Source organism: Eleutherodactylus coqui, chromosome 3 (genome assembly GCF_035609145.1).
Source record: "Eleutherodactylus coqui strain aEleCoq1 chromosome 3, aEleCoq1.hap1, whole genome shotgun sequence".
Taxonomy (NCBI): Eukaryota; Metazoa; Chordata; class Amphibia; order Anura; family Eleutherodactylidae; genus Eleutherodactylus; species Eleutherodactylus coqui.
Window position 1 is genome coordinate 25,285,044 of NC_089839.1, and position 136,387 is coordinate 25,421,430.

The following is a 136,387-nucleotide window of genomic DNA, read 5'->3' on the forward strand; positions in this document are numbered from 1 at the left end:
AAGGACTCGGAGTAAGTCCCAAAGCTCGCATTAACATCATGTAGTTTTGTTAGCCATTAAAAGGTATCATATCTACAAGGTTACTTGGTTTCTCTTGCTGGGAACAATGACATTTTGCTCTACTGGCCAACACCGTACCAAACACTTTTCATTATACTTTCAGCCAGTCATGTTCACAGCTGTCACAACAAGCCCCTTTCAGGGTTCCGGCTGTCACACCAACAACCAATGAGCGGCGGCAGGCACTTCCGAGTTGCGGTGGCTTTCGGGAGTTGTAGTTTCCTGCATGTAGTGCTTATTCTTGGGCGCCTGTTTGTGTGTGGTGAACAGGAAAGGGTGGGCTTCCTCTGCTGGTGGCTGAAAAGATAGCGGTCACTGCTGCAATCACAAGGAAGAAGTAAGGCGGAGTGTGATGGACTGTATATGGTTACTGGTGCTGGAAGGGTTAATGCTACTTGTATTCCTTATAGCGTGGAAATTGGAGCAGCAGAGCAGAGTCTGTCCGCAGCTGTCATACATTGTATTATATCATTAGAGTAGTGTATTAGAGAGCCAACATGATGGCGCCTCGTTAGTACCGCCATACAGCGCCCACATAGTGCTGCACTTGTATCAACAATGCAAAGAACAATAAGGGCTCAGTCACACGGGCGTATACCTATTTCAGTAGCGTACGCAGTGTATTTACATGACTGAAATATGTATATTTTATGCGTATTGTGTTTTTTTAATATACATATTTACACACACAACAACCAACACACGGAGGCTCCTGTGGATTTCAGTGGGGAATTGATCTTAATATGGGTTATTTCTGTGTAATACGTCCCAAAAATATCATGGATTTATTTTACGTTGCGTATATGTGTACATTCCCATAGAAAGCATTGGGTTCTATTCACCATGTAATACGCGGCGTATTTTCACCCGCGTGTATGAGGCCATAGTCTTGCGGCTCGCGTAGACACCACAACTGACTTTAAAATTGTAGGCCACGCCCATTTTACGCAAAGGCAAAACCTTTATGTTCCCTCACAGTAATAGTGCTCCTTAGTGTCCCCCTCACACTAATAATACCCCCACTCAGTACTAATGCCCCCCATGGCCCCTTTAATATTAATGCTAATGTCCCCACATTCCACACTCAGTAATAATGCCCCTGCATGTCATACTCTTACTGAGTGGGGACATTATTACTAATAGTGCCCCCACTCAGTAATAGTACCCCCACATGCTCCACTCAGTAATAATGCCTCCTCTCAGTAATAGTGCCCCTGCATGTCATACAAAGAGAAAGTGCCCCCCCAGCTGTCCAGTATCAGTCAGCTGCCGTTCAGGACACTAGAAAAGTTGAGCTGACATCCTCCCCCTTGAATCTACTGTGATGATAGATATATAGATATGAGCCGATAGATATTGTATGTAGAGCCGTCAGGCTGTCAGGCCATGGGCCAACCTCAGCTTCCATCTTATGTTTGTCATTTACCAGGATACTAAGAAGCTGGATAAATTACAATGTCCTAATCTCCCCTTCCTCCTCTGTATCTGATAAGCCTTTGATATACAAGAGGACAGGGAATCCTTTGTCCCGGTGGCCATAAACTGGCTAATGAGGAGATGCTAAAGTGACCCCATGCTGGTGTGGAGGGACACCTTGAATGGTTCACGCAGGCATCCTGGGGCCCAACTTCATATCAGAAGGGAATCTAATAATAAAGGATATTTAAGCGTATGAAGGTCCTACCCCAATATGAATCATAGTGTCAGAATTGGGTGGCCCAGCCGAACAGAATGCATCCACTCAAGCCTTAGTCAGACGAGCGTTTTTAGCCACGATTTGCGCATGCGTCCGGCGATTTTATAAAACCATTGCTTTGCAATGGTATTGGACACATGAGCGCTTTTTATGCGCTCGTCCGATAAATTATAGAACAAAAAATCGCAGATTGCACCTATCTGCGATCTGCGATTCCTGTTCTCTTCTCTATATGCGCTCAATGGGGCCGGCGGCAGCAGCGCCGACCCCATTGAGAACATATAGAAGACAAATCATTCTTCTCTGCCACAGCTGTAACAGCTGTGGCAGAGAAGAACAATGTTTGCCCATTGAATTCAATGGAGCCGGCAATACAGCAGGTTCCACTGAAAGCAATGGGCTGCCGGCGTGCACGGGGTGAATTGTCGGGAAGGGGTTAAATATATAAGCCCTTCCCAGCAATTCATCCTAAAATGTGTTAAAATAAAAAAAAATTGTATACTCACCTTCTCCTGGCAGCCGGAGCTCCGCGCGGCCGTCCTGCAGTGGGTGTGAAGGGGGTGTGAGTCAGACCTGCCCCCTGATTGGCTCAGCGCTGAGCCAATCAGAGGCATGCCTCACTCACACCCATTCATGAATTCATGAATGGGTGAGTGACTGCTGCCTCTCAGCGCTGAGCCAATCAGGGGCAGGTCTGACTCACATCCATTCATGAATTCATGAATGGGTGTGAGTGAGGCATGCCTCTGATTGGCTCAGCGCTGAGCCAATCAGGGGGCAGGTCTGACTCACACCCCCTTCACACCCACTACAGGACGGCCGCGCGGAGCTCCGGCTGCCAGGAGAAGGTGAGTATACAATTTTTTTTTATTTTAACACATTTTAGGATGAATTGCTGGGAAGGGCTTATATATTTAAGCCCTTACCGACAATTCATCCCACACTCGCCCGCAGCGCATTGCTTTAAATGGAGGCGGCTCTATTGCCTTCTCCATTGAATGCAATGCGCTGGACAGCTCCGGCCCGTTTCTAATGAAACGCGGCTAGGAGCAGATTTTCGGGCGATTTGCGGGCGACTTGCGCGCACCGGTCACGCGATTTGCGGATGCGCATCCGTCATGCGATCCGCAATTCGCGCGAAAAAACGCCCGTCTGACTAAGGCCTCAGAGTGCAGTAAGCGCTCAGGAACCCTTTCAAACTAAATAGTCCCTATAATGGTTATGATTTCAGCCTCATGCTTGACATGCATGCGTAGATAAAATCATGACAATAATATGGCAGGCATATCTTCACGATCGGAGGCCGTCCCGCCAAGATGTGACTGAAACTGGGAATTATGATTTTTCAGAGTTCCTACAAATCCAACCCTTCCTTCTCTGTATGACCTCAGAAGGGGCGAGGAGAACGGGTGTACTGAGGGATCCTTTAAAATGTGTGTCCTCACAGGTCCAAATTGTCAATCCATGGGGTTGTGCTGCGGCATATGAATGTCCCCCAGTATCTGGATCCCCACCAAGCAGATATTGGACCGAAATCTAAATCTGGTGACTTTCTTTTAATTTCTCCTGTTTATGTTAAATCTGCTGAGTGTGCATTACCTGTAATTCCTCATTCTCCCATGCAACAACCTTTATTTGTATATCTTTGTACATCTCTATATATATAAAGATGAAAGCCCTCAATGACTCACTGACTGACTCACTGACTGACTCACTGACTGACTCACTGACTCGCCACTAATTCTCCAACTTCCCGATGTCGTAGAAACATGAAACTTGGCACAAGCATAGATTATGTCCAAAATAGGAAAACTAGCAGCGTGTACTTGTACGAGTATTGTAGAGCTCTGGAGAGCGTAGGAAAGGATCAGGTGGATGATTTGAGCTTTCACCTCGCATGTGTGCAGGAGTCTGGAAAAGCTGGGTACAAACTTTAAGCTTGCAATACTGCAGAGTGATCGAGGGCAGAAATGGGATCCATAGGTATTATCTCCCCCACTCTCTCCCCTCCTTGCCTGTACGTGACACTGCATATTCCTGTCCAGTAATAATATCCCTGTGTGACTTCCTCAGTAAGGTCGGCTCATGAACCCGCACAGTTATAGTGCCTCAGTATGACCCCACATGACCTCCTCAGTAATAATGCCGGCAAATGGCCCCACTTAGTAATACTGCCCCCTTATGCGTTCCTCAGTCATAATGTCCTTGCTGGCCTCCACTCAGTAATAATGCCCCCACATACCCCACTCAGTAATAATGCCCCCTCTCAGTAATAGTGCCCCACATTCCCCACTCAGTAATGCTACCCCCACATGCCCCACTCAGTAATAATGCCCCCACTCAGTAATAGTGCCCCCACATGCCCCACTCAGTAGTAATGCGCCCACTCAGTAATAGTACCCCCACATGCCACCTCTCAGTTATAATGCCCCCTCTCAGTTATAATGCCCCCTCTCAGTTATAATGCCCCCTCTCAATAATATGGCCTCCACTCAGTAATAGTACCCCCACATGCCCCACTCAGTAATGATGCCCCCTCTCAGGTAAAATGCCCCCTCTCGGTAATAGTACCCCCACATGCCCCACTCATTGACTAGGGGCATTATTACTGAGTGGGGAATGTGGGGGTACTATTACTCAGTGGGGACCTTATTACTAATAGTGCCCCCACGCAGTAATAGTACCCCCAGTATATATATATATATATATATATATATATATATACTGGGGGATAGAAATAACCCTGCAGAATTAACCCCTTAATGACATGGCCTGTTTTCGGCTCAAGGACGCAACAATTTTTGGCGGATTTCTTTCTCCATTTATCAAAAGCCATAACTTTTTTATTTTTCCGTCGACGCGGCCGTATAAGGGCTTGTTTTTTGCGTGGCGAACTGTAGTTTTTATCGGCGTCATTTTGGGGTATATTGAAAAACTTTTTTTTTTTTTTTATGATAGCAGGGAGAGAAAACGCATCAATTCTGCCATAGATTTTTTTTTTTACAGTGTTAATCATGCAGCATAAATAAGACAATCCATTTTTTCTGCGGGTCCGTACGGTTACAACGATACCAAAATTCTTACATTTTTTTAGGTTTTTCCACTTTTCTGCAATAAAAACCCTTTTTTTTGGAAATCTTATTTTTTTCTAAATCGCTGCATTCAAAGTCCTGTAACTTTTTTACTTTTTGATGTACGGAGCTCTATGAGGGCTTATTATTAATGAGACGAGCTGTAGTTTTTATTGGTACCATTTTGGGGTACATACTGCTTTTTTGATCACTTTTATTGCGTTTTTAGTGAGGCAAAATGCTACAAATTAGCATTTTGCCTCAGTTTTTAGTTTTTTTTTTTAAAAGCTTTTTTCCGTGCACAGTCAAAAGCACGTGCAACTTATTGTACGCGTCGTTACGGACGCGACAATACCAAATTTGTGGGGTTTTAATTTTTTTTTACCTTTTTTTATGCTAATCTGAAAAAAAGCATAAAAAATGTTTTTTTTTAAACTTTTTTAACATTTTTTTAAATTCATTTTTTTAATCTTTTTTCTTTTTTTTTTTACAACATTTGTGTCCCTCTGGGGGACTTTCACCACAGCCCTGATGATTGCTGTGACAAGGCATGGCGCCCTGCCGTGCCTTATCGCTTATACAGCGATCTCAGGCACTGGCAACACGGTGTCTGGCGTCCTGTTGCCATGGCGACAGGCCGGGCTCTTGCTATAACATCGCAAGAGCCAGCCGAAGACACAGAGGGAGCGTGCTCCCTCTATGAACTCTTTCCCTGCTGCGATCTATATAGATCACAGCAGGGAAGGGGTTAACAGCTCAGCTCGGATCCACATATATTCTGGTAGCGAGGAGTAGTGGCGCTCGCTCAGCTCAGCTCGGATCCACATATATTCTGGCAGCGAGGAGTAGTGGCGCTCGCTCAGCTCAGCTCGGATCCACATATATTCTGGCCACGAGGAGTAGTGGCGCTCGCTCAGCTCAGCTCGGATCCACATATATTCTGGCAGCGAGGAGTAGTGGCGCTCGCTCAGCTCAGCTTGGATCCACATATATTCTGGCAGCGAGGAGTAGTGGCGCTCGCTCAGCTCAGCTCGGATCCACATATATTCTGGCAGCGAGGAGTAGTGGCGCTCACTCAGCTCAGCTCGGATCCACATATATTCTGGCAGCGGGGAGTAGTGGCGCTCGCTCAGCTCAGCTCGGATCCACATATATTCTGGCAGCGAGGAGTAGTGGCGCTCGCTCAGCTCAGCTTGGATCCACATATATTCTGGCAGCGAGGAGTAGTGGCGCTCGCTCAGCTCAGCTCGGATCCACATATATTCTGGCAGCGAGGAGTAGTGGCGCTCGCTCAGCTCAGCTCGGATCCACATATATTCTGGCAGTTGGTTCCCATCAGCTAATCCCTCACTTCTGTCAGCATCACCAGGGCCGTATATACACCGCCGATAGCGAGTTGTGTCCGGGATTCTTGTACGCGACTCGCATCACACGGCACACGGACACCCCGTCTCTGTGCTGCGCCATATGCGGTAGACGGCACAGTCACATCACACGGCACACGGACACCCCGCCTCTGTGCTGCGCCATATGTGGTAGACGGCACAGTCACACCTATTATTATCATACGAGACTCACAAGACAATAGGGGGGGGGATGGGATTGTTCAGTCTGCAAGAGAAACATCAACCTTGTAAGGAGCCACATTGTAAATAATGGGGGCTGTTAATGAGCGTCTCGCAGCGCGTAAAACGTGCGCAATGTAATCAGCCGTGTAAATACACCCTCAGGCCGGGCTCACTGCGATGGGGCGGATACCACATGTGGATATCTGCAGCGGCAGACCAGAGATGCATCGCGAAAAGTAATTGTGAATGGTCGCAGCAAAGCACGGATGCGTGCGGTTTTCCATGCGGATGTACACGTATGCACAGCGTATTGTCCATTCGGAAGAGAGATCGCAGACATGGAAACGACACCAGAGAGTAGTAGCACATTCCATAGGTGAGGTTCCCTCCTTTTCTATATATTCTCATACCGAGTACCAAGCAATTACACCGCTTATACGCCATGTTTATTGTGTACCGGCGGCGGGGTGCGTCCACTGACTTCCATGGAGGCCGTCCGTGCGGAATCTGTGTTAAAATAGAGAATACTGCGATTTTTCCTCTGTTTGCAAAATACACAATTCGTAACCGCGAGTGTGCCTGCGTTTTACCACGGATCCTCCGTGCAGACGGCGATTGTGACATCCGCAATTGAAATCCTGCCGCGTGAGACCGGCGTTGGGGTCCGTCTATACGGGTCGGGACTGCTGGGGGTCCGTCTATACGGGTCGGGTCTGCTGGGGGTCCGTCTATACGGGTCGGGTCTGCTGGGGGTCCGTCTATACGGGTCGGGTCTGCTGGGAGTCCGTCTATACGGGTCGGGTCTGCTGGGGGTTTTGTCTCACCAAAGGTGTTTGTGATGTTTTCCCGCTGCTGCAGATTTCTGGGGGATATTCTGTATATCCCGCCCTGTATGGACGCTCACTGAGGAGGGCGCCATTCTGCAGTTCTTACACGCTCTGCTGCACTGTCCGTCTCTATAGCAGCAGTTAGCTGCAGTACTTGGGTACTGCGGTGCGGTGACATCTCCTCCTACGGCCGCTGCTCTCTGTACAGGACATTACATGGATGTCAGCGGTGATTATACAGTAAATGGCGTCTCCAGCGATGAATATATCTCCGTGGTGACGGCGGTGTCCGTCCGGCTCTGGTCACACCGCTGTCAGGCTTCTGTCCTCACAGATACGTCACATCCATCATCATTCCCCTTTATCATCGGTCAGATATCGCTTGTTGTCACCGGATGGAACCGCGGAGCTCGCCGCGCCATTCTGTCCTCCACAGAGCAATGAGAAGCTGATGAGGAGAGCGACACAATGGTGGACAGAGGCGTTATTATTACACATCACCATGGTGATCACAGCGGCCCCCACAGACCCAGCAAACCTCCCTGCCCGGCTTACTCCTCATTATCAGCTCCTCACACCCCACAGACCCAGCAGACCTCCCTGCCCGGCTTACTCCTCATTATCAGCTCCTCACACCCCACAGACCCAGCAGACCTCCCTGCCCGGCTTACTCCTCATTATCAGCTCCTCACACCTCACAGACCCAGCAGACCTCCCTGCCCGGCTTACTCCTCATTATCAGCTCCTCACACTTCTCTACAAATCTCCATTATTTCTGGAAAATCCCAACATCTTACTTTCACTTTCTCCGCCTTCTAACCTCTCCGGCTTCACTCTGCCCGGCAACTGATGACCAGCCGCAGATTTATTTTACTATTGGTGGAGAGGGTACCTTCCATCCAATCAGGGCTGAGCTCCGCCTCCAGTCTGCGGAGTCACTGACTGACGGCTCCAGTTGTTTGTAGGAGAAGTTCTTTATGTTCTCGTCACTCGGGGTCTCCAATGTATCAGGATGAGGAAGATGTTCCCCCTCATTGTGCTTCTCCTTCACTTATCTGCAGTGTATTCTGGTGAGTATGGAGGGGATCAGTTATTATATCACTTATCTGCAGTGTATTCTGGGGAGTATGGAGGGGATCAGTTATTATATCACTTATCTGTAGTGTATTCTGGGGCGCATGGAGGGGATCAGTTATTATATCACTTATCAGCAGTGTATTCTGGGTAGTATGGAGGGGATCAGTTATTATATCACTTATCAGCAGTGTATTCTGGGAAGTATGGAGGGGATCAGTTATTATATCACTTATCTGCAGTGTATTCTGGGGAGTATGGAGGGGATCAGTTATTATATCACTTATCTGCAGTGTATTCTGGATAGTATGGAGGGGATCAGTTATTATATCACTTATCTGCGGTGTATTCTAGGTAGTATGGAGGGGGTCAGTTATTATATCACTTATCTGCAGTGTATTCTGGGTAGTATGGAGGGGATCAGTTATTATATCACTTATCAGCAGTGTATTCTGGGTAGTATGGAGGGGATCAGTTATTATATCACTTATCAGCAGTGTATTCTGGGTAGTATGGAGGGGATCAGTTATTATATCACTTATCTGCGGTGTATTCTGGGTAGTATGGAGGGGATCAGTTATTATATCACTTATCAGCAGTGTATTCTGGGAAGTATGGAGGGGATCAGTTATTATATCACTTATCTGCGGTGTATTCTGGGTAGTATGGAGGGGATCAGTTATTATATCACTTATCAGCAGTGTATTCTGGGTAGTATGGAGGGGGATCAGTTATTATATCACTTATCTGTGGTGTATTCTGGGTAGTATGGAGGGGATCAGTTATTATATCACTTATCAGCAGTGTATTCTGGGTAGTGTCGGGGGTTAGTCTGCTCAAACAGACTGGTCAGTGATGTTGTCCGTTTCCAAATTGACCTAGGTAGGAGCGCTCCTTGAGACAAAGCATTGACCATTACACACGGTATATGGTTGAAGCAATGAACTCTGTTTATTCTCTGTATGTCTTGGTTTTTATAGCCAGTCGCTCTCGCAGGGATGCGACTTGTGGTTAAACAGGGAAAAACTCGTGATTTCACATATGACTTGGACTTGTGATTTCACATATGACTTGGACAAGCACATTCTTTTTAAAGAACTGATAACTCTCTGTGGTTAAGCCATTTCTTGCTAAACTAAAGGACATCTGCTCTGGTGACCTTCCTGATTCCACTCAGGTCAGGCGTAGAACTCAAGACAGGAAACCACAGGTAGTCATCAGCTCTTTTACACATAAAATTCTCAAATGGCTTGCTAAGCAACATATATTAACCCTTTTAGCCCCTATCATTCCCCCATTTTGGAATCAGGGAGACACACGCAGGGTCCAGTTCTATCGCCCGATGGCGCTGACGGCCTAGTCAGGTCCCTGGACAGTATGTCTAACCTTCATCCAGCAAGGGTCGGCCTACACAGGGGCCGAAAAGGCTTTTGCCGTACATTTGCCCACACAAGAGATTATGACTTTGATTACTATATATATACACAACAGCATGACAATTATCTGTACTATACTTTGTAGGATTCCCATGAACCATCCTCCCAGACCAGAAAACCAATTTGCAGGGTTAAGAAAACTAAACCATCCCTGGTCTTTATCCTGTTTTATGCTAGTAGCTATTTTTCCCAAGGTATTGATCTTTTGGTGAATGGATTCTGAGTGATCAGAGAGGTTGAAACAACACATCCCCTCAAATTCCTCACATCCGTGGTTTACCGCGAGCAACAGGTAATCTATGGCGGCTCTATTTTGTAAAGCTGCTTTCCTGACTCCTTGTATGTCTAGTAGGAGAAGGTCCAGGGCCTGTGATGTGGCATTCAGGCCCTTTACCATATCGCATGCCAATCCATTGATTACTCTTGCGTTATATTGTGCCAACCCGGGAACACCCACAATACTGACCGCCAGTGCCGTATGTTCTGTGTAGCTAAGCAGAGTGGGTGGTCCTTCACATTTGCTATCCAGTCCTTCTACCTCCCTCTTTTGTCTTTTGGTGAGTTGTGGGCTGTTAGGTTTTTGGTACATTAGTATACTTAATCTGGCCAGTGCACACGGCCCACCAGAGATATTACCAGGGATGTATGTGTAAGTCAGGTTACCGCAGGACAGGACCCAGCCTAATGGTAATTTGACGTGCCTAAAATGGCTGGGGCTTCGGACTGTGTGGTTACAGAGCATAGGAGTCTGTACCTTTCTACATTGCTCGACTGTGCGATTACAGAGTCTCTGGGGATCACTAGTCACCCTGGTTCTCTGCGCACAACCTCTCATATGTTCTTTATTACACGTGAAGTTATAGCATACCTCAGCCGGAGCGACATTCCTGACCCGGAAACGAGTCATATTTGACCAAAGTGTATGTTCGACCGCATCACAATAGGGACAATATTCATATACATTAAGAAAGGTATTTTCCTGGACAACATAGCTCTCCTCCACATCACTATCATTATGCACTATTGAATATATATCGCGAAGAGTCTTTATTGGGGTGGGGATAGACAGTAAGCAAGTCCGTAAAATATCTTCCCCACTCCGAAGGTTGGGCATGCACATGTGGGAGATATTCAGTACGTCTTTTGCAAGGTATTCCCACATGTTGGGGTGTCCTTCCGCCCAACCAGTCCATCTTCTTCTTACATTGACCGTTGGTGAGGAGTTGTCCCGAAAAGAGAGTAGTCCAAGAAGACAAAGGGTAAATAATACACCTATCCAGACTATCAGTGCTGGTGTCCAGGTTGCCATCCCCCCCCCACTACCCTGGGTTGGGCTTATTCTCCACCCCCCTCGTGGTGCTGAGGCGTTGAAACTTTCTTGCAGTGTGAGGCATGAATCCAAGTGGGTTTGCCTTCTAACTTGACCGAGGTGGGAGTGGTTAACAGTACCTGGTATGGTCCGTCAAAGCGAGGTTCCAGTGATTTCCTGATGTGTCTTTTTACCACCACCCAATCTCCAGGTTGCAGAGAGTGGGATCCTTCCAAACTATCAGGGTCTGGAATAGAAGAGAAAACTAGGTCGTGCGTTATTTTTAGTTTTTGGCATAAGTCCTGCACAAAGGAAGTAACTTTATCATGACCCAGGGACAAGACCTGGGGATGGTACAGTCCTAGCCTAGGCACGGAGCCAAAGAGAATCTCATATGGGGACAGTCCTGTTTTCCTATTTGGCGTGGTCCGTACTGAGTAGAGGGCCAAAGGTAGGCACTCGGGCCAGGGTTTTCCTGTTTCAACCATGGCTTTTTGAATTTTTAGTTTTAGTGTGCCGTTCATGCGTTCCACCTTTCCTGAACTTTGTGGATGATAGGGGGTGTGGAACGCCTGCTCTACTCCTAAGGCGGACATAACTTCCTTCATTACCTCTCCAGTGAAGTGAGTACCACGGTCGCTCTCTATGGTTTCTGGTACCCCAAATCTACACATCTATGCCTCAGCCCACCCAGAAAACAGATCAACGCACACTAGGACATACTCGTACCTTCCTGATCTGGGCAACTGGATGTAGTCTATCTGTAGTCTCTGGAAGGGGTACAAAGGTCGCGGAGTGCACTTCTGAGGGGTCTTTACTACTTGACCGGGGTTGTGTAGTGCACAGATTTCACAAGCCTTGACATATGCCTTTGCCATCCTGTCAAATCCCGGAGCGTACCACATTTTCTCCACCAGGGCTACCATAGCATTGCGCGAGGCGTGCACCTTTCCATGAGCCAAAAGGGCCATACTAGGATAGGCAGCCGCAGGTAAACACATACGGGAACCCATCATCCAACCTTCATTTCCTTTTACTGCCCCTGCACTTGCCCAGTGCTCCTGCTCTTGCCCTGAGGGGAGTAGGTCCACCTCCTTCTGTGGTGGGACAGAGAGAGTCTGGTCCTTGGCAGGGGGTTCAGGATCCTCCTCCGCTGGGCAGGACCTGGTCTCAACTCTGCACACGGGTGTCCTCCAGTCCAGCAGGGCTGCAGCCTTAGCTGCTCCGTCTGCCTTCTCATTGCCTCTGCTTTCCAAGGAGTCCCCTTGGGTGTGTGCTTTTACCTTTATTATGGCTACCTGCTTTGGGAGCATGATAGCTGACATCAACTGACTTACTGCATCACCATTCTTGATTGGCTTACCCTGAGCTGTAAGGAAGCTCCGCGCGCGCCAAATCGGCCCATAGTCATGCGCAACGCCAAACGCGTACCTGGAGTCCGTGTAGATATTAGCAGTGACTCCCCGGGCTAATTTGCAGGCCTCGGTCAGAGCGCACAGCTCCGCTTCCTGTGCTGACATATGTGGGGGCAAGGCGCGGCCTATCAGTACTTCATTCATTGATACTACAGCAAACCCAGTCACAAATCTGCCCATCTCATTCTGGTATCGTGATCCATCCACAAACATTTCAAGGTGGGGGTTTAGGAGAGGTTTATCAGTGACATGTGCGAACCCAGCTGTCTCCTGCTCCATGAGCGCTGCACAGTCGTGCTGGTGTTCCGCGTCAAAGGCCTCCTCCTCATCAGTCAGGGAATTCGCGAAAAGCTGGTCCCCTGTACTTACTCCCCCATTTGAATCAGTGTCACCTAATGGCTGTAAGGTGGCCGGATTCAAAGTTGTGCAACGTTGAAATGAGACATTGGATGAAGAGTGTACTGCAAGTTCCATTTTGATCTGTCTAGCAAGAGACAGATGTCTACGGCTCACCTGTGTCAGAATTCCATGTACGTCATGGGGCGTGAGGACATCAAGTGGGTAGTCTAGGACCACCTCAGAAGCTTTCTCAAGCAGTGCTTGTACGGCCAGAACTGCTCGTACACAGGAGGGTGAACCCCTGGCTACTGCATCAAGATGTGCACTGTAGTATGCTACAGGGCGCTTTTTGTCACCATGCTCTTGTGTGAGGACGGCAGTAGCATGTCCCGCCATCTCTGTAACGTACATTTGGAATGGCTTGTCATAGTCAGGCAGACCCAGTGCCGGAGCGCTGGTGATCTGTATTTTCAGCTGGTGAAAAGCTGACTCGGCTTCCGGAGACAAAGCAAATGGCTTAGAACTCAGGCAGTCGTACAGAGGCTGCATGGTCATGGAGGCAGAGTGAATCCACGGCCGACAGTATGACACTAGTCCCAGGAATGTCCGCAACTGAGCATGGGAGGCGGGGAGTGGCATGTCCTCCACCACCTTGGTACGTTCTGGCGTGAGGTGTTTTGTACCAGGACCTAGGCAGTGACCAAGAAACACAACATGAGATTTGCAAAACTGTAATTTGTCTTTACTGGCTTTACACCCGCTGTCTGCAAGAAAACAAAGGAGGCTGAGTGAGGCCGCAACGCAGGTAGGTCTGTCCGGTGCACAGAGTAGGAGATCATCAACATACTGAAGCAGGGCCACACCCGGTGGGACCGTCCATGCATCAAGTACAAGCATCATACATCGGGTGAATTGAGTTGGGCTGTTTTGTGCCCCTTGTGGTAGGACAGTCCAGCAGTACTGTTTTCCTCGGAACGTGAAGGCAAACAGATACTGGCAATCGGGGTGTAGGGGGACTGACATGAATGCATTGGCAAGATCGACCAGAGTGTACCAACAGGTTCCGGAGGGTATGGTGGACAACAGAGTGTATGGATTGGGAACCAGAGGTGTCTCTAGGATGGTCACCTTATTAATTTCTCTTAGATCGTGAACCATCCGGTAGGTATAAGGTTCGCCTTTCTTCCCTTTCTTTTTAACCGGGAAGAGTGGCGTGTTGGCGGGTGAGACGCAAGGTTTTAAAGCATTCAAGGCACATAACTCTGCAATAGTGGAGGCTATTGCATCTTCCTGTGCCATGGCCAGGGGATACTGGCAAATCATGGGGGCTTTTTCCCCATCTTTGAGATATACCATGACTGGGGGTACGTGGAGACGCCCCAAGTCTGTCTTCCCTTTTGCCCATAGGGTCTCTGGTACTGCTGAGAGAACCTGTGTATCTTCTGGGGTCAACACATATACAGTACAAGAAGGAGGCGGAGTGACCAAGTCTGCTGCCATGAGACAGAATACCTGGTGGTCGGCCGCGGAGGTACTGACATGAGCCTCACCGGAAGGATGGAGCTGAATACAGCACCTCTGGGGTCCCATCACATCGGTTCCCATGATGCAATCCCCAGCGGGTGACACCAGGAAGCGAGTGAGGACTCGTGACCCTTGAAAGGAGACTTCTATGGGTTCGGTCTCACGCATGGGTGTTGGTTCACCGGACACTCCAACGGCTATGGCTATGGAGTCTGAGAGGGGAATACTAAGGTCATTGACTTGTGAGGTACTGACACATGATTTAGTGGCCCCTGTGTCAATTAAAAAGGGCACCTCCTTCCCCTGGATTTTTAGAGGCTGAAAAATTTGTGGTCCACATGTGTCAGTAACTATAAGGGACACGGGGGAAGGAGTGCCAGACCTTCATTGGTAATTGGTATACCCGTTGTTTCCCTGTGGGCGGGATGATGTGGTATTGGCCGTACTTCCCTGTTGCCCCCTTTCGTCTGACATGTTCTGTCTGGGGCGTTTAGGGGCCCGACAATTACGGGCCAAGTGTCCAGTCTTCCCGCAGTTATAACACTTATGGGTCTCCCGCCTGGGGTCTTTAAGTCGGACTGTGTCCCCCTCCATGGTGTAATGTTTAACCATAACACCCTTTGCGTGGTCTTCTGTGTCCATGACAAATCCTACAGCTTTCTTATATAGATCACGCGGTTTGGCCTGTCGCCAATCGGGGGTACATGCTTTAACGCGGTCGGACAGGCGCTTATCTATTCCTTGCATAAAGGCTTCACAAAAAGCAGCATTACGTATGGCCTTTGGACAATCATACAAACCCAGATCTCTGCCTACTTCCTCTAAACGGCCAAAGTAACATTTGATAGACTCGCCCTTGTTCTGTCTACACTGGGTTAGGGCTGTACGTCTCTCTTGGGCTTTATCCTTAAACCAGGCCTTAACCTTGTCCACATATTGAGTACCACTAAGTAATGTCTGAGGGTCATCTGGGTGTTCTTCAAGACCACAAAATTGGGCAATACTATTGTAAAGGCCCAGAGGACATTTTACATTCATAAGACATTCCATGTCTGTCTAAGTGGCAGAGTAGTTTTTCTGTATGACTTCCAACTTTCTATGGAAAGCTGCTGGCTCTGTCTGGGGATCGGGCAGTTGCTGACACAGTGCCATCTGGTCTGTAGCGCTCCAGGGTCGCCATGTAGTGACTGTAGACCCGGGAGTTGGTCTATTTGCGTCCGTGGGTCTGTCATTAGAAGACGATGGTCCGTCGGTGCCCTCTTGTCTGACCGTGCCCAATGGTGGACTCGGTCTGTTTGTTTCTCTATAATGGGTAGTGGAGGTTGTAACAGGGAACAAGGGAACCGGTTGTCTACACTGGTCCCTGGGACGTGGAGTCCCACATACCGTACAGAGTTCTTTAAAACAGGCATTCTGTTGACCACAACGTGGACAGTCCCAAGCCGGCCCCCTATTTACTATAGGGCCCGGGGGTCCTGATTGAGGGCTGTAGGGAGGTGTATCCATCTGGGCAGTAGCCTGTGGATATGTAGGGGGCAAGGGCGGCAAATTGGGATACAGAGAATTAAAGGGATTATTTGGAGACATTGGTGGAGCGACCGGGACGACAGGAGGGGCCAATGGAACCGTAGGGGTTTCCATGGGAACGTCTATTGGTGGCCGGGCCATAGGACAATAAACTAAAATGCCCTCGCCTCGGGACTCGGAGTCCCAGTGTTCGTCCTCTGCTGTTTTAGAGCAGTCCAGGATGGCCTTCATGCCCTTTTCCAAACCCTTATTTCTTATTTCCTTTCTATGCTTATCCTCATATTGTGACCAAAATTCATAATTGAATGTTCCCGCCTTCTTGAGGCCTATACGTTTGTAAACTTTATAGGCTTGTCTGCAAATGTCCTCCCCTTCTCTATCTTTAATTATTTCAATAGGAGTCTGATATGTCTTAGATTGTTCAGACCCCATGTTTGACCAGTTTCAACTATTCTTCACTAAGTATGCAGGACGTATATTTCACACAGTAAACTAAGATAATCACTGAGATTATCTGGGAACACACAGTTCCCTGTCCCGGAATAGATTTACAGAACTAAAACGTGGTCAACTTCAAACACTAGGATTCAGGGGAGACCAGACTTCGCCTCTTAGGGAACTTTTAGTAATATTATAACAGATCCAGAGTAACAATATGACTGCCAGAAATAAGACTATAATAATAACAATTATTTCAATCTCCAATACAGACAACATGACTCTTTAAGTCCCAATGAGTGAGTTCTTCCGTCTAGGACAGTTAAATTAACTTATTCACTCTAAAATATGGGCGGGGCAGAAAATATATTGAAACAGGCAACAACTAACCTCTAGTCCGTTAGAGACACAGATCTAAAGAATCCAGACTGTATAATAGTAAGACAATCTCTTACCTTTACACCGGTGTTTTCAGTCTGGGGTCTCAGGATCCAGTGTCCACGTCAACGGGCCAGGAGTTTGTTTCAGTCTACTGGTTGCGATGTCCCGTAAAGATAAGCCCCGCCCCCTAGTTGGGCGCCAAGAACTGTTGGGGGTTAGTCTGCTCAAACAGACTGGTCAGTGATGTAGTCCGTTTCCAAATTGACCTAGGTAGGAGCGCTCCTTGAGACAAAGCATTGACCATTACACACGGTATATGGTTGAAGCAATGAACTCTGTTTATTCTCTGTATATCTTGGTTTTTATAGCCAGTCGCCCTCGCAGGGATGCGACTTGTGGTTAAACAGGGAAAAACTCGTGATTTCACATATGACTTGGACAAGCACATTCTTTTTAAAAAACTGATAACTCTCTGTGGTTAAGCCATTTCTTGCTAAACTAAAGGACATCTGCTCTGGTGACCTTCCTGATTCCACTCAGGTCAGGCGTAGAACTCAAGACAGGAAACCACAGGTAGTCATCAGCTCTTTTACACATAAAATTCTCAAATGGCTTGCTAAGCAACATATATTAACCCTTTTAGCCCCTATCAGTAGTATGGAGGGGATCAGTTATTATATCACTTATCTGCGGTGTATTCTGGGTAGTATGGAGGGGATCAGTTATTATTTCACTTATCAGCAGTGTATTCTGGGTAGTATGGAGGGGATCAGTTATTATATCACTTATCTGCGGTGTATTCTGGGTAGTATGGAGGGGATCAGTTATTATATCGCTAGTCTGCAGTGTATTCTGCGTAGTATGGAGGGGGATCAGTTATTATATCACTTATCTGCAGTGTATTCTGGGGAGTATGGAGGGGATCAGGTATTATATCACTTATCTGCAGTGTATTCTGGGGAGTATGGAGGGGGTCAGGTATTATATCACTTATCTGCAGTGTATTCTGTGTAGTATGGAGGGAGATAAGTTATTACATCACTTATCTGCAGTGTATTCTGGTGAGTATGGAGGGGATCAGTTATATCATTTATATGCAGTGTATTCTGGGGAGTATGGAGGGGATCAGTTATTATATCACTTGTTTGCAGTGTATTCTGGGGAGTATGGAGGGGGATCAGTTAATATATCACTTATCTGCGGTGTATTCTGGTCAGTATGGAGGGGAACGGTTATTCTATCACTTATCTGCATTGTATTCTAGGGAGTATGGAGGCGAATCAATTATTATATCACTTATCTGCGGTGTATTCAGGGGAGTATGGAGGGGGATCAATTATTATATCACTTGTCTGCAGTGTATTCTGGGGAGTATGGAGGGGATCAGTTATTATATCACTTGTCTGCAGTGTATTCTGGGGAGTATGGAGAGGATCAGTTATTATATCACTTGTCTGCAGTGTATTCTGGGGAGTATGGAGAGGATCAGTTATTATATCACTTGTCTGCAGTGTATTCTGGTGAGTATGGAGGGGGATCAGTTAAAGGGGTGGTCTCGCGAAACCAAGTGGGGTTATACACTTCCGTATGGCCATATTAATGCACTTTGTAATGTACATTGTGCATTAAATATGAGCCATACAGAAGTTATTCCACTTACCTGCTCCGTTGCTAGCGTCCTCGTCTCCATGGTTCCGTCTAAATTCGCTGGCAGCTTGCTTTTTTAGACGCGCTTGCGCAGTCCGGTCTTCTCCTTTCAGCACGAGCCGCTTCAGTGTGCTCCCCGCTACAGCTCTTCTGCGCATGCGCAGACGAGTTGTCACTGCTCAGGAGCGCGCTGGAGCGCCATTCTGCACCATCCTCTGTTAGAGGAAGGTGCAGAAACTGGAGCTGCCCAGCGGAGAAGCCCAGCCCAGCCCAGCAGCCCCGAGAAGCCTCCCAGGTAAGTGATGGGTCGGGGGGGGGCTGCCGCTGCGCCGGGCTGCGCCGGGGGGGCTGTTGCTGCGCCGGGGGGGGGCTGCCGCTGCGCCGGGCTGCCGCTGCGCCGGGGGGGGGGCTGCCGCTGTGATGGGGGAACTAGCGCTAGGCCGGGGGGGCTGTCGCTGCGATGGTGGGGCTGTCGCTAGGCCGGGGGGGGGCTGCCGCTGCGATGGGGGGGCTGTCGCTGCGATGGGGGGGCTGTCGCTAGGCCGGGGGGGATGTCGCTGCGATGGGGGGGCTGTCGCTAGGCCGGGGGGGCTGTCGCTGCGATGGGGGGGCTGTCGCTAGGCCGGGGGGGGGCTGCCGCTAGGCCGGGGGAACTAGCGCTGGGCTCCGGAACCTAGCGCTGGGCTCCGGGGCCTTCACCTGGGCTGAGGGTCTAGCGCTGGGGAGCCGGGGGCTAGCGCCGGTTACCTGCTGCCTGGCGGTGGGCGTCTGGTCGGCGGCTGCGGGGCGTCCGGTTGCCATGGAGACACAGCTGGCGGCGTCTCGGGAGCGCGCACGTCGGGCTGCAGCGAGCGACGGGGAAAGAGCCGGCGGCCATCTTGAGGAAACTTTTATAAGTTGCTGAAACGCTGGAACGGTAAGTACGAACCAGCTAGAAATGTCATTTACAGGGGGGCTTAGTAATGTATGTTTAATGGGGGGGACTGGGCAAAAAAAAAAAATTAACTGCTTCCTCGAGACATCTCCTTTAATATATCACTTATCTGCAGTGTATTCTGGTGAGTATGGAGGGGAACTGTTATTCTATCACTTATCTGCGGTGTATTTTGATCAGTATGGAGGGGATCAGTTATTATATCACATATCTGCAGTGTATTCTGGGGGGTATGGAGAGGATCAGTTATTGTATCACTTATCTGCATTGTATTCTTGGGAGTTTGGAGGCAAATCAATTATTATATCACTTATCTGCGGTGTATTCTGGGGAGTATGGAGGGGGATCAGTTATTATATCACTTATCTGCGGTGTATTCTGGGGAGTATGGAGGGGGATGTTATTATATCACTTGTCTGCGGTGTATTCTGGGGAGTATGGAGGGGATCAGTTCTTATATCACATATCTGCAGTGTATTCTGGGGGGTATGGAGAGGATCAGTTATTGTATCACTTATCTGCATTGTATTCTTGGGAGTTTGGAGGCAAATCAATTATTATATCACTTATCTGCGGTGTATTCTGGGGAGTATGGAGGGGGATCAGTTATTATATCACTTATCTGCGGTGTATTCTGGGGAGTATGGAGGGGGATGTTATTATATCACTTGTCTGCGGTGTATTCTGGGGAGTATGGAGGGGATCAGTTATTATATCACTTATCTGCGGTGTATTCTATGGAGTATGGAGTGGATCAGTTATTATATCACTTATCTGCGGTGTATTCTGGTCAGTATGGAGGGGATCAGTTATTATATCACTCATCTGCTATGTATTCTGGTGAGTATGGAGGGGGTCAGTTATTATAACACTTATCTGTGGTGTATTCTGGGTAGTATGGAGCCAGATCAATTATTATATCACTTATCTGCGGTGTATTCTGGTGAATATGGAGGAGATCAGTTATTACATCACTTATCTGCTGTGTATTCTGGGGAGTATGGAGCTGGATCACGGAAGTGTAACTGGACACAATCGCGCCCGTGTGTTTAAGCCCTTAGGAGGCGCTGTTGTGTGCCGCTGTGTATGTAGAAGCGGATCATCGTGTGTGAAGATGTTCAGATATTTGCGCCAGAGAGAGAATCATCTGACAGCAGGGAGGATTACACAGCAGCCTGCACACGGCCGGAGAGACCATAGCGGGGGACACAGACACCAGCTGAGAGGTGAGTATAAGCCCCTCCCACCCAGCCAGAAAATAAGACACTGTGCCTGTTTGGGGGCAAAATTTAATATAAGACAGTGTCTTATTTTCTGGGAAACACGGTAGTATGCATTGTGTCAAACTGGTCTAAATCAGGGATGTAACGGTATATGCTGTAAGTATATGCCGCTACTGATGGATGCATTTATATTTTGCGGTTTGTTTTTTTAACAATTACAGGCCTATGGCTGCAGTGTCCTCATAACATTGGTGGATGCCCTGCAGGTGGCTATGGTTTCCATGAGCTTGACACAAACGTTTTAGGGCATTTCTGGATAAAACACCTTTTTCCATCCTGGCCCCCCTCACCTGATTGCCTGCCACACTCTGGAGGTCTCCTCTGTGTATTCCAGTCACTTCCCTGCAGTGCAGCCTCCTGTCTGATACTTATTATCATGTATCATCTTGAGACTTCATTCACACAAGCGTTTTTACGCAGCTGTGCAGCCATGTTTTCACACCCGGCCTTGAAGCGCGACCCTCTGAGGCATTGGATTCCAATGCATTCGTTCACATGGGCGAAATTGCGGCATGTAAAAACGTTGCACCGCATAAAAATGGAACCTATGCCGAAATCGGCAGGGGCTTTTACGCACATCTGGATAAGATAATTCTGGTTCTGACTTTCGACTGATATACGCTGGCGGCTCCCATAGACTCCTATGGGAGCTGGAAAAAAAGGAGGGCAGGCAGTTTAGTAGCGTCGAACGCAGGAAAAGGCTTACAGGTGCCTCTATTCAGGCTTGTGAAGTCATTCTGAGGATTTATGCCAGCGAGGGATTCCTGAGCTACGATGTATTTTTTCGCTATAACGTCATGCCCAGCTGTGTGAAAGGATGAGATAACGCTTATTAACTCGGGACTTGATTGCAGAAAATCGTCCATTCATGCAAATTAATGTCGCATACGAGCAAATGTAAAAACGCATATGCACGCATGAAGGAGCCCTGCGGCGCAGCCTTTTTTACTTTCAATCAATCCCATGATGCATCAGCACTGCATTGGCTGAGACTATACCATTTGTGTCTGCAAGGGTGAGAGATTAATTATCATTTAGTTTCTATATACACCTAAATAAGCTATAGAGTACAATGATTGAATGGCTGTGATTGGATCATCGAGTGCTGGCTCTGATTGGCTGAGCTCATTAACCAATCACAGCCAGCCCTTCCTTGAGCGGGGATTTTAATCCCCCAATCCAAGAAGGACTGGCAGAAGACTAAAGACAAGTGTCGGTGGTGAAGAGGAGACCCGTGCAGGAGATGACAGCGCTTCCTACGTGATTTTATTTTATTTGTTACTGCAACTAGGGCTTATTTTCGGGAAAGGGCTTATATTTCAAGGCGCCTCCTCTCCCTCCCCTTAGGAAAATCCTCGTAGGTGGTGCTATAAAGTCACGCGACTTTGTAGCACGACGTGTGATTTTGTAGCGCCACAAGATCATGGTATCACTGCAATAAAACGCAGCGATATCGTACAGACCACGGATGCAATATCACTCCAATTATCGTGCATTGCCCATGTGAAACAGGCCTTAAATATGCACAATGTAATCAGTGTAAATACACCCTCAGGGTGCGTTCACACGAGCGTAGGCGTTTTTACGTTCGCACGAGCGCAGCCTATAATCCCCGGAAAGAACGTTTTTCGCCGATTCACGACCAGCGCTAGAAAGCGTATTTTCGTTTGTTCCTACTTTTAAAACGGTCTTTTCGGCCAGGGAATATTCGCTGGCACGTATTTCGGTCGCGTATGTCTGTTTTTCCGCGGGTTGCCGTTTTTACGCACCGTAAAATCGCCCATGTGAACGAATACATTCGAAACCATTGCCTCAGATGGTCACGTATATACGTTTGGTCGCAAAACGCGCCGTTTATGCGCTCGTGTGAACGCACCCTTAGGCCGGGCTCACTCGGATGGGTCGGATTCCGCATGCGGATAAATGCAGCGTAAGACCAGCGATCCATCGCGAATAGTAATTGTGAATGGTGACAGAAGATCGCGGATGCGTGCGGTTTTCCATGTGTATGCACAGCATATTGTGCACGCGGAAAATAGATTGCAGATATGGAAACGACACCAGAAAGTAGTAGCACATCCCTCAGGGGAGATTCTCTCCTATTCTATATATTCTCATACGGCGTTACAAGCGATTACGCTGTTCATGCGCCATGTTTATTGTGTACCGGCTGGGGGGCGCATGCATCCAGTGACTTCAATGGAGGCCGTCTGCGCAAAATCCGTATTACAATACAGCATATGGCGATTTTTCTTACGATCGCAGAATACTCAATTCAGACCCGCGAGTGTGAAGGAACATGTAGAAATACACGCATTTCAATGCCTGCGTTTTACCGCAGATCCACTGTACGGATGGCGAATCGCAAGATTCACAAATCCTGCCGTGTGATGCCGGCCTGGGGGTCCGTCTATACGGGTCGGGTCTGCTAGGGGTCCGTCTATACGGGTCGGGTCTGCTGGGGGTCCGTCTATACGGGTCGGGTCTGCTGGGGGTCCGTCTATACGGGTCAGGTCTGCTGGGGGTCCGTCTATACGGGTCAGGTCTGCTGGGGGTCCGTCTATACGGGTCGGTCTGCTGGGGGTCCGTCTATACGGGTCGGGTCTGCTGGGGGTTTTGTCTCACCAAAGCCGTTTGTGATGTTTTCCCGCTGCTGCAGATTTCTGGGGGATATTCTGTATATCCCGCCCTGTATGGACGCTCCCTGAGGGGGGCGCCATTCTGCAGTTCTTACACGCTCTGCTATAATGTCTGTCTCTATAGCAGCAGTTAGCTGCAGTACTTGGGTACTGCGGTGCAGTGACATCTCCTCCTACGGCCGCTGCTCTCTGTACAGGACATTACATGGATGTCAGCAGTGATTATACAGTAAATGGCGTCTCCAGCGATGAATATATCTCCGTGGTGACGGCGGTGTCCGTCCGGCTCTGGTCACACCGCTGTCAGGCTTCTGTCCTCACAGATACGTCACATTCATCATCATTCCCCTTTATCATCGGTCAGATATCGCTTGTTGTCGCCGGATGGAACCGCGGAGCTCGCCGCGCCATTCTGTCCTCCACAGAGCAATGAGAAGCTGATGAGGAGAGCGACACAATGGTGGACAGAGGCGTTATTATTACACATCCCCATGGTGATCACAGCGGCCCCCACAGCCCCAGCAGACCTCCCTGCCCGGCTTACTCCTCATTATCAGCTCCTCACACTTCTCTACAAATCTCCATTATTTCTGGAAAATCCCAACATCTTACTTTCACTTTCTCCGCCGTCTAACCTCTCCGGCCTCACTCTGCCCGGCAACTGATGACCAGCCGCAGATTTATTTTACTATTGGTGGAGAGGATACCTTCCGTCCAATCAGAGCTGAGCTCCGTCTCCAGTCTGCGGAGTCACTGACTGACGGCTCCAGTTATTTGAAGAAGTTCTTTATGTTCTCGTCACTCGGGGTCTACAATGTATCAGGATGAGGAAGATGTTCCCCCTCATTGTGCTTCTCCTTCAATTATCTACAGTGTATTCTGGTGAGTATGGAGGGGATCAGTTATTATATCACTTATCTGCAGTGTATTCTGGGGTGTATGGAGGGGATCAGTTATATCACTTATCTGCAGTGTATTCTGGTGAGTATGGAGGAGATCAGTTATTATATCACTTATCTGCAGTGTATTCTGGGTAGTATGGAGGGGATCAGTTATTATATCACTTATCTGCAGTGTATTCTGGGGAGTATGGAGGGCATCAGTTATTATATCACTTATCTGCGGTGTATTCTGGTGAGTATGGAGGAGATCAGTTATTATATCACTTATCTGCGGTGTATTCTGGTGAGTATGGAGGGGGATCAGTTATTATATCACTTATCTGCCATGTATTCTGGTGAGTATGGAGGAGATCAGTTATTATATCACTTATCTGTGGTGTATTCTGGTGAGTATGGAGGGGGATCAGTTATTATATCACTTATCTGCGGTGTATTCTGGTGAGTATGGAGGGGGATCAGTTATTATATCACTTATCAGCAGTGTATTCTGGGTAGTATGGAGGGGATCAGTTATTATATCACTTATCTGTGGTGTATTCTGGGGAGTATAGAGGGGGATCAGTTATTATATCACTTATCTGCAGTGTATTCTGGGTAGTATGGAAATGGATCAGTTATTATATCACTTATCTGCAGTGTATTCTGGTCAGTATGGAGGGGGTCAGTTATTATATCACTTATCTGCGGTGTATTCTGGGGAGTATAGAGGGAGATCAGTTATTATATCACTTATCTGCAGTGTATTCTGGTAAGTATGGAGTGGATCTGTAATTATATCACTTATCTGCGGTGTATTCTGGGGAGTATGGAGTGGATCAGTTATTATATCATTAATCTGCAGTGTATTCTGGGTAGCATGGAGATGGATCAGTTATTATATCACTTATCTGCAGTGTATTCTGGGGAGTATAGAGGGAGATCAGTTATTATATCACTTATCTGCAGTGTATTCTGGGGAGTATAGAGGGAGATCAGTTATTATATCACTTATCTGCAGTGTATTCTGGTAAGTATGGAGTGGATCAGTTATTATATCACTTATCTGCGGTGTATTCTGGATAGTATGGAGGGGATCAGTTATTATATCACTTATCTGTGGTGTATTCTGGGTAGTATGGAGGGGATCAGTTATTATATCACTTATCTGCAGTGTATTCTGGGGAGTATGGAGGGCATCAGTTATTATATCACTTATCTGCAGTGTATTCTGGTGAGTATGAAGGGGGATCAGTTATTATATCACTTATCTGCAGTGTATTCTGGGGAGTATAGAGGGAGATCAGTTATTATATCACTTATCTGCAGTGTATTCTGGTAAGTATGGAGGGGATCAGTTATTATATCATTTATCTGCGGTGTATTCTGGGGAGTATGGAGGGGATCAGTTATTATATCATTTATCTGCGGTGTATTCTGGGTAGTATGGAGGGGGATCAGTTATTATATCACTTATCTGCAGTGTATTCTGGGAGTATGGAGGGAGGATCAGTTATTATATCACTTATCTGTGGTGTATTCTGGGGAGTATGGAGCGGATCAGTTATCATATCACTTATCTGTGGTGTATTCTGGGCAGTATGGAGGGGATCAGTTATTATATCCCTTATCTATAGTGTATTCTGGGCAGTATGGAGGGAAGCAGTTATTATATCACTTATCTGCAGTGTATTCTGGTGAGTATGGAGGGGGCTCAGTTATTATATCACTTATCTGCAGTGTATTCTGAGGAGTATGGAGGGGATCAGTTATTATATCACTTATCTGCAGTGTATTCTGAGGAGTAAGGGGGGATCAGTTATTATATCACTTATCTGCAGTGTATTCCGGTGAGTATGGAGGGGATCAGTTATTATATCACTTATCTGCGGTGTATTCTGAGGAGTATGGAGGGGATCAGTTATTATATCACTTATCTGCAGTGTATTCTGGGTAGTATGGAGATGGATCAGTTATTATATCACTTATCTGCAGTGTATTCTGGAAGTATGAAGGGAGTTAGTTATTTTATCACTTATCTGCAGTGTATTCTGTGTAGTATGGAGAGGATCAGTTATTATATCACTTATCTGCAGTGTATTCTGGAAGTATGGAGGGAGTCAGTTATTTTATCACTTATCTGCAGTGTATTCTGGTGAGTATGGAGGGGATCAGTTATTATATCACTTATCTGCAGTGTATTCTGTGTAGTATGGAGATGGATCAGTTATTTTATCACTTATCTGCAGTGTATTCTGGGGAGTATGGAGGGGATCAGTTATTATATTACTTATCTGCAGTGTATTCTGGTCAGTATGGAGGGGATCAGTTATTTTATCACTTATCTGCAGTGTATTCTGGGGAGTATGGAGGGGATCAGTTATTATATCACTTATCTGCAGTGTGTTCTGGGTAATATGGAAGGGATCAGTTATTATATTACTTATCGGCAGTGTATTCTGGGTAGTATGGAGGAGATCAGTTATTATATTACTTATCTGCGGTGTATTCTGGATAGTGTGGAGGGGATCAGTTATTATATTACTTATCTGCAGTGTATTCTGGGTAGTATGAAGGGGATCAGTTATATCACTTATCTGCAGTGTATTCTGGGTAGTATGGAGGGGATCAGTTATTATATCACTTATCTGCAGTGTATTCTGGGGAGTATGGAGGGGGATCAGTTATTATATCACTTATCTGCAGTGTATTCTGGGGAGTATGGGGGGGGGTCAGTTATTATATCACTTATCTGCAGTGTATTCTGGTCAGTATGGAGGAGGATCAGTTATTATATCACTTATCTGCAGTGTATTCTGGTGAGTATGGAGGAGGATCAGTTATTATATCACTTATCTGCAGTGTATTCTGGTGAGTATGGAGGAGGATCAGTTATTATATCACTTATCTGCAGTGTATTCTGGGGAGTATGGAGGGGATCAGTTATTTTATCACTTATCTGCAGTGTATTCTGGGGAGTATGGAGGGGATCAGTTATTATATCACTTATCTGCAGTGTATTCTGGGTAGTATGGAGGAGATCAGTTATTATATTACTTATCTGCGGTGTATTCTGGATAGTGTGGAGGGGATCAGTTATTATATCACTTATCTGCAGTGTATTCTGGGTAGTATGGAGGGGATCAGTTATTATATCACTTATCTGCAGTGTATTCTGGGTAGTATGGAGGGGATCAGTTACCCTGTCACCTACACGCTGTACATACATACATGACCGAGACCCTGTCAGCTACACGCTGTACATACATACATGACCGAGACCCTGTCCCCCTACAAGCTGTACATACATACATGACCGAGACTCTCTCGCCCTACATACCATACATATATACATGATAACTCTTCCTGTGATTGTAGTATATGGCGGCTTCACATCAGTGTAAGCGCAGTGTATTCGCTGTGTCATACCACATGCACACGGGTCACAGCCCCTCCCTGATTCACATGGCTATTTAGCCTAATGAGCTCCAGAGGTGTTCTTTCTCCCTCAAAAGTATGTGCAATCACGAATTTGCGCTCCTCTCAGACTTATATGGGACTTTCAGTAAGCAAATGTGCACAAAAATACAGCGTGGCGCTTTTTTTTTTCGCACACGCAAAAACGATTAATGGGAATGACGTTATTGAGCTCAGTGGGTTCTATCCTCTGTATTGTGTATGAACACGCTGGTGTGACTCCGCCCCGTGTGTGATATGTAACACTCTGTATCTCTCTCAGACAGTCACTCTCTGCGCTATTATTACACGGCGGTCTCGGCTTCGGGGTCCGGGATACCTGAGTACTCTTCATCTGGATATGTGGATGATCAGGAGATTGTGAATTATAACTCAGTCAGCCGGAGGATGTTACCGCGAGCGGAGTGGATGAAGAAGGAGGAACCCGAATACTGGGAGGACGGTACACAGATTGGTAAGGGAGCTGAGGCTATATTCAGATATAATGTGAAGACAGCGATGGAGCGCTTCAACCAGACCGGAGGTGAGAGACATATATACTTATATACCCTACTGTATATACACAGTCATATACACACATGGCATACTCAATGTTCACATATATATACAATATATACACTACACTGTATACACACTAATATATACACAATATACACATGGTATACTCCATGCTCACTGATATATACAATACACACATTACACTGTATACACACTAATATATACAATATACTGTATACACAATATATACTATACTGCATACACACTAATATACACAATACATATACTACACTGTATACACACTAATATATACACAATAGATATATACTACACTGTATACACACTAATATATACACAATAGATATATACTACATTGTATATATATATATATATATATATATATATATATATATATATATATATACACACTAATATATACTGCGCTGTATATACACTTATATATACACTCTATACTACACTGTACACACACTAATATATACAATGCACACAGAAATGCAGAATGAAAAAATATTACTCATGTGAATACATTGATAGTAAATAACGGCTCCTCTCACTGTGTGCGTCCCGTCCATATCACAGCTGGACAAAGTTCCCGTGATAACATCGCCCTGTGGGGTGCGACCTCCGAGCGCCTCTGTGACTCTGGTTTACAACAGTTTTCCCCGTTTCCTGAGTGTGAATGGCGGTGAGCCGCTGCCGCCTGGTATAGTCACATGACATTCCCAGCGGTAACCGTAACGCGGGGGTCCTAATGTGAGCCGAGGGAGGACAGAAACCTCCTGGAGCAGAAGGACATGTATTCCTCACCACTACAGAAGGATGGCGCTATGTGATGACGCTCCCCTCCGTCAGGACCTCCTGGGGTTTGTGTTCGGGCAGAAATTCAGCTGTTTTGGAGTCGTGGCTAAACAAGAACAGTTCCCAGCGGTGCTCTGCGCGAGCCGCCTCATGTCATGTGTCCGTATCGCCGCTAACTAGAAGGTGGGAGTATGATGACATCACAAGTGATGTCACCCTGCGGGGACATTTAATAGAATGTAAACGTGTATTTGTGTCGGGATAACAAAACCCACAACACGTCCGTGGAAGCCTCTCCGCAGTGAGAATACCCCCCACACTGTTCTCTGCTTGTGTTGTGGATTTTGCGCTGTTTTTAGGCCCCGCCCCCACACCGGCGTTGTCAGGTAGATTTCTTGTATGCGGAAAACGCACAGAAAGTGTAAACAACACATTTTATAGGATACATTCTCATTATTACATCGTATGTGTGATATACGGTAGAATACGCTATAAATGAGCAGCGTCTGTATTTACTGCAATCCTTATAAAATGTCAGGAAAGTTCTGGAACTAAATACAGAAAAACGGAAATCCCAGATAAACGCGCCGCGAGACGAGCGGAAACTAAACCCATTGGCTGCAACGTAAACACATAATTGTATCAGTTATTATCCGCTGTATTTACGGACAGAACGCGGCGCTTCAATCCCACAAAATAAGGAACGCACGGAAACGTTCGCACGGCTTCACTACATTTAACCCCTTATGGCCTGCGGGTCAGTGAGACGCTACGTAATCAGCCACTTTTTGGACTAAACCGTGTGCGTTTCCCAGATGCCCATATGGCGGTGAGGACGGGCGCTGACGCTACATGTGATCCACCATTATTGTATCAGTCGGTAGGTCCAGGCGCAGCGCAGATCCGTATGTGGTGACCGCAGATCGTCCGCAGCGAGTTCCGGGCCCTTATAGTTAGTGATCGCCTCCATGATTCTGCAGATTTCCTGCGTACGATGCGGAGTGATAGGTGTGAGGACACGGGGCATGTAATAAGTCTCCTTACAGTATTACGCTCCTCCTCAGACTACAAGGAGCCGGTGAGGCAGTTATATAATAATGTACAGAGAGGTGCAAATATGGGGGCATTAACCCCTTCCTCCCTCTGTTTCTCTATTACATCTATCAGTTATAGGGAACATGACGGTTACCTGCCCAGGTGCTGTATGTGGGCGGAGCCGTCCACCATTACGCTGGACTGTCAGTCACATGACTAGGGATGATGTAGCGGTACATACTGTGTTCAGCCCACTGAACAACAACAGGTAGCTGGCGGGCATGCTGGGAACTGTAGTTCGCACACAAGTGTTCGCACCCGGCTGTTAATAAGCCGTGTTATAGACTGTATATAGTACATGTGAAGGACACGTATAACATCACATGAGTGACCTGTGAATATAATATGTACAGTATGTGTCATACACCTGTATATTACATGTCACACACATACACTGCACACATGACCGGTACATTACATACGTGTTCTGTATAACATGTTCTGTGATGTCTGCAGGTTTCCATACCTTTCAGTTGATGTACGGCTGTGAGCTGGATGATGACGGCAGCATCAGAGGATATGATCAGTACAGATATGATGGAGGAGAGTTCATGGCGCTGGACACACAGACCTGGACATACACGGCCACCATGAGCCAGGCGCTGATCACCACACAGAGACTGAACAGTCCGGAAGTACGACAGGGGGAGATATACAGGAATTATCTGGAAAATGAATGTATAGACTGGCTGAAGAAATATGTGGAGAACGGGAGAGAAGAGCTGGAGAGGAGAGGTGAGGCTCATCATCATGTGACGTATGTGTGTGTGTGATATATGATATATATGTGTGTGATGTGTGATATATGTGTGTGTGATATAGGGTATATCTGTGTGATATATGTGTGATGTGTGATATATGTGTGTGTGACATATGATATGTGTGTGATATATATGTGTGTGTGTGATATATGTGTGTGTGTGTGATATATGTGTGATGTGTGGCGCTCCGGCCATCATACGTCTTTGTACGCAGCGGGTTTTCAGCTTCGGTACAGTCACAGATCTTTTCCTTCCCACCTTCCTAGACCCATAACTTGTATTCCCCGACGGACGCCGCCGTACGAGGACTTTGTTTTAGCAAGATGATTTTTTTCCCCGTAACAGCGCCATTTTGGATACATATGGATACACATTTGGTATAACTTATTAAAGGGGTTTTCCACGAAAGCTAAAAAGTCGCCACTTGCGCAGAAATTTGCAAGTTTTTTTATGCCAGGAACTGTCATTATAAATGTCCTCCAATGAACTTTAGAATATTCCTCCTGTGCTGACATCGTCCTGTTCCTGCACCGCTGATCTCCGGATAAGCCGCCCGTCCTCTGTGTGATAATGTGGATTATGATATGAGGCTCTTTTCTGCCTCTTGTGGCTTAGATATGGAGCTGCAGCGTGATTTATATATTAGTTTAGTAGCGTATTTATTATATAGCGATATTACAGTCCGCCCCCCCTCTCCCCGCAATCAGAACAGAATACAGCCGGACTCTATCATAGCGCCATCTGGTGGTGCATTATGTGATATTCTGCTATTCTACTTTTATGGTAGTAACAGAACCGTCTCCATGCTCTCTTTACTGTAACTGATGTCGCTGTAAGACCGGGACACATTCTGACTTTTCTTCTGTTCTAGGCAAAAAGGTGAAATGACGCCCCACAAAATACCTGTCACCATTCTTATATTCCGGCGCTGTACTCTGAGGCCCCTTGTATTAAAGTGCCAGCTGCCTCCTGTATTGTGTCACCAGTTCACCTTGTTGTGAGGCACAGCCAACAGACGCCCCTCATATTGGGGCTCTAGCTGCTGACACCTTCATAATAATGTACAGGTAGTCCAGGAGCCCCTCATGACCTGCTGTAGTCAGGGGTATTACAGAACTCATGGGGCCCCTCATGACCTACTATAGTCAGGGGTATTACAGAACTCATGGGGCCCCATTACAGAACTCCGAATCATTACCAAATAAAACTTTATATGTTATTCTAGAAAACAAGTTGTAGAACCCAGCAGACATAGCAGCTCAGCTCTAGTAGACCCAGTCAGATCCCAGCTCTACACAGTGATAGTGATTACAGTGCGGTTACCTCCAGTGGTTATAGGTGACGTCTGGTTTAGTTTTTCTTTCCTATATATGAGCTCAGATCGCCATGAAGATTTCTCTGTAGACTCTTCTTGTTGTGTCGCTACTCCCTCCTCTCAGTATCCATCATAGTAATAGCACCCCCACTAAATAAGTGCCCCCTCTGTGGCCCCATTTAGTAATTGTCCCACCCCCAAACCTCTGGTTGGACATCACCATTCTTACAAGCCACTTCTTTCTCACTGTCAGTAGTGCAGGACGCAGTGCGATCTATGCAGAGGATAACCCGACTCTTCCCCCATGTATTAGTGCAGGAGACGGGGGAGGGGAGGACGTTATCCTCTTCATAGAGCGCCTTGTGTCCGGTACTACTGACAGTGTGGGAGAAGAAGCTGCTTGTAATAGCATTGGCTGGACATTCGGGAGTCGGTCTTGGCAGTTTGGTGGTAGGGTGGCACCATTCAGCCCCATGCCCCACCTCGGCATAATTATTTTTTATTGGCAATTAATATTTTCGGTAATTGCATCCACTGGTGGTTTATGTCCGGCACCCCTGACACCTCCAAGCTGGATCCAGTGCTTGCTGCAGGGTCTCCAAGCCGTTACTCATCCAGATAGTCCTGGTAGTCTGGCTGCTGACGCTGCACTGGGCCAAGTCGCAGTACCCAACAGTCTGAACAGGAGTCTTGCAGTAATACAGGCTACAATCAGGGCCGGCAGCACAAGTGTATTAACGAGGTCCAGGCTGAACATCAGGGCCGGCAGCACAAGTGTATTAACGAGGTCCAGGCTGAACATCAGGGCCGGCAGCACAAGTGTATTAACGAGGTCCGGGCTGAACATCAGGGTCGGCAGCACAAGTGTATTAACGAGGTCCGGGCTGAACATCAGGGCCGGCAGCACAAGTGTATTAACGAGGTCCAGGCTGAACATCAGGGTCGGCAGCACAAGTGTATTAACGAGGTCCGGGCTGAACATCAGGGTCGGCAGCACAAGTGTATTAACGAGGTCCAGGCTGAACATCAGGGCCGGCAGCACAAGTGTATTAACGAGGTCCAGGCTAAAGATCAGGGCCGGCAGCACAAGTGTATTAACGAGGTCCGGGCTGAACATCAGGGCCGGCAGCACAAGTGTATTAACGAGGTCCAGGCTGAACATCAGGGCCGGCAGCACAAGTGTATTAATGAGGTCCTGGCTGATTATCAGGGCCGGCATTAAGTCCATCAGTCTAATAGGCACTGAATATATTAACAAACACAATCACAGGAAGCGGCCATATAATTACCAATGTACTAATACAAGAGGGCAGGTAGAAGCACCACATCCCTCAACATGCAGACAGCCAGACTGCTATATGGAGGAGCCACCGCACAGGTGAAGGTACTGATGGACAACCACTCACACCCCTCCTTATACTGAGGGGGGCGCTGCTGAGTACTATACCTGCACACAGATATAGCATACACAGGTCTGGTGCACTACACGTACTATGTGGCCTGACACAAGAAAGAGTCCCCAGAATGTCAGTGACTCAGTACTGCCCCCATGCATGTTACTCATATGCCCAGCTACTGGAGGGTCGGCTCTCGTTCTTACCGAGTGAAGATGTTTAGATGCGTCGTCTTAATTCTTGTCATCTTATATTCTTCATTTCCCTCTCAGTTCAGCCAACGGTGAAGGTATCTGGTCAGCATAAAGATGGCACCTTGATGCTTCACTGTCAGGTGTACGGATTCCATCCCAGACGTGTGGATGTGAAGTGGATGAAGAACGGGGTGGACGACGTTCCCACATATGAGACCACACATGTCCTCCCCAATCCTGACGGCACCTATCAGATCAGGGTCAGTGCGGACGTGATGCCCGGCGAAGACGACAGTTACTCCTGTTATGTGGATCACAGCAGCCTGGGGGCGCCACTGAACATTGTGTGGGGTGAGTTGTATCCTTACTGGCTGGATGACAGAAGACTATGGAATATGTCATGATTGGCGATCACTACTGTGATATATAATTGTAGAATCTATTGATCGATCGCCGGCATCTTAGTAAAGGGAATAACTTAATTTGTGGTGATCGGAGGTGATGGGTTCCCTTTAAAGGACCGTCTGGTCACCTAAAAAGATTCTTTTTTATATGGGCAGGAGAGAAACAAATTACCCACTGGAGGCGAAATCTAAAAGATACCCCGAGGTCCGCTCTGTCCCTTGGTCACATGGCCAGAAGAATGCATCACTTCCTGCTCTTCGCCCCATGGGTCACCCTCCGTCTCGCCCCGGCTGCTTTGTGACATAGCAGTCGTATTGCCGCACATGTTATCTGGATCTGTTGTGGCTGCTTTGATCATTAGTAAGGATGTTTCTAGAGCAGCACTGATGGTTACGGTACCAGCAGCAGTGTGTAATGACATGTGGAGGATAGGACTGGTGTTGGGGGAGAAGGACCTGCGAGGAGACAATGCAGCGGTCAGACATCCCAATTAATGTGAATCATCTAAATAGTCCCACTACTGATCCCTCCCCCATTTTAGGGGTCCGATAATCCCCTGAGTTCTAGACATACAGATGTGACACATTGTACCCTGATTGTGAGATCATTCAGAAAGTTATCTTATCTTAACCCACTAAGGCCCATTTACACGTAACGATTATCGCTCAAAATTCGTTCAAATGATGCCTTTTGAGTGATAATCGTTGCGTGTAAATGCGACCATCCTTTGCTTTTCAGCCAAACAATGATTTTTAGTTCAGCATGAAGACCTGCTTATAGCAGGGACCGCAGGCTGTGTTCTCCGCGGGCAGCGCTGATAACATTGTTATTAACTGGCAGCTCTCAGCAGAGCAAAGGACATGTAATTGAAGAACAGACCGCCTGCTGTTCTGTAAATACATCTCCCAAATGCTCAGTAACATGCAAATGATGTTAATTAGCTGCTAATGGACATTAGTGCCTATTAGTAGTTATGCAAAATGATCACTCAAACTTTTTTAAACAATTTTGAGTGATCCTCTTTACGTGTAAACGGGGCTGATCTCTTATCTTATCACAATAAAGTGAATTGTAAAGTAATTACAAGTTACATTAAGAGTGAAACTAAAGAAAGACCCGTCTGTATGTATATCCCAATGAATCTGTTCTTGTTGACTCAGGATCTAGTAAACCAGTCACATTTTAACCCCTCACACCCCATGAGATACATGTACAGTAGTGCTCAAAAAATAACATCATAAACCTGATAAATCCCTGTTTTTACACATTACTACCAGTCCACCCCGTATCCACACAGCATATAGCAGCGCTGGATTCTCTTTTCTCACTTTGTGAATTATAACTATGTTCACCCTGTGATTATCCCGCTGTCTACAACCGAGGTCCCACAACCCGGGTATTTCCATTGACGCTCTCCCGGCCATCTTTTTTGACGGCTCTATATGTCTGTGAAGTTCTGTGATTGCCTACATGGACCATAGGTGAGGTCATCCAACAGCCCCCACACCAGATGAGTCCATCTGCACTTTATATTTAAACTATTCATTATGTATTCTTACTTCTCCTCCTTGGAGCAGAAACACTACTTTTAACATGATGTTATAGTGAGCTTTCGAACCTACTCAGGGTTCTTCCTCAGGCAAATGGAACAGATCTGAAGATGCATTTATATAAATAGATATACACATGATCACATGTGAGGGCACAGACATGGTGTGATTAATAAGCACTTAGATAAATACCAGAAAGGGATGAGCAGAACAGTAAATACCTAGTCCAGTGACAAGGTAGGTGAAAGTTGCCTGGTCTCTAAATTGGTGTTAGGGGGTCACCAGGCCAGCGTGTTACCGCGGCTCATATTCTCCACTGATGCAAACCCCCCCCCCCCCTCCGAGATTCATTTAGTTTTTCATAGTATCAAACATGGTCATAAATTTGTACTCCCAAATTCTTCTATAACGCTGGGATTTGAAATTGCCTTTAAGTATAATGTATTTTAACAGGGGCAGTCTCGGTCCAACTTGTATATTTAAGGAACTTTACTAGGTGGACCCTCAAGCTAGAAATATTAAAATATAACTTTTATTAATAATAACTAAAAAGAAAAAGAAGAACAAGCATACATATATAGAATCCGATAGAGAGTGATAAATTTAAGTCTCTGCCACTGTTTGTAGACAATTGAGGACCGATCAGGCTGAGTGCATTATTTGCACTCAACTATTACGTATTATCGGTCTTACAAAGTGACTCAATAGTCCAAGTTTATAACGCGCATGTCATTCTGATGGAGAAAATGACATATGCAAAACAACTAAATGTTTTAAGCGTAACCCTACGCGTTTCCCCCACACAGTGGGTTCTTCAGGGGTTTCGATACGCTCAGTCCAGTGGTATACTGGATAGTGGCTATGAAAGAAGGTGCATAATAACGCCTCAAAGTATTCAGACTTGTAAAAATGAATGAGCCTTGAATACCGAGGAGTCAAAAGTATAGATCTGTTTTTCAGGTGACTACAACCAAACCAATAGTTTGATGGTTGTTACCGGATGGTATAGTCGCCTGGCAGATCTATAATATCCCAGTTCCTACAATATCGATCATTGGGAAAGGGGATAGGCTTTAAGAACAAGTCTACTCTTTTGGTTCGAGTTTGACCGGGATAATGTTCCACGGTCACACAGGATTTTTTCGCCGTCAGATTTAGTATACAAAAATAGCTATCTAAAGCCCTCTGTTGGTGAAAGATAGTTGTTCAAGAAAGTAGTTAGATAGAAATAAAGAGACCTATACTAATCCCTCAATGGAGTAGTCCCTATGTCAGAGCTTTAGAGGAAAACTGAAATCAAATAAATGAAAAAAACGGCGGCATGTCAGTCCTAGTCCTATCCTTTAAGTATAATAACTTGCATATATTCTATATTGTGTCCGTGACTAGAATAATGTGGCTGAGCGCCCCTCACATGTTGTCCCGGAAAATACAGTGATGTGAATGGGCCATAAGAGGGAGTTGTGTGAAGAGATATAAATCTAGATCCTGCACATGTATGTGATACTATTACACTACACGTATGTCGTTACTACAGCAGGGGAGACTCTCGTGTGGATCTCTGATACATGAAGCTCTCAGTATAATCCACAGCTCATCGTTACCCTTCTGTTTTCTAACCAGAACCTCCGAGTTCCTGGGTGACACCGGTGGTCGTCGCTGTGGTGGTCGTCGCTCTTGTTGCTGCGGTTGTTGGATTTCTCCTATATAGAAGTAAGTATCAGTATAGCGCTATATTCACACCGCCGGATCCATGTGGCGCTCAAGAAAAACCGGGAGCAAAACCCTTTAGAAGCCCATGATGATCACGGATCCCTCACATTGTGCGCTATTCAAGTCTGTGGAAATGGATGAGAATACAACAAGCAGATGGATTTCATGTAGATCATCAGTCCGTGTGACACATCAGCCTAGTGAATGGCCTCATGGACTGTTATGGGGATTCTCATTTACAGGAGCGGACGAGCCGGTGACGTCATCAGTTCACACTCAGGCAGTCTGTTTAGGCAAATTACCGTTGGGAATCGTGAACTTCTCCTTCACTTATCATTCAGTGTTTTCTCATTCCTGTGAAACATAATGACTGATCGGTGTTTAACTGCAACGAGAAGGCAACGAGCTGACGATGATTTTATGTCGGCTGAAGCTGAATGATGAATGAGAAGCGCACAAATCTCATTTGTTGTTCAATTATTGATGTTTGAACTGAACAATTTCGTTCACTTTTGTTTGTTTATATGATTTTTAATGATAGTCGTTCCGTCTAAATGCACCTTAAGGCTGGGTTCATACGGGGCGAAATTTCCACCCGCGGCTCCTAAACCCAGGATTAGTCAGCAGAGTGGACGAGATTTTGCAGATCTCTTCACTGATCTTCTCTGATCTCCTGCAGTCCCCCCTGGCAATGTACGCTACGTCACTAGTTCACAGCCTAGGAGGGAGTGCCGAGCTGTTGCAGATACCGTGTATGCATACTGTCTCTGCAATAGATCAGCATTCCTTCCTAGATAGTGAGCGCTACATCACAGAGACGTGACCTTCACTGACCTGCAGGAAGAGGAATGCAGGCTTCATAACAACGAGAAGAGGATCCGCCTGGCTGGAGGTGAGGTGACCCTGGGGACTAGAGAAGATCAGCGAGGAGAAGATGGCGTAAGGAGTCGGCCTGGGAAAGAATATGTCCGTATAGATTTTATGACAAAACCCCTTTAAGCCAAAATAAGTGTTATAAGGTCAGACAAAGGAGTCTAAAGATGAGCCAGATTTCTCACCCACATGAGCCACTGTGATAAATCTGCCCCTCCTCAGACCCCGGTGCGCACATCAGGCTTAGTTTGTACTTCATTCCTCGGGATCAAGATAATCAACTAAATATCCAAAACGAATAAAAGCCCCATCTGTCCCCCAACATGGGGGGGGGGGGGGTGACCGGACATTTCCATAAGAGTTGGCTGATTGTTCCCAGCATTCCTCTCTCATCTGTCACCAATTATAATGGACTCTTCAGGTTTCCTAATTTCATCTCCTCTTCTTATTTTAGGAAATAAAGCTGGGTACAGGACGGCCAGCAGTGAGTATTCTGTGTCTGCGGCTCCGCTGGGGGGTCTCACTATTGGTGACGATGACTGATGTGCTGTTAGTGATGGAGTATGGAGGACAGTATATGATGTATATGAGAGCGGCTGTGACTGCGACTCCCAAGTTGTGGAGACAGTGAAGTGTATTGTTGGCTTCCATTCGCGTCTATGAGAGATACAGAAAGACATCGGACATCCATCCTGTTACTGCAATCTGATTCATCTCTGGCCGTGGCATACAGATGGGTATTCCATATCAGCCACGGCTGACTGAGATGGCAATACCCCTTTAAGTGCAATTTTATAATAATCCTCAATTTAAGGCAATTTTCACACAGCTGAGAAAAATATGCAAAATTTGTGCTTTGTGAGACGCACAAATATGAAGCCCATTAAAAACAATGGGAGAAACTCTGCGATCCTCCACAGCTGTCAGCCACGGCGGAGGATTGCTACTTCTCCAATGTGATGCAAGGTGGTTTTGATATAAAAACGCCTCGTATCTGCGGCGAACTTGCATGTTAGTGAGTGCGATATCGGCTGTGATTCACGGCTCGATATCGCACTCGCCCATGTGATATTAGCCCAGAGGTATTGTTCCACCTTGGACATCACTTTAATATTGGAGCCGCCTTGGCAGATTTGTTGGGTAAAGTCACGGCCGGCCAGATATTTCCCCACTGATGTCAGGAAAATACTGTGCATGTGAAGTCACATGACCGTCCGCAGAACGGAGATAATCGCTGTCTGGACGAAACTAAACCAGAAGGATTTTCTGCCATCCATGAATGAGGAAAAAATAACAAACAATCTGTACAAAAACTGTAAAGCAAAGAATTTACAAAGTTCCTAAACTTTACATTTTAGCTGTGAAACATTAATGCAGAATGTCGCTTTTACATAATGTCCTATTTTTGCAGCTTCAGAAACATCATCTGACTCTAATAATACCGCCAGAGCCTAACGGTGAGTGATAATGTCTTATATAAGCGCTGCCACCATGTAATGAGATGTGGAATGTGCTGCTGCGTAGGATATCCAGGAAAGCGCTGTATGTTTGTGACTGAAGTATAGAAGTTCAGCTGTTGGAGGCGTCTGCTGACAAGATTGTTGACCGTCTCCAATGAAAACCAGCTTAGTGTGATAACAGCTCAGGACCGGCGCAAAGCATGTGACATAATTCTATCTACAGCTCTGTCCATTATATATAAGCTATATACAGAGCTGCTCTGAGCCGTCGGGTCCTTTACAATATGTTGGTTCTCACTTCCTGCTGTAATAACACTCATGTAATATTATACTGTATTGTCTCCTGTTCTAGAAGGTTATTGATCATTTAGGGTATTATTAGCCCCGTACAATGACCTCTGATGGGAATGTTCTCTACTATTCTCTCATTACAGAACCGGACAAGTTTTCTTCTGGGATCCAACAATTCTCCCCTATAAATCTGTCATTATTTCCTTGTGTGATATAAGAGGATCCTGCCGGATACAAGAATCTCAGTCTGTTCAGCCGAATCCTCGTATATAACAGCCTCTCCGGCAATATCACCCGCAGGAACATCTCCCAAAGCTGAAGAGAGTTGAAGTTCCTAAGTTCTGCACTTCTGTTCCCCAGAGAGGTTACTATTAGAGATGAGCGAGCACCCAAATGCTCGGGTCTTTTCATAAAATTCGAGAGTTCTACTCGAGTAACGAACCCCATTGACTAAAATGGGAGACTCGAGCATTTTTGTATGTGGGACGCCGGGTCCCGAGCTTTTTTTCTTCTTGGTTCGTGTTTCTCTCCCTCCCTCTCCCCCTTACTGCCAGACAAAAAAGTTTCCAATGGTGCGCACTGCGTCGCGGTGGGGCCAAAAGCTGGGGCGGTGTCGAACACGATTTGATGCTCGTTCGAGTAACGAGAACCATCGAGTACGCTAATACTTGAACGAGCATCAAGCTTGACAGAGTACGTTCGCTCAACTCTAGTTACTCTACTGCTGGGATTTGTAGTGTTCACTGAGCGTCCAGCCGGCGCCTGACGGGTCATTGATATGATGGGACACTGATGGAAATATCCATCTGATGACTTCTTAATAATCACTATGTGCCGTCACGGTGTCACCGGAGGTCCCCACTACATGGGTCTTAAGGTACATTTACACACAATGATGATCGCTCCTAATTCACTGCAAAGCCATCTTGAGCGATAATCGCTGTGTGTAAATGTGTGCCCATTGGGCACTTACCGGGCAGTTCTGTCCATCACTGAGTTCAGCTCAGCATAAAATCCATCCTCGGACCGCATGCTGAGCTCTCCTTGGGCAGCACTGATAACATTCTTTCATATACATGCAAATGAAGCTACTTGTTGTTTAATGGGCTGATTAACCCATTAGTAGCTAACACAAACTGATCGCTCACAACTGTCAGTGTCTGATGAATTCTGAGCGATCATCTGTGTGTGTAAATGGACCTTTAGCTATTTCGCTGTGAGGACATATCAGAGGGAGGGGTAACTTCTGTGTGTGGAAAGATTTTTAAAGAGGCTGACTTAAAGGGGTTGTCCCAACTTGACAACCTTTGACCTTCTGCTCTGCTAGAACATCTGGATGTCATAGAAGGCGGCCCCTTAGGGCTGTGGAGAAAACGTCAGGTTTTTGGTGAAGTCGATAAAAATATGCCCGCTCCAACTCCAAATAAAAATGTTATATATTAGCGTACAATAATCCTGATGTCACCATTTACTGCAGTACAGGTATTACTATTTATTATACATGAGCCATTTATGAAGGAGTCAGAGGTTCGGCTTACTGACTCCTCGGCTCTTACTTGAGATGCCCCTTTATCAGCCATAAAGCAAAGCTGCTGGAAAGAGCCACTGCGGGGAATGTGTGCCCACCAGCCGGTCCCCAGCGATAATGACTGGTCAGCGGTAGTTTCAGCGGTCGGACCCGGGAGATCAGCTTTCCTGGGAGAACTATTAAGAGGATCCAATAGTAAATGACTTTTGTGATACATTTGTTATCCGGCCGGTTCTCTTCTGATCAGACGTCTCACGTTCTGCTGATGTTTCCTTTACATTTCCTTGATAATTACAATAAGGTTTCGGGGTTCAGGCTTTACAGTTTTCACTATCTTACACTAATTTACAATAAAAGTGCCTTACAGCTTATAACATGGAGGACAGGATCGGCTTATATAACATTATATCGCTTTATTTCAGGCTTTTCATATCTTCAGTAGGGATTTCAGTTACATTTTATTGTATTTCATGATTTGATGTAATTTAGTGGATTGTTTTGTGTTTGTACAACGTGATATCAGCGCAGGAGACGTCACACCGCACAGGTAACAGTTGTATCTGATGTAAGGCACAGTTATCCGTTCTTCCATATTACAGGGAGATGTCTGCTGTAAATAGACTAAAGAATAGTTCTTCATCCCTCCAGTCCTCACACTGCAGACCCCATACAAGATCCAGCTCAGGAGCGCCCCCCGCTGGCCGCTCTGCAGGGATTAGTCATGTCACATCTACAATACAATACAAAAAAACACACGTCAGGGAGGCGCTACCTGTGTCGGCTTGCAATTATTAGTTCTTTAGAGTAATCACTAAGAGTGAGTTAGAATGCATAAAAAATGAATCAATTAGACTCACCCGGTGTCTGGCGAGCACCCCTGTGCAGGGGTCTCACCAGCACCTCCACATCCTCGTCGGCTTTAAAAATCCCCTGGCGTGTCCGTTCGGCTGCTGGGCTTCTGTGTCCTGCTAGCTGGCAGGACCCACTCGAAGTGTTTTTCGTATATAAACTTGATCACACTGTTTTGAGAATCACCCCCCTAGAATGCATAAATTCTAAATCAGTACAGGAACTCAGACAAAAAGAAATGTACTGGATTTTTAGACTCAACACACTCACACCGAACGGCTTAAACGAGGTACTAGAAAAAATTTGAGACACCACACCACTTTTATTGTTGTTTTTAAAAAAAAATTTTTTTAAAAATTTAAAATTTTTTTTTTATATTTTATTGTATATATTTATATATTTGGCATATAAGTTATATACATATTAGTAATTTTTTATGTGTAAAGTTTTATTATAATTATAGGCAAGCTATTTGAGGCATACTAATATATAATGGTAACCATACAAATGTACGAATATATATAAAAAGAGACACGGATGTTACAAACTGAAGGAGAACCATCCATAAATTATTTATTTATTAGTTTATGTATCTATTGTATGTATTTATTGTTTATTATTACATATATGTATCACCTAGTAGAATACAGTCTATCCAAAGATATAATAAGCATGTCTTTTTTAAATGTAATCATGTTATGATAAGATTGAAAAAGCATTTTATTCAGGTTTTTAAATATGTATTAATTCTCTTTTGTAAACGGCAGCATCCCTTTTCAAATTATCACTCTATTTTTTCCTAATATCACTACCCACTGAGTATCCTACTCCATAACATAACACTCCCCCCCCCCTCTTTTTTTTCATAATAGATCAATATACTCCAATTATGGGACGTTTAGGGCAAATTATTAACATTATCATTATTATATCTTTTTTTATATATAAATATTTAATTTTATGTGGAGTAAACCAGTGGGTATATTTAAATATTATTAAACAATAAACTTATAGTATATAGATAGGTTCATTAATGAAATAACTTCTGCTTAAAACTCCAGATAGCTAAAGTTAATTTAAATAGTATATAGAAATTGTCTATTTTGTCTTCTCAACACAAATGAGGACTGCCGAAAGCGCTCCAAAGCAAACGGCTCGAGATATTCTCCCCGGTCGTCAAGGATACAGTTTGTATACAACACGATAAGTGATATGACTAGATAGGAGAGACACGCGGTGTTTACACAGTATTCTAACGTAGCTAACGCAAACAGCGTAAACACCGCTGACATAGTGATTGACAGCCCAGGAACCTATTAACACGGAGATAGAACGCTCTGGGCGTACGGCTTCACCCAGAGCCGGCATACGTCACCATACCCGGAAGTACTATGCCGTTTCCCTCTCCTGACATGGCGCCTCGCATCTGACAGACGCATGGGACGCCGACACCCGAAACCAGCGCAACGAATGGGATCCTGCCGCCCAAAAGTGAGTTAACTATATATAGAGTGTATATGTAATATTGTAACTATTGTGCTTGATAAAGTCGTTGTGTGAACGACGAAACGCGTTGCACAGAGGATATTAAGAATAAAAGTTTGAAGCAAGTGGTGTTTGTAGCCCGACCCTGGTGTTTAGGTCCCAAAGAGCGCGGGCATTTTCTTTTTTCATCAAGTTTATATACGAAAAACACTTCGAGTGGGTCCTGCCAGCTAGCAGGACACAGAAGCCCAGCAGCCGAACGGACACGCCAGGGGATTTTTAAAGCCGACGAGGATGTGGAGGTGCTGGTGAGACCCCTGCACAGGGGTGCTCGCCAGACACCGGGTGAGTCTAATTGATTCATTTTTTATGCATTCTAACTCACTCTTAGTGATTACTCTAAAGAACTAATAATTGCAAGCCGACACAGGTAGCGCCTCCCTGACGTGTGTTTTTTTGTATTGTTTATACGACCTCATCCCCATTGGGGGGAGATCGGTTATTTTTCAGGAGAGATAGCGATTCCAGGTGCGGCTTTATGGAGCAAATTAAGAAAGCATGGCTATTGATAGATCTGAAGGTCGAGGAAGCCCTGGAGGCAGTAAAAGAAGATCTGCATAAAATAAAAACTGACTGTATTCCCCCCCTTACCAAAGAACCGTTAGAGTGGATGGCAAAGGAAGGAGAGGAATTAAAAGGAAAATATATAATCAGGGATTGCATACAGGATATTTGGAGGCATTCATTGGATATAATTTTTTTAAAGATATACAAGGAGAATCAAGTGTTCCCTAGAGGTTTGAGAGTTAATATAACCCCAGCATTTCAGCAAGATGAAGACTTTGTGGGCCAATGGGCACTAATGCTGAATACTTTCTCTACTTTAATGTCTGAGAGGCTTATTATGAAACGTATGTCCATGTTGTCTGATTGTATTAAAAAATTAAATGTGCATGAGAGTAAGGAAGATTTGATATATGATGTATTATACTCCATGGAAAGACTTGAAAAAGAGACTATTACTAGGAAAATTAAAAAATTAATACGAGACTCACATGACTTTAAAAATAAAAACTATTTTCCCAAAGATTACAGAAGGAAAATGAGAAAACAATCCCCTTATAATAACAACAGCCAACAGAGATGTGGGGAGAATAATAAGAATAATGACTATGCATATACCCATGAGAGGGCAGAATATAATGGCCATAATAATAGCCATGGAAATAAAATGAGCACATATGGGGGACATAGTAATCACTGGGGAAATAGATCAAATACTAACTATACATATAGAAAACAATTTAGACAATGGGATAATAGGCAAATAAATAATAGATATGGAAATCGCTCCCGACTACAAAATGTGAATAATTTTGGACAGAGACAAGAGAGAAAGGGAGAAAAAACTAGAAGACAAAATTGGCATGAGGATAGAGATGGAACAACACGGCAAAGGGAGCAATATCAAGAAAAAGCGGAGGAACAAAGACCATACCTGATGCGGAGAAGAATGATCACAAATAATTCTGATAATATGACACAAACATACATTACCGGATCTATAAATAAACACAAATATCCAAGGGGCCCACAAACGGAAAATTGGAGAACACCCCCGATGAACCAAGGGGGAGCGAAATATTTGGATGAAAATGCCCATGCCCTTATCACTGTGGACTCCACATTTTGCAGTACAACAGACCACACCCCCAAACGGGTTAGAACCTCCAGCTCAGGAAGGAGTAAGAACTATAATCCATCTAATGAGTGCGCTCAAGAACTTATGTCATTTACACCAGAACTAATTTTACAGGAGGTGGAAAGTGCATTACTAACATCGCCTATGGCAAACTCACCAACGGACATATTGGATCTCTGTATTTCAAATACAGAGAACAGAAGAAGGTCCAATGGAATGGGACAAGTCTCCAAACCAACGGAATATCGAGCTTTTTTAGACAAAGCAACGGATCAGATGCCCCTTACAACATCGAGAATCGTCCTAAGAACGATACCAAAGAACAACACAGCCTCCCACAAGAATGGCGCAACTCAGAGACCCAATGTGAATCAAACAGCAAAATCGAAAATAAACCAGTTTTACCTTCCAATGAAACCAACGAACAGGATAGAAAAAGAAAGACCAGAAGGGGGAAAAGGGGGGGTAGAAGGAGGAACAAGAACAAAAGAAACCCCCCAAATGAAGAAATAGTGTCCTTCGAAGAGGCCAAAAGTCAGGGCATTTTCAATATATCGAGCTATATGTTAAGACGGAAAGAAGTAGACATTTTAGCCAAGGGGCTCTCTTTTAGCCCCATGACCAAGTCAAATCTGTTTGACTTATTTGTGGATCTGAACAGCTTTATACGCAAATTAACCCTTAATAGATACTTCATGATCCAAGAAATGAATGGGAAGGACAGGCAAACGAATGGGGAACAAATCGAACAAACATTCAATATTGACGACCCCATAGCGACTGACCTTAAACCTATAAGCAGATTCTATCCAGTGGAAGTAAAAGGGGAGTATATACAACTTTTTTATAATAAAGTTATGAAAGAATTTAAACAGATGTGTCAGAAGGATATGAGAACACAACGAGGGACAGACAATCTCACGAAGAACCAGAGAGTCACCTTAAACAATCTGATGAAACAAGAAGACATAGTCATTAGGAACGCGGACAAAGGGGGGGGGAATGTCATCCTCGATTATGCTAAGTATGACCATGAAGCAACGAGGATTCTTCAGGATATAAAATATTACGAGAAACTAAGTAGGGACCCCACAGAAATAACGAAAGCGAAATTCTATCAACTACTTCAGGATGGATATAGGGATAGATGTATCCTGAAACCCGAATATAAATATTTGCTCGAAACACCCATAGGCATGCCGTATTTCTATTATTTGCCTAAAATACACAAGGATGTTTTCAACCCTCCGGGCCGACCCATCATTGCCGGTATGCAGGCTATAACCAACAGGCTGTCAGAATACATCGATGTGCAATTGCAAAAATATGTCAAGAACTTGCCATCATACCTTAAAGACACGGGTCACCTATTGGACACGATTAAACAGATCCCCTGGAAAAATTCATACAAGTGGTGCACAATGGACGTGGAAGCCTTGTATACAAACATTGATCACGAGGCAGGTATTTCAGCAATAAATGAAACACTGGAAGAAGACCCCCTTATGCCAAAAAATCAGAGGGAATTTTTGCTACGAGCTATTTAATTTATACTAAATAATAATTTTTTCACGTATAACGGGAGTTTCTACAGGCAGATAAGAGGGACTGCAATGGGCACGATTTGTGCCCCAAGCTACGCAAATTGTGTCATGGGGGTCTTTGAAAAAGATCGATTCTTAGACCACAGGGTCATTCTATATAAAAGATATATAGATGACCTGTTAATAATCTGGGATGGTGAAGAACAGGAACTGGAAACTTTCATCAAAAATCTAATGGAAAATAAGTTTGGATTCAAATTTACATACACTATTGATCCAAATAAAATTGTATATCTAGATCTGGAGTTATCAACAAAAGAACAAGACATCATTACCCGTACTCATTTCAAGGCTGTGGATACCAACAGCTATCTGGATTTCCACAGCTGTCATCTAAAACAATGGAAAGTTAATGTTCCATATGGACAATTGAAAAGGGTGAGAAGAAACTGCACCACTCAAGAGGACTTTGAAGATCAAGCCAAATTAATTAAAAAAAGATTCTGTGATAAAGGATATCCAATCACTATAATTAATTCGGCCTATGAGAAAGTGACGGAAGAACAAAAGACCAACAATGAACAGAACATGGAAAAATCCAAGAGCAATGTAGAAAGAAAAGAAAAATCTAGCAAAAGGTTTGGAATTACATTTACAACGAAATACAGCAAACAGTTTGGTAATATAAAGAAAATCATGAAAAATAATTGGTCATTATTACAGGAAGACCCATTTTTACAAAAAATCATACCAGAAAGACCATTATGTACCTTTAGGAGAAACAAAACCCTCAAAAATATACTTGCACCCTCATGCCCGAAAAAGGAGAAGAACAGAAAACGGGAACAGGAGAAAAAACAAAAAGGACCAAAAGGCGTCTATAGGTGCGGGGACAAAAAATGTAAATGCTGCGAAAACATATCTAATGGAAGAACAAATATTGAAGTAAGAGAAGGAGGATCTATAGAGATCAATCAACGATTAACGTGTAAAACGGAAGCAGTAATATATATGCTGGAGTGTCCCTGTCACCTTAGATACGTAGTGAGAACGATTAATGCACTAAGAGACCGAATGAATAAACATCGCAGTAATATTAAAAACGGTTTCTTAAAACACAGTGTCTCTAGACATTTTTTAAATGAACACAATAGAGATCACACTGTTTTGAGAATCACCCCCCTAGAATGCATAAATTCTAAATCAGTACAGGAACTCAGACAAAAAGAAATGTACTGGATTTTTAGACTCAACACACTCACACCGAACGGCTTAAACGAGGTACTAGAAAAAATTTGAGACACCACACCACTTTTATTGTTGTTTTTTAAAAAAAAATTTTAAAAAAATTTTAAAATTTTTTTTTATATTTTACTGTATATATTTATATATTTGGCATATAAGTTATATACATATTAGTAATTTTTTATGTGTAAAGTTTTATTATAATTATAGGCAAGCTATTTGAGGCATACTAATATATAATGGTAACCATACAAATGTACGAATATATATAAAAAGAGACACGGATGTTACAAACTGAAGGAGAACCATCCATAAATTATTTATTTATTAGTTTATGTATCTATTGTATGTATTTATTGTTTATTATTACATATATGTATCACCTAGTAGAATACAGTCTATCCAAAGATATAATAAGCATGTCTTTTTTAAATGTAATCATGTTATGATAAGATTGAAAAAGCATTTTATTCAGGTTTTTAAATATGTATTAATTCTCTTTTGTAAACGGCAGCATCCCTTTTCAAATTATCACTCTATTTTTTCCTAATATCACTACCCACTGAGTATCCTACTCCATAACATAACACCCCCCCCCCCTCTTTTTTTTCATAATAGATCAATATACTCCAATTATGGGACGTTTAGGGCAAATTATTAACATTATCATTATTATATCTTTTTTTATATATAAATATTTAATTTTATGTGGAGTAAACCAGTGGGTATATTTAAATATTATTAAACAATAAACTTATAGTATATAGATAGGTTCATTAATGAAATAACTTCTGCTTAAAACTCCAGATAGCTAAAGTTAATTTAAATAGTATATAGAAATTGTCTATTTTGTCCTCTCAACACAAATGAGGACTGCCGAAAGCGCTCCAAAGCAAACGGCTCGAGATATTCTCCCCGGTCGTCAAGGATACAGTTTGTATACAACACGATAAGTGATATGACTAGATAGGAGAGACACGTGGTGTTTACACAGTATTCTAACGTAGCTAACGCAAACAGCGTAAACACCGCTGACATAGTGATTGACAGCCCAGGAACCTATTAACACGGAGATAGAACGCTCTGGGCGTACGGCTTCACCCAGAGCCGGCATACGTCACCATACCCGGAAGTACTATGCCGTTTCCCTCTCCTGACATGGCGCCTCGCATCTGGCAGACGCATGGGACGCCGACACCCGAAACCAGCGCAACGAATGGGATCCTGCCGCCCAAAAGTGAGTTAACTATATATAGAGTGTATATGTAATATTGTAACTATTGTGCTTGATAAAGTCGTTGTGTGAACGACGAAACGCGTTGCACAGAGGATATTAAGAATAAAAGTTTGAAGCAAGTGGTGTTTGTAGCCCGACCCTGGTGTTTAGGTCCCAAAGAGCGCGGGCATTTTCTTTTTTCATCAAGTTTACATCTACAATACAGGGAAACAACGCTCCCTGCACCTTACGTTCCTGCGTGAAGAGGGTGAGTGGGGGTTGGGTTCCTTGGGGACCCCCGATAGTGATGCCAGGAGACCATGAGACTAATGAGGGGTCAGTAAGCCATCATTGTGCAGCAGATATTTACATCAAGGATGTGCGAATTGTACTGAATTATCTTTATATAGGAAGCTGCACATCGGCTTGTTGTACACGACATATAGTTGTATTATGTGTCTCCTGTGAAGGAACAAGCTCAGGTTGGGCCGGACGGGGGCAGTTCTGGTCACTAACAGTGAGTCGTGTTCAGGAGAGCATGAAGACTTCTACAAACATGGACACAGAGTTTTCATGGACGACCACCATGTTTTCGGGTCATTCCATACATCAGTGCAAAGAAATTCACCCATGTAGCTGCCATCTTTGGGAATGGTTGTCTGATAAAAGCAGCAGATCTGGTTAATGGAAGTCAAGCCCCATTATATCCCATACTATACAGAGTATTGGAATGGATTGCCTCGGGCCCACCAGTAAAATTCATCCTGGGGCCCACTGTACAGCCACATACTAATAATACCTGATCACCATTTGCAAATTCTCAGCCATGGAATTCTCCATACGCTTCAATGAAAAGAAAAAGTGGAAGAATACCATCCGGTCTCCATATGCCCCTAGATGTCATCTCAGCCACCCATGTGTCTATATAGATGTACAAACCAGTTTATTGTATGGATGTATAGGCTTGCTGAGATGTTTTCTTTTGCCTAGAGAATGGGAATAATTGTCACTGGGTGAACAAGTACAGATGCTGCAAAGTTTTACTTGATTTACCTGTTATGATAACTTTCTGTGCTGCAGTTTGTTTGCACTTTAAATTGCTTTACAATGGCTTGTGTTATGTGAAGAGCAAAAGAACTTTTGAATGACATAACTTGTCACAGAAAGCGATGTCAGCCAAATTAAACCTTGCTACATCTGTAAACAGGATGACAATGTAAGCCCTTCTACTGTGCGGGTCTGAAATAAATCCATCTCACAGTATGTTTCCTTTACTGACCTTCTACTGATTTAATTTATCAATAAAGTCCATTTGTACAAAGATCTGCCCTGTTGTCTTCCTGGCGCTGCATGGTGACTGATGCTAGAAGTCTCAGGGAAATAGGGACGGCAGCACCAAAGGAGTAGTTTGAGATACGCACAGATCACTCAGTTTCCATCTTTATTTGTAAGAAGTGCTCAGCATGTTCAGCAGCGACGTTTCCACATCATACCTTCCGTCTTGGTCACGCTTATACATACAACAACATTATCCCCATGAAATAGTAATAAACACACCCATAAAAATCACATGTGATGAAGCACACCTGTATCCTCGGACGTATGCTCTGGACATGGCTCTCATTTCATCCAGCGGCGTCTACCAGGTTAAACTGCGCAGAACCGGAAGTGCATCATGCCCACATCCATACATAAAGAGCAAGGGCTTCAAGAAAATGGCGTCCGCGCATGCGCACACCGCCAGTCAATATCCTAATGTCTCCACGCATGACCGGACGTGCGTCATGCCCACACTCGCTCAAAGAGGGCAAAAGCAAAGACCGCGCATGCGCACACTGTCACTTCGTTGGAGAGTACCGGGCAGGACCGCGCATGCCCCAACCCATCCATCAATCCACATCCGCTCAAACAGAGCACCAAAGTCCAGTGCTCAGGGGCAAATACCAAAGTATAGCACAAGTGTCCATAAATATCGATGTCCCCGATGCTATGGCCAGGTTGGTGCACAAGCCAGCGATATCATATATAGCCCACTAATATAAAGGAGGTCTAATCAACAATATATAACATCAGTATATTAAAGAGTGCCAATCACAGGTAGAAAATAACTATCAAACAAGTGAATCGGTCACAATCTGCGGATGGATCCTGCAAGTAGGATCCATAATGTACAACAGTTATAGAAAAATGGTAATGGCATAAAACATCACAACTAGAGATGAGCGAGTATAATCGCTCGAGCAATTGCCTTTAGGGAGTCTACTCGCTCATCTCTAATCACAACCAGATTAAACGGCTGCAAAAAGACCAACGAGGAATATACCCAAAAAGATGAAAACGCAATAGGCGGACACCAACACTACATAGTACCGATTCACAAAATTCTTATTTTTTTTAGGTTTTTCCACTTTTTTGCAATAAAAACCCTTTTTGGAAATCTTTTTTTTCCCCTATATCGCTGCATTCAAAGTCCTGTAACTTTTTTATTTTTCTATGCACGGAGCTCTATGAGGGCTTATTTTTTGCGAGACGAGCTGTAGTTTTTATTGGTACCATTTTGGGGAATATACGGCTTTTTTGATCACTTTTATTGCATTTTTTGGGAGGCAAAATGCTAAAAATTAGCATTTTGCCTCTGTTTTTTAGCGTTTTTTTAAATGCTTTTTGCCGTACAAAATAAAAAGCATGCGATCATAGGCTCTGGCAACACAGGACGCCTGTGTCTGGCGTCCTGTTGCCATGGCGACAGGCCGGGCTCTCTGCGATTATATCGCGAGAGCCCGTCAACTTCACAGAGGGAGCGTGCTCCCTCTGTGAACCCTTCCCATGCCGTGATCTACTTAGATCGCTGACAGACGGCTCCCACTGCGGGATAGCGTGAGATCTGCTATGATCTTGCACCATACCTATGATGTAAGGGTATGTCATTTTGCTGGAAGTACCACCCTGCCATGACGTACCCTTACGTCATGGGGTGGGAAGGAGTTAAATATAAGTCCTTCCCTGAAAATCATCCGTAGCTGTAAAAAATAAAAAAGACAAAAAAATGGTAATTCACCTAGAAGCGCTGACTGGTTCTTCGTTCCCATCCCCGGCAGTGTTTTTCTCTCTTCTGGTGGCCGGGGATTGAAAATCCCCACCTCCAGAAAGCGCTGCCTGTTATTAGCTGAGCACTGCAACCAATCAGAGGCATCGCTCAGTCATTGAATGGCAGCTGAGCACTGCCTATGATTAGTCCCTGCGATTTCTTCCCTCAAGACTTTGCCAGTCTTCACACACTGTTCACCTGCCACGCCCAGGTCACTTTCTAAGCCTACTTTGGCATACATCACTGCTTTTGTTCTGTGATCAGCAGGGAGATGTCACCAGGGATCGGGGTATGCGGTTCCCGGTCACATGATAACTGTTGTCTAATGGATAACAGCGATCATGTAAAGTAAAAAAAATGGAAAAGAAAAGTTTAAAAAGTGTAAGGATTGTGGATGTAGAACCACTGTGTCAACCTACCGGGTAGGTGAAGATCCAATCCAGCATGGCTGACAGCCAACCCCAGTGTGGGAGGTAAGATACCAGATGAACAGCCCCGTACATAGATGGAAACTAGGGAAGGTATCTTGCCCTGAACTGATAATCAGGAGAGGGAGACTCTTGCCTACAAGCGGAGCACTCGTCCCGATAAGGACGACCCCACAGTCTTCCTCTAGGCGCTGACTTAGGAGGATTAGCTGAACAGGAAACCAGGAACTATTAACCCTGGGAGTGCTGGAAGAGAGTGAATATAAGCTCAGGGAACAGAGAGAATGGGACGACGCCCATATTTGCCAGACACAGAAGCAGAGGATTGTGTCTGAACAGTGCACCTAACAAAAAGTTTTGTTTCACCTCCCCTCGCGGATCATAAAATTATATACTTAAGGCCCCCGGATTTATCCGCTGACCTTACCCCGACTTCCACGCACACACCCGTCACCAAAATGGTGGACACAAGCGCAAAAGTCGCGGATTGCATGCGTGATTTAAAATCTCCCTGCTGCTGGCTACCAAACATATCCGAGAGCCTGTAGATTTCACAGGAGGGTGCGATATGCAGTCCCTGGTCATGTGATCGCTGTTATCCAATGGATAGTGTAAAAGTTAAAAAAAGTTAAAATTTCACATCCCGTCACCGATTCAATCCATAAGGGGAAGTGAAATTACTAACCTAAGGCCTCCGGCGATGTCTTCCGACAATATCTTTATCCGTGGACCTCTCCCCAGCTTCAGCGCATGCGCCTGTCTGCAGAATTGTGGACGCAAGCACAGAAACTGGGGAGGGCCTGGGAAATTTAAAATCTCTTTGCTCCCGGGTACCAAAGGTAGCTGAAAGCTTGGAGCAGTGGCCTCGTTCATTGGCCCGGGGTTGTGTGATAAAAAAGGTAGCGATCTATTAGGCCGGTCTCACATGACTGGATAGAAATTGCAGATTCCGCAAGCGTTTGATCCGCGGTAATAAGCAAATGAATGAAATGCATTGGATTACACACTTCCACTCGCATTAGCGGGTTGGAATTACGTAATCCATTTAAAGAAAACAGAACACATGGGATCTTACGCTTTATTAAAACCTTACCAAACTCTTATAAATAACCGACACAGACACCAATATTGGATAAATAATGCCGCGGTGTTTATTAACGGGGTTACAAACATTGGGGAGAAATGTAACCAATAATAACCATAACACTTGCTGTAAACTCTGTTTTACAGACCCAAGTTTATTAACCAATCAATAACCATAACAGTTCATGTAAACGCTGTCTTACAGACACGAGTTTACCACCACCAAACTCTCCCCAAGTTTACCTGCCCACACGCCTAATGCGGGCGACAATCCCCCACCAGGCCATGGCATCCACTAATGACATGCCCCCCCAACACCCGCAGCCTCCTCAATCATCTACACAAATCCATATTAAAAATATCCAACACAATCTCTGACAAGTCTACTAGATCATTTCTATGGAAGCCTGGAACCAAACCTTCCATATCAGCATATCTAAAAAGAAAACATCCACCCCTGGCATGAGCTCCACCACCAGGTTAACCCTTCTCCGAATTCTCTCACTATATACAGACCTCGGCAAGGACAATAATAATCGAGGAACAATATCTGAAAAAACTATCACTGTATCCAGAACCTTGTTTCAATGCTCCACTTCTCCCTTTCAATGTCCCATGACACATCAATGTGTTCTCTCCTAGGTCATTAACCCCTAAATGTAAAATTAAAACATCCGGTCAGGGCCCACGTGACTCTCTAAGCCCACGTGACTCTCTAAGCCCACGTGACTCTCTAAGCCCACGTGACTCTCTAAGCCCATGTGATTCTCTGTGCCCACGTGACTCTTTATAGATCAGTTCAGCCATTAATACCCTCCACCTCATACATCTATTACCGCACCAAAAAAATTCAAACTGTGATCTGTACAATCCCACATTTTCGGAATAGCAGTGAACCGCTGCCCTTCTCCAAGCCCGGTACACAAAGGAGCGTCCAACAACCCACACAATACTTTTCTTAATTCCTAAAATGAAAAAAGAATTAGTACACCATATTATTCAGGCGCCTGTATAACGTAACACGAGATGAACCCCATCTGTCTACTTTTTCTTCAATAAAACAACACCTGTAAACAGTTTTAAGCACCATTATACATTAAAAGCAAGATAATGACTGTCCATCATCCCTGTCTCCCCGAGAACAAGACAGGGTCTAATACTAATTGCTCCATAAGATCTTACTTTTGCCATGTATAGCTGCCTGGACACTATTTACATTGATTTTTTATTTTTATTTTTTTATTAACTGCAACTAGGGCTTATTTTTGGAATAGGGCTTAAAGTTCAAGCATCCTCAAAAATCCTGAAAAATCTTGCTAGGGTTTATTTCCGGGGTAGGTTTTATCTCCAGGGAAACAGGGTACATGGATTAACCAAGAACCTGGTGCTTGCGGGCACAGACACATAAACGCCTGCAAATTCCTAACCAGGCATATATTGTCATGTAAATGAGCAAACAAGCGAATCCACACCGCTTTACCCATTTTGTCTTTTTTTATTTTTTTATTATTATTTTAAAGCTACCATGGTTTGCCACATCCTTAAAGGGGTAGTCCAGCGGCAGCAAGTGGGGTTATACACTTCTGTATGGCCATATTAATGCACTTTGTAATATACATCGTGCATTAAATATGAGCCATACAGAAGTTATTCACTTACCTGCTCCGTTGCTAGCGTCCCCGTCTCCATGGCTCCGTCTAATTTCAGCGTCTAATCGCCCGATTAGACGCGCTTGCGCAGAAGGGTCTTCTCTCTTCTGGTCGGTCCGGGCACGAGCTGCGTTCTGGCTCCGCCCCCTTCTACGCGTCATCGCGTAGCTTCGCCCCATCACGTGTGCCAATTCCAGCCAATCAGGAGGCTGGAATCGGCAATGGACCGCACAGAGCCCACGGTGCACCATGGAAGAAGACCCGCGGTGCATAGTGGGTGAAGATCCCGGCGGCCATCTTGGAAGAAAAGAAGAAAGAAGTTGCAGAGCGGGGATTCGGGTAAGTAACATTTTTTTTTTATTTTAACACATCCCTTGGGTTTGTCCTGCACTGAATGGGGGGGACTATGCAAAAAAAAAAAACGTTTCGGCGCGGGACAACCCCTTTAAGGCCCCAAAGTCACCTCTAAACAGCCGTACCTCATATGCTGATCTACACACTTCAGGCAATACTTTTAACAACTTCCCTAGCAAGCTAAATGTGATAGCAGAGTGTTGATCAGCGGCGTACACTACTGCCCCACAGCCCCTGATCAGCGGCGTACACTACTGCCTTACACCCGCTGATCAGCGGCGTACACTACTGCCCTACCGCCCCTGATCAGCGGCGTACACTACTGCCCTACAGCCCCTGATCAGCGGCGTACACTACTGCCTTACAGCCGCTGATCAGCGGCGTACACTACTGCCTTACAGCCGCTGATCAGCGGCGTACACTACTGCCTTACAGCCCCTGATCAGCAGCGTACACTACTGCCTTACAGCCCCTGATCAGCGGCATACACTACTGCCTTACAGCCCCTGATCAGCGGCATACACTACTGCCCTACAGCCCCTGATCAGCGGCGTACACTACTGCCTTACAGCCCCTGATCAGCGGCATACACTACTGCCTTACAGCCCCTGATCAGCGGCGTACACTACTGCCTTACAGCCCCTGATCAGCGGCGTACACTACTGCCTTACAGCCCCTGATCAGCGGCGTACACTACTGCCTTACAGCCCCTGATCAGCGGCATACACTACTGCCTTACAGCCCCTGATCAGCGGCGTACACTACTGCCTTACAGCCCCTGATCAGCGGCGCACACTACTGCCTTACAGCCCCTGATCAGCGGCGTACACTACTGCCTTACAGCCCCTGATCAATCGCTCTACCTGAAAAACAGAATTAATAGGTACCAGATTATACCATCTCTGAAAGAAAGCAATACCCGACAATACCTTCCAAGCTGAGTTATATGAGCTGCATCCTGAATGTTGGACTCTTCTTCCCTGAATTGCTGCATCAGCAAACAAGACTATGAAATAGCAGCCGCATTAATCTCACACCGACCATCTCTAACATCAATAAGAGGTTATATGTTAGACATAATCTGACTACGAACTAACTCCTGCCGACCGGCTCTTACCAACAATCACTCCATAACCATTACCCACTGATGTCAGCACCTCATGATAACTCCTCCGCTTCCACAAACTCCCATCACCAGGCTGACCGACCATTAAAGTCACAGATACCAACCATACCACTAGATCCTGCTTTAGCTCCCTTGATATCTGCGCATGCGATGTATGGGCCTTCCAGCCGCACATCACCACACATGACCTGCAAGAATAGCTGCCACCAATAATCATCACCTGTGAAGCAAAGAAGAATTTACCTGCTAACCGCTGCAGCTCCCTCCATGTAATCGTCCTTCATACATAATATCTGACTAATTAAACCCATAACTATGCACCCCTGACATTGGCAATTAGAAAAACCATCGCATGCTATCAATTGAGTACCTAAAAATGCCAACCGAGTACATGGACATACCATTTTTTCCGTTCGCCAGCGGCACCCCAAAATCCTCTATCCTGACCACATGCCCTCTAAAACTTGTGCCCCCCTCATTGCCCTGATACCCCATAAACAACAATCATCTAAGTAGTGTATTACACCAACATCAGGAAATTCCTTCCTCCCACCAACTCTAAAAATGAGGATAGTCCTAAATAATAGTAGGATGCCTTAGATCCCATCGGTAACGCCAAACCGGAAACCACAAGAATTAACACCCCAACCAATAAGAAGTTATCCAAATACTGCATCACATGACCGAAGTGCCATAATAAAGCCAATGTAGTCACATGATGCATATCTTACTGCCAGCAGCTCAGGAGCGCCTCAGCATTCAGAGAAGACTGCTTGGGGTAAGATAGATGATAAATAACCAGGAGGAGATAGACTCTGTCTGTGGCATCACCCTGAGGGTGCGTTCACACGAGCGCATAAACGGTGCGTTTTTAACGCCCAATCGTATATACGTGACCATCTGAGGCGTTGGTTTCGAATGTATTCGTTCGCATGGGCGATTTTACAGCGCGTAAAAACGGCAACCCGAAAAAAACACGGAACATACGTGACCGAAATACGCGCCAACGCATATTCGATGGCCGAAAAGATAGTTTGCAAAGTAGGAACAAACGATAATACGCTTTCTAGCTCTGGTCATGATCGCCGAAAAACGTTCTTTCCGGCGATTATACGCTGCGCACGTGCGAACGTAAATACGCCTACGCTCGTGTGAATGCACCCTAAGGGCGAGCACCCACTGGCGTTTTTTTACCTGCGTTTTGCGTTTTGCGTTTTTCCTGCACAGGCATAGAGATAACATGTGTTCCTGTCCACTGGCGTTTTTTTTGCGTTGCGTTTGCGTTTTTAACATAGGAACTGTCAGTTGCAGATGTGTCCCTATTTTTCTCCTAATGCACCCATGAATGTCAATGGAAATTAACGGAAAAGCCGCGAAAACGCCGCGAAAACGCCGCGAAAAACGCGCGGAAAAATCGCGGGAAACGCGGCGAAATAGCTGCGCTTTTTTCCCGCGGAAAACACAAACGCCAGTGGGTGCTCGCCCTTAGGGTGCGTTCACACGAACGTATATCGGCTCGGTTTTCACGCCGAGCCGATATACGTTGTCCTCATGTGCGGGGGGGGGGGGAGGCTAGAAGAGCCCAGGAGCAGAAACTCAGCTCCCGCCCCCTCTCTGCCTCCTCTCCGCCCCTCTGCACTATTTGCAATGAGAGGAGGCGAACCGGGGGCGGGGCTAAGTTCCGTTAATTAGCCCCACCCCCGTTCCGCCTCTCCCCATTGCAAATAGTGCAGAGGGGTGGAGAGGAGGCAGAGAGGGGGCGGGACCTGAGTTTCTGCTCCTGGGCTCTTCCAGCCTCCCCCCCCTCCTGCACATGAGGACAACGTATATCGGCTCGGCGTGAAAACCGAGCCGATATACGTTCGTGTGAACGCACCCTTAGGGTGCGTTCACACGAGCGCATAAACGGCGCGGTTTTGCGCCCAATCGTATAAACGTGACCATCTGAGGCGTTGGTTTCCAATGTATTCGTTCGCACGGGCGATTTTACGGCGCGTAAAAACGGCAACCCGAAAAAAAAACGGAACACATGTGAACGAAATACGCGCCAACGCATATTTGATGGCCGAAAAGATAATTTGCAAAGTAGGAACAAACGAAAATACGCTTTCTAGCTCTGGTCATGATCGCCGAAAAACGTTCTTTCCGGCGATTAAACGCTGTGCACGTGCGAACGTAAATACGCCTACGCTCGTGTGACCGCGCCCTTAAAGGGGACAACCTCTAATTGAAAAAAGGGGGGGAAGAATCAAAACGACCGGCAACTCTGCCCTCATCTATGTGATTAGCAATTTAACTACCTCAGGATCATAAATAACTGAAATTAACTTATTAACCCCTTCACAGCTGAGTCCCTTTAACTCATGCACATATAGGCCGTACCGGGAGCCTTCTTTAACCCCATCCCGCTCCAGGACGTACCGGTACGTCTTGGGAGCCTGGTACTTCCCGCAACAGGACGTACCGGTACGTCCTGAGGATAGCGCGAGATCACATAAGATCCCGCGCTATTCCGCAGCAAGAGCCGGCTGTCAGTCACAGCCGGCGTCCCGCTGTTAACCCCTTCCCTGCCGCGATCTAAGTAGATCGCGGCAGTGAAAGAGTTCACAGAGGGATCGCGCTCCCTCTGTGTCCCCGGCCGGCTCTCGCGATGTCATCGCGAGAGCCCGGCCTGTCACCATGGCAACAGGACACCAGACACTGGCGTCCTGTATTGCCTGTGCCTATAATCGCTGTATAAGCGATAAGGCATGGGAGAGCAGTAGCTCTGCCATGCCTTATAACAGCGATCATCAGTACAGTGCTGCAAGTCCCTCAGAGGGACTCGAATAGTGTAAAAAAAAGAAAAGAAAAACGTAAAAAAAAGAAAAATGTAAAAAAAATGTAAAAAAAAATTTTTTTATGCTTTTTCTAATATTAGCATAAAAAAAAGGTAAACAAAAATTAAAACCCTACATATTTGGTATTGACGCATCTATAAAGACGTGTACAAAAGGATGAACAAGATTTTATTTTGAACGACAAAAAGCGTTAAAAAAACGCTAAAAAACAGAGGCAAAATGCTAATTTTTAGCATTTTGCCTCCCAAAAATGCAATAAAAGTGATCAAAAAGCCGTACATGCCCCAAAATGGTACCAATAAAAACTACAGCTCATCTCGCAAAAAATAAGCCCTCATAGAGCTCCGTACATAGAAAAAGAAAAAAGTTACAGGACTTTGAATGTAGCTATAGAGAAAAAAAAAAGATTTCCAAAAAAAGGGGGTTTTATTGCAAAAAAGTGTAAAAACCTAAAAAAAAATTTAACAATTTTGGTATTGTTGTAACCGTACCGAACCGCAGAAAAAATTTAGTGTGTCATTTATGCTGCATGATTAACGCTGTAAGAAAAAGAAAAAAAATCTCTGGCAGAATTGATGCGTTTTCTCTCCCTGTTATCATAAAAAAAATAATAAAAGTTTTACGATATAGTCTATGTACCCAAAAGTGGCACAGATAAAAACTACAGCTCGCCGCGCAAAAAACAAGCCCTTATACGGCCGCGTCAACGGAAAAATAAAAAAGTTATGGCTTTTGAAAAATGGAGATGGAAAAATACCAAAAAAAAAAAACTTGGTCCTCAACGCCAAAATAGGCCGTGTCATTAAGGGGTTAATTAGCCGGCCCTACTTCCAATATGAGGGCCTCACTGGAGTCTTGCCCTATTGCAGGAAATTCTCTATTTCCTGGATGCAAGTAATTTGTACGGATTTCTGACTAAGGGTGCCCACCCACTGGCGATTTTTTTCCCTGCGAAATTCGCAGCATTTTTTTCTCTGCAGGTGTCTATGGGCCTTGTAATGTTAAAATCGCGATCGCGCAAAATCGCAATTTACCGCGAAATCGCGATTTTGCGCGATCGCGATTTTAACATTACAAGGCCCATAGACACCTGCAGAGAAAAAAATGCTGCGATTTTCGCAGGGAAAAAAAATCGCCAGTGGGTGGGCGCCCTAAAACAACCATAAATGGATGAGAGCGGCACAATATGAGCCCTCATGTCAGTACCCACAGCTCTTACCTCAGTACCCACACAGCTCCATTACCTCGATCACATAAATAACCACACATCCAGGTAGTGAGGCGCCCCAAGGATGTCTAACAACCAGCTAACTAGTCACACCGAGGTAACACCAACATCCCGGTAACCATTATTAACCATCTCTGTTCCTCCGGTCATCATTAGATTCTGCTTCTTTATATGAAAGAAACAGTTATAAAATAACAAGTAATTATAAACCAAATCTGATTAACAGCAGCAGCCGCCTCAACCACAGACTGCATACAGTGGTTACCTCACAGCTGACAGCCTGCATACAGTGGTTACCTCACAGCTGACAGTCTGCATACAGTGGTTACCTCACAGCTGACTGCCTGCATACAGTGGTTACCTCACAGCTGACAGTCTGCATACAGTGGTTACCTCACAGCTGATAGTCTGCATACAGTGGTTACCTCACAGCTGACAGTCTGCATACAGTGGTTACCTCACAGCTGATAGTCTGCATACAGTGGTTACCTCACAGCTGACAGCCTGCATACAGTGGTTACCTCACAGCTGACAGTCTGCATACAGTGGTTACCTCACAGCTGACTGCCTGCATACAGTGGTTACCTCACAGCTGACTGCCTGCATACAGTGGTTACCTCACAGCTGCCAGTCTGCATACAGTGGTTACCTCACAGCTGACTGCCTGCATACAGTGGTTACCTCACAGCTGACAGTCTGCATACAGTGGTTACCTCACAGCTGACTGCCTGCATACAGTGGTCATCCTCACAGCTGACAGTCTGCATACAGTGGTTACCTCACAGCTGACAGTCTGCATAGTGTGGTTACCTCACAGCTGACTGACTGCATACAGTGGTTACCTCACAGCTGACAGTCTGCATACAGTGGTTACCTCACAGCTGACAGTCTGCATAGTGTGGTTACCTCACAGCTGACTGACTGCATACAGTGGTTACCTCACAGCTGACAGTCTGCATACAGTGGATACCTCACAGCTGACTGCCTGCATACAGTGGTTACCTCACAGCTGACTGCCTGCATACAGTGGTTACCTCACAGCTGACAGTCTGCATACAGTGGTTACCTCACAGCTGACTGCCTGCATACAGTGGTTACCTCACAGCTGACAGTCTGCATACAGTGGTTACCTCACAGCTGACAGTCTGCATAGTGTGGTTACCTCACAGCTGACTGACTGCATACAGTGGTTACCTCACAGCTGACAGTCTGCATACAGTGGTTACCTCACAGCTGACAGTCTGCATAGTGTGGTTACCTCACAGCTGACTGCCTGCATACAGTGGTTACCTCACAGCTGACAGTCTGCATACAGTGGTTACCTCACAGCTGACTGCCTGCATACAGTGGTTACCTCACAGCTGACAGTCTGCATAGTGTGGTTACCTCACAGCTGACTGCCTGCATACAGTGGTTACCTCACAGCTGACAGTCTGCATACAGTGGTTACCTCACAGCTGACAGTCTGCATAGTGTGGTTACCTCACAGCTGACTGCCTGCATACAGTGGTTACCTCACAGCTGACTGCCTGCATACAGTGGTTACCTCACAGCTGACAGTCTGCATACAGTGGTTACCTCACAGCTGACAGTCTGCATACAGTGGTTACCTCACAGCTGACAGTCTGCATACAGTGGTTACCTCACAGCTGACAGTCTGCATACAGTGGTTACCTCACAGCTGACTGACTGCATACAGTGTTACCTCACAGCTGACTGCCTGCATACAGTGGTTACCTCACAGCTGACTGCCTGCATACAGTGGTTACCTCACAGCTGACAGTCTGCATACAGTGGTTACCTCACAGCTGACTGCCTGCATTCAGTGCTTACCTCACAGCTGACTGCCTGCATTCAGTGGTTACCTCACAGCTGACAGTCTGCATACAGTGGTTACCTCACAGCTGACTGCCTGCATACAGTGGTTACCTCACAGCTGACTGCCTGCATACAGTAGTTACCTCACAGTCGACTGCCTGCATACAGTGGTTACCCCACAACTGACAGTCTGCATACAGTGGTTACCTCACAGCTGACAGACTGCATACAGTGGTTACCTCACAGCCGACTACCTGCATACAGTGGTTACCTCACAGCCGACTGCCTGCATACAGTGGTTACCTCACAGCCGACAGTCTGCATACAGTGGTTACCTCACAGCCAACAGTCTGCATACAGTGGTTACCTCACAGCTGACTGCCTGCATACAGTGGTTACCTCACAGCCGACAGTCTGCATACAGTGGTTACCCCACAACTGACAGTCTGCATACAGTGGTTACCTCACAGCTGACAGTCTGCATACAGTGGTTACCTCACAGCTGACAGTCTGCATACAGTGGTTACCTCACAGCTGACAGTCTGCATACAGTGGTTACCTCACAGCTGACAGTCTGCATACAGTGGTTACCTCACAGCTGACTGCCTGCATACAGTGGTTACCTCACAGCCGACAGTCTGCATACAGTGGTTACCCCACAGCTGACAGTCTGCATACAGTGCTTACCCCACAGCTGACAGCCTGCATACAGTGGTTACCTCACAGCCGACAGTCTGCATACAGTGGTTACCTCACAGCCAACAGTCTGCATACAGTGGTTACCTCACAGCTGACTGCCTGCATACAGTGGTTATCTCACAGCTGACAGTCTGCATACAGTGGTTACCTCACAGCTGACAGTCTGCATACAGTGGTTACCTCACAGCTGACAGTCTGCATACAGTGGTTACCTCACAGCTGACTACCTGCATACAGTGGTTACCTCACAGCTGACAGTCTACATACAGTGGTTACCTCACAGCCGACAGTCTGCATACAGTGGTTACCCCACAGCTGACTGCCTGCATACAGTGGTTACCCCACAGCTGACAGCCTGCATACAGTGGTTACCTCACAGCTGACAGTCTGCATACAGTGGTTACCTCATAGCCGACAGTCTGCATACAGTGGTTACCTCACAGCTGACTGCCTGCATACAGTGGTTACCTCACAGCTGACTGCCTGCATACAGTGGTTACCTCACAGCTGACTGCCTGCATACAGTGGTTACCTCACAGCTGACTGCCTGCATACAGTGGTTACCTCACAGCCAACAGTCTGCATACAGTGGTCACCTCACAGCCGACTGCCTGCATACAGTGGTTACCCCACAGCTGACAGTCTGCATACAGTGCTTACCCCACAGCTGACAGCCTGCATACAGTGGTTACCTCACAGCCGACAGTCTGCATACAGTGGTTACCTCACAGCCAACAGTCTGCATACAGTGGTTACCTCACAGCTGACTGCCTGCATACAGTGGTTATCTCACAGCTGACAGTCTGCATACAGTGGTTACCTCACAGCTGACAGTCTGCATACAGTGGTTACCTCACAGCTGACAGTCTGCATACAGTGGTTACCTCACAGCTGACTACCTGCATACAGTGGTTACCTCACAGCTGACAGTCTACATACAGTGGTTACCTCACAGCCGACAGTCTGCATACAGTGGTTACCCCACAGCTGACTGCCTGCATACAGTGGTTACCCCACAGCTGACAGCCTGCATACAGTGGTTACCTCACAGCTGACAGTCTGCATACAGTGGTTACCTCATAGCCGACAGTCTGCATACAGTGGTTACCTCACAGCTGACTGCCTGCATACAGTGGTTACCTCACAGCTGACTGCCTGCATACAGTGGTTACCTCACAGCTGACTGCCTGCATACAGTGGTTACCTCACAGCTGACTGCCTGCATACAGTGGTTACCTCACAGCCAACAGTCTGCATACAGTGGTCACCTCACAGCCGACTGCCTGCATACAGTGGTTACCTCACAGCTGACTGCCTGCATACAGTGATTACCTCACAGCTGACAGTCTGCATACAGTGGTTACCTCACAGATGGCAGTCTGCATACAGTGATTACCTCACAGCCAACAGTCTGCATACAGTGGTTACCTCACAGCTGACAGTCTGCATACAGTGGTTACCTCATAGCTGACTGCCTGCATACAGTGGTTACCTCACAGTCGACAGTCTGCATACAGTGGTTACCTCACAGCTGACTGCCTGCATACAGTGGTTACCTCACAGCCGACAGACTGCATACAGTGGTTACCTCACAGCTGACAGTCTCCATACAGTGGTTACCTCACAGCTGACTGCCTGCATACAGTGGTTACTTCACAGCTGACAGTCTGCATACAGTGGTTACCTCACAGCTGACAGTCTGCATACAGTGGTTACCTCACAGCTGACAGTCTGCATACAGTGGTTACCTCACAGCTGACTGCCTGCATACAGTGGTTACCTCACAGCTGACTGCCTGCATACAGTGGTTACCTCATAGCTGACAGTCTGCATACAGTGGTTACCTCACAGCCGACAGTCTGCATACAGTGGTTACCTCACAGCTGACTGCCTGCATACAGTGGTTACCTCACAGCTGACTGCCTGCATACAGTGGTTACCTCATAGCTGACAGTCTGCATACAGTGGTTACCTCACAGCTGACAGTCTGCATACAGTGGTTACCTCACAGCTGACAGACTGCATACAGTGGATACCTCACAGCCGACTGCTTGCATACAGTGGTTACCTCACAGCCAACAGTCTGCTTACAGTGGTTACCTCACAGCTGACTGCCTGCATACAGTGATTACCTCACAGCCGACTGCCTGCATACAGTGGTTACCTCACAGCTGACAGTCTGCATACAGTGGTCACCTCACAGCCGACTGCCTGCATACAGTGATTACCTCACAGCTGACAGTCTGCATACAGTGGTTACCTCACAGATGACAGTCTGCATACAGTGATTACCTCACAGCCAACAGTCTGCATACAGTGGTTACCTCACAGCTGACAGTCTGCATACAGTGGTTACCTCATAGCTGACTGCCTGCATACAGTGGTTACCTCACAGCCGACAGTCTGTATACAGTGGTTACCTCACAGCTGACTGCCTGCATACAGTGGTTACCTCACAGCCGACAGACTGCATACAGTGGTTACCTCACAGCTGACAGTCTCCATACAGTGGTTACCTCACAGCTGACTGCCTGCATACAGTGGTTACTTCACAGCTGACAGTCTGCGTACAGTGGTTACCTCACAGCTGACAGTCTGCATACAGTGGTTACCTCACAGCTGATAGTCTGCATACAGTGGTTACCTCACAGCTGACTGCCTGCATACAGTGGTTACCTCACAGCTGACTGCCTGCATACAGTGGTTACCTCATAGCTGACAGTCTGCATACAGTGGTTACCTCACAGCCGACAGTCTGCATACAGTGGTTACCTCACAGCCGACTGCCTGCATACAGTGGTTACCTCACAGCCAACAGTCTGCTTACAGTGGTTACCTCACAGCTGACTGCCTGCATACAGTGATTACCTCACAGCCGACTGCCTGCATACAGTGGTTACCTCACAGCTGACAGTCTGCATACAGTGGTTACCTCACAGCTGACAGACTGCATACAGTGGTTACCTCACAGCTGACAGACTGCATACAGTGGTTACCTCACAGTTGACAGACTGCATACAGTGGTTACCTCACAGCCGACTGCCTGCATACAGTGGTTACTTCACAGCTGACAGTCTCCATACAGTGGTTACCTCATAGCTGATAGTCTGCATACAGTGGTTACCCCACAGCTGACAGTCTCCATACAGTGGTTACCTCATAGCTGACAGTCTGCATACAGTGGTTACCTCACAGCTGACTGCCTGCATACAGTGGTTACCTCACAGCTGACTGCCTGCATACAGTGGTTACCTCATAGCTGACAGTCTGCATACAGTGGTTACCTCACAGCCGACAGTCTGCATACAGTGGTTACCTTACAGCCGACTGCCTGCATACAGTGGTTACCTCACAGCCAACAGTCTGCTTACAGTGGTTACCTCACAGCTGACTGCCTGCATACAGTGATTACCTCACAGCCGACTGCCTGCATACAGTGGTTACCTCACAGCTGACAGTCTGCATACAGTGGTTACCTCACAGCTGACAGACTGCATACAGTGGTTACCTCACAGCTGACAGACTGCATACAGTGGTTACCTCACAGCCGACTGCCTGCATACAGTGGTTACCTCACAGCTGACAGTCTCCATACAGTGGTTACCTCATAGCTGATAGTCTGCATACAGTGGTTACCCCACAGCTGACAGTCTCCATACAGTGGTTACCTCATAGCTGACAGTCTGCATACAGTGGTTACCTCACAGCTGACTGCCTGCATACAGTGGTTACCTCACAGCTGACTGCCTGCATACAGTGGTTACCTCATAGCTGACAGTCTGCATACAGTGGTTACCTCACAGCCGACAGTCTGCATACAGTGGTTACCTCACAGCCGACTGCCTGCATACAGTGGTTACCTCACAGCCAACAGTCTGCTTACAGTGGTTACCTCACAGCTGACTGCCTGCATACAGTGATTACCTCACAGCCGACTGCCTGCATACAGTGGTTACCTCACAGCTGACAGTCTGCATACAGTGGTTACCTCACAGCTGACAGACTGCATACAGTGGTTACCTCACAGCTGACAGACTGCATACAGTGGTTACCTCACAGTTGACAGACTGCATACAGTGGTTACCTCACAGCCGACTGCCTGCATACAGTGGTTACCTCACAGCTGACAGTCTCCATACAGTGGTTACCTCACAGCTGACTGCCTGCATACAGTGGTTACCTCACAGCCGACAGTCTCCATACAGTGGTTACCTCACAGCTGACTGCCTGCATACAGTGCTCAGTTACCTCAGCTCAGACATGATACGACTAATAAAACACAATTGTTAAGCAGACATACCTTCCCCATCATCCCCTGACTCACCCTTTCTTTACAGCCTAGTAAGGGTTAACACTAACACATTTAAACTGACCCATCTACCTTAGGCCCCCATGCCCAGCACCCTGTGAGCCAAAGCTAGGAGCAGAGAGAAAGCACAATGGAAAGATTCACATGTCTTCCCCATAATGGACCCGCTCCTGGCTCCGGCCCGCTAAAACCGAATACAAAAAACCGCCGTGCGAAATCGCTCCCAACTGGTACACAAGCTAAATCCTTCTATACACAGGTGCCAGTAACCAGGGGTACCACCTGGTTACCGGGGGTCTCACCACTTGTAGAGCTTCACCTGCACCCTGCCATTACAGCAGCACAGGACTTGGCAGAGGGGCCGTCGCCATCTTGTAGAGCTTCACCCGTACCCTGCACCTGCAGCAGCACAGGATTTGGTGTTGTCATCTGGTGGCACTGTTCCTGCTGGTGTTGGCATCTGCTGGGCACTGTTCCTGCTGGTGTTGGCATCTGCTGGGCACTGTTCCTGCTGGTGTTGTCATCTGGTGGCACTGTTCCTGCTGGTGTTGGCATCTGCTGGGCACTGTTCCTGCTGGTGTTGGCATCTGCTGGGCACTGTTCCTGCTGGAGTTGGCATCTGCTGGGCACTGTTTCCACTGCCAGGTTTCAGTCGCCTCCGATCGGATGAAGGTAAAGGCAGCCCCTGCGTTCGCTGCGCTGGTGGTTCTCTACTGACAAGTCCTCCTCAGATACAAGTGTTCACACAATGTCCTCTGCAGCTCCTCCTGGCCGGGGCTGCTGACAAGTCCTAAGCTGCAGCACAGAGGATTCCAGACATCTCCTCAGCTGTTCTTCACTATCCACTTAATCCTTGCCGACGATCAGCCGCTGCAGAAGGTCCTCCATCTTCACAGAGGATCTGAAGCTGTGACAGGAATTGTGAGGGGAGCTGACAGGAATTGTGAGGGGAGCTGACAGGAACAGGGAGCTGTCACCGGGATGCTGCATGCTGCTTCCTTTCCAGATGACGATGGCCCACATCCCTGCACCTCCATTGGCCCACATCCCTGCACCTCCATATCTCACTGCTGCTCCTCCCAGCTTGTTCCTCTGGACCAATCACCAGCCACTGTCAGGCCACCAGATTCTGCCTGACAACCACAGGCATTTCCCGCCATTTTTCTACAGCCAATCATTAGCTGCTGCCAACCAGTCCATCACTGGGCAGAACTCACCCTCTGCCATCTCATCTGACCCAGTAATGACCTTTAGAACATATCATGGTAAACCAGAAAACCTCCTCCATAGAAGGTGACATATCATCCATCCATCATGTACATAAAGCTCCCAGATCCCATGAGGCTCCATAGAGGGTGACATATCATCCATCCATCATGTACATAAAGCTCCCAGATCCCATGAGGCTCCATAGAAGCTGACATATCATCCATCCATCCTGTACATAAAGCTCCCAGATCCCATGAGGCTCCATAGAAGGTGACATATCATCCATCCATCTTTTACATAAAGCTCCCAGATCCCATGAGGCTCCATAGAAGGTGACATATCATCCATCCATCATGTACATAAAGCTCCCAGATCCCATGAGGCTCCATAGAAGGTGACATATCATCCATCCATCATGTACATAAAGCTCCCAGATCCCATGAGGCTCCATAGAAGGTGACATATCATCCATCGATCATGTACATAAAGCTCCCAGATCCCATGAGGCTTTCCCTCCTAACTGTCCCTCAAGCCTTACAGGGCAAGTCCTATCTTGTCTCGCGGGGACTAATAACGCGCCAGAATACCGATAGATGAAACAAAATCACTGAAATCAATGGTTTTATTTTGACCCGTTATGTGGGGGTGATTTTCACGGATGTGTAACAGGACACAATCCCGCCCGTGTGTTTAAGCCCTTAGTGGGCGCTGTTGTGTGCCGCTGTGTATGTAGAAGCGGATCATCGTGTGTGAAGACACTCAGATATTTGCGCCATACTCTCTAAACCTGTAAGACGAGTTCCACAAAGTGTAAAGAATCCGCGACATTTATGTACCAACATCCGGCAGTGAAATCCACACGTGATTTTGTTTTTAGATTTCACGGATTATACTGAAAGGAATGAAATCTGCGGTGAAATATCTGCAGCAAATATAGCGCCCTCACACGGGCGGCAGAATCACGCCAGATTTGTGCGCTGCGAGACGTACAGATCACACACAAATATGAACCCTGTTCTTCTGAAAGCGGTCATACATGTGAGTGATGCTTTCCTGCATGGCAGAGCGATGAGATGTGGACAACAAATGGCGGCATGTTCTATTTTGCTGCGTTCTCTCGGAGAAACTGCGTGATCCAGAGAATGTCTTCTTCCCCGAAGTGATTCAAGGTTGTTTTTTCACGTGGCGGGGAGCGCGATATGGGGGTGGGATTCACGGCCCCATATCACGCTCGTCCGTGTGAAGTTACCCTAAGGGCTTCTTCACACGAATGTATTTGTGCGCACAAAATCTGCTTACGCAGAGAATAGCGACTCGCTCCATCGTTGTGTGCACCAAAGGCCCCATAGGAGTCTATAGGGGTACGCACCCGACACCCGCGCAAAACACTGTGCCATTTTGCGGGCTATTCCAAACACCGGGGATTAATTAGGCTGCAAAGCTTTTTTAATTACAGCGTGGGTGCGTCCCGCGCCAATGTGAGCGGTCCCTGGCAGCGCAGAAAGTACGGTAAAAAGCGGTGATACGTGCGTGATAGCGCAGTGTTTACAGTACAAAAAGTCGTGATTTCGTGAGCGTTTCTGCGTTTACACTTGCGTGAAGAAGCACTTAGGGCTACTACACACGAGCGTATGCACATTTGCACGCGCCTCAGCACAACATTTTATGCACTGAACAAGACTTTTTTGCCCGCATATTGGCGTATTTTACTGTACGTTTTCCGCCTGCAGGGTGTGTTCATTTGTGCGCAGCGAACAGACGCACCAAGTGTTTAGTCTAATTTCTGTGAAATACGCAGCGTATTACGCATCTCCTTGTGTATTGTCCGCGCATTTATGTACCCGCCCATGGGGAAATTTGTTGAAAAGTAGAGCATGCTATTTTTTTTATTTTGCGTGACTGAAATGCGTGCGTAAAATACGGAAATGTAAATGAAAGCATTGAAATACGTACGTGTGAATCTAGCCTGAGTGGAAAAACATCGGCCCCATTCATCAGAACTGTGTAAAAGAAAACTTTGTCCATAGCAACCAATCAGAGCGCAGTTTTCCTTTCTGAAACGCCTCTGGTAATATGAAAGCTGCACTGTGATTGGTTGCTGGGGGCGAACACAGTTTTTCTTTTACGCAGTGCTGATAAATGAGGCCCGATGTTTTTCCACTAAACCTAGATTCACAGGTACGTATTTCAGTGGTTTCGTTCACATTTAGGTATTTTATGGGGGGGAAAAAATAGCGTGCTCTGCTTTTCAACAAAGACAGTTTTGTGAATAGTCGGTTCTAATGAATGAGGCCGGTTGTTCAGTACTTAGTTGCAGAATGTTGGTGCAGCGCTCAATTGATATTCAACAACTAGTACACATCATGTGACACTGGGCTAAACTACATGAGATTCCAGGAATACTACAAAACAGGGCAGCTGTTCCCGAACTGGGCTCCGCAAGCGACAGTCAGGGGCTCCGACCGAAGGTCTCTGTGGTGAGCAGTCACCGGCCACTCACCACTGTAGTGATTACTGGCTGGGGTACTGCAGCCGCACCCCCCACAGGTAATCACACTGCGACACCGACCCTGGTGCATACTCTGATCTCAGTGTACACCCGGGATCCTCCTCCCCTGAGTCCTCTCCTCCTCAGTTCCGCAGGTGGGGACTCGGGGAGGAATTGTTCCGGACTCGCACACTGCTGTCAGTGTGCACCATACATCAGCGCAGAGCAGAGGAGGAGGTAAGTAAATTGGTTGGGGGTTATTATTGCTGCTGTGGGGTTAATATTACTGTGGCTATTGTGGGGTTAATATTACTGAGGGGGTTGTTATTATTACATTGGGATTCATATTACTGGAGGGCTTAATATTACTGTAGCTACTGTGGGGTTAATATTACTAAGGGGCTTATTATTACTACTGGGGCCATTTTGGGGGACACCATTACTGCTGGAGCAGCAGCAGGGGACACTATTATTACTGGGGCCACCAATATAGGGGGTCACTATTACTACAAGGGGTGGATTTGCTGCAGAATTTACAGTAGCCGTAGCAGCAAAGTGGATGAGATTTTGAAAGTTTCATCCACACACTGTGGAAAAAATCTGCACAAAACCCGTACAGATATTAACATGGGGTGTGAGATTTAATTCCGCAATATGTTAATTTTAAATATAATGTATATCCATAACCCATCCAGCACCCCAGCGTTCCTCCCTGTTGTTGTCGTCATTTTTTAAACGGCCCTGTCCTTTTTATGACAACGGAGGTAAAACGTATATGTCATGATAAGCCACACCCCTAACCCCTCCCCTGACCACACCCTCCATGGGGCTCCATGAGAAACTTTTGCTTCATAAAGGGCTCTGTGGCTGAAAAAGTTAGGGAACTACTGAAATCGGGGATGTAACTGTACACCGCTATATGCCGCTACTGATGGATTAATTCATTTATTTTTTTTACAGTGGTGAATATATGTTTCTGACACTGACAAATGTAAGATTATTTCTAGTATCATATCTATGTAGTAAACCCCTTTCTGGTACTATATCTATGAAGTAAGCTTGGTTCTGGTATTGTATCTGTGTTCTAAGCTTTGTTCTGGTACTGTATCTATGAAGTAAGCTTGGTTCTGGTATTGTATCTGTGTTCTAAGCTTTGTTCTGGTACTGTATCTATGTAGTAAGCTTGGTTCTGGTATTGTATCTGTGTTCTAAGCTTTGTTCTGGTACTGTATCTATGTAGTAAGCTTGGTTCTGGTATTGTATCTGTGTTCTAAGCTCAGTTCTGTTATTGTATCTATGTAGTAAGCTCTATTCTAGGATTCTATCTATTTAGTAAACTGTGATTCTGTTGCTGTGCCCTTCTCCCCAATAGAATCCCCCTACACTGATGGCTGAGAGTCTATGTGTATGGGGTTGTTTAGGAGGGGGGATAGCTGTCGATATAATAATTGTTGGACTGACAGCTATCTGCAGTGTATAGGTAGAAGCTTTACCAGACTCACCAATAGGGGGCGTGAGCACTAAACCTGCCTAGGACAGCATGAACCCTACGTACAGCTGTGGTTCCCACAGGCCGCGCCCCACGTCTTCGGACCTCACTTGAGCACTGCCTCACTCAGCCGCAGGTTTCAGAATAGTATTTATACATATGGCGTAGAATAGCTCATATTTGGTGCTGCCCGTATATCACTGGGTGGAGTACAGACGGCTATGGGCAGAGTTATCCGATAAAACGCACTCATTTAGCACCTACTTTGTGCCCAACATAATATTTTCCATGTTCTGAATGGGGACACTTTTAGAGTTTTTCCAGGGCCGCTTTAAGTTCCCAATCCGCCCTGCAGAATACACAAGCGGTGCGGATCCTTCCATCATACATTTTCTCTGTAGGTTCCCCTCCTGGTTTTTGGCTCATAAATACGGATTTAAAATCCTGACCAGAATCCTGCTGTGTGACAGCGGCCTTATGGGTAATTCAGCAGGTCGGCCATTTTTATACTTGATGACCCTTGGGGGGAGGGGAGATTTTAATTGTTTTTAATCTTTGTTTCCCTGTTTTTTGGGTTTTTTTTGCATTTTGCACACCTAATAAAGGCTGATATCTGCTGATATACTCATTTTGGGTGAGCAGCAGTATATCTGGATGTGTTTCTCATGGTCAGCACTAAACCTTCTGTCACACCCAGAATGTAACCGTTGCTATTGGTGATGCTGACTATTATAGCTGTGTGATCATTACCAGTAACTCTAACAGTAGTGTCCTGTGTAGCAGTGCCTCCTGTGGTAGATCCACGTAACAGCATCACACAGACTGAGAATCTGACTAGAAAGTGAATCCATAACCCCAAGTAGATCTGAGCGGTCAGAACTGAGATCACATGACCATCTGGGGAATGAGAGGTCGGGAGTTTTGGAAAGAAGGAAATAACTAACCAAGGTAACACCAGGCGACGTGTATATATATGTGTGTGTGTATACATATATATACACACACACATATATAATATATATATACGAGTGTATTAAAAAAAAAAAATCACTGGAGGCTCTTTAACTCCTGACAGCGAGGAGTAGTGGCGCTCGCTCAGCTCAGCTCGGATCCACATATATTCTGGCAGCGAGGAGTAGTGGCGCTCGCTCAGCTCAGCTTGGATCCACATATATTCTGGCAGCGAGGAGTAGTGGCGCTCGCTCAGCTCAGCTCGGATCCATATATATTCTGGCAGCGAGGAGTAGTGGCGCTCGCTCAGCTCAGCTCGGATCCACATATATTCTGGCAGCGAGGAGTAGTGGCGCTCGCTCGGCTCAGCTCGGATCCACATATATTCTGGCAGCGAGGAGTAGTGGCGCTCGCTCAGCTCAGCTCGGATCCACATATATTCTGGCAGCGACGAGTAGTGGCGCTCGCTCAGCTCAGCTCGGATCCACATATATTCTGGCAGCGAGGAGTAGTGGCGCTCGCTCAGCTCAGCTCGGATCCACATATATTCTGGCAGTTGATTCCCATCAGCTAAACCTCACTTCTGTCAGCATCACCAGGGCCGTATTTACACCGCCGATAGCGAGTTGTGTCCGGGATTCTTGTACGCAACTCGCATCACACGGCCACCCCGTCTCTGTGCTGCGCCATATGCGGTAGACGGCACAGTCACATCACACGGCACACGGACACCCCGTCTCTGTGCTGCGCCATATGCGGTAGACGGCACAGTCACATCACACGGCACACGGACACCCCGTCTCTGTGCTGCGCCATATGCGGTAGACGGCACAGTCACACCTATTATTATCATACGAGACTCACAAGACAATAGGAGGGGGGGATGGGATTGTTCAGTCTGCAAGAGAAACATCAACCCTGTAAGTAGCCACATTGTAAATAATGGGGGCTGTTAATGAGCGTCTCGCAGCGCGTAAAACTTGTGCAATGTAATCAGCTGTGTAAATACACCCTCAGGTTGCATTCAGACGAACGTATATCTGCTCGGTTTTCACGCCGAGCCGATATACGTTGTCTCTCTCTGCAGGGAGGGGGAGGATGGAAGAGCCAGGAGCAGGAACTGAACTTCTGGCCCCCTTTCTGCCTCCTCTCCGCCCCTCTGCACTATTTGCAATGGGAGGAGGCGGGACGGGGGCAGGGCTAAGGTCCGAGAATTAGCCCTGCCCCCGTCCCACCTCTCCTCATTGCAAATAGTGCACAGGGGTAGAGAGGGGGCGGGAGCTCAGTTCCTGCTTCTGGCTCTTCCATCCTCCCCCCCCCCTGCAGATGAGGACGACGTATATCGGCTCGGCGTGAAAACCGAGCCGATATACGTTCGTGGGAATGCAGCCTCAGGGCCGGGCTCACTCTGATGGGTCGGATTCCGCGTGCAGATATCTGCAGCGGAAGACCAGCGGTCCATCGTGAAAAGTAATTTTGAATGATTGCAGAAGATGGCGGATGCGTCCGGTTTTCCACATGGATATAAACGTATGAACAGCGCATCATCCACACAGAAAAAGATCGCAGACATGGAGACGACACCAGAATGTAGCAGCACATCCCTCAGGGGAGATTCCTATTCTATATATTCTCATACGGCGTTACAAACGATTACGCCGTTCATACGCCATGTTTATTGTGTATCGGCTGCAGGACGCATCCAGTGACATCAATGGAGGCCGTTCGCAGAAACTGTGTTAAAATAGAGCATGCTGTGATTTTTCTTACGATTGCGGAATACGCGATTCGGACCCGCGAGTGTGAAGGAAAAATTCGAAAATACAAGAATTTCAATGCCTGCGTCTTACTGCGGATCCTCCGTGCGGACTGCGATCGTGGAATCCGCAATTCAAATCCTGTCATGTTAGACCGGCCTGGGGGTCCGTCTATACGGGTCGGGTCTGCTGGGGGTCCGTCTATACGGGTCGGGTCTGCTGGGGGTCCGTCTATACGGGTCGGGTCTGCTGGGGGTTTTGTCTCACCGAAGGCGTTTGTGATGTTTTCCCGCTGCTATAGATTTCTGGGGGATATTCTGTATATCCCGCCCTGTATGGACGCTCCCTGAGGAGGGCGCCATTCTGCAGTTCTTACACGCTCTGCTGTAATGTCCGTCTCTATAGCAGCAGTTAGCTGCAGTACTTGGGTACTGCGGTGCGTTGACATCTCCTCTGTTAGCGCAAAATTTCGCTATTATAGATATACCATGTGTTCCAAATTAAATAAAATGTGTACAGGCCTGGAGAGCCTTCAAAGACCACACGGACTACATCATGTGTTCCCCAAAGAGTCTGTCTTTATTCTGCGCGCGTTGAAACTTAAATAAGTTTCAACACAGGAAGTATACAGTTACATTATTTAGCGTGCTGATTGGTTGTCCTCAGAGGGAGGTATTTGTGAGGTAGCTTGTGATGTCATCCATCTGGGAGGAACTTCAGTGAGCACGCTCAGTTCATTCTTGAATTTAGCTTCATGAGAAGGACATCCTGTGTTTCTCCTCTCTGCTGTCCAAGACAAAGCACTCCTAGATAGCTTTCTGCCAGTTAGAACCGGTTTTTCCAGTTCTTGAGCACACAGCACTAGCTGTGGAGGTGGGGGGGAGGTGATGTTCCCTTCTCCCAGAAGTTCAGACCATTATAGACAAAATACAGTATATTCAGTTGATAACAGAAAATACATACAAAATGGTGAACATATAGGATATCTCCCACAATTCCCTCCTTTGTTGTGCGTATTTTCATTCTCCTGGATAGTTTTTCCTTCCTATTTGTGTTCTCGGGCCTTTCCCTACCGCCTACAGGGGACCCTAGCTGTCACCTTCCTTATCCCTGCCTACTGCTGGGTGATATCCAGGATAAGGAAAATACCTCACAACACGTTACAGTTTCCCAACGGTATTCTAGGTAGATGGCTCCTGAAAGATTGATCTTTATTTCACGTTTTCTGCATAAGCCACCTTGTTCATAGTTTAAATGACATACAACATGTTGAATGTGACTGGCTTTCCAAGTGTGATCTCAGGTTATATTGTTTGTTACAGGTTAACATTGGTCTGATTACACAATTTGGCTGAAACATTGGTACACTTACTGCTACCTTATTGCATCTGTTGACATTTTTGTACTATTTTATACACTAAAACTTGCTTAGTCATACCCAAGCTTTGTAAACCAAGATGTTATCAGTCTGAGACCCCCCACCATCTGAAGGAGCCAGTTTCATTGATCAAAGGTTCAGAATCAGCAACTCAATTCCCTAGACAATGATGATGGTATCACAGGATTAACAAGACAATAGATTCCTGGCCATACAATGTATATGGACAGAGCTCAAACAAACCTATACAAATGGAACTGTAGTTAATGCAGTTAGCATTGTTCTGTCACATTTCACAGTTACATCAAAGCTTCCTACACCAAACAGGTTTGAAGGCCACATGAATGTTCATAGCTATTAGTATGTAAGATACAAAATGGAGAATAAAGGAAAATACAAAATGGAGGATGAAGGACAAAATGGAGGGCTACAAATAGCCAATTATTTTTGCACCACAATCCACCCTTTTGCTATTTGTAGCCATCATACAACTATTTCATCAAGATACATAAAATTAGCATACAATTTAGGGTTGGAATATGTACTTTGACATATCATGGTTTGATCTTCAAGTTCTATTAATCAACTTCTGAAATATATTACATAAACAACCAAATATCTGTTCCCTATATATATCCATTTGCTAGCAACATAAAACCAATCTTGTCAAATCTGGGCTCGAGAAAATAACGAAAACAAAAAAAATCAAGAACCGTTAGATGTTGAATACAAATGTCTCTTCCTGTAAAATTGTTTCTTCTTCTCTTGATCTTCTTTAGATCCTAAACCTATAGGATCTCCGATGCAGGGAAGCAGGGGGATTATTGTGCCCTCACTGCTTTCCCTGGTTAGCCAAAGAACAGACCCTAAGTAGGAATCTGTCCCCGCCCATTATATTGGTATCAAACAATCTTCTCCATTCTCCATATCCAGAAGTATCCACAGCTGACTATAGAGCCCCTTTATTCCAATGTAGCAGCTGCCTCTGTACAGCATTTTGTTGCCCAAGGTCTTCAGGGAGGAGCGGTGATGCTTTGCCCTCCTTTGACGTCATCTGCTGGCGGTTATTATGCAGAGTATGAGGATCACCCCAGTGACAATTTAGCAGCAGTCGGGCACACTTGTCAGTTCTTCAGGCTCAGTTGAATAGTCATAGCGTGTGGATAGGTGCAGCATTCACTTAGAGAAGATGAAATTTCAAATCACACTTAGAAAGTCCCAATGTCCTGGTGGAAATAAATCAGTTCATACATTTTCTCAGTCCCAAATAAATTTGATGCAGAATAAATCAGTCCATGGCAAATCAAACAAAACAAAAACACAATCTGGGGTCTTGTGTGCTTTTCTTCACCCCTTCATAAAAATAGATGAAACAAAAATCTGTAGGTCAAATTTGTCCATCCAACAATCTCTGCCCCGAGAGACTTGATAAGTTTTCTGCTGTAGCAAATGAATATTTTTAATATTCCTAATCTTCCTACATTACGGCACAAATACCTTCTACATACAGTAGACCTATAACTCAAGAATTCTTACTATGTAAACAAACAATATAATATCAAACATTGCAAATCAATCAAGTTAAGCAAATTTTATAACGCAACATTCCTAGATTTGTCATAATCCTCTTCATCAGTAGTTATGTATTTACCACATCCCTTATGAGGAAGAAGAGAAATGACAGCCCAATGACCGCAGGGGTCCTACATATAACAAAGGATTATGGGCCACATTTGTCTCCTTCCTTGATTATCTTTATTCAATGTCTGACATGAACCCAAATTAACTTTTCTTGAAGTTTCACTGAGACCGTAGTGGTTAACAGCACTTGAAAGGATTCTTTGCATTTTGATCTGGAAACACGGAGAATACACATTTATGAGTGACAGATGATATAACTCCTGATGTTAGGCACTCACATGGGAGGTGAGGCCCTCCTTTTTGGCCTGGAATAAGCATAGGCCTATTACAGTAGCATTACCAAACAAAACTTTCATAGGGACTCAACTTAGTCTTATATTTAGGCGTGGTTCTAACCAAGTAGATGACTAATAAAATGTTTACCTTTATTATTTATTATTACTTCTGGTGTACCTAAATATTCAAAATTACTTTCATAATACATATTCTTAGATCGTATTTTAAGCGTGTTAAAATTATTTTTATTTTATTTATTTTTATTTCTCAAGCCACGCCTCCAAATAACATGAAAAGAGGTCTATGCAAACCAACAACTCCAAACACCTACCTGTGGTAGCTGTATGCTATCATCCTGCAGTCACTGATACAGATAGTCTGGCTCGCACCGAGAAGGTACCTTGACCAATTGGCCTGGATTGTAACGGGCGCATATCGTGCATCCCTGTACAAACCCTATTGCAGCAGTGTTGAACCCTGGGGTAAGCCAAGCAGAAGACACCATACCACACATTACCTCCTTGGATGGATGGGTTAGCTCATAGATCAGGTGTGACATCATGGAGTACAGCGTGCAGGGGAGGCACAGGCATTTACCTTTCTGCCAGACCCCAATAGCATTCCGTTCGCTTTTCCACTCCTCCTTTTTCTTCTTTTGAGGCCTGTTCCTGTAATTCAAGCAACAGAGAAATATCTACACCTGTTTCAGGTGCAAGCAGGTTACCAGCCATTACCTCATTCAAGGGAAGTCAGGCTGCTGCGGTGCCTGCTCTCTGGTTCCTTCCAGCCTCAGTAGTTGTCTCTGTGGCATAAGCCTGGACTCTGATGATAAGTCACCTGTGCGGAAAGAGCTAAAACCTTGTAGAACAAAGACACTGCTTCTGCGTTCTGGATTGGCTTACTCAAGGACCCCATGAAACTTCCACTGTGCCCCATAAGATGTGAAATCGTGTACGATTCCCAATGTGTACCTTAAGTCGGTGCAGACACAAACAGTCTTACCTGCAGCCAGCTTACATATTTCAGTGAGCGCCATCACCTCTATTTCCTGAGTAACTGAGTCTCTCAGGAGGGAAAGAGTGTTTTTTGTACAATTACCTCTTTCTGTCGGTTACCATTGCATAGCCTGTTTTACTTGTCCATTTCACCGATATTTGGAACCATCTATGGTAAAACTCAAGATTTACATTAATCATGGCAGTTACAACATTATTGTTAGGACCCCTAGTTTTCTGTTTTCATTAATCTTCAGACAAGTGTACAATCATGTGCTTGCTATTTAATGTCATGGTCTGCACCTGCTGCCCCTCCTCTCAACCTTCTGAATTCAGTAAAAGATATGAAACAGCATTTGGAACTATACCCCTCTTGATTGCGATATGTGAGGGTGCTAGCAGGGCAGTCTCATACATAGCTAGTCTGGAAGCTGAAAGATGTTTAATTTGCACTCTATACAGTATTTTATGACCCCTTGAGGAAGCATGATATTAAGGGGCCCCACATCATTTCTGGTACCTGTACGAAAACATACTGCAAACAGGAGAGGAAATATTGTTATTACAATCTGCAACCATAACAACTGCACAAATGATGGTTAACTACTGGTTTACTAAGGGACTCGTATCCCTAATACCATTCGGGATATACTCAATTACTGGCATCAAAAATGTACTTATTTTTCAACTGTAACTATTTTCATGTAAAATACTGTTGTTAATTGAAAATGAGATACTCTCTAAAATAGAACTTTTGTTATTAATTTGACTAAAGTACTTATCAGGTGTTTCAAGTACACAATTATCTCATTTTCGTATCTTAATTCAATAATATTCAAATTAACACGACTCAATATTTTTAAATTCTCCACATACTCAAAGAACCTATATATATATATATACTGTGACAATCCTGGACTATTATCTCACACAACTACCCTCAGAAATAAATTAGATGCCCCTCCTTTGGCCACCTACATTTGTTCAAGTGAGAGACTTAACATGGAGTCTAAGAGTGACCTTCCCTCTATACATTACCACAATATACATATATATACCAACATCCACTTAAATGGAGACACACTTCTCTCCTAGGCTGGCCTGTGTTGAGGGTGGAGCAAAAACCTCTTCCTATTGTTCTTACTTCCCATCTCCTTACATCACCTAGCTCCACCCCCTGTGGTCTGGCTCAGCGTTTGGTCTTCTTGCCTCATTTCATTTCTAGCCACCGGACAGTATACACACCATATAACACAATCTAACTCTCATACGGGCCCTTCATTTATACACAAATTCACACTCACTGGGGTTTTCACTCATACACAGACTGATAAGTATCTCATGTGAAGTAGAAACTGGGATTGTATTTACTGTACATAGAACTTCCCATATTGAACAAAGTATATATATATAAGAAAAACTCTTATGTACCGCGGTTTTTACATATTTTGTTCAGAATAGGCTATCCAATGACAAACACAATACAACTTATGCCCATTTCCACCCACATACTTATATTCACCACTCCAGATAGCAGCCATTATCACCGTTCATTGTTAAACCTTCTACCTTTCCTTAACTCATTGACTTGCTTTTTCCTTCACCCATTTTTGTGTGTCCAGTTATGTTTTTACAAACAAAACATCATCTCATTGAATTTGCTTGCGAGTCTTTGATTTTTCTCACACCTCACGACGCAGGTTTGGCTTATCTCACTAATAAGCACTTACAGTTTCGACCCTGCTCTTTTATGTCGTAATTAGAAAAAATCCTATTATTATTGAGATTCTCTCATCCCACAACTCGTAGCACAAACTTTTACTTTTGGCACTAGTCCTCAAAAAATTCGTTGGGCCCACTACAATCGGATAGGTATCTCGGCCGGCTCACTCTTCCATCAGACAGGCCTCTCTGCTGTCTGGTATCAATTACTCCAAGCCAAAATCCTTTGAGTTGATGTATGCCAACATGGCAAATGCAAGCACTCCATGTGCACCCCTCCCCCCACATAACAAAGGGAGACCTCTTCAGCCACATGTTGCACAATGGACACTCTCTGACCGCATGGACACACGACTCTGTTTTTAATCACTACTATAACCTTCAGCTAAAATTGCTTATATCAACTTTCCTTTTTGCTTTCTTTTAACAAGTTATACTACACATTCTTTGTTCCTTATTAACCTGCACAGTCTGTTCACACCATTCACGACTACAGAGAATATATAAACCCCCATAGCTCACACCTTCTTTCACTCAGGACATTTTCTTCACAGACAACATAAAAACCACACAGTATATCTATTTCATAGTTCTTTTGATACAGACTTATCATATTTCAACTCACCCGGCCTGGGGCGGATCATAGCAGAGAGGGAGAGATGGGACAGGTACAAGAATAACTTATTACCTTGTTTGAGCTCATTATCTGTCCGTCTCTGCTTCGAAGTCCCCTTGTGTCCGGATAACGATGAAATATCTTCATATCTCTGTATCTTCATTATCCCAGCGGTGCCTCCAAATTTGTTAGCGCAAAATTTCGCTATTATAGATATACCATGTGTTCCAAATTAAATAAAATGTGTACAGGCCTGGAGAGCCTTCAAAGACCACACGGACTACATCATGTGTTCCCCAAAGAGTCTGTCTTTATTCTGCGCGCGTTGAAACTTAAATAAGTTTCAACACAGGAAGTATACAGTTACATTATTTAGCGTGCTGATTGGTTGTCCTCAGAGGGAGGTATTTGTGAGGTAGCTTGTGATGTCATCCATCTGGGAGGAACTTCAGTGAGCACGCTCAGTTCATTCTTGAATTTAGCTTCATGAGATGGACATCCTGTGTTTCTCCTCTCTGCTGTCCAAGACAAAGCACTCCTAGATAGCTTTCTGCCAGTTAGAACCGGTTTTTCCAGTTCTTGAGCACACAGCACTAGCTGTGGAGGTGGGGGGGAGGTGATGTTCCCTTCTCCCAGAAGTTCAGACCATTATAGACAAAATACAGTATATTCACAGTTGATAACAGAAAATACATACAAAATGGTGAACATATAGGATATCTCCCACACCTCCTATGGCCGCTGCTCTCTGGACAGGACATTACATGGATGTCAGCGGTGATTATACAGTAAATGGCGTCTCCAGCGATGAATATATCTCCGTGGTGACGGCGGTGTCCGTCCGGCTCTGGTCACACCGCTGTCAGGCTTCTGTCCTCACAGATACGTCACATCCATCATCATTCCCCTTTATCATCGGTCAGATATCGCTTGTTGTCGCCGGATGGAACCGCGGAGCTCGCCGCGCCATTCTGTCCTCCACAGAGCAATGAGAAGCTGATGAGGAGAGCGACACAATGGTGGACAGAGGCGTTATTATTACACATCACCATGGTGATCACAGCGGCCCCCACAGACCCAGCAGACCTCCCTGCCCGGCTTACTCCTCATTATCAGCTCCTCACACTTCTCTAGAAATCTCCATTATTTCTGGAAAATCCCAACATCTTACTTTCACTTTCTCCGCCGTCTAACCTCTCCGGCCTCACTCTGCCCGGTAACTGATGACCAGCCGCAGATTTATTTTACTATTGGTGGAGAGGGTACCTTCTGTCCAATCAGAGCTGAGCTCCGCCTCCAGTCTGTGGAGTCACTGACTGACGGCTCCAGTTGTTTGTAGAAGTTCTTTATGTTCTCGTCACTCGGGGTCTCCAATGTATCAGGAGAAGGAAGATGTTCCCCCTCATTGCGCTTCTTCACTTATCTGCAGTGTATTCTGGTGAGTATGGAGGGGATCAGTTATTATATCACTTATCTGCAGTGTATTCTGGGGAATATGGAGGGGGATCAGTTATTATATCACTTATCTGCAGTGTATTCTGGGTAGTATGCAGGGGATCAGTTATTATATTACTTATCTGCAGTGTATTCTGGTGAGTATGGAGGAAGATCAGTTATTATATCACTTATCTGCAGTGTATTCTGGGTAGTATGGAGGGGATCAGTTATTATATCACTTATCTGTGGTGTATTCTGGGGAGTATGGAGGGGATCAGTTATTATATCACTTATCTGCAGTGTATTCTGGGGAATATGGAGGGGATCAGCTATTATATCACTTATCTGCAGTGTATTCTGGGTAGTATGAAGGGGGATCAGTTATTATATCACTTATCTGCTGTGTATTCTGGTGAGTATGGAGGGGGATCAGTTATTATATCACTTATCTGCTGTGTATTCTGGTCAGTATGGGGGGGGGATCAGTTATTATATCACTTATTTGCAGTGTATTCTGGGTAGTATTGAGGAGGATCAGTTATTATATCACTTATCTGCAGTGTATTCTGGTCAGTATGGAGGGGGTCAGTTATTATATCACTTATCTGCAGTGTATTCTGGTGAGCATGGAGAGGGGTCAGTTATTATATCACTTATCTGCGGTGTATTCTGGGGGGGATGGAGGGGGGTCAGTTATATCACTTATCTGTAGTGTATTCTGGGTAGTATGGAGGGGTCAGTTATTATATCACTTATCTGCGGTGTATTCTGGTGAGAATGGAGGAGGGTCAGTTATTATATCACTTATCTGTAGTGTATTCCGGGTGATCAGTTATTATATTAATTATCTACGGTGTATTCTGGTCAGTATGGAGGGGATCAGTTATTATATCACTTATTTGCAGTGTATTCTGGGTAGTATGGAGGAGGGTCAGTTATTATATCACTTATCTGCAGTGTATTCTGGGTAGTATGGAGGGAATCAGTTATTATATCACTTATCTGCAGTGTATTCTGGGTAGTATGGAGGGAGATCAGTTATTATATCACTTATCTGTGATGTATTCTGGTGAGTATGGAGGGGATCAGTTATATCACTTATTTGCTGTGTCTTCTGGGGAGTATAGAGGGAGATCAGTTATTATATCACTTATCTGCGATGTATTCTGGGTAGTATGGAGGGAATCAGTAATTATATCACTTATCTGCAGTGTATTCTGGGGAGTATGGAGGGGGATCAGTTATTATATCACTTATGTGCAGTGTATTCTGGGTAGTATGGAGGGGATAAGTATTTTATCACTTATCTGCAGTGTATTCTGGGTAGTATGGAGGGGATCAGTTATTATATCACTTATTTGCAGTGTGTTCTGGGGAGTATAGAGGGAGATCAGTTATTATATCACTTATCTGCGGTGTATTCTGGGGAGTATGGAGGGAATCAGTAATTATATCACTTATCTGCAGTGTATTCTGGGTAGTATGGAGGGGGATCAGTTATTATATCACTTATCTGCAGTGTATTCTGGGTAGTATGGTGGGGGATCAGTTATTATATCACTTATGTGCAGTGTATTCTGAGTAGTATGGAGGGGATCAGTTATTATATCACTTATCTGCGATGTATTCTGGGGAGTATGGAGGGAATCAGTAATTATATCACTTATCTGCAGTGTATTCTGGGGAGTATGGAGGGGGACCAGTTATTATATCACTTATCTGCAGTGTATTCTGGGTAGTATGGAGGAGGATCAGTTATTATATCACTTATCTGGAGTGTATTCTGGTGAGTATGGAGGGGATCAGTTATTATATCACTTATCTGCAGTGTATTCTGGGTAGTATGGAGGGGGTCAGTTATTATATCACTTATCTGGAGTGTATTCTGGGTAGTATGGAGGGGATCAGTTATTATATCACTTATCTGGAGTGTATTCTGGGTAGTATGGAGGGGATCAGTTATTATATCACTTATTTGCAGTGTGTTCTGGGGAGTATAGAGGGAGATCAGTTATTATATCACTTATCTGCAGTGTATTTTGGGGAGTATGGAGGGGATCAGTTATTATCAAATCACATTTGATAATAAGATTTGTCAGCAATAGAAAAAGAGAGGAAAAGAAAACCCTTGCAAAAATAATATAAACTATATTGCTGTTGGAATATGGGGTTATCCCTGTAACTTCCCTGCAGGTGACATGTACGCATAGACCTGCCTGGCATTATTATACTGCTGAACATAACCCTGATGGGCACTACTGTGCAATCAGACAATAAAGTGTATACATGCTGCAGACATGTGTTTTTTTTTTCTACATGAAAAACATATAAAACATAATTACTGTATATACTCGAATATAAGCTGATCCGAGTATAAGCCGAGTCAACAAGTTTTACCACAAAAAACAGGTAAGACTTATTGACTTGACTTATAAGCCTAGCTATACTTGAGTATATACTGTGTGTATTATATCTATCTATCTATCTATCTATCTATATATATATATATATATATATATATATATATATATAAAGACGAAAGCCATCACTGACTCACTCACTCACTCACTCACTCACTGACTCGCCAAAAGATCTCCAACTTCCCGATGTCGTAGAAACATGAAATTTGGCACAAGCATAGATTATCTCCAAAATAGGAAAAGTAATTGGGTCCCAACTCGATTATTCAATTCTAGCGCAAAAGAATTGGCGTCAAAATTTTACATACGGAATCTAATTCTCTCACTTCCCGGTGTCATAGAAACTCGAAATTTGGCAGGAGCATTGATTATGTCAGAAATAGGAAAAGCTAATAGGTCCCAACTCGATTATTCAATTCTATGCGCAAAAGAATTAGCGTCGAGATTTTACGGACGGAATCTAATTTTCTCACTTTCCGGTGTCATAGAAAAGTGAAATTTGGCACAAGCATTGATTATGTCATAAATAGGAAAGGTTCATAGGTCCCAACTCGATTATTCAATTCTAGCGCAAAAGAATTGGCGTCAAAATTTTACGTGCGGAATGTTATTTTTTCACTTTCCGGTGTCATAGAAATGGGAAATTTGGCACGAGCATTGATTATGTTCTAAATAGGAATAGCTAATGGGTCCCAACTCGATTATTCAATTCTATGCGCAAAAGAATTAGCGTTCCAAATTTTATGTGCGGATTGTAATTTCTTCACTTTCCGGTGTCATAGAAACAGGAAATTTGGCACAAGCATTGATTATGTTCTAAATAGGAAAAGCTAATGGGTCCTAACTCCATTATTCAATTCTATGCGCAAAAGAATTAGCGTCCAAATTTACGTACGCAATCTAATTTTCTCACTTTCCGGTGTCATAGAAACGTGAAATTTGGCACAAGCATTGATTATGTCAAAAATAGGAAAAGCTAATGGGTCCCAACTCGATTATTCAATTCTAGCGCAAAAGAATTGGCGTAGAAATTTTACGTGCGGAATGTAACTTTTTCACTTTCCGGTGCCATGGAAACGGGAAATTTGGCACAAGCATTAATTATGTCATAAATAAAAAAAGCTAATGGGTCCCAACTCGAATATTCAATTCTATGCGCAAAAGAATTAGCGTCCAAATTTTACGTACGGAATGTAATTTTCTCACTTTCCGGTGTCATAGAAACGTGAAATTTGGCACGAGCATTGATTATGTCATAAATAGAAAAAGCTAATGGGTCCCATCTCCATTATTCAATTCTATGCGCAAAAGAATTAGCGTCCAAATTTTACGTGCGGAATGTAATTTTCTCACTTTCCGGTGTCATAGAAATGGGAAATTTGGCACGAGCATTGATTATGTCATAAATAGGAAAAGCTAATGGGTCCCAACTCCATTATTCAGTTCTATGCGCAAAAGAATTAGTATCCAGATTTTACATACATAATCTAAATGTCTCACTTCCCAATGTCATAGAAACATGAAATTTGGTACAAGCATTGATTGTGTCCTAAGTATGAAAAGTTAATGGGTCCCAACTCGATTATTCAATTCTAAGTGCAAAAGAATTAGTGTCCAAATTTTATGTACGTAATCTAATTCTCTCACTTCCTGATGTCATTTTTTATGAAGGAAACGTCACATGGTTGCCTCCACGTGGTGTTTCCTGGGTAACGCAGAGAACTATGCAAAATGGGGAACATATGTTTTTCCTCAGTATCTCTAAAGTAACCACGACTTCATAAGATTTTCCGTGTGAACACCAGATAAACACCAGTACCAAATTAACTCGGGCGAAGCCGGGTATATCAGCTAGTATATATATATTACACACACACTATACATATACATACCATATATACACAGACGGTACAGTGTAGTATACAGACATATATACACACATATAAACAGACATTAATACACACATGCATAGTATACAGACATATATACAGCCATATTCCCCCCATATGGGCAGACTACTTACATGCAGCAGGATGAATCTTCCCTCCTTTGGGCGCAGTAGGAGCTTCGGGGATGCAGAGCCACTCACCATTATCTTCTCGGGCCTGGCAGACTGTCCGGCGGGGAGGAGAGGAGGACTGGCAGCAGCGCTCAACGGGGGATGGCGACTTCCGGCAGCAGAAGGAGGAAAAGACCTCCCACTACTCCATGGCTGTGCGGCAGAAGAAGGAGCCAGCGCTGTGACTGGATCGAGCTCCGGCTGTGATTGGCTGTGATGCCACTGAATGGCTGTGATTGGTTTATCGAGCGTCGGCTGTGATTGGCTGGCGCTCGATCCAATCACAGCGCTGATGGCAGGGGAATCGAACGAGCCAGGGAGATGACAGCGGGGAGAAGAATGAAGTCGCTTGCCGCACCGCCGGGAAGAGCATCACTTCAGGGAGAGCGACGCCGGCTGAGAAGTGAGTATTGCGTTTTTGGGTGTTTTTTTAAACACCTCACTCGAGTGTAAGCCGAGAGGGGCTTTTTCAGCACATTTTTTGTGCTGAAAATTTGGCTTATATTCGAGTACATACGGTACCAGATATGTCGGCAATAAACCAGCAATAGAAAAAGAAGGGGGGAGCCAACACCTGCTGCAATAATATAGAATGCAGTGGTGTTATATTATGGGATTATCTCTGCAGGTGACATGAGCTCCTAGACCTGCCTGACATTATTGTGGTGTCCAACATGACACTATTAGGCATCACAGCGCAGTCAAAAAAATAAAAAAAAATAAAAAACTGAAGTGCCTAAGTGCTATAAACATGCATTATTGTTTCTTCATGGAAAGCACAAAAAAAAAGATTGGTCGGCATTGTACTAGCAGAAGAATCCCCCTCAATAACGTAGATAGTAATTAGTGTCACCATATATCAATATATACATAACAGGGCTGATTTATAATTTCGGCCCTTTGGGGTTCTGGTATGAAGCTCCCGAATCCAGAATACCTCCCTCTTTACAATCATCTCCTTCCTCACTTTGCATCTCTTACTGCCTTTTACTATCTCCATCCCAAAGCTGGAGAAGCCCCTCATGTTGCCCCCTGATGATGTATAAGTGGTCGGCTGCACCAGCACTCCCTCCGCTGCTTCTGGAGATGTTTCTCCCACGTTCCATCATCCTGGTGTGGAGTCTCCTTGATGCGCCTCCTTTCAGATGACAAGCTGCATTGTGTACAGTGTGTGTTATATATCACATTCATGGGGCCGCAGTTCATGAAACTACATAGATCACATTGTTTCCTCCTGTCAGAGGGGCAGAAATCCTTCCTTTTGGCCTCATGCAGACGGTCGGATCCCGCTGTGATGCGAGCCGTGCCCCTGCAGTGACCACCGTGGTTCACCTCCTCCCGACGTCTTCCCTGCTCTGCTATGTGCCAGCTATCGCCCAGCCAGCACATGGGCAGAGCAGAAGCGGCGCGTCAGCCATGACGAGTCTTTGCAAGGTTCGCACAGAAATAGGACATCCCGCGATTTGTTTACCCCGTGGGGTTTCACGCGGTCAAATCGCGGCTATCTGCATAGGATTGCATTATCTATTGGCGTGTGTTACATTTATTTTTACCACATTTACAATACCCTTTATTCCCTGCGGGGGGCGCTCCAGAAGGTGCTTGGTGACAGTTTGTTCCCTAGACTCCTCCTCTTTTTGGGCACATCATATACCTTTCTCTAAAATAATTTTCAGCTCCCCGTCTTGTTTCAGGATGGGCAACACATTGCCAGAGTTTCCTGATGCTGTTATATTCCGTAGGCTGGGGTCACACGGGAAATATTCCTGGCGGAAATGTCGCGGTTTTGTCACACCGAAAACCTGCAAATGTGAAAGCGCAGCTTCAAAATCCGCAGCACTTAGGCGGGGGTCTTGGAGCGGCCTGTCAGAGTGCTTTTCCATTGCAGCCGGCGCTCCCATAGAGGAGAGCGCAGACGTAACGGACAAAGAACAAAGAATGGCCGTGCTGCGGCTGGGAATCTGTGCCGGTATTGCCCCGACGGATTCGCCGTCCACATGGCTGGCTAAACCCGGATTCAGCGGTCGCAGGCGGATTTGCCACGATAAAACTCCAGATGGAATTTCCGTGGCAAATCCGCCCCGTGTGAACGCAGCCTTCCTGTAGGCTGTTGCATAGGTTAGCCTCTTCTCATTAGATTTGTTAATGTTGTGTTTGTTTATCAAGGTCTTTCCACCCATGGAGTTAACCCTTTCCTTGGCTCTCTCCACAGTTTTTGCATTATCCCCCCCCCCCCCAATTATAACCTTAGGCATATATCTTTCAGCCTCACTAGAGCCCCTTCCATCAGATCATTCTCTCTTAGCTCTGACTCCCCACTGGTATAGCCTGTATAGTGTGAGGCGGGTGACAGCTACTCCCAAGCAGGATAGTATTACCAACATTGGGCTTGTGGTATAGGGGGATGTTAACCCTATGCTGGCGCACATCACCCCTCATATGGGGATCCAAAAATCTCCAACCATGATTACAGGTTACAGTTGTTATAAATGAATGCAAACAAGCTGGAAATGTTTTTTTGGAACGTGATCCGACGTCCCGGGTGCCTCAATCATACGTGCGTTTCTGTTCCGCACCAGAATCAGGTCATCTATATATCTTGCATATCACACCACACAATGAAAAAAAGGGTTAGAATATGAGAAAACGGTATGTTCCTCCCACCAGGCCGCAAACAAGTTAGCCATGGTGGGGAGAACTTGGAGCCCATAGGGGCTCCCACAATCAGTGAATAAAACACCATAAAACAGAAAATAATTGTTTTAAGCAGAAATTCAGCCCTGGACAAGATGAATTCTTTCATGTTTTCACCATACTGACTGTATCTGTTTAGATGTAATGTTAATGCCTGTAGTGCCATGTGGTGCGGTATGCAAGATTAGAGACTTGTAACATCATGTCACCCATCCATATCGGCTCGGCCATCTGACATCATCCAGCTGTTGGATGACACTTCTACTGTCATTGGGGAACCCCGGGGTTCCCAACCCAAGAGGCTGTAGAGCTCGATCAATCCCTGCGTTCAACCTTTTACTAAGGGAACCAATGCCCAACACAATTGGACGCATGAGTGGGGGAAGCACATTCTTGGGGACTTTAGGGAGGCTGTAAAAAACGGCTTTAGATGGATTTTCTGGGGCCAAATATTTAGCCTCCTTTTCAGATAATATCCCAAGACTCGAACCTTCTTCTAATAGATTTAGCAGTTTGATGGAGAATAGCCCGGTGGGATCCCCGCTCATTTTTCTGTATGTTGTAGAGTCATCCAGAATAATATGGATCAATTTAGCGTATAACAGAGTCCAGGACAACGATGTTACCGCCTTTATCAGACGGCTTAATTACCAGGCTGTCATTCTCCATCAGACTATTCAATTCCCTAGGTTCCCCCACTGATACATTCTATATGTTCTTCCTTCTGTGTTCCCTGCTTTGTGTTTCCTTATACGGGTTTTTTAGTTCTCTTTGTATGTTGGAGGTCCTCAATAGCTCTCGGCCTAGATGTTAACTGGGACTTGGGACTGTCAGATGTAGATTCTCACACTCTTCCAAGGAGACCTTACTGTCCTCTTCCAATGCTGCAAATCCAATAGAGCCGTCATCTCCAATAAACGTTTTGCACAGAAATTATCTTGTGTCCCTTGGAGTTCAGAAGAAACATATCGGCCCGATCTCCTTCATTTTTGTTATTTTGAAAATATTTCTTGACAACTAAGGGCTCATGCCCACGGCCGTGACGGGCTCCGCAGCCAGAATACCCCATACTCACCTCCGGGTCCACTGCATAGCTCCCGCATTACGCGCTGGCGGTGTCATATGACGCTGCTGGTGGTGGGCGTATTTACGCTATACTTCTGTTGTGCTACAGTGGAAGTATAGCGTGACGGGCGGCTTCCATTGACTACAATAGAAGCCGTCCACGCGTATTCCCACAGCAGATAGGACATGCCGTGGGTAATTTCACTCTGTGGAATTCTGCAGCGGGTACATTGAGCTATTAGCTTCAATAGAAATCCATCCGTGGGCATTAGGCTTAACGTCCTGACAAACTTATTCAGGTCAGGAATAGTTTGAGATAGCTTAGAGGTGGCATCTGGTACAGACGTTAGTCCTTTATTGAGAACATTGATCTGTTCGTGGGACAAAATGTGAGGCGTCATGTAAATACCATTTTTCTCCATTATCTCCCCTTCGGGTTGGATGCCGTATTCTCCCTCCTTCTTCTGCGTTGTTTTTTGAACCCCTTTTCTTCGGGTTCCCAGAATTTCTTGTATAGCACTTGTCTGAGCAGGGTTGCTCGAAGTTGGACGTATGAAAGCACCCGTCAGACTCCTCCAACTCTGAGGATGAAGAAGTCACTCTGGGCCATGATGTATTATGTGGTCTCCTCGTTTTCGATATGGACCTGGGATAGGTTATTGTAAATGTGGTAAAAGTAAACACAACAAATGCCAAACTGCCTCCAAAAGGAAGGATTTCTGCCCCTCTGACAGGAGGAAACAATGTGATCTATGTAGCTTCATGAACTGCGGCCCCATGAATGTGATATATAACACACACTGTACACAATGCAGCTTGTCATCTGTAGGGGGCGCATCAAGGAGACTCCACACCAGGATGATGGAACGTGGGAGAAACATCTCCAGAAGCACCGGAGGGAGTGCTGGTGCAGCCGACCATTTATACATCATCAGGGGGGCAACATGAGGGGCTTCTCCAGCTTTGGGATGGAGATAGTAAAAGGCAGTAAGAGATGCAAAGTGAGGAAGGAGATGATTGTAAAGAGGGAGACATTCACACCAGAACCCCAAAGGGCCGAAATTATAAATCAGCCCTGTTATGTATATATTGATATATGGTGACACTAATTACTATCTACGTTATTGAGGGGGATTCTTCTGCTAGCACAATGCCGACAAATCATGTTTTTTGTGTTTTCCATGAAGAAACAATAATGCATGTTTATAGCACTTCAATGTATTAGTTTATTGTTGGACAGCCCTGTAAGGCCGGGTTCACACGGGGCGGATTTGCCACATAATTTTGCTGTGGCAAAACCCCCTGCGGCCACTAATCCTGGCATCGGCCAGCCATGTGGACGGGATTTGACAAAAGTCTCGTCCACACGGGGCGGACGATCTGTCGCGGCAAAGCTGGCATTATCCGGCTCTGTGGCACAGATTCCCGGGACGCAGCGTGTCAATTCTTTTTTTTTTTTCTGTTGCGGTCTCGCTCCTCTCTATGGGAGAGACGGCCACAACGGATATTATTGCAGCGGATTTTCTTTCCCCTCCCCCCCCTCTTTCTATTGCTGGTTTATTGCCAACAAATCAGGTAATTATGTTTTATAGGTTTTTCATGTAGAAACCAAATCCCATGTCTGCAGCATTTCTGCACGTTATTGTCTGGTTGCACATAGTGCCCATCAGGGTGTTCAGCGGTATAATAATGCCTGGCAGGTTATGAACATGTGTAATATGGGATTTACTAATGTGCATCGCTCTCTATATATATTTATATGTTTAATACACCCACTGTAAGGGCTCATTCACATGGATTTATATCGGTGGGTTTTCGCGTCCGGCCGATATATGCTGCCCCTCTCTGCAAGGGGAGGAGGCGGTATGGGTGGGGAGCTCGGTGCACTGAGCTCCCGCCCCCTACGCCCCACACCACTGCTTGCAATGGGAGGGCATGACAGGGCGGAGCTTACCTCTGCCCAATCCCGCCCCTCCCATTGCAGACAGTGGTAGGGCACGGGAGCTCAGCACCTAGCTCCCACCCCATCCCGCCTCCTCCCCTTGCAGAGAGGGGCAGCGTATATCAGCTGGGTGTGAAAACCCAACTGATGCACGTCCCTGGGAATAAGCCCTAAACCTGCAGCAAACCTGGAGAGAATGAATGGATTGTGGATCCACCCAACAACCAGTCAGGTCCGGCATCTGCTTGTCTTTAGATCTGTGTTATATAAGACGTGTTCATCAGTGTGTACAGAGCTGGTGAGAGGCTGCAGGACCAGCCGAAACGCGTCCAGGACCGCGACAACTTGTCGTCATGTCTGTTCCTTGAAAATAAAGAAGATTTCAGACCTAGAAGCCGACCTACCTGTTTATTACATATGTACTGATATGCTGTAATCTATAAGACGGCGGGATGGAATGTGCACCATAGAGGAAATGCAGCTATTGTCGGTGAACTCGGCGTTTGTTCTTCTGTCACTAGAGATGATGCAATCACCGTGTGACAGTATGGCGGTATTACTGCGATACATGGAAATATGTGGAAAACACGAGATTTACTGAGGAAAGGGAGGGGAAATAATGGAGCACATAATGTGCGGCAAATATATTATATATTACAGAACATGGAAAATAGGGGAGCAGCTAAGAGTCATAAAATGTGCTGCGTCCACCCCTCATCATCCTCACAGACTGTACATTATATAATGGCTGATTGATAGTTTGCTATATAAATGCCACAACTGGCGGTCCGTACCGCTCAGACACAGAATGTAATAATCGCAGTATTGACCGCTGTGTGAGCGGACACTGGGGTCCAGCTGCTGCAGAACATCTTCTTGATAAAGCAGACAGAGGCTTCTTGTGAACTATTACAGTTTGATATAAAACTTTCAAAAGAGGTTCTGCAGCAGGTTCAGTGTGTGCTAAACAGTAAATAACACCAGCTGCCTCAGAACCTCTTTGAGGAGTTATAAGGTGCTGTGGAGCGCACATTCTATCACATACAGAGCCCCCTTGTGGTTCTTCCCTGTGCGGCGCGGTGAGAGACGAAAACGTAGAATGTACAACACGAAGAAAATCACATCATGTAACATCTGCTGCATCTCACATACATGACCGAGACCATGTAACCTACACGCTGTACATACATATATGACCGAGACCCTGTGCCCTACACACTATACATACACGACCGAGACCCTATAACCTACACGCTATACATACATGACCGAGACCCTGTAACCTACATGCTGTACATACATACATACATACATACATACATGACCGAGACCCTGTAACTGACACGCTATACATACATATATGACCGAGACCATGTCACCTACACACTGTACATACATACATGACCGAGACACTGTAACCTACACACTGTACATACATACATGACTGAGACCCTGTAACCTATATGCTGTACATACATGACCCAGACCCTGTCACCTATACATATATACATGATAACTCTTCCTGTGATTGTAGTATATGGCGGCTTCACATCAGTGTTAGCACGGCGTATTTGCGGCGTAAAAGACGTTTTCGCCTGCAATTTTTGTACATATTACTGTACTTTTTGCACTCGCTGTGTGATTCCACATGCCCACGGGTCACAGCCGCACCCTGATTCACATGCTATTTGAAATGCCTAATGAGTTCCAGATGTGTTTCTTCCTCAAAATCGTGCAGCGCATTCCGAAATCACGCGGGTACTGAGTGCAAATTTGCGCACCTCTCATAGACTTTCTGTCGGGCTTTTGGTGCGCAAATGTGCACAAAAATACAGCATGGCGCTTTTTTTCTCGCACGCGCAAAAACTAGTAATAAGAATAAAGCTATTGAGCTCTGTGTATTGTCTGTGAACCCGCCGGTGTGACTCCGCCCCGTGTGTGATATGTAACACTCTGTATCTCTCAGACAGTCACTCTCTCCGCTACTATTACACGGCGGTCTCGGCTCCGGGGTCCGGGATACCTGAGTTCTCGTTAGCTGGATATGTGGATGATCAGGAGATTACGAATTATAACTCAGTCAGCCGGAGGTTGTTACCGCGAGCCGAGTGGATGAAGAAGGAGGGACCCGAATACTGGGAGGACGGTACACAGATTGGTAAAGGAGCTGAGGCTGTATTCAGAAATAATGTGAGGATAGCGATGGAGCGCTTCAACCAGACCGGAGGTGAGAGACGTATATACTGTATATACTAGTGTACACCCGGCTGTATATACACACTGTATACACAATACACACTAATATACAGATGGTATACTTTCTGCTCACTGATTTCATATATATATATATATATATATATATATATATATATATATTATACACACTAATACATACACATAAAATACACGGTATACTTTCTGCTCACTGATACACAAAAAAAATCCAGAATTCAAGAAAAAAATATCGCTCCTGTGAATACATTCACAGTAAATAATGGCTCCTCTCACTGTACGAGTTCCATTCGTATCACAGTCGGACAAAACCCACGTGATAACATCCCCCTGTGGGGTGTGACCTCCGAGCGCCTCTGTGACTCTGGTTTACAACAGTTTCCCCCAGTTTCCTGAGTGTGAATGGCGGTGAGCCGCTGCCGCCTGGTATAGTCACATGACATACCCAGCGGTAACCATAACACGGGGGTCCTAATGTGAGCCGAGGGAGGACAGAAACCTCAGTAGAGTGGTAGAACATGTATTCCCCACCACCACAGAGGGATGGCGCTATGTGATGACGCTCCCCCTCCGTCAGGACCTCCTGGGGTTTCTGTTTGGGCAGAAATTTAGCTATTTTAGGGTCGTGGCCAAACAAGAAAAGTTCCCAGCGGTGCTCTGCGCGAGCCGCCTCGTGTCCGTATCACTACTAACTAGAGGGTGGGAGGTATGATGACATCACACGTGATGTCACCCTGCGGTCTGATGACATCACATGGTCACTGATATAGTGGAGTGTGAAGACCCGGCCGTTGGGTGGCCGTACACACAGCGGATGGTCTGTGGTATCTGCATGCAGGTCGGCGCACAATGTAAACGTGTATTTGTGTCAGGATAATTACTGTGGAAGCATCTCCGCAGTGAGAATACCCCCCACACCGTTCTCTGCTTGTGTTGTGGATTTTGCGCTGTTTTAGGCCCCGCCCACACTGCGTTGTCAGGTACATTTCTTGTATGCGGAAAACGCACAGAAAGTGTAAACAACGCATTTTAGAGGATACATTCGCATTATTACATCATATGTGTGATATATGTTAGAATACGCTATAAATGAGCAGCGTCCGTATTTACTGCAATCCTCATAAAATGTCAGGAAAGTTCCGGAACTAAATACGGAAATCCCAGATAAATGCGCCGCGAGACGAGCGGAAACTAAACCCATTGCTGCAACGTAAACACATAATTGTATCTGTTATTATTCGCTGTATTTGCGGACAGAACGCGGCGCTTCAATCCCACAAACATAAGAAACGCACAGAGACGTTCGCACGGCTTCACTACATTTAACCCCTTATAGCCTGCGGGTCAGTGAGACGCTACGTAATCAGACACTTTTTGGACTAAACCGTGTGCGTTTCCCGGATGCCCATATGGCGGTGAGGACGGGCGCTGACGCTACATGTGATCCACCATTATTGTATCAGTCGGTAGGTCCAGGCGCAGCGCAGATCCGTATGTGGGGACCGCAGATCGTCCGCAGCGAGTTCCGGGCCCTTATAGTTAGTGATCGCCTCCATGATTCTGCAGATTTCCTGCGTACGATGCGGAGTGATAGGTGTGAGGACACGGGCATGTAATAAGTCTCCTTACAGTATTACGCTCCTCCTCAGACTACAAGGAGCCGGTGAGGCAGTTATATAATAATGTACAGAGAAGTACAAATATGGGGGGCATTAACCCCTTCCTCCCTCTCTTTCTCCATTACATCTATCATTTATAGGGAACATGTCCGTTACCTGCCCAGGTGCTGTATGTGGGCGGAGCCATCCACCATTACGCTGGCCTGTCAGTCACATGACTAGGGATGATGTAGCGGTACATACTGTGTTAGGCCCACTGAACTATAACCAGTAGATGGCGGGCATGCTGGGAACTGTAGTTCACACACAAGTGTTCGCACCCGCTGTTAATAAGCCGTGTTATAGACTGTATATAGTACATGTGAAGGACACGTATAACATCACATGAGGGACCTGTGTATATAATATGTACAGTATGTCATACACCTGTATATTACATGTCACACACATACACTGCACATATGACTGGTACATTACATACGTGTTCTGTATAACATGTTCTGTGATGTCTGCAGGTTTCCATACCTACCAGTGGATGATTGGCTGTGAGCTGGATGATGACAGCAGCATCAGAGGATATGAGCAGCACAGATATGATGGAGGAGAGTTCATAGCGCTGGACACACAGACCTGGACATACACGGCCACCATGAGCCAGGCGCTGATCACCACACAGAGATGGAACAGTCCGGAAGTACGAGAGGGGGAGAGAGACAGGAATTATCTGGAGAATATCTGTATAGACTGGCTGAAGAAACATGTGGAGAACGGGAGAGAAGAGCTGGAGAGCAGAGGTGAGGCTCATCATGTCACATGTATGATTGATGTATGATATATGTGTGTGTGATATGTGTGTGCGATGTGTGGAGCTCCGGCCATTGCACATCTGTGTACGCAGTGGGTCTTCAGCTTCAGTACAGTCACAGATCTTTTCCTTCCCACGGTCTAAGAGCCAGAACTTGTATTTTCCGCCGTACGAGGACTTAGTTTTAGCAAGATGATTTTTATTTTTTGATACATATAACGTATGGTATAACTTATTAGAGGGTTTTTCCACGAAAGCTAAAAGTCGCAAATTTTTGCATACATTTTTCACTTGCGCAGAAATTTATAAGTTTTTTTATGCCAGAAACTCTCATTATAAATGTCCCCAATGAGCTTTAGAATATTCCTCCTGTGCTGACATCGTCCTGTTCCTGCACCGCTGATCTCCGGATAAGCCGCCCGTCCTCTCTGTGTGATAATGTGGATTATGATACGAGGCTCTTTTCTGCCTCTTGTGGCTTAGATATGGAGCTGCAGCGTGATTTATAAGTTTATTAGTGTATTTATTATATAGCGATATTACAGTCTGGCCCCCCCCTCTCCCCGCAATCTACAGAATACAGCCGGACTCTATCATAGCGCCATCTGGTGGTGCAGTATGATATATTCCACTATTCTACTTTTATGGTAGTAACAGAACCGCCTCCATGCTCTCTTTACTGTAACTGATTTAGGTGTAAGACCCGGACACAGTCTGACTTTTCTTCTGGCAGCTCCACGGGGTACAGCAGGATTCGCATTCTGTTTACATCTCTCATCATGAGCAACCATCAGTATTTCGATGATCACTGGCCTAAACCGGGTAACCTCTACCCTAATGGGCATGCTTCTTATTTGAGAGGACCAACACAGAGGTGGACCATCAGATGAGCCCAGGACCCGGCGGGTAGGTGTCCCTGTACACCATAATTACCTTGGACTACCACACATAGACTTTACCCTCACTGCTAGTAGGAATAATAGTGTCACAGCCAGTATATGCCTACCAGCAATGCCCTGTTATGGCAAGCATCAAGCAGCCACATTACTCCCATAGGAGAAGTAACTGGATTACAGCGAGACTCCAGATCCTCCATGACTATACAATTAAACGTCAGGGGACAAGTAGTTACCAGCTGGTCATGACAATCATCCTCGATCTCATTACCCTCTTTTACAGGAGGAGTATTCAGCATGATTGGTCAATGATGACCACCGTCATTCATCACATTTCCCCCAACCATAGGAGGAGTAATAATAAGATGTCTGACTCTCCATCTCTTTATCACACAGGTTCAGTCAATAGTGACAACCATTCTCATTACCCCATTTTACAGGAGGAGTAATGGTAGGACTGTGGGTCTCCGTGTTCTGCATGATTACTGGATGAGGTCTACTAGCATTCACCATATTACTCTCTTATATAAGAGGAGTAATAGTAAGCTGTGTGACTCTTCCTCATATCGTGGGCATCACACGGGTCTGGTCACTCATGAACTTTATACTATATGCTATCACCCTCTCTTATATGAGGACTAATACTAGGACTGTAAGTCTCAGGTCCCCCATAACTACTTATTCATGACTGCCATCTTCCACCACATTACCCTCTTCCACAGGAGGAGTAATTTTAGTGATGGCTGACTCTGTGTCTCTCCTGCCTCGGTCTGGCACATATCCAGTCTATAACAACAACTATACTCTATCGCATTACCCTCTTCTGAAGGAGGAGTAATGGTAGGGCGAGGGGTCTCAGTTCCCTTGTGGCCATGGCTATGAAGTTCATCCGCCTTACACATCCCTTGTATGGGGAGAGCGATGGTAGTTCTAGAAGACCTTGTATACCTCATGACAACCCTCAAAGAAGAGCAACTAAACTAATACATGGAATGAAGGGACTGGAATATCCGGAGAGGCATCAAAATTGGGATTATTTACCCTGGAAAAAAGACGGCTAACAGGCGATCAAATAACTATGTATAAGTACATGAGGGGACGATACAAGGATCTCCCCCAGGATCTGTTTACACCCAGGACTGCAACGGTAACGAGAGGGCATCCGCTTCGTCTAGAAGAAAGCAGGTTTCATCACCAACACAGAAAGGGGTTCTTTACTGTAAGAGCAGTTAGACTGTGGAACTCTCTGCCTGAGGACGTGGTGATGGCAAAATTCATCGAGGAGTTTAAAAGGGGACTTGATGTCTTTCTGAAGGATATTATAGGCTATAAATCTTAGGTTAATTGTTAATCTGGGTATACAAGCAGGTAGGAACTATTAGGGGTTGATCCAGGGAACAGTCTGATTGCCATTAGGGAGTCAGGAAGGAATTTTTTCCCCAAAAGGGCTAATTGGCTTCTGCTTTTGGTTTTTTTTTTGCCTTCCTCTGGATCAACAACACAGGAGAGACAGGTTGGACTAGATGGACATTGTCTTCAATCGGCCTTACGAACTATGTTACTATGTTACCCAGTGTTACAACCGTCATCAGCCTCATTGCCCCTAATTAGATGGGGTCAATTTATTACTGCATTAATCCTATGACTCTCATGTCTATACAATTGTGAAGATGGAACAATACATCTGCAGCGCCACCTATTGGTTGGCAGCATTCTTTTAAATCAATGTCAGACTCTTTAAACAAGTCTTTAAAGCAATGATTGGGAATTGAAAACCAAGCCAGAATCTATACACAGACAGCTGTTTCAGGATTTTTGCCCCCATCAGTGTGTGGTAGGATCCTGGTTTGGCTAGTGAGAGGCCTGTGATGTGGGTCGGGAGGGTATTATCTATCCTTAAGGAGAGCCCCTAGGTGTGTGAAGACTCCTAGAAGGTGAGTCAGGGACTTAAAGGCCATGCATGCTCCTCTGGGAAATATATGCAAATAAGGAAGATGGAACAGCAGGTGGCGCTGCAGAGGTATTCACACACCTAGGGTCCCTCCTTAAGGAGAGATGATACCCCTCCCGATATACAATCATGACAAACAGCGGCTATCACATTATTCCTCTATGGCGGTGCTGTACAATGCCGTCTCAGTCATATATGATTACAGCAGATGTCGGGTCCCCTCACTAAGTATTCACTGGGGCAAAGTTATAGAATGTCGGCCATCATGACCATAACTGCCCGGTTACCGGCTGCCATCTAATCATCCTTTAGAATAAGATGCCTAAGGGCTCATGCCCACGACCATGAATTACACGTGTGTTGCACGCATGATACGTGGTGAATGGAGGCAATCAAAGTCAATGGACCCTCATTGCTCCATGTACACCGGCGTGTGGGCACTGCGGATCAATACACAAGAGAAATAAGTCGCAGCATGCCCTATTCTCTGCGCATTGTATGGAGCCCTTGTATGGGCTGGCTATCGATACACTGTCCATACAGAATACATCGTGTACAGCCAGCGTTTCCATACACGTTTGGAGCAGGGAATTACATTTTTTTAAAAAAATACTGCGCATGTCTGTGACATCTGATTCGCGGGCATGTGCAGTGCCATACTCGGTACTCTGCTGGGCTGCGTATGTGTAAATGGCTGCGGCATGAGCCCTTATAGCTACTCTGTCCCTTATGCATCGCAGTGTGAGGCGGCCGCTCTTCTCCCTCCTCCTGAGGGGCACCTTGGTGTTTTATAGAAGCTACTGAGGAGCAGACCCACAAATATTGGGGGTGAAGATATTTAGGAGCACAGGGGGTGTAACAGAGGGTCTCCTGGAGGCGGATGACGTCACGTTCCTCTGCCCCCATCCTGGTGCATTATACAAATGTATGATGTAGAAACCAGAAACCCCAACAGACTACCGGGATAAGGGGCTAACTTACCTCTTGTTCTAGGAGGGCCGGGGGGACATAAGTACCGTGTCCCCTTACTGATAATGACATCAGATACTTAGAGGCCTGTAACTAGTCCAAATCTACTGAGTTATATATCTCTGTGAGATCCATATGACTAATTATGATAAGTGTAACATTAAGTCCATCAGTCTAATAGGCACTGAATATATTAACAAACACAATCACAGGAAGCGGCCATATAATGACCAATGTACTAATACAAGAGGGCAGGTAGAAGCACCACATCCCTCAACATGCAGACAGCCAGACTGCTATATGGAGGAGCCACCGCACAGGTGAAGGTACTGATGAACAACCACTCACACCCCTCCTTATACTGAGGGGGGCGCTGCTGAGTACTATACCTGTACATAGATATGGCATACACAGGTCTGGTGCACTACACGTACTATGTGGCCTGACACAAGAAAGAGTCCCCAGAATGTAAGTGACTCACTACCGCCCCCATGCATGTTATTCATATGCCCAGCTACTGGAGGGTCGGCTCTCGTTCTTACCGAGTGAAGATGTTTAGATGCGTCGTCTTAATTCTTGTCATTCTATATTCTTCATTTCCCTCTCAGTTCAGCCGACGGTGAAGGTATCCGGTCAGCATAAAGATGGCACCTTGATGCTTCACTGTCAGGTGTACGGATTCCATCCCAGACATGTGGATGTGAAGTGGATGAAGAACGGGGTGGATGACGTTCCCACATATGAGACCACACATGTCCTCCCCAATCCTGACGGCACCTATCAGATCAGGGTCAGTGCAGACGTGATGCCCGGCGAGGGCGACAGTTACTCCTGTTATGTGGATCACAGCAGCCTGGGGGCGCCACTGAACATTGTGTGGGGTGAGTTGTATCCTTACTGGCTGGATGACAGAAGACTATGGAATATGTCATGACTGGCGATCACTACTGTGATATATAATTGTATGATCTATTGATCGATCGCCCGCATCTTAGTAAAGGGAATAACTTAGTTGGTGGTGATCGGAGGTGATGGGTTCCCTTTAAAGGACCGTCTGGTCACCTAAAAAGATTCTTTTTTATATGGGCAGGAGAGAAACTAATTACTCACTGGGGGCGAAATCTAAAACAAACCTGAGGTCCGCCCTATCCCTTGGTCGCATGGCCAGAAGAATGCATCACTTCCTGCTATTCGCCCCATGGGTCACCCTCTGTCTCGCCCCGGCTGCTTTGTGACAGCAGTCGTATTGCTGCACATGTCATCTGGATCTGTTGTGGCTGTTTTAGTCATTAGTAAGGATGTTTCTAGAGCAGCACTGATGGTTACGGTACCAGCAGCAGTGTGTAATGACGTGTGGGGGATAGGACTGGTGTTGGGGGAGAAGGACCTGCGAGGAGACAATGCAGCGGTCAGACATCCCATTTAACGGGAAACCGCTAAATAGTCCCACTACTGATCCCTCCCCCATTTTAGTAAATTAAAATTTAACAGAGGCAGTGAAGTCCAACTAGTTTGGAAAGAACTGACTATGTGGACCCTTGACCAAAAAAAAAATTATAATAAAATATAACTTTTATTAAAGAAATAACTAAAAGGAAGAACATACACACATAAATCTAGATCCAGGAAAACCCATGGAACCGATAAAAATGTATTGATACCACTGTCCATAAACAGTAATAGACCGGTCAGTCTGAGTATCGGTATGACTCAGCCATTTAGTGTATTCGGTCTCTTTGCAGAATCTGACAGGATTATCAGAATCTATTGTATACACGTCAACCTAATCAGGAGATGAAAAAGTGACATAAGTCCGACAGTTGGATGTTACAGAACGTGACCCAAACTCCAGAGATCAGGTTCGGTGATGTATACGTCGTTCACATCGAGAAAATAAGCTATGCCGGACCACTAAAAATTGTGAGCGTAACCCAACGCGTTTCTCCCACAACGTGGGTTCATCAGGGGTTTCAATACGCAAAAAATGGTACTTTACTGGTTTAATGACTCCCAGTCAGAAATCGGATAGTGGTACAAAAATAAAAAATTGATGAAGCCTCAAAATGTCCAGCACTGTCAAATAAATGACACACTGGATATAGAGGGATCAATCAGAGTAGAACTGTCATTTCCACTGGTGACAATTATATTACTAGATAGATTATTGTCGCCATATAAGATAAATGAACTGACAGGACTACGAGAACCCTACTACTACAATGGTAGAAATAAGAGTAGGGTATAGGTAAGAAAAATTTCTACCCTTTATGCGAGAGAAAGTTATAATTTCTCAGGGATAATAGTCCCGAGTACAGAAAGATAGAATAATTTTAGCCGTTAAGTCAAAGAGTATCCCGAGGGCAAAATTTTGGTAATCGGGTCCCTGGATAAATCAGATGGCATATTCACAGCAGCCCAGAATAGCCGCCTTTTGGATAGCCATCTGATAAATTTTCACTCTAGACCTACAAGGAAAATTCCTAAGACCTATAATAGTCCCTCAATAGAGTGGAAAGAGGATTCAAAGACCTATATTAGTCCCTCAATAAGGTGGTCACTAAGTCAGAGCCTTAATAAGCAAAAACTGAAATCAAACAAATAAACAAAACGGCGGCATGTCAGCCCTGGTGGTGGACTGACAGCATACTGAACTCACAGCTCCCTGAGCTTTAAATAGGAATCCTGTAGCTCCACCTTTAATGGGGGAGTCTAGATGTAAGCCAATCATCATTATACAGGGGCGTACCTATGTCAGTTGTTGCTATGGAGATCAAAGTGCTGTCGTTTTGTTTAAGACGCACTCATGTCCAAAATCCATATCCTCACCATGTATAAATGGTAACAGTGCCCACCTGATGTTTAGCGCTCGCAGAATATAAATCCCTGGTTGCCCTGATCGTCTGGGGAGAGTAGCGTTCCTGTAGTGATCATAGAGATGTAGAGGAGCTACAGAGATACAGAGATCACATGACCCGCCCCTCCGGCAGTCAGCTGAGCAGGAGGGGGCGGTGCCAAAGGTCCTGTTCTCAAGTCCTATTTTCAGCAGAGAAAAGAATAGAATAAAGGCGATATACTGATTACAGTGACATTTCTGCCCAGCCTTATGGATAAAAGTAAACAGTGCAAAAGACAGTGGCATAATTAGCCACATTTAGTAGTAGTAGTTCAGATTATACAGATCGATAGATCCTCTACCATGACATGTCATGCTAATCGTGACATGACACATTAAGGGGCGTGTCCAAGACGCCGAGAGCTAGAAGTAGACAAAGGTATTAAATCATGATAAATTAACTCAAGCAATGTGAGTTTACATAAGCCCAATATTTCAATTGGGACACACACTAAACAGTATCAATATGAAAATGCACTGTTTCTTATAATAAATCTGCTGTTGTCACATGATGTTTTTGTATATAATATACGTGCTTATATTGATGACCATAAAATACAGACGCTACGTACAGGAAGATAAATCAGCAACCAGGTTACATAGAGCAAGTGGCGAGCAGAGTATGTTACTGTGGAACGGAGGGCCACAGTGATAACTACATGATGCAAATAGCTTGATGCTCAATACAAAGGTGAGGGGTTAGTTAAATTACACAGGCACAACCACAGGGCAGAGATAATCCTAACCTTGGTAACCTAAGATGAAGTAACAGAGTCATGGAATCGTTTATTCTTCCGATATATGATAGCTTTGTTAGTACTGCACATCTAGCACTTTGGCACGCATCGATGCCCCAGTTAAATAAAGCAGTTAAAGGAGAGTTGCTCATTAAGTCCATCCGGGGAGACCGAGCGCAAACGAAAAATCCAACTTGCTTCTTTTTGCAAGAGGAGTCTGTTGGTGTCGCCCCGGCGTCCGTCCGGACGTATACACTCGATACCTTGAAAGTGAACCTGGGTTTCGTCCCCTCCATGTACATCCCATATATGTGTGGCTAGAGGTGTTGCTTCGTTCCGTCTGATATTTCCTATGTGGGCAAGTACGCGACGGCGAAATTGTTGGGCCGTCTTGCCCACATAGTTCAGAGGACACGAGCAGGTGGCTAAGTAGACCACGTTCTTAGACCGGCAATTAATAAATTCACGGTTATGGAATTCCTTAGCGGTAGCCGCACTTCGAAAGACAGAACTTTTTTGAATAAAGGGACATGCTACACATCCAGAGCACCGGAATGTCCCCTTTAGATGGTGTCTTCCGAGCCACATACTGGTCGGTATTTCCGGTTTGAGATAGCTCCTGACAAGACGATCTCGCAAGTTGCGACCCCTCCTAAAAGTGATAAGGGGGGACGCAGGTAATAGATCACACACATCCTCATCGTCCTTCAGGATATCCCAGAAACTACCCAAAATCCTTCTGACTACAGAGGCTCCCGTGTCATACGTACCAATAATTCTGGTCAGGTTGCTGTTATCCCTTTTACGTGATTGCAAAAGGTCACTTCGGTTCAAGCTAGCTGCGTGGTCATAGGCCTCAGTGACTATCGTCTCTGGATAGCCTCTTTGAAAAAACCTCGATGATAATTTGTTGCCTTCCGCAACATATTCATTTTCTGAGGAACAATTTCGGCGTATACGCATGAATTGGCCTTTTGGGATCCCTTTGCGCAGGGAATAGGGATGGTAACTGTCCCAGGTCAATAATGAGTTTGTTGCTGTAGCCTTACGAAATGTTGTAGTACTCAGAGTACCGTTTTCTTGTTTGTTAATTCTCAAATCGAGGAAGGTGATTGTGTGCTCATCACATTCAGCTGTGAATCGTAGGTTGAGATTATTGGTGTTTAATTTCTCAACAAATGTACCGAAGTTTTCTTTAGTGCCGGACCAGAAAATGAGAATGTCGTCTATGTACCTAGACCATAGAACGACATTGTTGGTAAACAAGAGGTTTTCCTCCGTGAAGACGTGCCTTTCCTCCCACCAGCCCAGGAGCAGATTAGCATACGAAGGGGCACAGGGCGTCCCCATCGCGGTGCCCCTGAGCTGGTGGAAGAAGGCCCCCTGGAAGAGGAAATAGTTGTGGGAGAGGATGAACCCTAAAAGTTCCTGAACGAACTTATTATGATCACGGTATTGAGAGCCCTTTTGATTCAGATAATATTCAGTGGCTCTCAAACCCAAGTCATGGGGTATGGAGCTATAGAGGCTCTCAACATCCATAGACGCCAGGATTACATCTGGATCCAGATGAATGCCTTCAATCTGGCGCAGCAAATCAGGGGTATCCTCAACATGTGATGGTAGAGAGGTAACAAATGGCCTAAGTATCTGGTCCACATACGTACTTGCATTTTGGCTGAGATTAGATACACCCGAAACAATTGGTCGCCCCTTGATGGGTGACAGTCCCTTGTGCACCTTTGGTAAGGTATAAAATGTAGCAACTCTTGGGTGCTTCGGCACAATATATTCAAATTCTTTGGGACTAATCAATTTCGATGACAATGCCTTCTCTGCGATAGATAATAATTCGCGAGAATATTTAATTGTCGGGTCAGATGCAAGTTTCTCATATGTGGCTGTATCATTCAACAGAGACATACAGATATTAACGTATTGGTCCCTGTTGAGGACTACCACGTTACCCCCCTTGTCAGATGGTTTTATGACAATCCCACTACAATCTTCCAGGGATTTCAATGCGCATATTTCTTCACGGGTCATATATGCGCATTGAAATCCCTGGAAGATTGTAGTGGGATTGTCATAAAACCATCTGACAAGGGGGGTAACGTGGTAGTCCTCAACAGGGACCAATACGTTAATATCTGTATGTCTCTGTTGAATGATACAGCCACATATGAGAAACTTGCATCTGACCCGACAATTAAATATTCTCGCGAATTATTATCTATCGCAGAGAAGGCATTGTCATCGAAATTGATTAGTCCCAAAGAATTTGAATATATTGTGCCGAAGCACCCAAGAGTTGCTACATTTTATACCTTACCAAAGGTGCACAAGGGACTGTCACCCATCAAGGGGCGACCAATTGTTTCGGGTGTATCTAATCTCAGCCAAAATGCAAGTACGTATGTGGACCAGATACTTAGGCCATTTGTTACCTCTCTACCATCACATGTTGAGGATACCCCTGATTTGCTGCGCCAGATTGAAGGCATTCATCTGGATCCAGATGTAATCCTGGCGTCTATGGATGTTGAGAGCCTCTATAGCTCCATACCCCATGACTTGGGTTTGAGAGCCACTGAATATTATCTGAATCAAAAAGGCTCTCAATACCGTGATCATAATAAGTTCGTTCAGGAACTTTTAGGGTTCATCCTCTCCCACAACTATTTCCTCTTCCAGGGGGCCTTCTTCCACCAGCTCAGGGGCACCGCGATGGGGACGCCCTGTGCCCCTTCGTATGCTAATCTGCTCCTGGGCTGGTGGGAGGAAAGGCACGTCTTCACGGAGGAAAACCTCTTGTTTACCAACAATGTCGTTCTATGGTCTAGGTACATAGACGACATTCTCATTTTCTGGTCCGGCACTAAAGAAAACTTCGGTACATTTGTTGAGAAATTAAACACCAATAATCTCAACCTACGATTCACAGCTGAATGTGATGAGCACACAATCACCTTCCTCGATTTGAGAATTAACAAACAAGAAAACGGTACTCTGAGTACTACAACATTTCGTAAGGCTACAGCAACAAACTCATTATTGACCTGGGACAGTTACCATCCCTATTCCCTGCGCAAAGGGATCCCAAAAGGCCAATTCATGCGTATACGCCGAAATTGTTCCTCAGAAAATGAATATGTTGCGGAAGGCAACAAATTATCATCGAGGTTTTTTCAAAGAGGCTATCCAGAGACGATAGTCACTGAGGCCTATGACCACGCAGCTAGCTTGAACCGAAGTGACCTTTTGCAATCACGTAAAAGGGATAACAGCAACCTGACCAGAATTATTGGTACGTATGACACGGGAGCCTCTGTAGTCAGAAGGATTTTGGGTAGTTTCTGGGATATCCTGAAGGACGATGAGGATGTGTGTGATCTATTACCTGCGTCCCCCCTTATCACTTTTAGGAGGGGTCGCAACTTGCGAGATCGTCTTGTCAGGAGCTATCTCAAACCGGAAATACCGACCAGTATGTGGCTCGGAAGACACCATCTAAAGGGGACATTCCGGTGCTCTGGATGTGTAGCATGTCCCTTTATTCAAAAAAGTTCTGTCTTTCGAAGTGCGGCTACCGCTAAGGAATTCCATAACCGTGAATTTATTAATTGCCGGTCTAAGAACGTGGTCTACTTAGCCACCTGCTCGTGTCCTCTGAACTATGTGGGCAAGACGGCCCAACAATTTCGCCGTCGCGTACTTGCCCACATAGGAAATATCAGACGGAACGAAGCAACACCTCTAGCCACACATATATGGGATGTACATGGAGGGGACGAAACCCAGGTTCACTTTCAAGGTATCGAGTGTATACGTCCGGACGGACGCCGGGGCGACACCAACAGACTCCTCTTGCAAAAAGAAGCAAGTTGGATTTTTCGTTTGCGCTCGGTCTCCCCGGATGGACTTAATGAGCAACTCTCCTTTAACTGCTTTATTTAACTGGGGCATCGATGCGTGCCAAAGTGCTAGATGTGCAGTACTAACAAAGCTATCATATATCGGAAGAATAAACGATTCCATGACTCTGTTACTTCATCTTAGGTTACCAAGGTTAGGATTATCTCTGCCCTGTGGTTGTGCCTGTGTAATTTAACTAACCCCTCACCTTTGTATTGAGCATCAAGCTATTTGCATCATGTAGTTATCACTGTGGCCCTCCGTTCCACAGTAACATACTCTGCTCGCCACTTGCTCTATGTAACCTGGTTGCTGATTTATCTTCCTGTACGTAGCGTCTGTATTTTATGGTCATCAATATAAGCACGTATATTATATACAAAAACATCATGTGACAACAGCAGATTTATTATAAGAAACAGTGCATTTTCATATTGATACTGTTTAGTGTGTGTCCCAATTGAAATATTGGGCTTATGTAAACTCACATTGCTTGAGTTAATTTATCATGATTTAATACCTTTGTCTACTTCTAGCTCTCGGCGTCTTGGACACGCCCCTTAATGTGTCATGTCACGATTAGCATGACATGTCATGGTAGAGGATCTATCGATCTGTATAATCTGAACTACTACTACTAAATGTGGCTAATTATGCCACTGTCTTTTGCACTGTTTACTTTTATCCATAAGGCTGGGCAGAAATGTCACTGTAATCAGTATATCGCCTTTATTCTATTCTTTTCTCTGCTGAAAATAGGACTTGAGAACAGGACCTTTGGCACTGCCCCCTCCTGCTCAGCTGACTGCCGGAGGGGCGGGTCATGTGATCTCTGTATCTCTGTAGCTCCTCTACATCTCTATGATCACTACAGGAACGCTACTCTCCCCAGACGATCAGGGCAACCAGGGATTTATATTCTGCGAGCGCTAAACATCAGGTGGGCACTGTTACCATTTATACATGGTGAGGATATGGATTTTGGACATGAGTGCGTCTTAAACAAAACGACAGCACTTTGATCTCCATAGCAACAACTGACATAGGTACGCCCCTGTATAATGATGATTGGCTTACATCTAGACTCCCCCATTAAAGGTGGAGCTACAGGATTCCTATTTAAAGCTCAGGGAGCTGTGAGTTCAGTATGCTGTCAGTCCACCACCAGGGCTGACATGCCGCCGTTTTGTTTATTTGTTTGATTTCAGTTTTTGCTTATTAAGGCTCTGACTTAGTGACCACCTTATTGAGGGACTAATATAGGTCTTTGAATCCTCTTTCCACTCTATTGAGGGACTATTATAGGTCTTAGGAATTTTCCTTGTAGGTCTAGAGTGAAAATTTATCAGATGGCTATCCAAAAGGCGGCTATTCTGGGCTGCTGTGAATATGCCATCTGATTTATCCAGGGACCCGATTACCAAAATTTTGCCCTCGGGATACTCTTTGACTTAACGGCTAAAATTATTCTATCTTTCTGTACTCGGGACTATTATCCCTGAGAAATTATAACTTTCTCTCGCATAAAGGGTAGAAATTTTTCTTACCTATACCCTACTCTTATTTCTACCATTGTAGTAGTAGGGTTCTCGTAGTCCTGTCAGTTCATTTATCTTATATGGCGACAATAATCTATCTAGTAATATAATTGTCACCAGTGGAAATGACAGTTCTACTCTGATTGATCCCTCTATATCCAGTGTGTCATTTATTTGACAGTGCTGGACATTTTGAGGCTTCATCAATTTTTTATTTTTGTACCACTATCCGATTTCTGACTGGGAGTCATTAAACCAGTAAAGTACCATTTTTTGCGTATTGAAACCCCTGATGAACCCACGTTGTGGGAGAAACGCGTTGGGTTACGCTCACAATTTTTAGTGGTCCGGCATAGCTTATTTTCTCGATGTGAACGACGTATACATCACCGAACCTGATCTCTGGAGTTTGGGTCACGTTCTGTAACATCCAACTGTCGGACTTATGTCACTTTTTCATCTCCTGATTAGGTTGACGTGTATACAATAGATTCTGATAATCCTGTCAGATTCTGCAAAGAGACCGAATACACTAAATGGCTGAGTCATACCGATACTCAGACTGACCGGTCTATTACTGTTTATGGACAGTGGTATCAATACATTTTTATCGGTTCCATGGGTTTTCCTGGATCTAGATTTATGTGTGTATGTTCTTCCTTTTAGTTATTTCTTTAATAAAAGTTATATTTTATTATAATTTTTTTTTTGGTCAAGGGTCCACATAGTCAGTTCTCCCCCATTTTAGTGGTCCGATAATCCCCTGAGTTCTAGACATACAGATGTGACACATTGTACCCTGATTGTGAGATCATTGCAGAAAGTTATCTTATCTTAACTCATTAAGGCCCATTTACACGTAACGATTATCGCTCAAAACTCGTTCAAATGATGCCTTTTGAGTGATAATCGTTGCGTGTAAATGCGACTATCCTTTGCTTTTCAGCCAAACAATGATTTTTAGTTCAGCATAAAGACCTGCTTATAGCAGGGACCGCATGCTGAGTTCTCCGTGGGCAGCGCTGATAACATTGTTATTAACTGGCAGCTCTCAGCAGAGCAAAGGACATGTAATTGAAGAACAGACCGCCTGCTGTTCTGTAAATACATCTCCCAAAGGCTCAGTAACATGCAAATGATGTTAATTAGCTGCTAATGGACATTAGTGCCTATTAGTAGTTATGCAAAATGATCGCTCAAAACTGTTTTTTTAAACGAATTTTGGGCAATCATCTTTACATGTAAATGGGGCTGATCTCTTATCTGAAAACAAGAAAAGTCAATTGTAAAGTAATTCAAAGTTACATTAAGAGTGAAGCTAAAGAAAGACCCGTCTGTATGTATATCCCAATGAATCTGTCCTTGTTGAACATGGCCTCAGACGTTATTGACTCAGGCTCTTCAAAACCAGTCACAGTTTAACCCCTCACACCCCATGAGATGCAGTGTTCAAAAAATAACATCATAAACCTGATAAATCCCTGTTTTTACCCATTACTACCGCTCCACCCTGTATCCACACAGTATATAGCAGCGCTGGATTCTCTTTTCTCACTTTGTGAATTATAACTATGTTCACCCTGTGATTATTCCGCTGTCTACAACTGAGGTCCCACAACCCGGGGATTTCCATTGATTGCCTACATGGACCATAGGTGAGGTCATCCAACAGCCCCCACACCAGATGACTCCATCTGCACTTTATATTTAAGCTATTCATTACATATTCTTACTTCTCCTCCTTGGAGCGCAGACACTACTTTAACATGATGTTGCAGCGAGCTTTCGAACCTACTCAGGGTTCTTCCTCAGGCAAATGGAACAGATCTGAAGATGCATTTATATAAATAGATATACACATGATCACATAGGAGGGCACAGACATGGTGTGATTAATAACCACTTAGATAAATACCAGAAAGGGATGAGCAGAACAGTAAATACCTAGTCCAGTGACAAGGTAGGTGAAAGTTGCCTGGCCTCTAAATTGGTGTTAGGGGGTCACCAGGCCAGCGTGTTACCTCTGCTCATATTCTCCACTGAAGCAAACCCCCCCTCCCCTCCGAGATTCATTTTGTTTTTGATAGTATCAAACATGGTCATAAATTTGTACTCCCAAATTCTTCTATGACGTTGGGATTTGAAATTGCCTTTATGTATAATAACTTGCATATATTCTATATTGTGTCCGTGACTAGAATAATGTGGCTGAGCGCCCCTCACACGTCGTCCCGGAAAATACAGTCATGTGAATGGGCCATAAGAGCGAGTTATGTGAAGAGATCTAAATCTAGATCCTGCACATGTATGTGATACTATTACACTACACGTATGTCATTACTACAGCAGGGGAGACTCTCGTGTGGATCTCTGATACATGAAGCTCTCAGTATAATCCGCAGCTCATCGTTACCCTTCTGTTTTCTAACCAGAACCTCCGAGTTCCTGGGTGACACCGGTGGTCGTCGCTGTGGTGGTCGTCGCTCTTCTTGTTGCTGCGGTTGTTGGATTTCTCCTATATAGAAGTAAGTATCAGTATAGCGCTATATTCACACCGCCGGATCCATGTTGTGCTGAAGAAAAACCGGGAGCAAAACCCTTTAGAAGCCCATGATGATCACGGATCCCTCACATTGTGCGCTATTCAAGGCTGTGGAAATGGATGAGAATACAACAAGCGGATAGATTTCATGTAGATTATCAGTCCGTGTGAAACATCAGCCTAGTGAATGGCCTCATTGACTGTTATGGGGATTCTCATTTACAGGAGCGGACGAGCCGGTGACGTCATCAGTTCACACTCAGGCAGTCTGTTTAGACAAATTACCGTTGGGAATCGTGGACGTCTTCCTTCACTTATCATTCAGTGTTTAACCGCAACGAGAAGCCAACGAGCCGACGATGATTTTATATCGGCTGAAGCTGAATGATGAATGAGAAGCGCACGACTCTGATTTGTTGTTCAATTATTGGTGTTTAAACTGAAGAATTCTTGTTCACTTTTGTTTGTTTATATGATTTTTAATGATAGTCGTTCCGTCTAAATGCACCTAAGGGCGCGGTCACACGAGCGTAGGCGTATTTACGTTCGAACGTGCGCAGCGTTTAATCGCCAGAAAGAACGTTTTTCGGCGATCATGACCAGAGCTAGAAAGCGTATTATCGTTTGTTCCTACTTTGCAAACTATCGTTTCAGCCATCGAATATGCGTTGGCGCGTATTTCGGTCGCGTATGTTCCGTTTTTTTTCGGGTTGCCGTTTTTACGCGCCGTAAAATCGCCCGTGCGAACGAACACATTGGAAACCAATGCCTCAGATGGTCACGTTTATACGATTGGGCGCAAAAACGCGCCGTTTATGCGCTCGTGTGAACGCACCCTAAGGCTGGGTTCATACGGGGCGAAATTTCAACCCGCGGCTCCTAAACCCGGGATTAGTCAGCAGAGTGGACGAGATTTTTCAAAAATCTCGTGCACATGCTGCGGCCAATCCGTTGCGGCAAAGGCGGGCGGACACGGACATGAGGTGCGGAATTCAGTTCCGCGTCATGTCAATTCTTTTTTCGTTTCTGCTGCGGCCTCTTTCCTCTCCATGGGGAGAGAAAGCCGCAGTGGAATGCCGACGGAGAAACCGCTCCAAGTCTTCTAGAATTCTGCCTAAAGGGGTTCTGTCAGTAAAAAAAATAAGAAAATTCTACACTCGCCTATTCCTCCCCCATCAGTCTTCTTACCAGATCTTCTCTTCGCTGAACTTCTCTGATCTCCTGCAGTCCCCCCAGGCAATGTACGCTACGTCACTAGTTCACAGCCTAGCAGGGAGTGCCGAGCTGTTGCAGATACCGCGCATGCGTACTGTCTCTGCAATAGATCAGCATTCCTTCCTAGCCAGTGAATTCTGCGTCACAGAGACGTGACCCTCACTGACCTGCAGGAAGAGGAATGCAAGGAATGCATGCTTCATAACAAGGAGAAGAGGATCCGGCCGGCTGGAGGTGAGGTGACCCCGGGGACTGGAGAAGATCAGTGAGGAGAAGATGGTGTAAGGAGTCGGCCTGAGAAAGAATATATCAGTATAGATTTCATGACAAAACCCCTTTAAGCCAAAATAAGTGTTATAAGGTCGGACAAAGGAGTCTAAAGATGAGCCGGATTTCTCACCCGCATGAGCCACTGTGATAAATCTGCACCTCCTCAGACTCCGGTGCGCACATCAGGCTTAGTTTGTACTTCATTCCTCGGGATCAAGATAATCCACAAAATATCCAAAACGAATAAAAGCCGCATCTGTCCCCCAACATGGGGGGGGGGGGGGGGGGGGGGGGCGGTGACTGGACATTTCCGGCTGATTGGCTGATTGTTCCCAGAATTCCTCTCTCATCTGTCACCAATTATAATGGACTCTTCAGGTTTCCTTATTTCATCTCCTCTTCTCATTTTAGAACATAGAGCCGGCTACAGGACGGCCAGCAGTGAGTATTCTGTGTCTGCGGCTCCGCTAGGGGTCTCACTATTGGTGACGATGACTGATGTGCTGTTAGTGATGGAGTATGGAGGACAGTATATGATGTATATGAGAGCGGCTGTGACTGCGGCTCCCAAGTTGTGGAGACAGTGAAGGGTATTGTTGGCTTCCATTCACGTCTATGAGAGATACAGAAAGACATCGGACATCCATCCTGTTACTGTAATCTGATTCATCTCTGGCCGCGGCATACAGATGGGTATTCCATATCAGCCATGGCTGACTGAGATGACAATACCCCTTTAAGTGAAATTTTATAATAATCCTCAGTTTAAGGCCATTTTCACACAGCCAAGAACAATGTGCGAAATTTGTGCTTTGTGAGACGCACAAATATGAAGCCCATTCCTTTGAATAGGGTTATACACATGAGTGTTTTTTCTTTTTTTTCTCCACATCTCAGTGCAGGAAAAAAATATATTGCAGCACATCCTATCACATTTTCCTATTGTTTTCAATGCGGCCGATGGCACCTTCGTGCAACATGCGATAATAGGTCTCCCCCATTAAAAACAATGGGAGAAACTCCACGATCCTCCACAGCTGTCAGCCATGGCGGAGGATTGCTACTTCCCCAATGTGATGCAAGGTGGTTTTGATATAAAAACGCCTCGTATCTGCGGCAAACTTGCATGTTAGCGAGTGCGATATCGGCTGTGATTCACGGCTTGATATCGCACTCGCCCATGTGAGATTAGCCCAACGGTATTGTTCCACCACAGACCTCACTGTAATATGGGAGCCGCCTTGGCCGATTTGTTGGGTAAAGTCACAGCCGGCCAGATATTTTCCCACCGATGTCAGGAAAATACTGTGCATGTGAAGTCACATGACCGTCCGCAGAACGGAGATAATTGCTGTCTGGGCGAAACTAAACCAGAAGGATTTTCTGCCATCCATGAATGAGGGAAAAATAACAAACAATCTGTACAAAAACTGTAAAGCAAAGAATCTACAAAGTTTCTAAACTTTACATTTTAGCTTAAAGTATTAATGCAGAATGTCGCTTTTACATCATTTCCTATTTTTCAGCTTCCGAAACGTCATCTGAGTCTAATAATACCGCCAGAGCCTAACGGTGAGTGATAATGTCTTATATAAGCGCTGCCGCCATGTAATGAGATGTGGAATGTGCTGCTGCGTAGGATATCCAGGAAAGCGCTGTATGTTTGTGACTGAAGGATAGAAGTTCAGCTGTTGGAGGCGTCTGCTGACAAGCTTGTTGACCGTTTCCAATGAAAACCAACTTAGCGTGATAACAGCTCAGGACCTGTGCGAAGCATGTGATATAATTCTATCTACAGCTCTGTCCATTATATATAAGCTATATACAGAGCTGCTCCGAGCCGTCGGGTCCTTTACAATATGTTGGTTCTCACTTCCTGCTGTAATAACACTCATGTAATATTATACTGTATTGTCTCCTGTTCTAGAAGGTTATTGAGCATTTAGGGTATTATTAGCCCCGTACAATGACCTCTGATGGGAATGTTCTCTACTATTCTCTCATTACAGAACCGGACAAGTTTTCTTCTGGGATCCAACAATTCTCCCCTATAAATCTGTCATTATTTCCTTGTGTGATATAAGAGGATCCTGCCGGATACAAGAATCTCAGTCTGTTCAGCCGAATCCTCGTATATAACGGCCTCTCCGGCAATATCACCCACAGGAACATCTCCCAAAGCTGAAGAGAGTTGAAGTTCCTAAGTTCTGCCACTTCTGTTCCCCAGAGAGGTTACTATTAGAGATGAGCGAGCACCCAAATGCTCGGGTCCGCGTTATTTGAGTCGAGCTTTTCATAAAATTCGAGAGCTCTACTCGAGTAACGAACCCCATTGACTAAAATGGGAGACTCGAGCATTTTTGTATGTGGGACGCCGGGTCCCGAGCTTTTTTTTTTTCTTGGTTCGTGTTTCTCTCTCTCCCTCCCTCTCCCCCTTACTGCCAGACAAAAAATTTTTCCAATGGCGCGCGCTGCATCGCGGTGGGGAGGGGCCAAAAGCTGGGGCGGTGTCGAACACGATTTGATGCTCGTTCGAGTAACGAGAACCATTGAGTACGCTAATACTCGAACGAGCATGTGTGCCCATTGGGCACTTACCGGGCAGTTCTCGTCCATCACTGAGTTCAGCTCAGCATAAAATCCATCTTAGGCCCGCACGCTGAGTTCTCAGCGGGCAGCACTGATAACATTCTTTCATATACATGCAAATGAAGCTACTTGTTGTTTAATGGGCTGATTAACCCCATTAGTAGCTAACACAAAATGATCGCTCACAACTGTCAGTTTCTGATGAATTCTGAGCGATCATCTGTGTGTGTAAATGGACCTTTAGCTATTTCGCTGTGAGGACATATCAGAGGGAGGGGTAACTTCTGTGTGTGGAAAGGTCTTTAAAGAGGCTGACTTAAAGGGGTTGTCCCAACTTGACAACCTTTGACCATCTGCTCTGCTAGAACATATGGATGTCACAGAAGGTGGCCCCTTAGGACTGTGGAGAACACGTCAGGTTTTTGGTAGAGTCGATAAAAATATGCCAGCTCCAACTCCAAATAAAGATGTTATATATTAGCGTATAATAATCCTGATGTCACCATTTACTGCAGTACAGGTATTACTATTTATTATACATGAGCCATTTATGAAGGAGTCAGAGGTTCGGCTTACTGACTCCTCGGGTCTTACTTGAGATGCCCCTTTATCAGCCATAAAGCAAAGCTGCTGGAAAGAGCCACTGCGGGGAATGTGTGCCCACCAGCCGGTCCCCAGCGATAATGACTGTTCAGCGGTAGTTTCAGCGGTCGGACCCGGGAGATCAGCTTTCCTGGGAGAACTATTAAGAGGATCCAGTAGTAAATGACATTTGTGATACATTTGTTATCCGGCCGGTTCTCTTCTGATCGGACGTCTCACGTTCTGCTGATGTTTCCTTTACATTCCCTTGATAATTACAATAAGGTTTCGGGGTTCAGGCTTTACAGTTTTCACTATCTTACACTAATTTACAATAAAAGTGCCTTACAGCTTATAACATGGAGGACAGGATCGGCTTATATAACATTATATCGCTTTATTTCAGGCTCTTCATATTTTCAGTAGGGATTTCAGTTACATTTTATTGTAGTTCATGATTTGATGTAATTTAGTGGATTGTTTTGTGTTTTGTACAACGTGATATCAGCGCAGGAGACGTCACACCGCACAGGTAACAGTTGTATCTGATGTAAGGCACAGTTATCCGTTCTTCCATATTACAAGGAGATGTCTGCTGTAAATAGACTAAAGAATAGTTCTTCATCCCTCCAGTCCTCACACTGCAGACCCCATACAAGATCCAGCTCAGGAGCGCCCCCCGCTGGCCGCTCTGCACGGATTAGTCATGTCACATCTACAATACAGGGAAACAACACTCCCTGCACCTTACGTTCCTGCGTGAAGAGGGTGAGTGGGGGTTGGGTTACTTGGGGACCCCCGATAGTGATGCCAGGAGACCATGAGACTAATGAGGGGTCAGTAAGCCATCATTGTGCAGCACATATTTACATCAAGGATGTGCGAATTGTACTGAATTCTCTTTATATAGGAAGCTGCACATCGGCTTGTTGTACACGACATATAGTTGTATTAGGCCTCATGTCCACGGGGAAAATATGATTTAGGATCCGTAGCGGATCACCCGCACACGGATCCGCATCCCATAGGGATGCATTGACCACCCGCGGGTAGATAAATACCCGCGGATGGTCAATAAAAGGGATTTTAAAAAAAATGGAGCATGAAAAAATCTGGACCATGCTCCATTTTCGTGCGGGTCTCCCGCGGGGACGGCTCCCGCGGGCTTCTATTGAAGCCTATGGAAGCCGTCCGGATCCGCGGGAGACCTAAAATAGGAATTTAAAAGAATTTACCCATCCGGAGCGGGCGGGGAAGGTCTTCTCTTCCTCACGGCCGGATCTTTCTTGCTTCGGCTCGGCGGATGTGCCCAGCGCATGCGCGCGGCACGTCGGCGACGTGCCGCCGGCGTGACGAGTTCATCCGCCGGCCGAAAAAGAAGATCCGGCCGTGAGGAAGTGAAGACCTTCCCCGCCCGCTCCGGATGGGTAAATTCTTTTAAATTCCTATTTTCAGCCCTCATGTCCGCGGGGCAGGAGGGACCCGCTACGGATTCTCCATGTAGAATCCGTAGCGGGCCTGATTTTCCCCGTGGACATGAGGCCTTATGTGTCTGCTGTGAAGCAACAACCTCAGGTTGGGCAGGAGGGGGGCAGTTCTGGTGACAGAAAGTGAGTCGTGTTCAGGAGAGCATGAAGACTTCTACAAACATGGACACATAGTTTTCATGGATGACCGCCATGTTTTTGGGTCACTCCATACATCAGTACAAAGAAGTTCATCCATGTAGCTGCCGGGAATGGTTGTTTGACAGAAGCAATAGATCTGGTTAATGGAAGTCAAGCCCCATTATATCCCATACTATATGCCGTACTGGAATGGAGTGCCTAGGGCCGACCAGTAAAATTTATCACCACTGTACAGCCATATACTAATAATACCTGATCACCATTTGCAAATTCTCAGCCATGGAATTCTCCATACGCTTCAATGAAAAGAAAAAGTGGGAGAATACCGGCCGGTCTCCATATGCCCCTAGATGTCATCTCGGCCACCCATGTGTCTATATAGATGCACTAACCAGTTTATTGTATGGATGTCTAGGCTTGCTGAGATGTTGTTTTTGCCTACAAAATGGGAATAATGATCACTGTGTGAACAAGTATGGATGTAGCAAAGTTTTACTTGATTTTCCTGTTATAACTTTGTGTGTCGCAGTTTGTTTACACTTTAAATTGCTTTACAATGGCTTCTGTTATGTGAAGAGCAAAATAACTTTTGAATGACATAACTTGTCACAGAAAGCGATGTCCGTCAAATTAAACCTTGCTACATCTGTAAACAGGAGGACAATGTAAGCGCTTCTACTGTGCGGGTCTGAAATAAATCCATCTTACAGTATGTTTTCTTTACTGACCATCTTTCGATTTAATTTATCAATAAAGTCCATTTGTACAAAGATCTGCCCTGTTGTCTTCCTGGCGCTGCATGGTGACTAATGATAGAAGTCTCAGGGAAATAGGGATGGCAGCACCAAAGGAGTAGTTTGAGATACGCACAGATCACTCAGTTTCCATCTTTATTTGTAAAAAGTGCTCAGCATGTTCAGCAGCGACGTTTCCACATCAGACCTGCCGTCTTGGTCACGCTTATACATACAACAACATTATCCCCAAGAAATAGTAATAAACACACCCATAAAAATCACATGTGATGAAACACACCTGTATCCTCGGACGTATGCTCTGGACATGGCTCTCATTTCACCCAGCGGCGTCTACCAGGTTAAACTGCGCAGAACCGGAAGTGCATCATGCCCACATACATACATAAAGAGCAAGGGCTTCAAGAAAATGGCGTCCGCGCATGCGCACACCGCCAGTCAATATCCTAATGTCTCCACGCATGACCGGACGTGCGTCATGCCCACACTCGCTCAAAGAGGGCAAAAGCAAAGACCACGCATGCGCCCACTGTCACTTCGTTGGAGAATACCGGGCAGGACCGCGCATGCCCCAACCCATCCATCAATCCACGTCCGCTCAAACAGAGCACCAAAGTCCAGTGCTCAGGGGCAAATACCAAAGTATAGCACAAGTGTCCATAAATATCGATGTCCCCGATGCTATGGCCAGGTTGGTGCACAAGCCAGCGATATCATATACAGCCCACTAATATAAAGGAGGTATAATCAACAATATATAACATCAGTATATTAAAGAGTGCCAATCACAGGTAGAAAATAACTATCAAACAAGTGAATCGGTCACAATCTGCGGATGGATCCTGCAAGTAGGATCCATAATGTACAACAGTTATAGAAAAATGGTAATGGCATAAAACATCACAACTAGAGACGAGCGAGTATAATCGCTCGAGCAATTGCCTTTAGCGAGTATACTCGCTCATCTCTAATCACAACCAGATTAAACGGCTGCAAAAAGACCAACGAGGAATATACCCAAAAAGATGAAAACGCAATAAGCGGACACCAACACTACATAGTACCGATTCACAAAATTCTTATTTTTTTTAGGTTTTTCCACTTTTTTGCAATAAAAACCCTTTTTGGAAATCTTTTTTTTTTTCTCCTATATCGCTGCATTCAAAGTCCTGTAACTTTTTTCTTTTTCTATGCACGGAGCTCTGTGAGGGCTTATTTTTTGCGAGACGAGCTGTAGTTTTTATTGGTACCATTTTGGAGAATATACGGCTTTTTTGATAACTTTTATTGCATTTTTTGGGAGGCGAAATGCAAAAAATTAGCATTTTGCCTCTGTTTTTTAGCGTTTTATAAAATGCTTTTTGCCGTACAAAATAAAAAGTATGTTCAACTTTTTGTAGACGTCGTTATGGACGTGTCAATACCAAATATGTGCCTTTTTAGTTTTTCTTTACCTTTTTTTATGCGAATATTAGAAAAAGCACAAAAGGGGGGGGGGGATTTACATTTTTTTACACTATTTGAGTCCCTCTGAGGGACTTGCAGCACAGCACTTCTGATCACTGTGATAAGGTATGGCAGGGCTACTGCCCTGCCATGCCTTATCGCTTATACAGCGTTCATAGGCTCTGGCAACACAGGACGCCAGTGTCTGGCGTCCTGTTGCCATGGCGACAGGCAGGGCTCTCTGCGATTATATCGCGAGAGCCCGGCAACTTCACAGAGGGAGCTTATATGGGACCAATAATGTTCCACTTCTCCCTTCAATGTCCCATGACATATCAATGTGTTCTCTTCTATGTCATTAACCCCTAAGTGTAAAATTACAACATCTGGACAGGGCCCATGTGATTCTTTATGCCCACGTGACTCTTTATACATCAGTTCAGCCATTAATCCACTCCACCTCATACATCTATTACCGTACCAATCATGCTTTGGCTCCCTTGACATCTGCGCGTGCGATGTATGGGCCTTCCAGCCGCACATCACCACACACAACCTGCGGGAATACCTGCAACCAATAATAATCACCTGTGAAGCCAAACAGGACCGACCTGCTAACCGCTGCAACTCCCTCCATGTAATCGTCCTTCATACGTAATGTCTGACTAATTAACCCATAACTATACACCCCTGACATTGGCAATTAGAAAAACCATCACAATGCCATCAACTGAATACCTAAAAACTCCAAACGAGTACATGGCCATACCATCTATTCCGCTCGCCAGCGGCACCCTAAAATCCTCTATCCTGACCACATGCCCTCTAAAACTTGTGCCCCCCTCATTGCCCTGATGCCCCATAAACAAAAATCATTAAGTTGTGTATTACATCAGGACATTCCTTCCTCCCACCTACTCTAACAATGAGGATAGTCCTAAATAATAATAGGATACATAAGATCCCATCGGAAATGCCATATCAAAGCCAATGTAGTCACATGATGCATATCTTACTGCCAGAAGCTCAGGAGCGCCTCAGCATTCAGAGAAGACTGCTTGAGGTAAGATAGATGATAAATCACTGAGAGGAGATAGACTCCTTCTGTGGCATCACCCTTAGGGTGCATTCACACGAACGTATATCGGCTCGGTTTTCACGCCGAGCCGATATACGCTGTCCTCATGTGCAGGGGGGGGGGAGTCTGGAAGAGCCCAGGAGCAGGAACTGAGCTCCCGCCCCCTCTCTGCCTCCTCTCCACCTCTCTGCACTATTTTCAATGGGGAGAGGCGGGGCGGGGCTAATTCTCGGACCTTAGCCCCGCCCCGCCTCCTCTCATTGAAAGTAGTGCAGAGGGGCGGAGAGGAGGCAGAGATGGGGCGGGAGCCTCAGTTCCTGCTTCTGGCTCTTCCATCCTCACCCCCCTGCACATGAGGACAGCGTATATCGGCTCGGCGTGAAAACCGAGCCGATATACGTTCGTGTGATTGCACCCTTAGGAACACTATTTGTTCCTACTTTTCAAACGATCTTTTTGGACATCGAATATATACGTTGGCAAGTATTTCGGCCGCGTATGTTCTGTTTTCTGTGGGTTGCCGTTTTTACGCGCCGTAAAATCGCCCGTGTGAACGAATACATTGGAAACCAACGCCTCAGATGGTCATGTACATATGATTGGGCGCAAAAACGCGCCGTATATGCGCTCGTGTGAACGCACCCTAAGCCTGGGTTCACACGGGGCGGATTCCCGTCGGAAATCTCGCAGTTTGGCCGCAGCAAAAAACACGAGATTTCCGCTGGGAGAACTGCGGCCCGGCCGCTCGCTCTTCCGCTGCGGCCGGCGCTCCCATAGAGGAGAGCGCGGCCGCAGCGGAATGAAAAAAGAATGGATATGCTGCATATCCTGAAACCGCGTCTTCCAGCCGGACTTACCGCAGTGGATTGGCCGCCCCGTGTGGACGAGATTTCTCAGAAATCTCGTCCACATGGCTTGCTAATCCTGAGATTAGCAGCCGCGGGCGGATTTGTTGCGGCGAAATTCCGTGCGGCAAAACCGCGGCAAATCCGCCCTGTGTGAACCCAGCCTTAAAGGGGACAATCTCAAATTGGAAAAAAAAAATGACCAGCAACTCTGCCCTCAGCTATGTACTTAGCAATTTAACTACCTCAGGATCATAAATAACTGAAATTAACTTATTAACCCCTTCACAGCTGAGTCCCTTTAACTCATGCACATATAAGCCGTACCAGGGGCCTTCGATAATGAGCCAGGCCTACTTCCAATATGAGAGCCTCACTGGAGTCTTGCCCTATTGCAGGAAACTCTCTATTTCCTGGATGCAAGGAATTTGTACTGATTTCTGACTAAAATAACCCAAAACAATAACCGCTCCATTACCTCGATTCCATAAATGTAACAACACATCCAGGTAGTGAGGCGCCCCAAGGATGTCTAACAACCACCTAACTAGTTACACCGAGGCAACACCAACATCCCGGTAACCATCATTAACCATCTCCGATCCTCCGGTCATCATTAGATTCTGATTCTTTATATGAAAGTAACAGTTATAACATAACAAGTAATTATAAACCAAATTCGATTAACAGCAGCAGCCGCCTCAACCACAGACTGCATACAGTGGTTACCTCACAGCTGACTGCCTGCATACAGTGGTTACCTCACAGCTGACTGCCTGCATACAGTGGTTACCTCACAGCTGACTGCCTGCATACAGTGGTTACCTCACAGCTGACAGTCTGCATACAGTGGTTACCTCACAGCTGACTGCCTGCATACAGTGGTTACCTCACAGCTGACTGCCTGCATACAGTGGTTACCTCACAGCCGACTGCCTACATACAGTGGTTACCTCACAGCTGACTGCCTGCATACAGTGGTTATCTCGCAGCTGACAGCCTGCATACAGTGGTTACCTCACAGCTGACAGTCTGCATACAGCGGTTACCTCACAGCTGACTGCCTGCATACAGTGGTTACCTCACAGCTGACAGTCTGCATACAGTGGTTACCCCACAGCTGACAGTCTGCATACAGTGGTTACCTCACAGCTGACAGTCTGCATACAGTGGTTACCTCACAGCTGACTGCCTGCATACAGTGGTTACCTCACAGCTGACTGTCTGCATACAGTGGTTACCTCACAGCTGACTGCCTGCATACAGTGGTTACCTCACAGCTGACTGCCTGCATACAGTGGTTACCTCACAGCCGACTGCCTGCATACAGTGATTACCTCACAGCTGACAGTCTGCATACAGTGGTTACCCCACAGCTGACTGCCTGCATACAGTGGTTACCTCACAGCCGACTGCCTGCATACAGTGGTTACCTCACAGCTGACTGCCTGCATACAGTGGTTACCCCACAGCTGACTGCCTGCATACAGCGGTTACCTCACAGCTGACTGCCTACATACAGTGGTTACCTCACAGCTGACTGCCTGCATACAGTGGTTACCTCACAGCTGACAGTCTGCATACAGTGGTTACCTCACAGCTGACTGCCTGCATACAGTGGTTACCTCACAGCTGACTGCCTGCATACAGTGGTTACCTCACAGCCGACTGCCTGCATACAGCGGTTACCTCACAGCTGACTGCCTACATACAGTGGTTACCTCACAGCTGACTGCCTGCATACAGTGGTTACCTCACAGCTGACTGCCTGCATACAGTGGTTACCTCACAGCCGACAGTCTGCATACAGTGGTTACCTCACAGCCGACTGCCTGCATACAGTGGTTACCTCACAGCTGACTGTCTGCATACAGTGGTTACCTCACAGCTGACAGCCTGCATACAGTGGTTACCTCACAGCTGACTGCCTGTATACAGTGGTTACCTCACAGCCGACTGCCTGCATACAGTGGTTACCTCACAGCTGACTGTCTGCATACAGTGGTTACCTCACAGCCGACAGTCTGCATACAGTGGTTACCTCACAGCCGACAGTCTGTATACAGTGGCCAGTTACCTCAGCTCAGACATGATACCATTAATAAAACACAACTGTTAAGCAGACATACCTTCCCCCTCATCACCCTGACTCGCCCTTTCTTTACAGCCTAGTAAGGGTTAACACTAAGACATTTAAACTGACCAATCTACCTTAGGGGGCGCTCACACGACGGCCCCCATGCCTAGCACCTTGTAAGCCAAAGTCAGGAGCAGAAAGTACAATGGAAAGATTCACATGTCTTCCCCATAATGGACCCGCTCCTGGCTCAGGCCCGCCAAAAACGAACACAAAAAAACGCCATGTGAAATCACTCCCAACTGCTACACAAGCTAAATCCTTCTATACACAGGTGCCAGTAACCAGGGGGACCACCTGGTTACCGGGGGTCTCACCAACTTGTAGAGCTTCACCTGCACCCTGCAAATGCAGCAGCACAGGACTTGGCAGAGGGGCCGACGCCATCTTGTAGAGCTTCACCCGTACCCTGCATGCACAGCAGCACAGGACTTGGTGTTGTCATCTGGTGGCACTATTCCTGCTGGTGTTGGCATCTGCTGGGCACTGTTCCTGCTGGTGTTGGCATCTGCTGGGCACTGTTCCTGCTGGTGTTGGCATCTGCTGGGCACTGTTCCCGCTGCCAGGTTTCAGTCACAATCGGATGAAGGTAAAGGCAGCCTCTGCGTTCGCTGCTTTGGTGGTTTTCTACTGACAAGTCCTCCTTAGATACAAGTGTTCACACAATGTCCTCTGCAGCTCCTCCTGGCCGGTGCTGCTGACAAGTCCCAAGCTGCAGCACAGGGGATTCCAGACATCTCCTCAGCTATTCCTCACTATCCACTTAATCCTCGCCGACGATTAGCCGCTGCAGAAGGTCCTCCATCTTCACAGAGGATCTGAAGCTGTGACAGGAATGGTGAGGGGAGCTGACAGGAATGGTGAGGGGAGCTGACAGGAATGGTGAGGGGAGCTGACAGGAATGGTGAGGGGAGCTAACAGGAATTGTGAGGGGAGCTGACAGGAACAGGGAGCTGTCACCTGGATGCTGCTTGCTGCTTCCTTTCCAGCTGATGATGGCCCACATCTCTGCACCTCCATATCTCACTGTTGCTCCTCCCAGCTTGTTCCTCTGGACCAATCACCAGCCACTGTCAGGCCACCAGATTCTGCCTGACAACCACAGGCATTTCCCGCCATTTCTCTTCAGCCAATCATTAGCTGCTGCCAACCAGTCCATCACTGGGCAGAACTCACTCTTTGCCATCTCATCTGACCCAGTAATGACCTTTGTAACATATCATGGTTAACCAGAAAACCTTCTCCATAGAAGGTGACATATCATCCATCCATCATGTACATAAAGCTCCCAGATCTCATGAGGCTCCATAGAAGGTGACATATCATCCATCCATCATGTACATAAAGCTCCCAGATCCCATAAGGCTCCATAGAAGGTGACATATCATCCATCCATCATGTACATAAAGCTCCCAGATCCCATTAGGCTCCATAGAAGGTGACATATCATCCATCCATCATGTGCATAAAGCTCCCAGATCCCATTAGGCTCCATAGAAGGTGACATATCATCCATCCATCATGTACATAAAGCTCCCAGATCCCATGAGGCTTTCCCTCCTAACTGTCCCTCAAGCCTTACAGGGCAAGTCCTATCTTGTCTCGCGGGGACTAATAACGCGCCAGAATACCGATAGATGAAACAAAATCATTGAAATCAATGATCTTATTTCGACCCGTTATTTGGCCGTGATTTTCATGGATGTGTAACAGGCCCGCGTGTTTAAGCCCTTAGGAGGCGCTGTTGTGTGCCGCTGTGTATGTAGAAGCAGATCATTGTGTGTGAAGACATTCAGATATTTGCGCCATACTCTCTAAACCTGTAAGACGAGTTCCACAAAGTGTAAAGAATCCGTGACATTTATGTACAAACATTCGGCAGTGAGATCCGCAGGTGATTTTGTTTTTAGATTTTACGGATTATACTGAAAGGAATGAAATCTGCGGTGAAATATCTGCAACAAATATAGCGCCTTCACACGGGCGGCAGAATCACATTTGTTGCGAGACGCACAGATCACACACAAATATGAAAGCGGTCATACATGTGAGCGATGTTTTCCTGCATGGCAGAGTGATGAGATGCGGACAACAAATGGCGCCATGTTCTATTTTGCTGCGTTCTCTCGGAGAAACTGCGTGATCCAGAGAATGTCTTCTTCCCTGAAGTGATTCAAGGCTGTTTTTTCACGTGGCGGGGAGTGCGATATGGGTGCGGGATTCATGGCCTCATATCACGCTCGTTCGTGTGAAGTTACCCTAAGGGCTTCTTCACACGAATGTATTTGTGCGCGCAAAATCTGCTTACGCAGAGAATAGCGACGCGCTCCATCATTGTGTGCACCAAAGGCCCCATAGGAGTCTATAGGGGTACGCACCCGACACCCGCGCAAAACACTGTGCGATTTTGTGGGCTATTCCAAACACCGGGGACTAATGAGGCTGCAGAGCTTTTTTAATCACAGCGTGAGTGAGTCCCGCGCCAATGTGAGCGGTCCCTGGCAGCGCAGAAAGTACAGTAAAAAGCGCTGATACGTGCGTGATAGCGCAGTGTTTACAGTACAAAAAGTCATCCTTTCGTGAGCGTTTCTGCGCTTACACTTGCGTGAAGAAGCACTTAGGGCTACTACCGTGTTTCCCCGAAAATAAGGCACCCCCGAAAATAAGACACATTAAGAAATTTGCAGAAATCGCTAATATAAGACACATCCCGATAATAAGGCATACTAAAGTGTGCAGGCAAGTCAAGAGGCCTGTCCCCTGCTGCCATCCCCGTTGTCTCCTACCTCCTGCAGTGCTGTACGATTGTGCTGTTGTTGTAAGCTCCCCTTGCTGGCTGGAAAACTCCATAGTACCGTGTCATCCTGTTGCTGCTGCACACGTCTGCTGTGATGAGCTCCCTCTGGTGGCCGGAAGCTGCAATACCATCCCTGCTTACAAGTGGTACGGGAGCTTCTGTCTGCAGTAAGGTACGTTACTAAATTACAGCCCTTATTTTTTTTTATGGCTCTGTGTGTGAGTCAGGCAACCATATGTGTGATTCTTAAGGCTGGGTTCTCACAGAGTGTATTTCCAGCCTTAGGGGGTGAGCATTACAGTCTCCAGACAGTGTGTAGGAGCCAGGTAAACAGTGTGTCATTTTGATTCAATAGGGGGTGTCTGCTTTTTTGCTGAAGAGTCTAAAGTACAAGAAATAAACAATGTTGCTACCGTATATTTTTACCCCTAAACATGAGCGCAAAAAGAAAGAGCTATTCCGTTGAGTACAAGAAAGGAATCGTGGAAGATTCTTGGGGCAAAAACCTTCCTGCTTTGGCCCGAAGATTTTACAAAAAATGGAGTGTCAAGAAATTCAGCAGGAGATTCCGGGTTCAGATGTTTATGATGATGTGCCAGAAAATGATGACATGACTGTCATTGAGTAATTTTTGCTTTGTTTTCACAGTTTGTCTAGCTATATTGGTTTGTGGTGACAACTACGGTACTGTGCAGTATATACGGTAATAAATGTTCATCTTTTTTGTTAAACAATAAATGTGAATTCTTCTTCATTGAAAAATAAGACACCCCCTGAAAATAAGACATAGCGCATATTTGGGAGCAAAAATTATTATAAGACGCGTCTTATTTTCGGGGAAACAGGGTACACACGAGCGTATGCACATTTGCACGCGCCTCAGCACAACCTTTTATGCACTGAGCAAGACTTTTTTGCACACATATTGGCGTATTTTACTGTACGTTTTCCGCCCATAGCGCGTGTTCATTTATGCACCGCCCATGACGTATATGGGGAAATTTGTTGAAAAGTAGAGCATGCTATTTTTTTTATTTTGCGTGACTGAAATGCGTGCGTAAAATACGGGAATGTGAATGAAAGCATTGAAATACGTACGTGGGAATCTAGCCTTAGAGGAAAAACATCGGGCCTCATTCATCAGAACTGTGTAAAGGAAAAACTTTACCCATAGCAACCAATCTGAGCGCAGTTTTCCTTTCTGAAACCGCTCTGGTGATATGAAAGCTGCGCTGTGATTGGTTGCTGGGGGCAAACACAGTTTTTCTTTTACACAATTCTGATAAATGAGGCCCGATGTTTTTTCCACTAAAGCTAGATTCACAGGTACGTATTTCAGTGGTTTCGTTCACATTTCAGTATTTTATGGGGGAAAAGAAATAGCATGCTCTGCTTTTCAACAAAGACAGTTTTGTGAATAGTCGGTTCTGATGAACGAGGCCGCTTGTTCAGTACTTAGTTGCAGAATGCTGGTGCGGCGCTCAACTGATATTCAACAACTAGTACACATCGTGTGACACCGGGCTAAACTACGTGAGATTGCAGGAATACTACAGAATAGGGCAGCTTTTCCCGAACTGGGCTCCGCAAGCGACAGTCAGGGGCTCCGACCGAAGGTCTCTGTGGTGAGCAGTCACCGGCCACTCACCACTGTAGTGATTACCGGCTGGGGTACTGCAGCCGCACCCCCCACAGGTAATCATACTGCGACGCCGACCCTGGTGCATACTCTGATCTCAGTGTGCACCCGGGATCCTCCTCCCCTGAGTCCTCTCCTCCTCAGTTCCGCAGGTGGGGACTCGGGGAAGAATTGTTCCGGACTCGCACACTGCTGTCAGTGTGCACCAGGGATCAGCGCAGAGCAGAGGAGGAGGTAAGTAAATTGGTTGGGGGTTATTATTGCTGCTGTGGGGTTAATATTACTGTGGCTATTGTGGGGTTAATATTACTGAGGGGGTTGTTATTATTACATTGGGATTCATATTACTGGAGGGCTTAATATTACTGTAGCTACTGTGGGGTTAATATTACTAAGGGGCTTATTATTACTACTGGGGCCATTTTGGGGGACGCCATTACTGCTGGAGCAGCAGCAGGGGACACTATTATTACTGGGGCCACCAATATAGGGGGTCACTATTACTACAAGGGGTGGATTTGCTGCTGAATTTACAGTAGCCGTAGCAGCAAAGTGGATGAGATTTTGAAAGTTTCATCCACACACTGTGGAAAAAATCTGCACAAAACCCGTACGGATATTAACATGGGGTGTGAGATTTAATTCCGCAATATGTTAATTTTAAATATAATGTATATCCATAACCCATCCAGCGCCCCAGCGTTCCTCCCTGTTGTTGTTGTCATTTTTTAAACGGCCCTGTCCTTTTTATGACAACGGAGGTAAAACGTATATGTCATGATAAGCCACACCCCTAACCCCTCCCCTGACCACACCCTCCATGGGGCTCCATGAGAAACTTTTGCTTCATAAAGGGCTCTGTGGCTGAAAAAGTTAGGGAACTACTGAAATCGGGGATGTAACTGTACACCGCTATATGCCGCTACTGATGGATTAATTCATTAATTTTTTTTACAGTGGTGAATATATGTTTCTGACACTGACAAATGTAAGATTATTTCTAGTATCATATCTATGTAGTAAACCCCTTTCTGGTACTATATCTATGAAGTAAGCTTGGTTCTGGTATTGTATCTGTGTTCTAAGCTTTGTTCTGGTACTGTATCTATGTAGTAAGCTTGGTTCTGGTATTGTATCTGTGTTCTAAGCTTTGTTCTGGTACTGTATCTATGTAGTAAGCTTGGTTCTGGTATTGTATCTGTGTTCTAAGCTTTGTTCTGGTACTGTATCTATGTAGTAAGCTTGGTTCTGGTATTGTATCTGTGTTCTAAGCTCAGTTCTGTTATTGTATCTATGTAGTAAGCTCTATTCTAGGATTCTATCTATTTAGTAAACTGTGATTCTGTTGCTGTGCCCTTCTCCCCAATAGAATCCCCCTACACTGATGGCTGAGAGTCTATGTGTATGGGGTTGTTTAGGAGGGGGGATAGCTGTCGATATAATAATTGTTGGACTGACAGCTATCTGCAGTGCATAGGTAGAAGCTTTACCAGACTCACCAATAGGGGGCGTGAGCACTAAACCTGCCTAGGACAGCATGAACCCTACGTACAGCCGTGGTTCCCACAGGCCGCGCCCCACGTCTTCGGACCTCACTTGAGCGCTGCCTCACTCAGCCGCAGGTTTCAGAATAGTATTTATACATATGGCGTAGAATAGCTCATATTTGGCGCTGCCCGTATATCACTGGGTGGAGTACAGACGGCTATGGGCAGAGTTATCCGATAAAACGCACTCATTTAGCACCTACTTTGTGCCCAACATAATATTTTCCATGTTCTGAATGGGGACACTTTTAGAGTTTTTCCAGGGCTGCTTTAAGTTCCCAATCCGCCCAGCAGAATACACAAGCGGTGCGGATCCTTCCATTATACATTCTCTCTGTAGGTTCCCCTCCTGGTTTTTGGCTCATAAATACGGATTTAAAATCCTGACCAGAATCCTGCTGTGTGACAGCAGCCTTATGGGTAATTCAGCAGGTCGGCCATTATTATACTTGATGACCCTTGGGGGAAGGGGAGATTTTAATTGTTTTTAATCTTTGTTTCCCTGTTTTTTTTTTTTTTTTGCATTTTGCACACCTAATAAAGGCTGATATCTGCTGATATACTCATTTTGGGTGAGCAGCAGTATATCTGGATGTGTTTCTCATGGTCAGCACTAAACCTTCTGTCACACCCAGAATGTAACCGTTGCTATTGGTGATGCTGACTATTATAGCTGTGTGATCATTACCAGTAACTCTAACAGTAGTGTCCTGTGTAGCAGTGCCTCCTGTGGTAGATCCACATAACAGCATCACACAGACTGAGAATCTGACTAGAAAGTGAATCCATAACCCCAAGTAGATCTGAGCGGTCAGAACTGAGATCACATGACCATTTGGGGAATGAGAGGTCGGGAGTTTTGGAAAGAAGGAAATAACTAACCAAGGTAACACCAGGCGACGTGTATATATATGTGTGTGTGTATACATATATATACACACACACATATATAATATATATATACGAGTGTATTAAAAAAAAAATCACTGGAGGCTCTTTAACTCCTGACAGCGAGGAGTAGTGGCGCTCGCTCAGCTCAGCTTGGATCCACATATATCCTGACAGCAAGGAGTAGTGGCGCTCGCTCAGCTCAGCTCGGATCCACATATATTCTGGCAGCGAGGAGTAGTGGCGCTCGCTCAGCTCAGCTTGGATCCACATATATTCTGGCAGCGAGGAGTAGTGGCGCTCGCTCAGCTCAGCTCGGATCCACATATATCCTGACAGCGAGGAGTAGTGGCGCTCGCTCAGCTCAGCTCGGATCCACATATATTCTGACAGCGAGGAGTAGTGGCGCTCGCTCAGCTCAGCTCGGATCCACATATATTCTGGCAGCGAGGAGTAGTGGCGCTCGCTCAGCTCAGCTCGGATCCACATATATTCTGACAGCGAGGAGTAGTGGCGCTCGCTCAGCTCAGCTCGGATCCACATATATCCTGGCAGCGAGGAGTAGTGGCGCTCGCTCAGCTCAGTTTGAATCCACATATATTCTGGCAGCGAGGAGTAGTGGCGCTCGCTCAGCTCAGCTCGGATCCACATATATTCTGGCAGCGAGGAGTAGTGGCGCTCGCTCATCTCAGCTCGGATCCACATATATTCTGGCAGTGAGGAGTAGTGGCGCTCGCTCAGCTCAGCTCGGATCCATATATATTCTGGCAGCGAGGAGTAGTGGCGCTCGCTCAGCTCAGCTCGGATCCACATATATTCTGACAGCGAGGAGTAGTGGCGCTCGCTCAGCTCAGCTCGGACCCACATATATTCTGGCAGCGAGGAGTAGTGGCGCTCGCTCGGCTCAGCTTGGATCCACATATATTCTGGCAGTTGGTTCCCATCAGCTAAACCCTCACTTCTGTCAGCATCACCAGGGCCGTATTTACACCGCCGATAGCGAGTTGTGTCCGGGATTCTTGTACGCGACTCGCATCACACGGCACACGGACACCCCGTCTCTGTGCTGCGCCATATGCGGTAGACGGCACAGTCACATCACACGGCACACGGACACCCCGTCTCTGTGCTGCGCCATATGCGGTAGACGGCACAGTCACACCTATTATTATCATACGAGACTCACAAGACAAGAGGAGGGGGGGATGGGATTGTTCAGTCTGCAAGAGAAACATCAACCCTGTAAGGAGCCACATTGTAAATAATGGGGGCCGTTAATGAGCGTCTCGCAGCGCGTAAAACTTGTGTAATCAGCCGTGTAAATACACCCTCAGGTTGCATTCAGACGAACGTATATCTGCTCGGTTTTCACGCCGAGCCGATATACGTTGTCTCTCTCTGCAGGGAGGGGGAGGATGGAAGAGCCAGGAGCAGGAACTGAACTTCCGGCCCCCTTTCTGCCTCCTCTCCGCCCCTCTGCACTATTTGCAATGGGAGGAGGCGGGACTGGGGCAGGGCTAAGGTCTGAGAATTAGCCCTGCCCCTGTCCCGCCTCTCCTCATTGCAAATAGTGCAGAGGGGTAGAGAGGGGGCGGGAGCTCAGTTCCTGCTTCTGGCTCTTCCATCCTCCCCCCCCTGCAGATGAGGACGACGTATATCGGCTCGGCGTGAAAACCGAGCCGATATACATTCGTGGGAATGCAGCCTCAGGCCGGGCTCACTCTGATGGGTCGGATTCCGCGTGCAGATATCTGCAGCGGAAGACCAGCGATCCATCGTGAAAAGTAATTGTGAATGATTGCAGAAGATGGCGGATGCGTCCGGTTTTCCACATGGATATAAACGTATGAACAGCGCATCATCCACACAGAAAAAGATTGCAGACATGGAGACGACACCAGAGAGTAGCAGCACATCCCTCAGGGGAGATCCTCTCCTATTCTATATATTCTCATACGGCGTTACAAACGATTACGCTGTTCATACGCCATGTTTTTTGTGTACCGGCTGCGGGGCGCATCCAGTGACTTCAGTGGAGGCCGTCTGCAGAAACTGTGTTGAAATAGAGCATGCTGCGATTTTTCTTACGATTGCGGAATACGCGATTCGGACCCGCGAGTGTGAAGGAAAAATTCGAAAATACAAGAATTTCAATGCCTGCGTCTTACTGCGGATCCTCCGTGTGGACGGCAATCGTGGAATCCGCAATTCAAATCCTGTGGTGTGAGACCGGCCTGGGGGTCCGTCTATACGGGTCGGGTCTGCTGGGCGTCCGTCTATACGGGTCGGGTCTGCTGGGGGTCCGTCTATACGGTCAGGTCTGCTGGGGGTCCGTCTATACGGGTCGGGTCTGCTGGGGGTCCGTCTATACGGGTCGGGTCTGCTGGGGGTCCGTCTATACGGGTCAGTCTGCTGGGGGTTTTGTCTCACCGAAGGCGTTTGTGATGTTTTCCCGCTGCTGCAGATTTCTGGGGGATATTCTGTATATCCCGCCCTGTATGGACGCTCCCTGAGGAGGGCGCCATTCTGCAGTTCTTACACGCTCTGCTATAATGTCCGTCTCTATAGCGGCAGTTAGCTGCAGTACTTGGGTACTGCGGTGCGCTGACATCTCATCCTACGGCCGCTGCTCTCTGTACAGGACATTACATGG

The 136,387-nt window shown here is 45.6% G+C and overlaps 1 protein-coding gene and 1 long non-coding RNA gene across 4 annotated transcripts; one reads left to right on the forward strand and one right to left on the reverse strand.

Annotated features, from left to right (window-relative positions):
• Window positions 1-8,139: 8,139 nt before the first annotated feature.
• Window positions 8,140-120,110, forward strand: LOC136620521 (class I histocompatibility antigen, F10 alpha chain-like). Of its 3 annotated transcripts, none has more exons than XM_066595356.1 (8): window positions 8,140-8,292; window positions 27,786-28,046; window positions 30,392-30,670; window positions 103,302-103,574; window positions 114,209-114,301; window positions 116,215-116,244; window positions 117,330-117,375; window positions 117,813-120,110. In XM_066595356.1, the coding sequence occupies exons 1-7, from the start codon at window positions 8,235-8,237 to the stop codon at window positions 117,371-117,373; spliced, it is 1,038 nt and encodes a 345-aa protein (XP_066451453.1). In that variant the 5' UTR covers window positions 8,140-8,234; the 3' UTR covers window positions 117,374-117,375; window positions 117,813-120,110. The 3 variants fall into 3 exon arrangements, with proteins under 3 accessions (XP_066451453.1, XP_066451452.1, XP_066451454.1); XM_066595355.1 differs by lacking the exons at window positions 27,786-28,046; window positions 30,392-30,670 and adding exons at window positions 96,192-96,448; window positions 98,588-98,866 and having other exon boundaries at window positions 117,813-120,109; XM_066595357.1 differs by lacking the exons at window positions 103,302-103,574; window positions 114,209-114,301; window positions 116,215-116,244; window positions 117,330-117,375; window positions 117,813-120,110 and adding exons at window positions 33,678-33,950; window positions 37,178-37,267; window positions 38,595-38,624; window positions 39,552-39,597; window positions 40,035-42,153.
• Window positions 82,893-83,814, reverse strand: LOC136619712 (uncharacterized). Its single transcript, XR_010791005.1, has 2 exons — window positions 83,776-83,814; window positions 82,893-83,600 (listed from the first exon to the last, which is right to left on the reverse strand). It is a non-coding gene; the product is annotated as an uncharacterized lncRNA (long non-coding RNA).
• Window positions 120,111-136,387: the final 16,277 nt, after the last annotated feature.

Bases quoted from the DNA above. Each gene is read 5' to 3' on its own strand.
- LOC136620521 (XM_066595355.1), top strand. From the start codon at position 8,225: ATGTATCAGGATGAGGAAGATGTTCCCCCTCATTGTGCTTCTCCTTCA. The intron at 8,293-96,191 runs GTGAGTATGGAG...TCTCTCAGACAG, and splicing joins CTTATCTGCAGTGTATTCTG to TCACTCTCTCCGCTACTATT. The intron at 96,449-98,587 runs GTGAGAGACGTA...TGATGTCTGCAG, and splicing joins GCGCTTCAACCAGACCGGAG to GTTTCCATACCTACCAGTGG.